This window comes from Gallinula chloropus (assembly GCF_964237585.1).
Source record: "Gallinula chloropus genome assembly, chromosome: 8".
NCBI lineage: Eukaryota > Metazoa > Chordata > Aves > Gruiformes > Rallidae > Gallinula > Gallinula chloropus.
This window is the reverse complement of record NC_140093.1, coordinates 24877210-25021388: the sequence shown is the minus strand read 5'-3', so window position 1 is coordinate 25021388 and position 144179 is coordinate 24877210. Positions and strand designations below refer to the sequence as shown.

Sequence of the window (144179 nt, the reverse complement as noted above, 5' to 3'; positions counted from 1 at the left end):
TCGCTGTAGTGGAATGTGGAACAAAGTTTCATATCGGCCGTTGCTTGAGGAGTTCTGCCGGACTTCAGGCCAGCGGGCAGCCGACGGCTGGTGCGAGCACACCCAGCTCTGCAGACGGTGCTCAGAGGTGCCCTCCTGCTCCTGCCACGGACTTGGCTCTTAGGCTTGTGTTTGCTTGAGTTGGGAGCTAGAGGAAAGTATAGGGATGTGGGCATTGTTCTGTTGGCATGGAAGTCGCCTTGACTTCGGTATGTTTATTTTTATGAACCTATGCGATGAAGTACTTGATATGGTTAATTTATTATGAGACATAAATTCAGTAACATGGTAAAGAACTTACTGCAAATTGATGGACAACTTGTATTAGAATTCCTCTACTAATGCTGTGCACCACTCATTTATTATTATTATACATCCAAAAGCGCTTTTGGCACAGTTTTGACACATTCTACTAACAGACATCCAGTCCAAATTTATTGCCCAAGATAGATTCCCATAGGAATGGCAAACTATCCACACTGCTCCTGCACTGTCAGGATACCATGCTCTGCCAGCTATCCAAACAGCTGCAGGCAGGGGGCCAGGGAAAACACATTAAAACATATTATAGAAGTCTATTTCGACTTGCACCTTTGTTAAAAAAATAGGAGGCTGAATTTTAAAGTAATAATAATAGAAGAAATGCTTTTGAATTTGGGTCCTAGTAATCTGAAGGCAATTCAGTGACCCATCAGACTAATCATGTATAAAGACTAGGCATAAGCATACAGTAAAATCCCGCAGTCAGTTTGAGGAAGTGCTAGCTCCTACACCTTACCATTCATACTCTCCTTTATGGTTTAATATTGAACAATGATGAAATATGTCATCCATAATGGGAGAGTTGGCTGAAGTGATTTTCCAGCAATTAAAAAAAAATGTATGGAATCTGGGTCAGTCTCCCAGCAAAATACTCAGTATAAATTGACTCAGAGGGAGCTTAATCCACAAAATATATGATTTCAGTTCATTATCTAATTTCTGAAATGTTGTAGTACCTGAGAATCTTGTTTTCATTATCTAGGTGGATGAAGAGTAATCTAAAATTCCTTTAAAATTAGAGGGTGCGCTGTAGCTTCCCCACCATGGAAAGCCCACTGGACATGATTGAAGTGGGTGTCAAAACCTCATCAAGTTCAATATTTAACCTAGGTAGGAAAATGCTTGTTTACTATGGTAGATTCCTCTGGGTTTCTGAGATGCTTTTTTGGCAGGAGGTCTGCAAGATCACCTAGACTACAAGTAACTCTCTGGTAGGGTATTTATACTTTTTTTTTTTTTTTGGTGTGGCATCAGGATCTATGATCTTACTTGAGGCCAGACGGTTCCACTGGTCCATCGCCAGTAATTCCAGCAAAGTAGATTTCAAGATTTTGTTGTTTAAAAATCGGAACATCTGTATTTCTATTTCATTAAAAAAAGTTCAACAGATTTGTAATAAAGAATTTGAAATCACTCTAATTTAATGGAAGCTCTTTCCTAATATGAATGATAGAACTGGTACATGGCTAATCAAATATATTAGGGCACAGAATGGAGATTGCATAGGCTTGTTTGTCTTTTTTGTCTGTGTTTTATACTCTCTATATTTTACCATTTTTTTTCTATTTTCTCTTTACCTGTTCTCTGAGCTTCAACTGGACAAATTGACTTAGGGTTCATTGTAAGATGGTCCTGGAGTAGATTACATAGTGCTTAATGGATTGTATTTCTGCAAGACCGTTTAAATTATATTTATTAGGGAGTTTAGGTTTATGGAAAATGAATATAAATATCAAAAGATTTGGAACATTATATATGTTTCTGGGTTCCATAATTTTAACGGTCGTGTATGGAGGTCTACCATCTTTGTAGCCCTAGCAAGCAATATGTCAAAGAAACACATTTGCTGCTTTCTATAGAGTTTTGGTGTTACGCTCTGTTCACTTAAGATATTTAAAAAAAATCAAGAAGTCTTATAAAAGTTAATTAGGTCTTTAAAAACGTGAAGTGTAATCAAAGAGTTTTGCTTCATGTCTGGATTTCAGTGCTAGACTATTGGCATCATATTGCATGATTAAGAGTCACTCTCCTAATTTAGCTATTAGACAATCATTAGCCTGATTACTACATATTGACTTCTGTACTTAGCTCTCAGATCATACTACAGGAGGGAAAAAAAATATATCAGCAGAAAGGAATAATTTACTGATGACAGCTTTGCTTAACAGTTCTCAGAGCTGTTTTGGTTTTTAAAACATTTTCCCTTTCAAAGTAAATGCTCACCTTGGCATTTAGAGATGTAAAAGCCTGTCAGGGTGTTACAGCAGACTGTGACCAGGGCTGGGTTTCATGCTCTGAATGAGGCCAAATGCTCCCTTTGTATCTTGGGCTCTGAAGGTCACTCCAAAGTCAGGTTGTATTTTCATAGTGGGACAAGGTAGAGTTTAATTCTCCTTCTGAGGCTTGGAAAGCTTGAAAGCTGTATTTTAGAAACATTCAGGTTCCCAACTCCATGTCACAGCTTCCTACTTGGAAAGCAGGAATGATGTTAATTTGGTCTGTCTAGTCTAGTTAGGCTGCGTGCCCTCGGGGAGAGGAGCTGTCTCTGGCCATATGCTTGTGCAGTGCCTGGCACAGTGGGGACCCGACTTCAGCCCAGGCCTCCGAGGACAATGGCAATAGAAACAGCAACGATACGAAGGCAAAGAGGAATTTTCAGCTGGTACAAAGTTAAAGTGATACTGTACGATCCGGAGCCTTCAGCTTTGGGGTTTTTTTTCCAGGGACTCCTCTTCTGCCTGAGTCTTTAAGGCATCTCTTTCCCACATATGTAGTCAGTCCCACAGGACAAGAGTGACGGGGAGTCTTTGCTGAAAGGGAGTGAGAAATCTTTTATCTCCTTTTTTTCCTATGTGCCTAAGCATTCTCATACAGGCTGCTCTGAGCTTTCCAAAGTCTTCTCTTGCCTGGGACACCTCACCAGGGCAGAGGCATGGTTTGTCAGTGGCGTGGGAGCAGGAGGCCTTCTGGAGCTAAGGTAATACCTGGCAGAGCTCAGCTGTCTTGGCATCCTTAAAACATTTGAGGAAATGAGCCTTAACTGGACTTAGGGATGGCCAGACAAACCAGGACTGTTGTTAGTGTAAGAATGGGTTCCAGTGAAATCTAATCAAAGCCTTGATTTAATTTTGGGCAAATTTCTTCCTTCTGAGTTTGTCTTGGCATAATCAGACTCTTTGAAGATGAAGTCCTTGGAACGTTGCTCTTTATTGCCTGCATTAGGGCTGACAGCCGTTGGTAGTGACTGATATTTTCACTCTTCCTCAGCCCAGTCCCATGACCGCCTTTTGTGCCAGCTTGTTTGGTGCTGAAATGGAGCTCATCAGACCTAGGATGAGCACAGAAAGCATTATCATCCACTGCTTCTGCGAGGCTTGCTCCACGGCTGTGCTCAGCCGCATAGTGAATATCATCCATAATAAGTAGCTAATTTAGCATCTCCTATCTGAAAATGTGGTAGTGATGAATAATCAGCGGAGATTTAAATGATCGGGAACTTAGATACTTTTTGAAAGACTGAAAGATGAAACTGAGATCTCCTGTTATGATATTCTATGTACATTATATATTGCTAAGTGCCTATACAGACACTTACGTTAAGAGATAACACGAACATTGTTGGGACATAACCCCATGTAATGCATTTTTATTCTTTCACCAAGTAATCTTAAATTATTTTCCTTGTCAGGATGATTGACTGATCTTGATTGAAGAATCTTTCATTATTAGAGAATACCTTTTTGTTTTATAATTTCCCTAATTAACTCTAAATCCTGCTACTCCTCTCTGTAAAGAACTGACGTCTGCCAGAAGTAACTGCCCACATAAATGCAGACCCTTTGAATATCGTCTTACAAAAGTTTCTTTTCCATATCAAAAGACATATGTGCACACAATAAAGCTAAATCGCTTCAGCTAGAAAAATGAAATTACGCATAGAAATGCTGCCTCACACAAAGTACCAACCTACACTTCTCCTTGGCATATGTAAGTCAGCCCCAGACTGCTGGCACTTAAATGCATTCTGCCAGCTTTTAAGGATGAACCCCAGCTGTAGGGACCCTGGGGTGCGGCATCCCTCTGCGGCTTCTCTGAGAAAGCAGCCCTGACTCACTTGCTGGTCCACGGAGGCTGCGGGTTAAAACTGCTGGCTGCTACTGGTGCTTATTCCTACATCTCAGTCCCAAAGCATCTCACTTTTCTGCTTCCTTCTAGTTCCCTTCAGCTTCCTACTCTGCTCCTGAAGACACTTTCCTTTTAGGTGGGCAGCTTGTAACTTCAGAGAAGGTGAATGCAAAAGAGAGGAAGAGAGCAGAAGCAGTCAGTGTTCAGAGGCAATCCCAGAGTCGGAGGTGGCTGGGTGCCGGAGTGAGTTGCCCGCGCAGTCCTGCCAGGCTCAGGGCACAGCTCAGCTGCCAGCCTCCCCCAGCACAGTGCTGGGCTTCTCTGGGTCATGTCACCAATTAGGACCGCTCCTGTGATGGGGAGGCGACCTGCCTGCAACCAGAAAATAGGACCAGTCTTGGTTTTCTGAGGCTTTCAGCTGTATAAAGGGTTTAGATCAGCTTTGGACAAGTTTCTGAGCTTAAGCTTTTGTGGGGCATGGATCTTTTTTCTGCTCACGTCAATGTGTTTTGAATCAGGCCCCTGGTTGGGATAGGCCGACTCTTTTGATATATTAGCCTGTTGCGGCTTAAATGTATATTTCACTTTTTAATTTTCACTTTTCGGGGTAGCCATTGCTCTAATGGAGGCCCATTTAGCTATTGCTATAGATCAAAAAAGCCAAGCTTCCTCTGTACCACTATGGATTTTCCATGGAGCTGCCCATAAGAGCCTTGAAGTTATTAAATCCTTTTGTTTTGCTGTCAATTAAAGACGGGTAAACATCAGTCAAGGAAGGGTGGGTTGGCTTTTTTTGGTTTAGTAATTAATCAGTGAGCCCCTTCTCTCTTTCCTCGCTGCTTTCCCTCTCCTTTCTGTGCTTTATTTTATGTCTGTCCTGGTTTCTTTCTAATAGTAGCAGGCAGCTGTACAGCGCAGACTTCAGTGCTTTAGTAGCAGAACTCTGTGCCTGGATCAGTCACAGCCTACAAATTAGAACAATCCCTGGTACGCATGTCGAAATATGAAAGAGAACGGTCCCTATTTCGTCTTATTTTATTTTATTTTACAGTGCTGCTTTGCACACAGCACACACAATGTCCTTTTACATTAAGAAATTAGTTACATTTCCTTGATGGCTCACTTTCTTATTAGGTCACATTTGGCATAACTGTTCGGGGCTACTTCTAATTATTCGTATAATATCATCTTACGTATGAGGATGGCCCATTTTCCACTAATTTCTCAACCCTGTTTTTCTTTCTCTAATGGCATATGACCAGCTCCTAATGTAAAAGAAAAGAAAGGAGAGTGAATAAAAGGAGAGGAAGAGAAAAAGAACTCTGCTGTACAACCGAAACGGGTAATTACGCTCCTCTAAGCACATCGCTAGAGCCCAGCTGGCACAATTAAAGAAATAGCTGATCAGTTCCAGTTATTGATTCTGCTAACATGTTTGTTCACGGTTGCTTCTTGTCTAATTAGTTTTTTCTGCTTTCTTAGTCTGAAAGCATACCTTTTCAGTCAAATCTGTTTTCAAGCATCAGATAGCAACGCTTTATTTGGACCACTTGCTAGCCATTTATTTTAATGCAACAGTACTTCTGTTCACTTCTCTTTTTTGTCTTTTTAACCCAATGTGGGTCTGATTCTTTGGAACAGAGTTGGATTTCCTGGAGCTGTTTGAGATCATCTGAGATTTTCCTAACAGTGCTTCCTAATGGTGAAACAGATCTGAAAGCTGGGGCTAGGGGATCTCTTTGGAACACCTCAAAATACAGAGATACCTTTTAAGGTTGTGAGGAGTTACTGCCTGTACTTGGCAATTAGGGAAGAGCCACTGCCAAGGCCCTGTGCTTGTGTTTTGAATGTGTGGATAGATGATTTTAACTGTTCAGAGACTCTTCTGTTTACCTGAATCTGGTCTCTTCTGCTTTGAAAAAACAGGTCCTGTGAAGAAAACAATACTTTGACAAAATGGCCCTGCTTCGCAAAATGGGGACTGGACAAAGAGAGAGGCAGTGGGAACTTAGTGGGAATCCAAGTGTACAGGCTTTTATCATTCCTGAGGTGCAAATGTGTAGCTATAAAAGGCTTTTGGTTTCAAACGTGCCTTTTACATAAAAATGAAGAGCACTGATATATCAAACAAAAAATAATTTCCCTCCCCTAGAATGGCACCATGTGAAAACCTTTAAAAATGTAGCTTTTTGCCGTGCTTCAGAACAGCAACAACAAAGAAGAAACAACCCTGGACTGTTTTCCAGGACAGAAAATCTATTTTCCAACCATCTCTAGCTCTGGTGTTCCTTTGTGCTGCCGAGCAGCTCTCACGCTGCACCTCAAACACGAAGGCATTGCAGTGGCAGATAAAGCTTTCTGTATTGCAATAAAGAACAAATAGATCATCACAGTCTGAATAACTTTTATATTTAAAAACAGCAAACAGGAAGGAACGTGCTGCAGTCTCCATGACACAATGCGTGTGTCTGCACACATGAATGAACACAGTAAGTCTAAAATGGATAGTAGTAGCCTGACAGATTTAAAGGTGCAGAACATAGAAAAGACATCATAATTCTCTAACTTAGAAATGTTGTTCAGGCAGTGATTTCTTCAGAAAAGAGAATTGCTTATTGCTTTGTGCAGAGAGATTTGAAGGAGTGCATTATCTGCACTGAGAGAATAAAAATTACTTTTATGTCTGTTCGAATCATGCTGTTCTTAAGATTTCTTTTTGGGTTATTAGAGCTGTATAAATACGGGTTGCTGTTAAGTGCTTTCAGCACCCAAAGATGTATACATAGTTTAGATATTGCAGTAGTCCTTGTCTTTGTGATCGACATCACCCTTTCCTGATTTCCCATTTTCCACTGATGGGGGAAGCCACAAAGTGTTGCATGTGTTAGTGGGTGAAACCCATATCATACAACCTGGTTATCATTCCAGGAGTATCTGGCACAAACATCCAACGTTTTTGATACATCTGGGTTCCATCACTTCTTCCCTGGCAAGAATACTGAGTGCAGCTTAACCCCATGTCTTGGCCCAGCCCCTCTCCTTCTGCTCCCTTGGGCAGCATGTCCCTCCAGCTACCCAAGGCTACCTTCTGCGGGTGCAGCCTGACAGCTACACTGCTCTCCATGTGTGGAGAAGATGTGGGAAAGGGAGGAAAAGTTATTAGTGTGCCTGGATAGGTGCTGGAAGAGTCTAGGCAGCTGCTGCTTTGTAGTGGGGATGTGCTGGTATCCCCTGGGAGATGTGGGAACCTGCAGAAGGTGGCTGAGCTGGGTGCACCATGTAATATGGTGTTACCCAGCACTGCAGATTTCTGACGTTTTGCCTGCCTGGGGCACAGGCGAGATGCTGGGGCAGGTGGGCAGAGAAGCTTGGAACAGCCCTTCCTCCCCGCCCCATTAAACAAGGGATTGGGGAAGCTGAGGTTCAGCTCCCAGCCCCGACACATTTCCTGGGTGATTTTGAATGGGTAATCCTACCTCACCCTGCCTCAGTTTGCTGTCCGTGAAATCTAGGAAGTACAGTCAATACAGGGCTTCCCCCCACCCCAGGGCATTTGGGAGGGTGCAGGTGGAATGGATGCATGATGGGCAGTGTGATGGGCAGCACAGCTCCGGAGGCAAGGAAGAAGGGGCTGCCTTTGGCAGAGGGCTCCGTGCTGCTCTGGCTGCGACTGTGTGGCACTGCGCAGCCAGACGTGGGGGCTGTCTGGTCTGTCTTTATTGAAGCTGCAGCTCATTGTGGTGAAGCTTTCTCCTCTTCCTACCATAAAAAAAGATGTAAATTGGAAGGGTACAGCACTTCTCATAAAAACTCCGTGCATTTATATTTAAACACTGAAGTCACACCACTCCCTATTGAAAAGCTCTCGGCTCCATTGTTGCACATCACTAGCGCAGAAAGAGACCATTATACTCGGCAAAAATGTATTTTCCTTGCTCATTTTCCTGGAAACAAAACCTTCCGAGCCCTGGTGGCACAAACCTCACCAAATGGTCTTGATAAAGAGGGAGAGACTGCACATGGCACTGAAAAACTGGCTCCGTCCGAGGGGGAAGGAATAAAAAGCTCCAAAATATGGCAACAGATGCCTGTGTGAAATGGTGAGATTGCCTTTGTGGCAACGCAGAACAGTTTACCAATAAAGCTCTCTCTGGCTGTTATAGTTGTGTTCAATAGCAATGACAGCTGTCAAGGAGCTCGGGGACTGGCTGTGATGCCTTCAACATTTTAATCACTCCAGCAAAGGCACGGAAAAACTGTTTGTGTTTGGAGCACTGTTATTGCCATATGATATTTAAAAGGAATCAGTAATTGTTATTTACCTAAAAATTAGAAGAAGCTTTTGATTGTTGGGGTACAGCTCTCACTTCCGTAAACAGAAAGGACAGGTCTCCTCGCATTTTAATTCTGAGCAGTTAATTGGTGATTTACATATACCCCCTTCTACCATCACTCTCTCAATCCTCAGACGATGAACTATTTTTCCCTGAGAAGCTCGACTGACAGATTTTAATATTCCATTAACTTTGCAGTTTTACTATAATACTGCATCTTGAGACACTGGGGCACTTTGATTCAAACTACAGGAAATTAATTTTCTCTCTTTTATTATACCACCAGTAACTACCTTAAAAAAAGAAACTTTAACAGTACTGATGACATGAGTATAATATGTAAAAATGACAGGAAGAATTATGAATTTTATTTCCATAAGAGAAGGGAGGGGGTGTAATTATTGTGCTGAACCATTGTATTCAATCTGGAATTAAGATACTTTTCTAAGATGTGAGATTCACACAGTGAAGAAATGATCGTGATGTAAATCTTTGCAGTTGAGAGGTATTAACAGTTGTTAACCCCTTTTGTTGCAGCCAAAATGTTTTGACTGAATGTTTCTGCAAAGGAGGAAAAAAAAAAGAAATCACAAAATTTGGTATAGAGAAGACTGAACTTTTTCATCTCATCTAAAATGACCACAACTCTTTCTGTGGAGAAACAAGTATGGCTTCACTTAAATTTTCTCTCTTGCATGAATGAGTTCAGTTTCTTGGTCATGTTCTCCTACAGCAACGGTCTAAAATATGTGGAAATACTTGTAAGTTTTGACAGTGTATTTGTTGATGTTTTATAGGTGAGTGCAGAATATATAACTGAGTATAGAATATATTCATCTCTATTATAGAGACAAATACATACATATTTTAATATATGAGTTATCCCCTGAGCACAGAAAAATAGTGGGTTAAAAGATAAAGTATGTTCAACTGGAAGAGTGTGGTGTTCTTCACCCATCCAAAGAAGAAAAAACTAAACCAGAACTGTGTGTAATGTGAAGCAGCAGAAATACTGTGAAGCCAAGAGCCTTCCTGGCAGCTCTCCATGCTCCTGGCCACTCTTACCTGCACTGCCAACCCTGTACCCTACTGAAGCTGCCCACCCTTCCCTGCCCTGGTGCCAGGAGCTCCCGTGGGCACGGATGCAGTGGTGCGTTATTCCCACTGCTAGATACAAAACACCTTGTTTTTCACATCGGTTGCTGCTGACTTCAGGACATGTTATAGCTGGGAGTTTTATGGCCTGATGGCGTGCTCTAAGCCCTCCCTCTAACTGTAGTTATCAGAGATGCCAAAGGCAGGTTGAAAGAAGGGTTTAGGGTCAGCACACCAGGCTAAAGAGAGACCCCGGTGCTGGCAGCCCCACTCAGCCTGCGGGGAGCTGAGGGCACCAGACACAGCTTCACCCCAGGACTGGACACCCTGTGAGAGGGAGGCAGCTGCTTGGCTTCTCTCTGGTTACCATCAGAGCCCTGACTCATGACCAGGGTCTTCAGAAACGAGAGGAAAGCTTGTATGGAGCTGGGAGGTGCTTTTTCCTCAGTTGCTCAGGAGGGGGGATGTGGGACAGAGGCCAGGTGGAGAATACAGACGCCCAAGCCGTGGGTGGGCATCTGTCCTGAGGGGAGAGGAAAGGGCAGTGGTACTAAAACAGCACTTCACTGCAGTGCTGCAGGTCCTAAGCAAATGTAGCAAAAGTCTGTCTGGAGTGGAATCCTGCTTTGGGAAGGGGTCTCAATTTAGACCTCCTGAGATCTTGTTTGTCCTATTTATTTTAATGATTCAGAGACTAAAATGGAGCTAGAGGGATGGATTTGGGGAACCTGTCTGACCAAGCAGTGACTGAGAATATGGAATAGTTTCCCAAAGGTGGTAGTCACCCATATTACTGGGATCATGGAAGGACGCCTATGGAAGGATTTAAAATGTTGTTGTTCTATTTGCTTTTTAATTTCAAATCAAAGAAGGATTTACAGGCTCCCATGCCACAGAATTATTTTTTAAATGGGGATACATAGATGCAGGTTTCTTTCAATTTATTTTAAATTTTAACAGAAAGGGTTTTCCAGTAGAGTATTGTGTTGGGTTGCACAAGTCCTGCACATCATCAAAGGCAGTGAATGATATAATTGCTGCCCAATTTGCAGCTCAGGCTGAGAAGATACATCAGTCGCGGGGAGGCGGGGGAGGATCAGGCCAGCAGAAAGGTGCTGGGTGAAGAGTATTCGCTGATGCTGTTTCAAAGGAAGATGAGAGTAGCCTGGGAAATGCTTGTCTACAATGAGAAAGTGAGATTTCTGACACTCTTGTGGAAGGCAGGAGGAAATAAAAGCACTGCTTCCGAGGAGGTCAGGACAAATTCAGTGCAGAGGAAACAAGCACTTGCTCTGTGTTGCTGGAACTGAAGCAATCAAACAGAGACTGAAATTGCTTGAAGCTTCTCTCTTCTCTTTTTCAAAATAGTAATATCATAATAACATTGCATCTTCTTAGATCTGTCATTATAAATTTTTTGTTTGCTGTCTAAATCCTGTAATGAATTCCTGTTTATCCATAATTCAAAAAACCTGAAGAACAGATTTTTCCTCATACTTTTTGTGACAAATGCATCAGATTAGGGATGACCTGGGAGTTACAGTTTCCACCTGCTGTTTTCACAGGGCTTTTAGCAACCAAAACCTGCACCTTTATATCCATGGGTGAAGGATTAGTCACATGGAGAGGAACCTGTGCAAAGTGAGCAATGTGACACTATATTCCCTGCTGAGATAATAACTCCACTTTCACAACAGGATGAGTAGAGAAGTAATTGAGATCTCAGAGAAATTAATTACGTGTACATTGCAAGCAGAGACTATGGAACCAGTAGCTTTATGTTACAATAACATAGCAGCTTTACATAATTTTCAAGTGCTTCAGAGGAAGCCAAACAGGGATTTATGGGCTTTTCAGTGCTAGAACATAGTATAGGCATATTTGGCTGCCTAAGAATTGCACTGAGATTTGGTAAATAGACTTTGGCAGTTAGAAGCATCTTTCCCAATGAACTCTTCTGCGCCTTATCCACATGTTTTCCATAGCTTGAGAAATTCCAGTGCAAAAGTGTTGATTAATCTGTATAAATTCTCAGATTGAAACTGTCACTCATCCTTAACCAGCCCTGCAGCCTCCAGTGGTGATTCTGTATTTATTACTAATATAAGATTTTGTCTGTGAGGTGATGGAGGAGAGCAGAGGATACTCGTCATGGTTCTGTCACGTAGATGTGCTCTGTCAGTCCCCTGCAGTTTTAGCCGAGCCAGCACATTGGGTGGAGGGGGAACGATATATGGCAATTGTTTGACAGTAAAGAAGCATTTGTGAGTTTTGAATGAATGTGGGGTTGGAGGCAGTTGGTTTATGTAGCTCTCACCTACCAATGCTTTTCCTCATAATTGGAGATCCCTCCAGTCATTCAGCTTAATCCCCGTGAAACACTGCAGTAAATTTGGGTCATCTTACTAGAGTGACTCTGAGCCCGAGAAATTTTACTCCTCTGTTCTGCTTTGATACCTCGTGAGGAACCAGCTTTAGCAAGGCAGCATTGCATTTTTACTCTCAACCATAAATCCAAATCCCGTTGACTTAGTGTGTTAGAGCTGGCACATGCTCCAGAGCCCCGTGAGCGGCTCCCAGCTCAGCACCAGCGCCAGCACTGCGCAGGATGGCGGCGGCTGGCAGGGGACAGCTGCGACGCTGCCGGTACCTTAGTGTTAACAACACAAGCACCTGAGAAGTCACAAATATTTATTGCTTCCTCTGATTTATCGGTGAGAGCCTGCTGTGGGGCAAGTGTACAGCAACTGCGCTTTGGAGGCTGAAGCTCTCCAGCACTGACAGAGCTGCGAGGCCCGGCTGGGGCAGCGGGGAGGGCTGCGGGGCGGCGTGCCCCCCGCTCCTGCCGCGCTCCCCCCGCCTCTTGCCTGTTGCCATGGAGAGCGGATTTTGTCATGCACACTAGTGGGTCCCGTGCGTCTCCTCTCTGCCAGGGTAATGGGCTGTCACTGTGGTCATCACAATAACCAGCCTTTTTTTTTTAATCTACTCTCAGTACCACGCGTTACTTTCTGCTGCTGAGGTGCAAGCTCGGCAGCGGCAGCCTGATGCGCTGCTGCTCCTTTTCACTGGGAGACAAAACCCAGATGTGCTCTGCTCTAAAGATCGCTGGGTGCTACTGTATATTCTGCAAGGTTACTCAGGATACACGCGCCAGTGTTTCACCTTTGTCTTTAAAGTGATGTAGGATGAATGTCTTTCAAATGAAAAGACAGGCAAGTGGAAAAAAAAAAAGGGGGGAAAAAACAAGTAACAAGATCAAAGACATAAATAGAACAAAATATGCACAAGAGATCTCATCTGAGATCAAAGATGTGAGCGTAATTACCATGAATAAGACGTGCAGAGCTCACCAGAACAGAATGATTTGTGTGCCTGGAGAATTCAGCAGAAACAAACTGGTCTGTGGGAAAGCGAGCGGTCCGCAGAGCGAGGGAAGGACGTTCGGTCTGCATTGGAGGGGCTACAGCAGAAAGCCCACCATTATGGCAGGGCTGCTTGTTACTGGCTGACGCTGTGTGGGGCTGCAGCCATCCAAGTAGCTTAAAAGAAAACTCCCAAACCTTCTGTGTTAAAGATTCTTATCTGGGGGAAAATAAAACCAACAAATCCAGCTCTTTAGTCCTGGAAACTGTGTAGTTTTGGGGCAGACATTTTCAAGGGTAAATGTAGTGATTGTGCTACAGGTGCAGTTGGAAGGAAAACAATTGCTTCTCTGAAAGTAGCTTAACACATAGAGGAATTGTACAGAAGAGGAATAATTTCTTTTCACTAACTCTGTTCAGACAGGGATTGCAAATGTATCTGTGATTTTTCTGGCTGTTACAGACAGGTGTCTGCAGGCCCTAACAGAATATCCGTGTAAATGGAATAAATAAATAAGTTGTCTAGAAGGGTATGTAGGGAAAGTTACAGTGGCTGGTCTGGAACTGTAAAATGCTGATTCTTCCCAGGGAAAGATTCTATGAGCCGTGTGCTGGTCATATCTACGTGCCAGAATATTGTTTGATTTTTAGTGGAGTTACTCCAGATTTATTCTTTTCCTAAGAGCACGCTGATGAATCCCTGCTGTGCTTCCATATAGGACGTGCCTTCTCCATGAATATCTCAAACATGGCAGGAGTGTGGAAACCTGGGAAGTTTCAGGAGTGGTTTTCATTTTATACCTCTTTCTTTCTGTCAGCATGAACCAGAAATTCAGACACAGGTACCCATGTCAGGCTTATTTCCAGTTGGAAAGGGGAACAAAAAGGCAAACGTGTGTGTTTAGCCTACTGGCAAGGCTTATTTACACAGAAACATTACTGGAACTGTGTTTAGTGGTAGGTGAATATTTATTTATTTACCAGTAGTTTACTCCATTTTTGTATAGCAACACTTGCTGTAGGGAGCCTGGCAAGCAAGTGCAACCTAGAAATGAGTATTACCACTCCATTCTTCTGACTGTTTCAATTTTGGGCATAGCCCACCCCTGCCCATAGATTCTGCTGACCATGACTGTGAGTCAGACACTGCAGGTACAAGCACCGTGTGTGGCAGCTCTCATTGTGACCTGCAGACTGTACAACCTGCATCGGTGTTCCTGCTTTCCACGGCAATAGTGTCTCTTGCAAAATCCTGATCATCAGCGGTGGTGCAGTGCTGGGCTGGGTCACGCCTTCAGAGGGCCATCTCTGCATAAAGCACATTTCTTCATTCTGTGATAAATGTAATGCCTGATTCTGCTGCATGCAAGCGTTCTGCAGGTAGAATTTAGGTGGTATAGTAATATATGTAAAAATGTATAATTTTCAGCAGGCAAAAATTAATTTGCTTAGGTAAAAATGTTGCACAGTTGCTCTTCAGAAGAGCAAACTCAATTCTATCTTCTGTCGTGTCCCCACATCTTTCTGAAATGGAGGTATATGGCTTAAATTGAGAGATTTTGTCCTTTTGCAGGAGATACTGCTTCTCAAAAAGAGCACTGTCAAGTCTTTAGGTCAAGGTGATTTATGATTTATAGTGTTAGGATCATCAGATGCGAGGAGAGTTTCTTCTGTGATGTTCATTACAGTTTCTATTTTCTCCTGAGCCTTTGCTTCAGCTTCATTGCTACCAGGAATCTGTAACTCACTCATAGAATGAATATTTTTGGGTTTATTAGCTTGAACGTGGTGCTAGTACTCACAGAGGCTTTCAAACTAACAAGTATGCCCATGGTCCTGAGAAGCCTGCTGTAGGTGACTCTGCTTGAGTGGGGGGGTTGGGTGAGATGTACTCCAGGGGTCCCTGCCAACTCCAGCCAGCCGGTGAGCCTGCAACTCCTCAGTCCCTTTGTTTTGATTCAGATGGTACAGCAATAGAAACCTCTGTCCTGTTCTAGTCTATAAATGGGATCCACTCTACAAAAACGGGCTCCGCAGGAATGGTGACCACAAATTTTGTACGTGCCTAATGTGTTTAGTTATTTTCATTAGATAATGCTATGGGCTTCAGTTCAACTGAGTGCTTCAGTGCCAGAGGCAGGCACAGGAGTAATCCTGAGGAAGTCAAGAGAGGTGCTTCTATAGTGAATACTTAAGCTTAAGTGTTTGACTGACTAAGAGCCATACTCCTGATTTTCATTAAAACGGTGCTGAGAAGAGGTTGTGGTCTGTGCAGGGGAGAGGAGAGGCGCACACGTTGCGTGCCGCTCTCTACCTTTTACATTGGCTTTGAAATTCTGACACTTACTGTTGGTGAAGGGTGCAGACTTGTTTCTGAAAGGACAATTCACCACGGTGTAGCAATGAAGTAAGCCAGCTTGTGGGCAAACATCATCTTGTCCAATAACCAAGTGGTTATTTGGTCTTTTTACTGGTCAGATGAGCCACCAAACCTATTTTCTGGGCCAACAGCAACTGAAGAAAGGCTCTCCTCCCCACTGCCTGTCCAGTCACACAGGTATTCAGTCAGTTCAAATAGTTTATAATTACCTGAGAGTTTCTATAGCTCATGACAACTGTGAACAGCTACAGTTGTGTCAGAAGGCAGTTAGAAGCAGCACAGCAAAAGAAAGCCATAGGTATATTCTCTAAATACCTCTCTTTTTTAATTGTTATTAACTCACTGAACCCAGTTATATTCATTTTATCTAAACTGGAAGATTAAGATTATTATGGCAAAGAGCTGGGTTGCTGCAGCATGTTGTGGGACACGGCAAGCTTCTTTCCCCCTGCAAAAATGTGGCCAGGACTGCAACTGCTCACTGTGTCAGGGTAGATGAGCTCATCTGCTTGCTTTCAGAAACACTTTCTCTGTCTTTACTTGCATCTGAGAAGTTCTGTAGACACACAGCATTTAAGCAAAGTAATCCAGTGAGAGCTGGGTGCTGGCACAGCAGGGTCAGTACAGGGGTTGATATGAGTTAGGGTCAAGCCTTTAATTTCGTGGGTGGCGGTGCTGTCTCTGCAGCCTGGGACCTCCTGTTTGAATTGGCAAAGTCAAATATGTTCCTCTCCTCTCAAAATATTTTGTTCTGCCTTCTCCCAAAGACTGGAGCCTTCCTTGGGATTCCAGCCATGAAAACAGTTCTATGGTAAATATAAAAATAATGCAAGCCCTGCTTTAGGTGGGAATCAGGCCCAGAGTGTGTGTATCGAGGGCTATTCGAATTATATTCAGCACTGTTTATGGTTTCTGAGGAGTTGTAGAGCCTGTTAAAAATGAAAGACTGCTTATGGAAAGGGGCTTATGTTTTCTATTCTGCCAAAGAAAGAAGTAAGGAGGAAAACATATTTGTGCCTGTTCAAAGGCTGCCCAAGGACAGCTTTCATTCTTTGTGACCCACTTACATTAAATGCTTTCACAACAACTCCTCAGATACTTAATAAAAAAAAAGGGAAAAAAATAGAAAAACACAGATCAGTGCTTCTAATCTTCACTCTGAGGACACATCCAGGCTTGGAGCCACTGATAGATATCTTGCATCCCTAGTTACCTGTATGAAAATTAAACAAAGCAAGAGATGTGCAGCACTGGAACTGAGAAATTAAATCTGTCCATGGTTTAAGATCATTTTGTTATTAAGCAAAAGGACAATCCATTGAACCTTCAGCCAGCACGAGCTGACCTATGGCTCTTGTCCTCTTTCTTCAGTCTTTTTTTTTTTGTTGTTGTTTTTAATCTTTGCATGATGTGTGCACTTTGGGTATTTTGTCTGGTATTACCAGACCTGCTTGAGTCCAGCTGGAGGCTTTGACTGACTTCTGATGTCTATGCCATTGACATTGCTGCAGTGCACGTGTGGTGAAAGTGGCACTTACTGCCCTCTCATCAGACAGCACTGATGAGCCTCAGCCTGCCCTTGAATCCTTACTAGATTTCTGCAGGAGTTGATCCCTCTGCCTATTTGACTCAGAACAGATATTTTTGATAATTGAAGCTTCTTATAAACTTTGCTACATCCTACCTAAAGAACAATTCAGTACGTCCTTCGAGGGGAGAGAAACAAAGCTTATTCTGATGCTTCCCAATAATATGTCTGAGTAATGGTGTTGCTACTTGAGTAACATGCAACTGGAAGGATTTCTTGTGATTTGTGGTATATCCCTTTGCACTTTCCAGGGCCTCCAGAAGAGAAACAGAGAGTGCCCAGAGCTCCAGAGAGCACTGGGCAGCAGTACTGCATGTACGCAGTGACAGCAAAAACCTTTTGTGGAAACTTACAGAGTCAGAAAGAAAGGTGTGGCAGGATGCCCCCACTCTGAGTCCTTGCAGATAACTTCTTGTCAGTCAAGTGGTAGTAGCAGATAGGTTCTTCTTGGCGCTGTAGCTTCCTAATGAAGAAGAAAATAGAAATTGATGAAGTCTGATGTAGTTTCTTGTTGTGATGCAAAGAAGTGAAGATATTCACTACCCACTCTACTAATTCCCCTGATACCTTGCCATGTTAGAGCTGTCAAAAAAATAATTAAAAAAATCCGTGTGTTCTTGGTATGAGCTCTGAATTCTTGTTTTCCCCATCATATGAATATTGAGTCATTGATATTTTATGTGTCACACAGAATGGTTGAGATATCAGAGAAAACTGATGATTTGCATAAGCATCCCAGAGGCATTTTTGGCTTCCCAGCATGCAGAAGCTTTACCCTGTTGTCTTTACACGGAGTCTGCTGTAATGCTGCATGCCAGAGATGATAATTCAATTTGTGAAACATGATCAGAAGAACCTTTATGGAGGTGTGACAGATGCAGATGTAGCCATCACTTGAAGTATTTTCCTATAACCTGAAAAATGTATCTCCTTATGATTTTCTTTCATAATGACTTCTTTAGGCATCGTTGAGTTGCAACTGTTGTACACAATGAAATTCCTAAAAGAGCAAGGGGATAAAAAGGTTAAAGTGCCCGCAGCCACCGTTTCAGGACTTAATTGGACACTAGCTACTCAACTAGGAGCATTCCTCCAAAGAATGGTGGAGCTCTTGTAGGCTTCAAACAATGGAGATGCGTGGGTTGATGCCATCTGCAGCCTAGGGTTTGTGGAACAAAAAGATGTTTGAGGAAGAGGGAAATTCTCAGAGATATGGTAGAATAGGAGTGATCTGAAAGCAATCCATCATTACGGTGACATAAATCACAACACACAACAGCCCACAGCCAGAAGATGTCAAATACCGCCTGCAGCGCATCAGTCTCTCTGGCATCATCACTTTTGTGTGTTGTGCCACTGCTCTTTTGTGGGCCATCAATTTTGTTGGGTGATGAAACCCAAGAATGCCGCTCTGCCTCCTTCCTGGCTAATGCGAGCTTTATGGTTGCGCACCCCAACGTGCACTTCAGGCGCATTCATCCTTTGACCCCAACTAACAATCGATTGTGAACCGGGTGCCAAATCTGCCAGATGTTGCTTGATCTCATAATTACGTTAGTGCTATTGCTCCAGCGCAACAGCATCAAAACAATACCAGCCAATCTGGGGCACAAAGAGAGTCTGCGACTCTCATGTGGTCATCTGGTCCATGCCTGACATTTTTGCCTAAAGCTCTCAGATGTTAAACTTAATTTCTCTTCCTTGATTATAAGCAAAATGATCTGTGCACAATATTAAAAAAACATTTATCAGCTGGAAAACAGTAAAAGGCATGGCATTAGCCCATATAAATGTTAATGAAAGGCAGACAAAATTAAGCAATAGTATTGTGTTCCTCAGGCTCTTCCACACTTTTACTTAAAAGAGGATCTACTAGAGGAGGTCAGAACAGGGTTGGAGGAAAACACAAAAACCACTGTTTTAAAATTTACTCCCATTCCTCTTGTGGTTCAAAACACTGGTCTGTAAGTCCTGTTAAATGGAGCAAGCATGTTGTTCCTTTAACTTATTCCATTATCGATCATCAGATCAATATAAATCATAAATTCCTTTGTTTCAATGGAAAGGTTCCGTCTTTCTGTTGTTGCCTGTAAAACAAAACACGACTTACTGGCTCCTACCAAGAAACTGCATGAAGCAGTAAGGCAAGGAATGTGGTGGCCGGTTGTCTAATGGGGTCTATTCCTCTGAGCTAGAGCCATGCCATATGGATGGTCTGTAGGGCAGCCTGAGCACAAGGCTCCAAATCCCCGTACAAAAATACCTGAATGCAAATGACTCAAGCTATGTTATGCTTCATCTTCTCATACTGAGCTGTAATTTGCTAACCTTGAGCTGAAATGTAGCAAGGACGTTTTCATCCCATTTCTTCCAACCCCCACGCCCCCAGATTGCCAATGGGCATAATTCCCCTCTCTCTTTCACCTTCCTTCCAGTCTATATTACTCCAAGAGCTACACTTGAGTTCTTCAGCACTGGTGGTCTACGTGGGACCAGAGGCTCAGGGTGCACAGGGCACTGCAGAGCCCACTGTAATTTTCTGCTTTTTTAAGAAAAACGTGGGTGAGTTCTCAGCAGCAGCAGCAGCTGTGAAATTGCAGCATTTTCCATCCCTCACAATTGCGAGCTACAACTCCTACCTCAAACTAGGCACAAAGAAAATTGTAGCACAGGATGGTGGCTCTCAAATAAGGAGAATTTCTAGACAATACAAGTTGGCTTCGGCGTGCCCTACTAATATTCTCCCTCTTGCAGTATTTTCATTTCGAGTAAGGATATAAAGTCGTGCCACATATAAGAGAAATTTTATTTCCTGTACCACTACAGTATTTAAGCATAATGGCCCACGTAGACCAGTGGGCAAATATTATATCCTAAAGTTTCAAATAATTGCCATCTTTATGCTTCATATCTGATCTTTAATAAATGTTATTTTACACAGTGCAATTAGACTTCAGGATGTAAAACTCTGAGAGTAATCCTGAGCCTTTTAGCAGAGCTGGGTATTTTCAGGGTCCACTGACATCCAGATTCTGATCTAACTAATGGCACAAATCTGAAGCAATTTCCTTGAAATCAGTGCAATTACATCAGCACAAACCCCATAAAAGTGGGATGAGAGTCAGACCTTTATTTCTTTTCCATTCAGCTCCAGAGATACAGTATTTTCCATTTAGTCAACTGAAAAGAAATGTAAAGGGATAGAAAGAAATGATAGAACTAAATTTTATTATTTAACATATGGGAAACTCAGTTATTATTTTACCATAAGCATACAGAGGAAAAAGAGCCTGCTGAAGTAAAATGGAAAAAATTCACCTCAGGTGTTATATCATGAAATCCAAGGAAGTGACATCAAAGATTAAACCTGGTCCATTTATTTTTAAGCTATTTTGTTTAAGTATCAGATTTTATGTCTGAAGTTTTTCTCTATGAATTTTAAAAATCTTTTTTTTTTTTTTTTTGTAAGCATAAACCCGAGTAAGGATGAAAGAAAATTTGTTTAGCTACCTTGGTACTGACACAAGCCCCTCCTATTGGGCACTCCAATTCTCTTGATGATTTTGAGTGTTGTGCATGAAAAAGGTGCAAAGCAGGGTCAAGGTACACATGACCCAAACGTGGTGTGCTGGTGGGTTTAGCCAAGCAGAATGCAGTCATTTGCCCATGGAGAAGCCATGGCTTGCCTACTGCCAGAAAAGCCTTCTTATCCAAAGCACACCCTTCTGTGCTGCTTGGTCACACTGAGACAGTCTTAATTTTGTGTTAGATAACGCTACCTCTTGGTCATTCCTCTTTCTTGAAAAGAGTGGGGGTGCCAGCATTGTCTCACCAGTCAGAGTTGCTGTCACAGTCTCCTCTTTTCCCATGATGTTGCAACCTGTTGCACTGGCTGAGGAAGAGAGATGATGGCCAAGCCTGTTGTGTTCTCCAGGCTTCTAGTCATTTCTTTTAAACTAAAGCAAGGTAGATTTAGATTAGGTCTAAGGAAGAAGTTCTTCCCTAATTCTTCGCTCTGAAGGTGGTGAGTCCCTGGCACAGGGTGCCCAGAGGAGCTGTGGCTGCCCCTGGATCCCTGGCAGTGTTCAAGGCCAGGTTGGATGGGGCTTTGGGCACCCTGGGGTAGTGGAGGGTGTCCCTGCCCATGGCAGGGGGTTGGGACTAGATGAGTATTGAGGTCCCTTCCAATCCAGACCATTCTATGATTCTTTTTGATTAATTTCATTAGCTCAGAAAAGTGAGGGAAGACCACTTGGGAAACCACAGGAAAACTTCCAGACTCTTACAGGGAAAAAGAATTACATGGGCCCCAAAGGCCTTGGTTTTTGGTTAACTGGAACCAATAGGGAAAACGTATCAGGGAGAGGTGAGGTGGGGACAGTGGGAGAGACTGTTCCAGGCTGACACATTTCTTGTGGACAGCGAGGTGACCGGGAAGTCCTGTGCACATGGTCTCCTCTGTGGCTCTCCAGCATTGACCAGCCTTCACACCACCACTGGTGTGCTGTGGAGTCTTTACCTGGATTTTCTGAAGCCAGGGAAGTTCAGCAGAGTGTGAAAAGCTCGGCACAGATAAGGTGTGTATCCATCATACTAAATTTTGTTCCAAGCCCAAAACTGAAAACCTTTTTGTAGGAAGAACTTGACTGGAACTGCTGAAGTTTCTTTTCATGGATTATTTAAGCGGTACAAGATGTTGTTAATTCTGAGTTTCCTCCATGTTATTCAGGAAAGTATGTCTGATTATGTAAATTAAAAGTTACTGCTTAAAAATATTTTGCTTGAGAGATTGCAAAGGCAACACAGTAAATGAATTAAGATCAGAGAGTCTTGCTCAAGTGAGAAGATTGCATAAGTAACCACATGTGTTATTGAAAAATACATATTGTTTACAACGTATTCTTGCAAGATCCTTAAATATTTCACTTTGAGGTTTGCTTGATATAAAATACTGCGTTTGTTCAAGTTGTCACACAGCCTGGGCTCTAAGCTGATTTGCAGCTACACGCAGATTAAAACCACTATGCTATCCCACTGCAGTTTTGGATTTAATTTGGTTACTTTCTGTCTTTTTAAGAGAAACAAGAGAGTTTTCAAACCAAGAGGCATTGACTGCTTACCTAATTAAAAATGTATCCATCTGCTGGTTTGGTGGCTGACTTGTTATTCAAAGCATGCAGATCTAAGTAGGTTGATTTATTTATGAAGACCTTATGACACTGAGAGATATGCACTCAAAAACATGTAAAAATAAATGTGGCTGCAGATGGGTAGACACACACAGATCTTTACAGGGTTCTAAATAACAGATAGAGAGAATTTGGAAAATGTGCTTTACAGGGAAGATCCTTTTATGTTCCTTCCACGTGTTTAACATTTAGAGCTCAAATAACAAAGCAGGCAGCTAACATGTTGTGAGATAACTCTAGTCTAAATATCCGATAGTGCCTTTTAAGTTGCAATGATTGTTTCTGAAAGCTTGGTGTGAGTGATAAACTCTTAAGGAGACGCTACATTTTGAGCAACGTTTCATTCAGAGAACACTTTCAAGTGAATTTTAATTAAAGGAGAAAAAAAATAATTATCACTCACAAACATCATGAGTCGGAATCAGGGTAAATGCTGTCATCTTATATTTAATTTCACTGATGTATTGGTAAATCTCTCCCAAATTAAGTTTCTTGGTAACTGTGCTCAGGCTTTGAAAACATCAAGTTCTAATGGATTCGTTCTCGATGCTATAAATACTGTCGCAATCCTCAGGTAAAGTTTATTCGTCAGTTTATGGGCTCTAGGAAATTCCCAGTGTAATGAAACCATCATGGTATTTCCACGTGGGGTGTGGAGCTGCTGGTGTTAAACCCCACTTCATTACTGGTGCAATTCTACTGGTGTGAGCTGGCTTCTTAAACTAATACAAATGGAATAATACCCATGTCTTGTGTGTAGCGCTCTCGGCGAGGCTGAGTTTGTAGGTGGTCTGCGTGGGCCACCTGAGAGGTACGAGGAAAGTGGAGAATGACGTGGCTGGGAACAACTTTGGGGTAGCTTTATGGCTTCTCTTTCTTTTTACAGCAGGGTTTCTAGTGGGTCCTTCTCAGCTTTTCTGACACCCCTCTGCCTGGCAGCATGCTTATTCCAATGCCATAGATGTTTGTGCGGGTTTGTGTTCATAGGCAAACCCAGTCCTTGACCCCAAGGTGGGCAGAAACGGTTTCTTTATGGATCTCTAGATCCTGCTGAGTCAAAACTGTCTTGTGCCAAATGATAAAGTTGTTTTCAGCAGAAATGTCTTTGTTGCTGAACCATGCACTGGCCATCGGGTTCAGCTTCACAGAAGAACATTTCTCTAATCCCAAAGTCAGTTTAAACTGGTTCCCCAGATTCCAGGTTCCCTGTGAATCTCTTCTTATTTCCATGTTAAGACAAGCATGTGGGTTTCTTGGTGCCAAAAAAACAGAGAACCGCAGTTTGTATGTCGATTTAGCCAAGGAGGATATTAGACTGAGCTGCCTTTTGGTAGGAAGCCATCCTGGCATTTCTTTGGAAAATTCTAGAGATGTTTGAATAATCCTTATACCAACAGATGTCACCACTGGGAATCTGTTTTACTTTTACAGCTCTTTATTTGATATTTTGGAATGGTGGGGGAAACTCAAACAAATCTACGTTGTCTGTTACTTTGATGTCTCTCAAGGATATATTTTGATGAAAGTTTCAGATAGTAATCAAGGGAAGAAAAGCCATAAATGTTGCCTTTGTGCAGAAGGGAGTGGACAAAATGATGACCAGTAATCCTCTACTTTTGTTTCCAGTGCACAGCAAACATCTCTTTTCTGTTCTAGTGCTGTGCAAGCCCTGGAAATGGGGGACAAGGGACTCCAGCCAGCCAAGGCAAATAAACAGTCACACTCTTCCTTAGAATTGAACCCATTGCTCAAATAGCAGAAGCAAGTTTTACACCACTGTTTTTAGGCTGTGTTAGAAACTGCAGCCACCGTGGCACGGTGAATAAGGATTAGTAATGGTGATGGACAGGGGAGAGAGGTGTGGGGAAGGGTGGTGTTCTTCTGCCCGTAAAAGCTGTGTGGTTGCATGTTTCTCTCTGAACGTAATATATTTGCTGTTTACCTCAGGATGCTGCAAAAGGAAATGTGAGAGGGAAAACTGTTGTTGGAATTACCAGCTGTGTACGTGTTAGGAAAGTCTTAGAACTGACTGTCTCAGTACAGCAATACCAGTGAGTCATTTCCAATGGAAACCTTGCCATGAGGCAGAATTCAGAGAGATGTGCTCCTGCTCTTCACTGCTCTTACCCACCTGTGGACGAGTCTCAGTACATGACAAGACTCAGCAGATGGGCATAAATAGAAAAAGAACAAGGAAATACAGTGGCAGTGCTACCAAACACAACACACTACCTTCTCCCCATACTCTTCCAAGATGGGTGACAGTGTTGAGGGAGATAGTGGCTGCCCCCTTCCTGACACGGAAGCGAGGGGTGGGTTTTTCCCTTTGTCCTCCTCGTGGGTTTTCATTTCTGTCTCTACTGTTTTGCTTATATGAAGTTAATCCAGAAATTTCAGTATTCTGCTATGAAATCAGTGCAAATACTGAGCTAGAACATATGCATATGCTCACTTTCTCCTGTTTGTGCTTCCCCTAAAACAAGACAAATAATTTCTTAGATGATAAACAACGTCCTTTGGTATCTATGGCATCTCTGAAATCAGGACACAGAAACACAGGCAGCACTTCAGGTTCTGCAGTAAGCTCATCATTATTACTCTAAGGTTGGCTAGCCTACAGACCACAAGTCCCACAGTGCCTTATGGATGTTCCCAAATGAAACCACACATCTCCACGGGCTTTTCAAGAAAGGAGCAACAGGCACTGGGTGCCTACAGATCTCTCCGACTTGATAGCTGTTTAGCACTGCTGCTTTAAGGTGGGCATTCGAGGTAATCTTCTACATCCAGTTTTAAAGGTTTTGCTGTGGTGGCTGCTCAAAGTCCCCAAGGAAGGCTGTACAGAGCTCAGAGCAGAGCCCTTTTCCCAGATGTAAATTCCCAGTGTTAATCTTTCTCCAGTCCTGTGAATGTGTCAGTCATGCCTCTGTGCACAGAAGAAAATGCACAAACGCTTTCCAGTTTTAAAAATAAAAGGAATTTATATTTAATTCTAAAGAAAGACACTCTTCCTCTGCCCTACTATTAAAAAAGAAAAAGAAAAAAAAGAAAAAAGAAAGAGGTGTTGATTTTGTTTCTTAGCTTAAACACTAACCGTCTTCTTCTATATGGTTGCAAATATTTTGTTCATAATAATGGGAGGACTATCTCAGATAGGATGGTTTAATCTGAGTTAATTAGGATTTACACTCTATTAGAAGTGCCAGAAATCTTCAGTGCTCTGTGGGGAACCTGTCTCTGGTGCAGTTTGATTGGTACCATCATTGCATAAATAATCTCTGCAAAGATCGCTGTCTCTGAACACACAGAATAAAAATGAATTAGAGCTCTGACACCCTGCTCTTTTGATTATTTTACCAAAAAGACAATTCAGAGACTTTGCACAAAAATTATCTTCATTTATACAGAACATGTAGTGGTGCTATAAAAGTAATCCTGTATCCACTTTTTTTTTTTTAAATGATAGCATCTACAGTAAATTATGGCAGAAAACCTAAAATTCCAGAATGAAAACAAATCTATGAACAATTTTTAAATTTCTATTAACTTTAGTTTTGTTCTGTGTCACATGTGGGGCACAATTCTGCCTACCTATTAAAGCTTAGTAGCTAAGCTGGTACTAAAATTCCACTTTACCTTGGTACAGGGCAGAATCTAGTTCAGACAGCTTAAACTGTGACCCTGTTCTTGGAAGAGGAACGTGTATCTGACTAAATATTTTTCCCACTGCAGGAAGCAGGGAGTGTGCTCGTAAAGAAATCTGGATGTAGTTTGCAATTCTCTGTGCTCAAACTTTAGCTTTTACCCTTCGAATTCAGCTAAGGCTCCTCTGAAATGGCTACAAAGAGATTCCCAACAACTTTTGGCAGAGGCTCCTCGGCTCACATTGGTTTCGATCCTAATGGGGCACGCTCTCCCGCAGCCGCTCCGAGAGCTCCTAGGAGGAGCCTCCCCTCTGGCTGGTGGCCCTCGCCGCTGCCAGCAGCCATCCTCCAGCCAACCGCCGCTTGCCAGGCCAGTGCGCGCCTGTCCTTACATCTTCATCCCAGGAACTTTTATTTTCTGGAAGCTGACACTACTCCCAAATGCTCATGAATGAGTAAGAAGCACAGCTGCTAAAGGACGGGCACTACAAAGCCAGTGATATTCTAAAGCAGTTTGTAATAATTAAGGTGTCTGCTAACCTCCACAGCTTTAAGTAACCTTTCAGCCAAACGTAGGCAGGCACATTCCTCTCCGGGTTGCCAAGCATCTGTGCTAGCCCTGCAAACAACCTGCAGCCCTCTACAGTTATTTGCACTGGTTTATTGGTCACGCTTCCCGGCGAAAGAGCCTGCAGGTCGCTGCTTGCACCCTGGTCTTAACGAGGGCAAGAGCTGCAAGGAGCTGACACCTCGCTGCGGAAGCGGGCACTTGTCTTTATCACATTTGATCTGCTTATTAGGTGAAAAGCAGTAATACCTGGTGTGACATCCCGGTGCATTTCATTCTTTTCTTGCTCCATCTGTGCCACTTTTCAGATTTTAGCTTTTGCCAGTGCCCTTCAGTGTTTGTTTGTTTGTTTTGGGAAGCATAACCTGAATCGTAAAAGCACCTGGCTTTGTAAGTAGTTTTGGTGACAGGATTTCCTTTCAGGGACTGGATAATGGCATTTTATAAATTTTAGACTAGCTATGAGATTTGAGTTGTGCTGTCAGGAGCAATGTAATAAAAATACTACTTCAGTTGTCATTAAAGTCCTCTTCCATTTCACTTACGGTTATCTAGTTTTCCTTAGCACTGCTGGTTAGAAAAGGCAAAAAATCTATGCATCTGTCTGGCTGGCTGCATATCAGGTCGCCGTGTGTGCCCAGTCTGAATAGAGACACTATCACAGGTCCTGCAGTCAGCATCAAGGCAGTAATAAATAGGAAACTCTTGTGATGATGATCACGATTAAGAAAAGGAAGTGTAAATAATCTGTAGTGCCTAGAGCTCACTTTTTTGCAAAGTGGATTTGCAAATGAGCTATAAACCTGATCCTTTTCTTATTGAGGTCAGCAGCAAAACTCCTGCTAATCCCAGCTGAAACAAAATCATTCTGCCAGCTCGATGTTTATAGAAACGTATGTATTGCCTTCACGTCCATGTTCTCCTGCTATGGCTTTCTGTATTACTGCAACTTCACCTAACGTAAACATGACCTGAGGAATGGAATCATACTCATATCAGATAAAGAGCTGTTATTCCCAAATACCTAACAATACATTTTCTCAATTAATTTATCAGCAAATGTTTCATACTTACAGGTCCATTAAGAATCAGTAAGTCCAGGGAGGGAAAGGCTGGGCACATCTGAGCGCTCACACTGGGAAGGAGCCAGCAGTCACTCACGGGTGCCCAGCCGGGTAAAGGTGCACTTTGGGGCATTATTCCCTTTGATAGAGAGACTTGGGGTGTGTGTGTGTGTGTGTGTGTGTGTGTGTGTTAGACTTCCTGGGGTTATTTTACACTACTTTGCAAATAGCCAAGTAGTGAGGAAGTTGTGTGGGAGTGGAGTAAGTGGGATTGCATTTTTGTGGGAAAGGGCTTTTCAGAGAAGCCGGGTGAATTTTTTTCCTGCAGGCTGTGGAATTGCATACTAAAGGCAGAGCTTGAGCTTCCCTGCCCCCCACACCTTTCTTCTTTTTCCTGGGTTTTTTTTTCCCCCCCATCTAAATGTAGTGCTGGGCCTCAGGAGGCCCGTGAACACATAGAGCTTCCTACTGAGGTTGTCACTTGACTGACAGCAAAAAGCTTCTGGGGAGATGGACGAGCTCGAGTAGGTGGACACAGAAAAATGGAGAATGAAAAGAAAGTAAAAGTAGAACGGAATGTTAATCCAAAATCACAGGCCTTTCAGGGAATGTAATGTAATTGACTTATCAATGTTGTGTTTGTGATTGGGAAAAACGTAAAGCAACTGCATATATATATAAAGGTGTGTGTGTGAGACTTACTATGCATTCAGAATGCTCTCTTGTAAATTACACTAACTGCAGAAATACATTGGAGACAAACCACAAGTGTCAGTGCCTGCCTGTTTGGATACTGATATATTCCCTCCGTGTTCTAAAATAAGAGGAAAACAAATTGTGAATGAATAGGAAATAAAACAATCCTTCAGCCCGTACGTTTCAAGATGATTTACAGTTTCTCTAAAGCTCTGTGTGTGCATGTTCACGTGCCTGCTTGTCTCTACCACTCGAGTCCTATAAACAGATCTAAATAACTCAGCTGGGGCTGACCTCTGTGAAGCAGGCAGGATCAAACATTTAATGCATTTCCATAATTATTACGGCGTGTGCTGCAAATGAATATAGCTTCACTGAGGAGCTGAGACAAATACAGGGTCTGAGGCGACTATAAGAGGCGCTGGCTGTGCTTTTCCGAGATGCATTAAATTGACCGTTTAAATGGTGTAAACTTGATTATGGTGCAAACATGATTAGTTCCCATCAAAGCCGAATCGCTCCTGATAGTGAGTTACAATAATATAAGCCGGCAGGTTGGCAGCAGCGCAGGCTGCTCAGTTAATAGGCAGTTAAGAAAAACGTAACAGATCCAATGGCTGTGACAAAATTTTAAGGAATAAATTCTGCTGTCAGGTACTTTCTTGTAAGGTGGACTTACTTGCTAAAGCTGAGCAGAGAATTCAGTCCAAGTATCGATGACATCTGTTAAAACCAAGCTGGGCTTTTACGATCCGTTGAAATGACACAAAGTAAGGAAATTGTGATTATTTTGGCAAGGCTTCTTAAAAGGCGCCTTTTATTGGAGCCAAAACGTAGTGGATTTGGTAGAATTGCGAACATTTTAGTTTATGACATTTGCAGGGCTTTTTACATCGTCTGTGTTTATTTTACTTCATTTTTTAAAACAAATTAAATTGCTTTAATATAATAGAAATATTTTTAAGGTTTCAAAGTATTTAATATTTTTATGACAACTGACTTCTCTGGCATCGCAACAAAAATAACTTCAGTTAAAAAAAAAAAGAGATGTTTTGATGCTCTGCTATTCCTATAAAGTTTATCCTGACTTAGAGCAGATCTGTCAGATGCATCAAAGATGGGGGGAAAAAAAAGCAGCACTCAGATTGCTTTAATTGAGGACTGCCTATATTTTTGTGTAAATAATAAAAGAAGGAACTAATCCTTTTCTTCCTTCTCATTAGGCCAAGAATTCTTGTAGATAATTAAAGTCAGGAAGTACAAGTTTTAACAGTTGCACTGACAGTGCTGCACTGTTTTCTAACTCCCATTAGCCAAGCGGCCGCCTAGAAGAGTTATTTTCTATGGAAAGGGAAAAACACACCCGCTGCCTCTGCAGAGTTATCTTTACCTTCTGCTGGTGGGTCCTCCCAAATAAACGTTCAAGGCAAAGGAAAACAGCCTGAGCCTCGGAGGATCGAAGCCTCATCCTAAATGCCGACTAAATGAACATTTTTAAAGCGGCTTTAAAAACAACAACAAAAAGATTGCATCCTGCCTAGAGTGGGACCTAGAAATGAAAACAAGTGAAGGATAGGCTGTGTTTTGAAGCAAAAACTAGTAGTAAGGCAGTAAGTATGATGTTCTGCAGGTATTAGAACTGGGGGGAAAGTGCGATGGTTTAAGGAGGCAGCAGCTGGCTCACGACAGGCTCGCTTCCTGGGGCACAGAATTGTTAGTCAAACTTTGAGTTCGACGGAAGATGCTCTCCTGCCTGGCGGGGCTGCTGTAGGGCTGCTGGGCTTGAACTGGGGTGAACCAGGCAAGAATTCGCTTTACCCCAGACTGAGGGAAAATATTTAGGGAGTCTCAGTGCGGTTCCCTGAAGCCGGGGTGCCGGGATGGAGTCGGGGGGCCGGGACTCACACGGGCAGGATTTCAATCTGCGCTACCGGGAGGGCGCCGAGGGGGTGATGCTGGGGGGTGGGGGTGAACGACGGACACGGAGCAGAGCTGCGGCTGCCCCGGGAACGCGCACCGCACCCGGCGTTACCCCAGCAGGTTTAGTCCCCACCGAGAAGCGGCAAAGAGAGAGGGACGGACCGGCACCCGCAGGCGAACGGGCTCGTTACCGCCCTGACCCGCGGGGGAAACTGAGGCAGCGCCGCCGCCCAGTGCCTGGGGTGAAAACTGAGGGTGTCCAGGGCACGGGGCCGGAAGGCTCCTGCCGGACCGGCCTTCGTGAGTGAGGCTTTTCGAAGCAAGTGCGGCGCGGGCTGCTGGGCAGCGTTACGGTAACTGGAGCTGCAAGCCGCGGGCAGTCCCTGCTTCGGGGCTCGGGAACCGGCGCCGGCCGCAGCCTGTCCCGCCAGTCCCGCCACCCCCGGGCCCCTCCGTGCTTTGGGAGCCGGCCGCTCGCTAAATGCGGGGCTGCTCAAAGGACGCTGTTTGCCTGGCACACCGGGGACTGCGCGGACTGTAAAACACTGGATTTATTGTGAACACGCGTGTCGGGAGCTCAGAACGAAAAGTCTGTCGGTCAGGGCGCGCAGAGCAAAGCGGAGATGCGGCTACGTCTGCCTGGGTGCAAGGAGCATCCTCCGCACGGCGTTAGCGCCAGCAGCCACCGCGGGGAGTTGCGGGGGGTCAGGGGTACAGCTGCCACAACCCGTGGGGGGCTTTGAGCGCACCCACCCCGCGCGTAGCTGCGGGAAGGGGTGTACGCGCGGGCGGCCTGAGGGGTCTCGGCAGCGTCAATTACAGCGGCCGCAGGGACTCGCTTCAGACCCCGTTTTTTTTTTTTTCCTCAGCCGCCTCCGCAGCTGCTGCGCTTGTGCGTAAAAGCGTTAACGAGATGCGCGTCCGCGATAAACGGGGGCTCGCGTCCCCGCCTCTCCCGCCGCTGTGGCCGGGGAAGCTCGGCCGGGAGCTGCTGCGGGTCCGCCAGAGCTGCCCGCTTCTCCCGCGGCGTGGCTGGAAAACCCGTTTCCCGGCGGTGACCGCCGCCTCCCGCCGAGCCCGGCGCCCTCCCACCTCCCGCCCCCGGGGCACCGAGCACCGCGGTGGGGGGGGGGTGGGGGGTGGCGCGCCGGGCGCGCCGCCGCCGCCAGGTGGAGCTGTTGCTCAACGGTCGCGCCGCGCCAGGGCGGGGCAGCGGGAGGCTCCGGAGACCCGGGGCCGCTCCGGGCTCGGTGCGGCAAAGTCCGACTGCGCGGAGCGCCTGCGGCACCCCGCGCTGCTCCGCGGACCGGGGCAGAGCGTAGAGCGCTGCTCTCGGCGTTCTCCGCCTGTTCGGTTTGCTTTTCTGTCATTTTTGTGCTCAGACTTCGCTAACGTTGAGGTCCCGCGCCGAGCGCTCACCTCCCGGCGGGACGGCGGCCGCCCGCTGCGCCCCTCCAGCTCCGGGCAGTGCGGCCCCCGGCCGCCCTCGGGGCGCAGCGCCCGTCCCGGCTCCGCGCCGCCGAGCGGGGGGGCGGGGCGAGTGGCGCGGGACGGGCGGCGATTGGTGGCGCGGTGTGACGGGCAGGTGGCGCCCCGCCCACTTGGCAATGTCTATCGCCCGCCGCGCGCCCCATGTAGGCAGTTATTCCACTGGGATAGAGCGGCCGGAGCGGCGGCGGCATGGCCGGGGTCCCGTTCTGCGCCCTGCTCCCGCTCCTCGTCGGCGTCTGCGGGGCCGTCACCGGCTCTCGGGTCTATCCCGCCAACGAAGGTGAGGCGCGTCCCGCGGCTGGGCCCCGCGTTCGCTCGGCGCGGCGCCGGGGGGAAAAGTTCGGTGTTCCCGCGGCGGGCGACGGCCCCCTCGCCGCCTCTCCCCTCGCCGCCGGGGCCGCGCCGTCCCGGCCGGCGGCTGGGCGTCCGGCGTCCACATACCGGGCCGAGCGGCGCTCTGGGGGGTTGCCCCGGCGCGGCGGCACAGGTGTCGCCGGGCGGAGCGGCCGCTGCCTTCCCTGCGCGTCTCCCCTCCCCGCGCCGCCGCCGCCGGTGCTCTCGGCCGGCCCGGTCCGGCCCGGCCCGTGGGACCGCAGCGCTCCCGCGAGCGGCGCGCCGCGCCGGGGCGGCCCCGAGCCGGGAGGGCGGCTGATTAAACCGGTTCTCCCAGGAGCTCTCAGTCGCTCCGCGCCGTTCCCCGGGGCCGTCCCGCGGGACGGTTGGCCGGCGGCTCCGCCGGGGAAGCCCGCGGTCGCGTTGCCGGGCGGGCGGGCGCGTTGGCCCCGTCGGGGAGCCCCCGCGAGGTGTCTCGGTGAGCGGGCCCGGGCCGGTCCGGTTGACTCCCGAGGTCCCACTTAGTAACGTTTTTCCACTCGCGGCCGAGGTGCGGTTGCGCTCGCACCGGACGGCGCTCGGAGCGCCCCGTTCGCGGCTGCCGCGCTCTCCCGGGAAGCGGGAGCTCTGTCCCGTACTCTCCGCCAGCCGTGCCGGGGGAAGTCACGGTTCGCCCCGCGCCCCGGAGCGGCTTGACCCCCCCCCTTGGTCCTCGGATCCGTACCGGGGCGAGGTGCGATGCGTTGAGGGCACCGGCGCGGTGGGAAGGAAGGTCTCAGGTTGGAGGTGGGATGGTGCGGTCGCGCTCCGCACATATGGAAACGCTCAGGTGAACGGTTTAGTTTCGTAGTGCCTTTTGGCGGCTGGAATTTAATCTGTTTTATTTGTACCTTTCCGCAGTTACCTTGCTGGATTCCAGATCGGTTCAGGGAGAACTGGGGTGGATAGCGAGTCCCCTGGAAGGAGGGGTAAGTTTTTTAAACCGCTATCTGATCCAGAGGGTAAAGGGGGTGATTAGTAACTTTCAGAGAGTCCTAATGGCTCGATTATTGTTGATTGTGGTGAAGAGGTCAGATTTCTTCCCTGGCTTACCGAGTGAATTACTCTTTGTTGGAGAAACTCTATACCCCCTTTGGATAGTTCTGTCATGGAAGAAGTGGAAACCAAAAGGGCAGAAAAGAGGCTTCAGAATTAGGAGATTGGTTGAAGCATGGGCTTAGATGCCTATTTAAAACTGAAATACCAACAAGAAATGTGATCTGGTGACTGAACTGGCATTCTTGACTGTAATTATTATATCTACGGGCTGTCTCGGCTGGGGGATGTTCAGGGCAATTGCTGCTCTATTTCTGGATGAGGGAGTAGGGATCAATATACAAGACAGACCTTTTGGTGTGACGGGACAGTTGCCCTGTTTCAGTGTGTAAACATCATATGTTTTGGCGTCTGAACAGATAAACTAGAAGCACCCTGTGCTTGACAGTGATTCCTTGGAGTTTCTTTTTTTTCTGTACGTTTCAAAGAGAAAATCATGGGAGAAGATTGGTTGCATTCACTGCCTGGTGGGGATGCAGCGACGTTAACAGATTCACTAATCCATCGCTGGGGCTTTCAGCCCCTTTGCTTCATGAGCTGTGGGTGAGGTATCTCTACTAATTTAACTTTATACAAGTGGATGAGCACCTTACTGCTCCCTCGTCTGTGCCCTAGCCTGTAGGGTGCCCAGGGCCTGTGAGGGAAACTCCTCTGAGTGCTGGACTTTGGAGTTGGTGGAATCCGCTGAAGACTGTGCTTCATGGGATCTCTTGGGACTTTTTTTTAAAAAAAAAAAAAGCAATTAGGCCTTTTCTTTCTCAAACCAAACAATTTAAGGAAGATAGTGAGCATTGCTAGCAAAAATTAGTATATATAAACACCCCCCCCCCCCCATCAAATTCTTACATTGAATGAGTAAAGCAGCACAGCGTGCCTAAGCAGAAGGAACTACGTCAAACTGAGTGGAAAAATAAAAATGCTGAAAGATCAGGACCTGTGCACAACAAAGCACGGGATTCTTCAGGAAAGCTACAAATGCACTTTTCTTGTGTGCATTCCCGCTTGTAACTGGAAGAAGCAGAGCTAAGGAAACAGCAGCGAGTGGAAGGAATCTGAGGTTGCGTTGGTTGGTGATGCATTATGCATAAGCTCTGAATAACCATAGCATGGGAGAATGGGGGATTGTTTTGTTCCCCCATTGTTCTTCTGGGTGAACTTGACTACAGTCCTGGCTTGTGCTCTGCCCCAGCGCACTGTGCTGTCCCCAAAATTCAGAGTGGTGAAGTGATTGGCAGGCCTCTGGTGGTGCCGGCAGTGTACGTTCACAGCCGGTGGCAGGCAACTGCCCAGATCTTTTGACAGTGTGGAAAGGTACAGCTCTATCTCGGCCAGAGTCAGGCTTCCCTGTTAATCCTGCACCCTGGAAAGGTCACTTAATGAGACGGGGTCTTTCATACTGTTCTCCAAGGGATATCGATGCTGTATAATAAAATAGGACCTAAAATACAAGTTTAAGAAGTTTATAGTAGAATTGATGATTGGACAACAGCTGTGTATTATGAGGGGCTGTTGGATTCCCCCTTTTCCCCCTTGCTTTCTCTGGCAGTGCCATGCAAGCTTGAGAAGGAAATGTGTGCTCTGATTGTGGACGTGACTCGTTTCACTAAACCCACATGCGTGTGTTCTATTTTTAAGCCAGTAGTGAAAAATTTAAGAGTACATGGTCTGTCTCTGAGATACACTGCTTGGAAAGCATTTATTTTAACTTCATATGCTGCAGATTTATTTCAAGCAGCAGAAATGAACTCCTTTTTTATCTTCCTGGGAAGATTCTGTCCTTCAGTGCTAGTTTAACTGTATGTACCTTCCTGCCTGTTATACCCCATGTTTTTCTAGATCCGTACCATGCAGTTCCTGAGGTGTGAGGGTTGTGTGAATAAGAAGGACTGGAGATAAATGTAGTCATTTAGCAGTGACTAGCAGTAATCAAATATATAGTAGCCCTGGAGGAATTAATGAATTGCATTATAAACGTAATTAATGATTTACTCTTGCATTTCACAGTTGAAAAGCAGGTTTTGCGCCCAGAATGTTGTAGTCTGCATCATTAAACCGTGGGAAGAGCTGAATTATAAAAGTTAATTTCAGCTTGAAAGCACAAAGTTACAGCTTTGACCACATACTTCGAGTTACAAATAATTTCTAGTGGCTGGAAATTCGGGGCTGTAATTATTTTCAGCTCTGACAGCAAGACACACATAGGTTTGTCTTGTGTCTGTGTGTTTATGAAATAAGAAACCCAGCTTGATGTATTTGTGTGTTTGTCAGGAGACAGGGGCGTGCTGAGAGCCTTGACCTGAAACTTACTGAAGTTAGTTGCAGTCTGTCTGTTGACCTCAGCAGTCTCTTTATTGAATCCTCTAGCAGCATCCTCCATTGTCTAAATGTACTAAAGGAAATCCCATCAACAAGTATTGTTTCCCTCTGCTTCTTCCTTTCTCTTCCACCACACACAATATAGGTAGTGTAGGCAGCCTGAAGATAAGGAGGATGGCAAGTGGTGGATCATAAAGACAATAACAGTGAACTGGCTCTGTGGCAGCTGTAAATTAAACAACTCTGTCTTCTTACGAACACCGTGTTGCGCTTTACGTTGATAGATGGCTTTTTAAGATTTATTTTTTCCTCTTCTGTGAAAAGGAATGACATGCTGAGTATTGATTTCCCCCCTTCTTCATTTTAATTTGCAGTTATCTCTAGGCAGCAAATAAAATATTATTCTTTCTGCTCCTAGTGACTCATGGTGCTAACTACTGTCATTCTATAAACGGATTCAGCTAAGCTGGAATCTTTTTAAGTAAAAATCACTTGCATAAGAGCAATCCTTGTGAGAAGAATGCAGGATGTTAGACAAGAAGCCCCTTAACGTTAAGAAGGCTTCTCTTTATCAAAGCCACGGCTTCAGTAGCTCTGAAAAGCACTTCTGGGAAGTCTCTTTAAAGTTGCTGCTGTTTTCCAAGGATAATTTTGTGTGCTTCACTGTTGTGTCTGCAAACCCAAGCAGTGTATCATTATTTAATGGTTTTGGTTTTTTTTTTAACAGAAGGATTTTTCTGATACTGAATGCTATGGGGGTTTTGCTGGAAAGATCTCTCTCCCAACCAGGGGAGCATTCTCTTACGTGCTTAAAACAATTATTACTTTTTTAAATTGTTGCCTATGTATGCTTTCCCTTTACAAGTTTGTCATGCTGAACTATTGGATTAGGGCCAGATCTCTTCTTTCCATGCATGCCTTTGATTGCATGTATTGTTGTTTCACGGCGTTGCCTGTTAGTTTGGTGTTTCTGAAGATGCCTGAACTTGATTTGAGGGATGTAAAAGTTTTGAAGCATACTGCTACCCTGATCTTTGATCGCTTACCCTCACTGCTAGCCTTTCTGGGTTTTTGAGACTATTTCCTGACACTTGCTCTAGAACAAGGTGTTAATGTTCCTTCTTTTCCCATCTTCCCACTAATAAGAAACTTTGTTTGGATAGCAAATTTACGGTAGAGTTGCTGTTAGACTGATGATGACATCTCCCTACCTTGTCCTTCTGGCTCTAAATGTCACCCAAGTCAAGGACCCATTTCTCTGTAGACTCTTATTTCAGTCCAGCTCCAAAGTAAAGGCTTTGCTGAGCATGCCTGGGACGTGGCTAGCCCAGAAAAGTACTTGGCAGCTTAGAGAAAGAATAGCGGGTGGCTTAAGAGTTTAAAATATGTGCTAGTGGTGCCAGGAACACAGATGTTACTCTCTGCCCATGCTTTTTGGTTGGTTGATGTTTTTGTTTTGTTTTTCTGTAGTGGGAAAAATGTGATCTCCGTATTAGTTGTGGGAGCGCAGATTATGTTTGCTATGAAGCTCTGTTGTCTCTTTTAATGCTGATGTATTTTTCTTCCTCTTTCCCTCTTCAGTGGGAAGAAGTAAGCATTATGGATGAGAAGAACACTCCGATTCGCACCTATCAAGTCTGCAATGTGATGGAGCCCAGTCAGAATAATTGGTTACGAACTGATTGGATTCCCCGTGAGGGGGCTCAAAGGGTATATATTGAAATCAAGTTCACATTAAGAGACTGCAACAGCCTGCCGGGTGTCATGGGAACTTGCAAAGAGACTTTCAACCTTTATTACTATGAATCAAACAACGATAAGGAGCGTTTTATTCGAGAGAGCCAGTTTGCCAAGATTGACACCATTGCTGCTGATGAGAGCTTCACCCAGGTGGACATTGGTGACAGGATCATGAAGCTGAATACAGAGATACGGGATGTGGGACCACTCAGCAAGAAAGGGTTTTACTTGGCTTTTCAGGACGTGGGTGCCTGCATTGCTTTGGTGTCTGTTCGTGTCTTCTATAAGAAGTGCCCGTTGACCGTTCGAAACCTGGCACAGTTTCCAGACACCATTACCGGGGCTGATACATCCTCGCTGGTGGAGGTTCGCGGCTCCTGCGTCAACAACTCGGAAGAGAAGGATGTGCCAAAAATGTACTGTGGGGCAGATGGCGAGTGGTTGGTGCCCATTGGCAACTGTCTGTGCAATGCTGGCTATGAAGAGCGTAATGGTGAATGCCAAGGTAGGATGAGCCATATTGTACTCTTCATTAGGGCTTAGTTGAATGCGTAATTGAATCAGGGATGAGAGTCAATGGAGTAAAGCCAGTAATTAGCAGCCCCTGTGGGATGCGGTGGGACAGAGGGGTTTAGTGAAGAAGTCCAGCAGATCCAGGTGGCAAGGCTAAGAATTACATAATGCAAAACCAATGGTGCTGCCATAATAGGCAGAAGGCGAAACACATTTTCTAGCAGGCGCCTAAATTTGAATTGGCTCACGATAGTCCCTGAAGTGCGAGTGACCGCGAAACAGCGCGGTCGAGCTGCTTCATCTAGAGAGACAAATCTTTAAGTGTTCGTCTGAAGTGAATTTTGTCAGGCTTGGGAAATTCTGGCAAAGACCTCTTTGTGTAATGCAGTGGGGTAAGAAGCAGCTGGGGAGGGGGAGAACAGGAGTTTTAGCTGGATTACTTTCCCAGTTTGGGAAAGGGAAGCCTTTGGTGTTTTATTTGTTGCAAATTTTTAGCACTAAATAACCCTTTGATATTTGACACTGCTGCCTTTGTTAAATATTTTCATTTCTCAGAGGGTCTCTATTGTCAGTTTAACAATAGAGGTGCTAGGATACTCTTAGAAATGCTAAAAGTCTCCACCCCACCCTCCCACACACACCATCCTGTGTGCTGTGGAATTGGGGATTAAAGTTTGTATAAAAGACAGATTACTCCAAAAAGAAAAAAAACCTTCAAAACCTATGTTCTCTTTGCCTCCCCTTTTTGGAAAAAGAAGTTGTAAAAGGTTAGGGAAGGAGAGAAGGGAGTTTATAGAAGCTGAGAGTAAAGATAATTTATTTAAACTTTTACTCCTGTAAGCATGAATTAAGGTCAGATTTAAATGGATTCTTGCACAAGTCAGTGGGCTTAATTCTGTTGGGTGCTAAATGGAAGGTGCTTAATTCCTTAGTGGAGTTAGACCCACGTTTGTGGAAAAGGTTCTTTGGATCCAGATGACTTTGCTTCACATCTACTTGGTGTGGTTTTCACTAGGTCATTTTTTCATCTTGAGACTGGAACAAGATAGCGGAACAAGTAACCGGACTGTTTTGTGCTAGATTCCTAAGAGAACCCTGTCTTTTCAATGTCCTCCTTGTTTCCTTTTAAATGATAATTTACAGTCAATATGACAGTTCATTATTATGCATTGAAATTAAGCTTTGGCAGGAAGAAGTGCTAAGTATCAACTTTGGGCTTCATCTCTAGTGGGTTTACTATATGGAAAAACAACAGCGTGCGGAATGGTATCGGCAGCACAACTGCCATGGGCTCTGTAGAGACCGGCAAGAGAAGTGGCACAACGACAAGGCATCCTGTCTGGGGTGGATTACTTGGGTGCTGTGTTGGTGGTGTGGTTTTGGGGATGGGGGGGAGGTTTCAGGTTTTGGGTGAGTTTTTCTTTGAATGCTGTGAGGGAGAAACTCGAAACGTATGTGTGGTTAAAGGGGCAAACCTGTGGCTGTGGTGCTGACTGGTGCTGCTGGGGAGAGCTGCTGGTGCTGGGCAGATGCTGGTGCTTTCTAATAGCTTTGTAACTTCTGGGCAAGGCTCCTTGACACCTTTACAGCCAGGGTTGTGAGAGGAAGAAGTGAATGATTTATTGCACAGACATGATTCTGCTTTTTCCTAAGGGCCCATTAGGTCAGTCAGATCTGTGTCAATCACAGCAACATATACCATTTTTCAGTGTCAGAGGCCCAGGCATGATGAGCTAATTGCCTAACAAATCCTGTGTTGTCCAAGGGGAAATCTCTTGAGGTTTTACTGGTGTGCAGTGCTAATAGTGGGATGCATTTATTTATTTATTTTGGTGGTGTTGGATGAGACCTCGAGGATGAATGTCAGCTTGTCTATTGGCTCTTGTCTGCAGCCAGGTGGCTCTTGTCTGGGCTCAGGAAACCTATTCCTCTGCTTCCCAAGTGAAAGGATGGCATCAGGTGATGCCATGTTTACAGAGGTGCTAGAAATGTTCTGTCTCTTGGGTATTCGGAAGTGAAGTTGGCCTGTACTAGTCATTTCGAGAGGACTGGAGCCAGCATGTAATTTGAAAGCACTAAACCCGTTTCATCAGGGGTTATTTGTGGTTTCCCTTTCTCACACTTGCTGTTCTCCAGCCAGAACAGTTTACTGGGAATCTCCTCTTCATGAATTCATGAAGCTTACCAGAACTATGCAGCTTGCTCTCTGGTTTCCAGTGAGGCCGTTAAAGCAGTTTGGCCTTTGACACTGCTGAATGGGGCTTCTCCTTTCCTTACCCCACTTAACTTCATAGTTCAGCAAATGTTCTGCTCCGGCAGGTTTTTGGAGGGGAGGAGGAGGATGAAGTGAGGAGGATTCCTGTGGTTTTTACAGAGGAGTGGGGGCTGGGGAGAGACTCTGAGTTTGGGAAAGGCCGTAAAAGGGTGCTGTGCTGGAGCTGGTGAGTAGGTTCCACCTCAATTGTTTTTCAGTAGGTTGACTGTGGCAGGACAAATACAAGGGAAGGTCAGAGGTTGTCCGTTTCCTCATCCATCTTTCCCTGTGATCCTAGGGTCAATTAGGATTGATTAAGATCTTAAATGTTTGACAAAAGCTCAGTGGGCAGAAATAGCTTAGGCCGGTGGACTGGGGCTTTGCACTTGTTGGGAGATCCGTGGGAGATGTCAGAGCTCCCTGTCCTCTCCTGGGACCTGTCCTCTGCTGCAGTGCTGGGACAGACCAGCTGGAGCTTGGGTTGCCCAATGAGCTGCTTCAAGTTTGCACAACCTTCAGAGTTTTAAATAATACAGTTTCCTTGAGCTGCTTCTGCTTAATTTCTGATGTGTGTGGGAAGCGTAATGGGAAGCCACTTCCCATCTGAAGTGGTTCCTGTAGTGGGAGTTAATGACTCTCTGACCTTGAGCAGGATTTTTAAAACATGGTGTTGGTGATACAGAGGTGTTTGAACGTGACCACACAAAACTGTCCTTCCTCTGAATGCTTTCTTTTTCCCCAGCTGACTTTACTGATGATAGTTGTCTTACTGAATGCCTGTGTGTGTATCTATCTGTGTATATGCAAAAACCCAGGGCAGGGAGGGAAAGGAGCCAAATGTTTAATCCCTATTTATTTGGGAAGCTTCACAGTTGTGTCACAAGGGTGAATCCACAAAATTGGTCCTGACTAGTAGAAATACTAGGTGAGCGCTGATGTGAGCACCGATTCCTTGCTTACGGCTGAATTTGTAGCTGTGAACTTGATGTTAAAAGCCCCCAACTTGTTGTGTTTGTGGTTTTTTTTTTTTACCCAGATTATTTACTCTCCCCCAAACGTCCCCTGTTAATGGCTATCTGTTTAGGAGAGCACAGACATGGAATATTATTGATGGAATGTGACTATCCCAACTAGTGGCATCTCTTGAGGCTAAGATAAGGAGCACTTTAGGGCAAAGTTGAGACATAAAGTAATTTTAAAACTTTGCTTGTATGCGTCATTGTTATGTAAATTGTTTTGTTACATATTAATATAATGTGGCTTGGATTTCATTGTGATTTCCTTACGATAAAACACGTATCCTTTTAACTCAAGGAAGGGGGAAAATAAGCAGGAAGGGAGAAAAGACAGATTAAAGAAGCAATAGACTGTAGCCATCTGTGATGATTTTGATGCTGTGAAATTACAAATCTCAATTTCAGACCTGCCATTTAGTATAAATATGTGAGACAGTTGAGATTTTTGCTGTGATATTGTAAAGGTTATGAGAGCCAACAGCTTTGTCTTCATCTACACTTGCTTTTTTGAGTTGTGAATTGGCCAATTGGCAGAAAATCCAGTGTCATTTAAAATATGGCTCAGTCCTGGTTTCATATCACTGCTGTTTTTAGAATTTTCCTTCAAACTTTGATAAGAGCATCCCTATGAAGTAATAATTTGAACGATAAGATTCTTTTTATCTCGAAGGCTTTGAAGAGTGGCTGTGATCATTGCAAGCAGCAGTTCAGTTTACATCAGAAGGGTACAATCTAATTACTTTTTTTTTTTCTGTGATAAGATTTTTGGATGGTGGGTTTTGTAGGGGTGTGGAAGTGAAGTAATTGTGTGTACTTTCCCGTTTTAGTCATAGACAACTTTTTTTTTTGTCAGAATAACGCTGATGAACAGTCTGGCTGCACAAAAGGGTAATCAAAAGGGTGACTAAGACTGCACAGATTTGAGATTTCAAGAAGGATTTTTTTTTCAGGTTGATTATTTTTGGCAGGGGGAAAAAAATGCACAGACTCAACATGTTACGTTTTAAACGGAGCTGGGAAGACGGAAGCTACCAGGAGGGGCATGGCAGCGATACTGAAACACAGGCTGTCTGAAGCAAATTTAGCTGGTTCTCTTTGCTGTGGAAGTGGTCTGGTTGTTATGTTCTTATGTAGCTCAATAGATCTTTCAAGGGTTGTTCCCTCTGTGATTTCTGTGCCACCTGGTGCATTTCAAAATCTCAATTTAAATGTCATTGCAGGCTCTGTATTGCTTTCCTCCTCCCTGGCCTCCTCAGAAGTGAAGCTACAGTTGTTGAGCAACTGTCCCTTCTTGTATCCCTTGGAGAAAGGCTGCGATTTCTGCCTTCTGAATTCCTCACAAAACTGCTGGTACACAAGGGAGCGTTATCTGGTCCTTGTTCTGTGTGGTACTAGTGAAAGCACGCTTTTCAGAATCAAAGCCAGATGAGCTGTTGTGGTGTGACTTTCATAATTTCATGGCAGATTTGGGTAGTCTTTTGTTGGGACATAGAGACATCTTCTGGTTAGTGTGTAGTGTTTTCTTTAAAAAAAAAAAAAGAAAAGAAAAAGAAGGACTGGGACAACCCAAAACTTTCAGACAACTGATCTTATGTGTGATGATTTCAGTATTTAGATCTTGACAGGGTAAGGGTTATTATCTGTCTAGTAATACACTCTGCTGAACTTGGTCTTTATTGCACTTGTGAGAAATGATTAAAGAGATGTTCAGCAGTCCGCTTCAGTCTTTTGAGACTTGGTCAGAAAGCCCCCCAAACTTAAGAGATAAATGTCTTATCTGGTTTCATTCTATTATGCCACATCCTTTTGATACGTTGTGGGGAGCAGGTGAGGTCACGGCAATTTGGGAATCAGAGACAATTAACACTCCCATGACTAAATGGCCATTTTATGAATATTCAGAGCCTGTTCCACCTCCCTGGGAAGCAAACATGTTGGTTCCCTTCTCTTTCCTCCTGCTGGAGACTAAGGCACCTCTCCCTGTGAATGGGGATTGGCAGCTGTCGGGTGGCTTTGCCTTTTGCATGCAGCAAATTCCTAATTTACATCTTTTGTATACACCCTCATGCAAAGTAGCACACCCATTTCCCCATTTCACAAAGGAGATAAGAGCTTCCTTTGGAAACGCCAGCCAAAATCTCCTTCTGTTTATGCAGAGCTCAAAGATTTGGATTTTATGCAAATGCATTCTGTTTTGATTTTTTTTTTTGATCTCTTTGTTAAGAGAGAGTGTAGTATTTGCACAGTGTGCTCCTTGTGTCTTGAGGTCTCTTCTTGACTACTGCTGACTGTCACTCTTTCCCCACTCTCAGCAGCCCGCTCGCTTCCAGCAGGAGTGTGGGAAAGCGCTGTGCTCTGAAACCCTGGCCTCCTCTGTCAAGTGATGTCCGGAGGCACAGAGAGCACCGTTCCTTATGTCTGGTGGGGCTGTAGGCCCTTGGGTGTCATCTCCTCTAGGTGACCACGAAGCCATTCCGTAGCTACAGTCTCCACTGCGGGGGGTGGATAAGCCTCTTGAGGAGGTGGGATGTCCCGCGCTGTGAGTGTGCGCACACACGTGTGTGAAAAAGCACTGAAGGGCTGTGTCTCACCACTTTTCCTCTGTGTTGGGTTGACCTGCTTGGCCCTTGTGAAAAAGTCTGGGGTGGGGGCAGAAACAGGCTTGGCCTACGGTTGTAGTGTGGCCCAAGGGGGAGAAGGGCTGGTAGCACTTGGGTAAACATGCACAAATGAACTGCTGTCTTTATTTATTGAAAAAAAAAATAATCTGTGAGAAAAGTTCTGTGTTCTTAAGCCTCATGATTACACAAGAACCCGCATTTTATTTTATTTTTGGTTTTAGTGGCTTTCTTTTCTTTTTAACTTTTCTTTATTCAACTTTACTTAAAATTGCCTTTGGCTTGAAATAAAGCTGAGGCTCATTAAATGCTCCCAAAACACAGGCTTGTTCAGAAAGGATTTGCTGAAAGGTTTATTGATGTAAGTTAGAACACATGCTGCATGAATGTACTGTATTTCTTTAAAGTACTGTTTTTCATTTTGTGTCTTTATAAATCAGTGGTATGAAATTGGGACCCTGATTGTGTTGGGGCTGCATCCTATAAGAAACCAGGAGGAAAAACAAGGTTGGGGGTGGGGGGGGCGGGTTAGTTTTTGTTAGATGTCCAATTAGTGTTTAACTTGAAGGTAATTTCACAGGGGTAGTAAACTGCACAGTGTGAAACCTGGTGGTGTAATTAAATGGAGGAAAGGCTCTTTAAAACAACAAAGGAACGTGCAAAAACTTTGCTTTTGTCCTAACAGTCACCCAGAAGGGGAGGTCATGCTGTTTAAAGTACAATATGGATGGGCTATTAAGGTTTAAGAAAAGAAAAAAGCTATACTGTACAGTTGGTGTTTGCGTTGGCTCACTTAGTCATGGATGCTCAGAGAAAACTCAAGATTGTTGGTTTGATCTTTTGGGGTTGGTTTTTTTTGTGGGTTTTTTTAGATGGGTGAGTTTAAATCTCACTAAATGAATCTGTAAAACTAAGTTGATCTATGCAAACTCTCTGAAAGAAGTATGCTCAGAACTGGCCTTGTGTTTACTGGGAGCCTGGTGTGACACAGCACAGGCTGCAGGGAGCCTGCGGGCTGGGCAGGAGGAGGAGGAGGGATGCTCGTGTGCTGCAGCAGCTGGGGGACGGAGGGAGGAAGACTGGGTAGCTTTCCCAGAGATGTACGGGATGTCTGTGGCTGAGATGAGACCAGAGGGAAGACTGTCTAGTGCTCCAGCTGGCAGGTAGTTCTTTCCCCTGCCACGCTTGCCACAAGGCATTGGCTGCCTTTCTCTGAGTTACCCATCTTACACACTGGAACTCTGTAAAACATCCTTGGAACTAAGGCAATCGATAACTATTGCTTCTGTTTGTATACGTGAATACTTTGTACAGCCACAGTACAAAGCTGCAGTACAGTGTCTTAATTACCCAGATAATCCTGTTTGCTTGTATTTTTAAACTATGGAGTGCTGGGTAATTATTCAATTCTTAATAGAAGGCAAATGGCAATGTAAACAATAATTAGGATGTTAAACTAATGTGCTTCAAAGCAAATTGGATTTTTTTCATGCCGTTCAGCATGAAGTCCCATAAAGCTAACAATTTAGTGGCAAGGAAACAAGTTCCATTTTGTTCATATTTTCTGGTGTTATCTGTTCGTGCCTTGTTTCTGTGGCTGTTTGCTCTGATGGTGCCACCACCTCCAGAGCCAATGTGAGGTTGACAGTTGGCTTCCACCTTTTGCCTAAGCTCTCCTCTGGCTTCTGATGGACTTTTTGTCCCCTTCAGCCAGGGGTTAGAGGTCAGTGGCATCCCGAATTCCCTCCTGCTGTGGGGCAGGTGAGCATGGAGGGGGGTGACTGGTGCTGCAGGTGCAGCTGGGGCTGGGCTCGGTGGGTCACAGCTGCCCTGGGCTGAGGTCCTGAGAAACGGGCTGAGCTCGGTGGCTCTTCCTTCGTCTGCATTCAGCTCTTCTCCTTCCTGACCACCGCTGACTTTAGCCTTAAAATAGAGACATACTTGAAGGGAAATGTGTTTTCTGCTCTTTAATCTTTGAAAGCAGGGTAATAAGCGGTGGGTCAGAGCTACAGCTCACGATCTCCCTTCGCTTGGAGAGCACTCCTGATTTTCACAGCTCATCCCTGGTTTTACTCGGAGCATGATGCCAGCCACGAAAACGGTAGCAAAACGCTCCATTGATTTCTGTTCTGCCTGCAAATTTTGTGTATGTAATATATTTCAGTACTTCCACAGACCGTTAATTAAACCCTGTCACTGTATCCGTTCCTCACATTGTATTTAGCCGGTGATCGAAGAGTGTGTGTTGGTAGCAAAGGCGTTAGTCAATAACGCTGCTGCTTTCCGAAATGTTTTAATAATGCCTCTGTCACACCGAGGGTTTTGTCAGGGCTTTGCTGTGTGTTCTCGGTGGCCTGAACTGATTGAACAATTGGCTTTGTTGTCCCCAGTATCAACGAGAAGAGAGGACAAAACAATCTCTGGTGTTGATGCTAAATTACAGAAAACGAATTACGGAGATGTAACTTAAAATACATTTTACTCCCCAGATGTGGTGGTGGTGGGAAGTCAGTGCAATGCTTCAATAGGCCATGACCAAATTTTTTTGATAGTAATATAGGCTATCTTTGCATTAAAGGGTGCGCTTAAAGGGCGTGGATTTTCTTATTTTAAATCCCAGAGGCTTCCTGCCAGGCCACATTTTAATAGCGTTAATTAACAAGTCTGTCTTTCCATACATCAAACATCTCTGTCTGGGGAGCTGAAGAATACCGACCGACCAGCGCTTCTGTGAACTTGGTGCTTGAATTAATTTGTTTTCGGTTTTAAGTGTTTTCTGCAGTTGAAAAAGACATCGCTGCTTTGAAAACAGTTTCCTTTTGAAGTGTCCAGCCTGGCAATGACTGAAGCAACTGCTGGTCGAATTTACATGTTAAAAGGGTGGGATCAATACCTTCCCCTGGCTCTCCTCTGGGCTGGGTTCGGGAGCCCTTGCTCGGGTCTGGCCAGCTGCACCCCTGCCTTTCCGGGGAGCCATCCATAGTGGCACGGGTTGCATCTAGCTGAGGCAGCTCGGTCTAGTGCCCGGGCTCTTTCAAGGCTGGCTGTTTGAAAGTGGATTCAGGGGAGTTGACAGCTTGGGGAAGATCAGGCAGCTTGTGTGATTCTGGAGAGGATGAGAAGGAAAGTGTAGGGAGAAATAGGAGATCAATTGTAGGGCGCAGGTTGCCTGAACTCCTCCTCAGATCCTGGAGTATTCGGTTTTGTTGTACTTAGCTGGCATGTGTAAGAGATTTCTTTGGGCTGTTTCAAGAGACAAGTAAACAGAAATTCAAAAGAGGGTGTGTGGGTAGTCCCTGCTGCTTCGCAGAAGTGCTTGGGGGCAGTGGCTGCGGGTTGAGTACTGCAGCAGGAGATGCTCAGATACCGGTGTGTTTGCCGACACACTGAAGAAGATTGTTCTGGTTTCCTGAGTGCGTGGTCAGCAGCCCCAGCCTGTGTGCCTTCAACCTGCAGTGGCACCCTCCAGGACCTGCGTGTGGGATGTTCTCCCCTGCCCTTGGCGTTCTGGCTGCCAAACTCCTCAGCTCTGATGAAGCCTCCCTGAGTGAGGCCTCTGAGCAGAGCTGGATACCTGTGCCTTAGTGAGAGAGACGGTCCCTCCAACCCATTGTGGGCATGGGGATGAGTGTGGAAGGTTCCCCCTGTGCCCGCCAATGCTAAAACAATGGACAAATGGTTGCGGTAGGGAATTGTACCAGAGCTGTTCTGTTGAACTAAAGGCTGTTTCTGGGGAGGCTTCCTGTGGCCTCCCATGCCACAGATGCTAGAAGATAGCTGAGTTCTGTTGCTGTTTCTTTTTAGTGGCTTTGGTGTTTGCATCTTGCACATCTGCCAACCTCCCCATAATCTCTGCAGTACTGTAAAACAGTTATTAGGTTGACACGTTTTGTCCACTCATAATTAGTTCTTGGATTTCCTAATTTATTTTTGTGATAATCAGAAGTGTCCACGGTAGAGCTAATAAGACAGCTGAAATCAGGACCAGGTCCCTGCATGCACTCTACCTGCTCATTAATCAAGGACTCTGTAGTTAATGAGAGTACTTTCCAGCTAATATTTAATCTCAGAGTAGCAATAGTTACACTTGATGCAAAAGAACTTTTTTTCCAGTTTGTTGCTGAAATCATTCTCTTTAGAAACTGTCCTCCTGTGCTAATCCCAGACACAGTTCTGTCATGCTGACCCAAATACAGACTGCTTCTGAAAATCCATACACGATTAAAATGCTGGATTTGATACTTCGGGCTGGACATGACAGTTTAGTGAGTGCTGAGTACACAAGCATACATATAGACCTGGCTGATAATGTACCTTTGGTTTGTAATGCTTTGAGGTTCAAAGGTTTGTGTCTATGTGGGGAGTTGAAAGGAATCAACTGAAGAGGTGAAGTCAGTGCATATAACTTGAGGTGCATTGCTAATCACCTGTGAGACTGTTTCCATCCTTTTAGCCTGAATCTGCTGATGTGTGGATCCTTTATCCATTTAGTTGATTCACCTTAAAGTTTTTGGTGGCTTTCTGAAGCCATGCACTTGGGACCCATTTTTAACACACCCAGATCTAGCATACTTGGTAGCCCTGAATTCAACACACTCAGTAGCTTGAAAGTGAGTTCAAAAGGTTGTGGGCACTGTTCAAGCACCCATTTATACTTTTGGGATAGAATAACTTGTGAAAGGAGAACAAAATCCACCTACAGTCACTTGCAGTAGAGCATGGAGGAGCAGCAGCAGCAGGAGAGTGTGTTGACCATGGCCACAGTGCTGCCAAGGCTGGCTCCAGAAAGGGACTCAAGTCTGCTGCCAGGGAGCAGCACTGACTGATGGAGGCTGTAGGAGATGCACCATGGGTCTGATGCAGCACTGCAGGGAAAAGCCCTTGTCAACAGGAATGGTTCAGTCTCCAGAACAGTATGTGACCTCCTAAAGTGTTTTTTTGTCCTTGCAGTTAGGCTGCATTGGACCAGTGACTATGCAGTGCTGGTCCTTTTAGTTCAAGGTGAACTGTAATTGGCGTATGAAAGCATGGGAAAGGAGGTCTCCTCTGTCTTATCCTCTTGGTTGGGCATTGGTTGGCTCTTCTGTGCAATCAGAGGACCCTGTAGCTCTAACTTGCACAGTTTTTAGCAGCTGTCAGCTCACTGTGGGAATACTGGGGAGAAGCAGCTCTGCCCACCTTACTGCTCTGCTTCTTTAAAGGTCCCCATAAAGCTGGCTTTCTTGTGGCTGTGCGTTGTAGCCAGCCTTCTGCAGGGAACGTGGTAATTTGACCTCTTTGTACACCTGTATTAAAGCTTGAGTTAAAAATGCAGTGTGGCAGTGCAAAGGAGAGACGTTTTTCCGTGGGATTGTTGGGCTCTTTGAGAATGCCAAACGGCTAAGTTAGCTCTTGTGCAAACACCACCTTTTATTTGACTTTGTAGTTTGCCCTTTGAAATATGTATTTGTGTCAATCAGCAAGTCTCCCTTCCGGACTTCTGGTTGACCCTGCACAAAGAAATGTGACTGTGCAATTATGAAAGGTGAGGCCTTCGTTTTAACGAATGCTGAGTAATTGTGTCACAGGGACTTGTGGGTAGGGCTAAGAAAAAAGTTGCCTGTCTCGGCCCAGAGTGGAAGGACATTATTTGGGCTTTAAAATGCAATTAGGTCAAATATTATGCCTGTGTCACTTGGACAGAATTAATAGGGGTTGTCAAAGTCTAGCAGAAGTCAGAATTTGCCCATTATAAAACAATCTGAAGTGAAAATGGAAATGTGATAGTCTGGCAACTTACCTAGCACTCTTTATGATGAAAGCTCTGCTCCCTTGCCATAGTGTTGGCAGGTATTGGAAAAAGGCTCTTAATGTCTTCCTGGAGTTTTTCTATAGTCCAGAGACTTGGACCTGCTTGATGACAGTGCCCTGACTGAGTCTGTACAGGGAGGTTGTCAGCCACAGTGGTGAGGCTATGGATGAGAGTTTTCAAGCCTGTTCAGAAATGGAAAATCAGATCCTACAACTGTTTTTGGAGAATAGCACCTGTCCTTTTCTTTATACTTGTTGTTTTTCAACAAAAAACAAAACCTGAAGAATGAGAAGCCTGGTATAAAATTAACTTTATTGTTTTACTGATGCTCTATAGAGATACTACCGACATGGCCCAGTGCTGATTTGACCTGCCTCTTCTTTCCGTATTAGCTGGTAATTCCCGTATCTTTATTCCGTCTCTATGTGATTTCTCAAAATAAATTGTTTATTGCCCTGAGCTCAGCATCATGAATCATGCAAGCAGACCTTTGATAACAAGTAAGTACATGTGATAAGGAGAATTTTTCTTTGAGAGCCCTTTTCAATTTGTTCCTCAAAGATGTTTTTCAGAAAGTAGTGGTCTCTTGTTTATGTATTCACATCAACTAGTGCATTTTTGGCCTTATTCCAGAAGGGAATAATTGAAATACTAGGCAGTGTCTTTTTAACTAGTGCAGACCTTGCCTGATGGATTTGCAGCACTGGTACAGGCCTGAGAGACAAGGCATCTCCACCGCCTGTGTTAGTGCTTATTGCACAGCTCACTTCAATGAGTTCAAAATTTGGACTTGCTTAGAGTTGGAGGTAGCTTGAAATGTTTCTCACCCTTCTTCTTTAACCGGAGGTGTGTAGAAGTTGGCTGTAAGGATGGAGCTGGTAATGAGGCAGGAAATAATTAAGTTGCAAAAAAAAGGAGGTTAGGCCAGACCAGAGGAGAAAAACCAAAACAACAATAGTTTAAGTACAGGTTATCCACCGGTGTGGCAGGGGAATAGGCTAACTGGGGATGTCTCCAGCATAATCTCTTGTGGTAAATTCTCTTGCACAGTTGCTATGGGATCACGGTCATTTTACAGCTGAAAGGTAGCTCTTGAGGTTTGACTTAGACCCAGTTGTGCTGTCTCCTGATCTCTTTCTCCCCAGGAGGTCTCCTGGCTGATAGAGTTCTTTCCCACATTTCAGCTTTCCAGTTAACTAGCCAGGTAATTTCAGCTCATCAGAACTTCGGTGTCTTGGACACCTATCTATCGGTTTGTTGCAGTTCCCTGCAGAGCCAGAGGGACGCCCAGCTGGCCCTGCCTTTCAGAAAGTTGGCTTTGGTTTTCTGAAGGCTCAACATAGGAGGCTTGTAGCTTCATTTAGCTGGCTTTAGTGTCCCCCTCCTTATCTGAGCCTGTGTAAATGATATAGTATGGCAAGGACGCATTAAAGGAGCCAAGAAGAGCTCTGCCGGTTACTGGCCTGCCTGGAAAGACAAGCAGAAATGCTGCTTCTATCTGGGCCTTTCCTCCACCCCCGTTTGCAGCAGCACTGCTTTCACCACTCCAGAACAACACAGGGTCTGTAACACTTCAAGAAGCCCGGAGTAGCTGCGTGCGGCAGATGCGGTGCTGTGCGCCCTGCTTTGTGCTTTGTGCGTCTCTGCTGTGTTTTGGCTTCATCTCGCATTCCCTCCCACGCACCTCAGACACTTGGCAAATTTACCTGGGCTTGTTGAAAGATGGCCTCCCTCACGCCGACGGAAGCCTTCTATTTGCATCCAGGTTGGTTTTAATGTGCAGCACATGTGCTCCCTCCTAAGTTGAATAAACAGGTACCTACTGAGGAGATATCGCCTGCTCAGGTGCAGGCCTCTCTCTGTGGGGATGCGGAGAACGGATATTAAAATAGTTTACGAGGTCAGAGCTATAGCAAGCCTTGCACCACCTTTGAGTTACGATATCATTACCTGAGCTGCGGGAAACAAGAAATAAAACCTTTTACCGTGAAATATGAGGAGCGCTTATGACTTTGAAGTATAGAGGAAGAAAAATGTACGCTCTGTCCTAGTGCTTTTTTTTTTTGGTTGTTGTTGTATTGCAGTGGGTTTGATTTTGCTTACTGGTGACACACAGGAATAGTATGGCATTTGTTAATAATGTTTGTGCTGGAGAAATGCTCCCTTTGCCAGTTCATTTCTTTTTGGGTCATGCCAGGAAAAATGTGCCTTTCCAAAAGGAATAAATTATTCAAACTTATTTAAATAACCTTGCTATTATTTCTCTGCCTGGTACCTGCACTGTTGCAAGTCCAGTCACTTGTTTTCTTTTACCACGTTGTGTTTTCCATCCTTTATGTGAACAGGTCTTTTTCCTGCTATGGTGTAGAAGGCGTTATTGTGTTTATGCCAAAGGAAAAGTTACACTAAAACACTGATGGAACAGAACAGAGAGTACTGAAGCAATATTGATTAAGCTGGTTAGTCTCAAATAGATGAGAGCAGCTAGCAGTTTACTTCTGCTATGAGAACCACTAGCAGTTTTTCAAAGACTGAAAGCACTTGATGTCTGTATGTTCTATAGGTAGCAATCTATCAGAACATATTTTGGCAGTTCCTATATTGTCCTTTACAGGTACTGGTCTTGTAAGTCACTTCTGTAGTATAAATAACACTATTACAGTGTTAAATATCTGCAGAGTGAGAAAGAATTAAAAAGACATCAACAAGAGAGAAGAATGTGTAGGTGTAAAAACTAGATTGAATGTGGGGTATGGGAAGAGGATGATGTGCTGCAGACGGCAGGAGAGGCAGCAGAGGCTATCCCAGGAGAAGCTGAAAGGCATCAGCCGTGATGAAAAGCAGTAAATCAGTATTTAGCAAAGTTAACTTTCGGTTTCTTCACAAAGTGGATTTTGTGGTCTTGCTGGTCTACTGTTATGTCAATAACTTGCATCAAAACTTCCTCGAGTCAGAACATCTGTTGTGGCCAATGGAAAGACTCCCCTTGACTTTAATGTGCTTTGGATCAGGCCCAAAATGCAAATATTTTTTTCTCTCATCCTTTGAAGTCTTTAACATTTCATGGGCTCCCTTATGTTATTGGTAATTTGCACCAGAGGTATTTTGCATGCAAATGAAATTTCGGCAGTAACAAGGACTGCATTTGTGAATATGCATGTGAGCTCACCCAAGTATCAGTGAGGCGCTTTTTACTTTTCAGTATACCAAGCTAGAAATTTCTTTGTAATAGTGCATTGTTCATACTAAACTACAACTGCAATCAAATGTATTGACAAATACTTGCAAAAGGTGGTGTAAAACTGCCAAAGTATGTTTTAATACAACTATATAGAGCCAATTGATTTTTCTCATTTTTGTAGCTTGTGCATGTCAATGCATGTTTTCTATACGAAACTGGCATTTGTCACTAACTTGTTGCAGTACTGTAGATGTCCTAAATTTAAATACTGTAATTGAGCCTAAATTCACTGTGGATTTATTTACCGGATCAGAGAGTAACTTCAATGTTCGACACTCATTTTGTTTGCTAGTGCAAACTCCTGAGCTTAGTGAAGTGCCAGAGAAGGATTATTCTTTTGAATTACGTGAGTCCTGGCAAATCACAGGGTTTTAGTTTTTAATAAACCGAAAGTGTATTTTTTAGCTGAGAAATCCTACTGGTCTTAGTGTTAATATTTTAAAGTTTCTTAGCTCATGAAGACTGTTGCAGTGCTCTCTGGGAGTCTCAATGTGATTCCACAGTATCAGAGCAATAAAATATGACAAGCTTATGGTGACCCAGTTTACCTCTCATTAGGACCTCTCTCTTCTCATGTTAGGGGGTGAAGGTGCTTTGCCCCCATGTACCTATCCAGCTACCCCTGCCAGAAGAACACCAAGCACTTCTGGGGGCAGCACATTGACATCTCAAATTGTTGTCTACCCCGATGCCTGGGATGCTATTCCCCATTTAAAAATCAGTCTTACTTATCTCTTTAGTTTTGTCATTTCCTGGCCCAGCCATTTCTGCCTGAACTCTCAGTTGTGGGGTAATGCTGCTGAATCCCAGTAGGTTCAGCTGTAGTCAGGTCCCTTGGGGACTTGTGCTGAGGGCCTTCACCCATCCTGCTTCCTCGCTCCCTGGCGCAGCTGGCCCTACCTGTCCTGCTGCACGGCGGCTGTGCTTCAAGGGCACTGCCAGCTGGGGACTGGGAGGAGAAAGGGAAAAAACATTTGGGTTTCTACTTGCCCTAAGATATGATTAGGAACACCTTTCCACAGAAAACTGTCTGCTTAACAGGGTATTGCAGGAAGGGCTTGTCAGTGCTGTTGCCTGTTAGGAGATCACCGCGTATGACTGGAAATGTAAAGAATTAGTCACACTCTCTGTACCCCAGGCTGTTATTTAAAGCTCTTGCTGGGAATGTCATTGCAACTGGGAGGGAGTAGCAGGAAATAAGGGCTGGGGTCAATTGTGACAGTGCGAGCAGTGAGGGAAGATGTGTCAGAGGAACGGAGGTGCTGACAGCCCCCACCTGAGCCGAGCTGCCTCTTCTCCATCTGGGCCCATGCCAGGGGAGCACAGAGCTCACCGTCCTGCAAGGTGCTCACCCCGATGGGACTTCCGGAGCTGCTGGCTGGGCTCTTGGGCATTGTTCTGTGTGTAAGAAAGAAGCACCTGATCTGAAACCAAAAGTGGTCTTTTGTAGACTGGCGTGTGATTACTCAACTGTTAGCAATGCAAGTCGCCAAAAATATTGGTCTGTTGTCAGTGGGAAGTGCTGAAAGGAGTGAAGGATCTTTAGGGTTCTTTGCAGTTATTTTGTGGGGTCTAACAAAGCTTTCGTTTTGAGAAAGGGCATTGTAAGGGGCAATACAGGAGGGGAGGTAATGTGAGCTGTTACTGCATCATTGCTGGGACAAAATAAGCTGGGCAAATTGAGGTACTTAAACTGTTAAGGAGAGAAAGGTATTTGTCTAACACTTGTCCCCATTTGGAAAATACTGAGAGAGAAAAGGAGTGTGGCTGTGGACCAGGCTTTGCTAAAGGGTGAATTTGGAAGTGCTGTGAAGACCTGCCTCTTCCCACGAGGCTGTGCTGAGTCAGCACCCGCAGTCCCAAGCATGACGAAGGAGGAGGGGGCCTGGTAGGTTTTATGGCCTTGTGAAGCCAAGGAGCACACATCAGAAGCATGAGGCTGCCTCATTTAATCCTGGAGCCGTGGGCTCTGTGAGCAATCTCTGACTTCAGAGAGGTTCTGCTCTGCTTCCTTTGGTTGCTTGTGCTGCAGGGTGATGCTTGAGCTGTGCTGGGCTTTCCCTCCCCAGCCTTCCTGCAGGCCTTGCTCTGGGCAGAGCCTCGGGGCGGGCTTCAAGGGGAGCGGGAGGGAAGGGTGCAGCTCTATCCATGCAAATCCTTGGCTGCTTTGAGCACCGCTGCTCAAGCCCAAGCTGTGTAGGTTTCTGATTCATTTGCTTAAACATCCTGCTTGCATTTTCTGAAGGCAGGTGGTGCCCCAGTTTACTGTGTAGCATGGACTCTTTCGAGGGCTAACTTTGATATGAGCTGCGTGAGCAGTGAATAATAGCTGCTTCATTCTTGTCAGAGGCTTGGTGACAGATATTGGCAGGGAGTACCTCATTAGTTTTTGAACTCTCTTCCTCCATCCGAAGTTAAAAGCTGATCACAACCTGTCGATGACATCTGGCAGTCACATAAAGCAGGTTGTTAAATCTCCACCCATCAAAGTTTGTGGGTGCTGGTCAAGCCATACACCTGAGCATTCACCTTGCAAACATGCTGTTGTGTTCCTGATGCACTGCCACCAGCCTACAGAGTGACCAGGCGGTACCGGGAGAGCCAGGGTCTGTCCAGATCAGCATTCCAAAGTAAGTGTGAGGTATTGCCCAATTAATATACTCCGTGTTACCTAAGACCATGAACAGCCTCTCTTGTGAGGGCCAAAGTTGTCTTTGTAAAGAAACGATACAAAGATTTCCTTAAATATGCATGGAATGCATAGTGAACACTGAAACACTAAAAAAGCCTTGCTTGTTATCTGGGAGACCAAGGACAGTTGTTTAATTGTACTGGATCTTACAGCAGCTCTGAAACTTTTCAGCTGGGTACAAGTCTAGAATGAGAATGATCTTCCAAGTCTGAATCGCATACAAGTTGTAAGCACAATTACTGTTGCCACTGCAGAGGAGGAGGGGGGGTGGAGGGAGGGGGCCTGTCCTGCCAGTAATGAGACAGGTTTAAAATGCAGAAATGGGGAGTTTACATGTTCTTCTTTCCCATCTGCAGTTTGAGGGTGGGTGGGTTGCTTGTTTATTTTACCTTTAAACCCACTGGAGGTTTAAAGGTAAAAAAACCCAGGGTTTTTTTCCACTGCCGGGAAGGATGTGCTTTGCCTCTAAGATGAGAGTGACAGTGCCTATTTACTTGTCTTTAGAGAGAGATTTTGATAAAATAACACATACTGCACAGATCATGCAGCAAACTGCTGCTAGCTGGCCTCTGGCCCATGAAGTGATGCCTACTGTAACCACACTGGGATTTAGCACAGTTCCTTGTGTGTCCTCTCAGTGCACAGCTCTTGAGTCTGCTTCTCCTGCCTTACAACTTTTGTATCAGTCAAACTCCACTAATTATGAGAATTTCAATTTCCTACTTAAAATGATGTTGATGTCAATGCGAAGAGACTCAGACTGTGTTACTAGGCTGGTTTTATGAATGTAGTGATCGTGCTGGTGAGTCATTACATCTACTTTACACTTGGGATTTTAATTGCTTTATGGTGCTTGTTAATTTTTTTTTTAGCTGGTCAGAACCTTAGGAATGACAGTTGTCTCTATCAAAAACCACCACCAGCTCTTTTGTCACTACTGCTATGGAGTACCACAGATCTTAGAAACAGGCAGGCAGGATTTTATCCTGGGTAACTATTACCTCGTTGCTTCAAAAATACCATTGTGTTTTGGTTTGTTTTCTTCTCTCTGTTACTAGGAGCAGATATAACACTAGGAATAATGGGAGCAATAATCAGAACTTCTTAAAGATCAACTAGTGTGGGAGATAAAACTACCCAGGTGACGCATTTATAACAAAGCCATCTGAGAAGTCATTATCTCCACATTTTCCAGTCATTTGTTGAGAAAGTATGTTACTGTTTATTTGAAGTATCCCTAGGAAAAGCTCCTGGGAATACACAGGTACAATATGGTATTCGAGTCCCTGTGTGTGGGGTTTTCTTCAGGCAGCTGTTCTTTGACCTTGCCCTACATGAGGAGCTTTAGACTTCTCGTTTCTGGATTACCAACCGCCCTCTCTCAGTATCACACGTTCACCTTAGCTTTCTAAAAATGCAGTGGCAAATCAGATTGCATTAATGGAAAATGCCCTGGCCTAGAAAACAGCTTTTACTGCTGACAGAACGGGCTGATGAAATCTAGGCTGGTAAGGTATGTATTCTATTTTTGACTGTGAAAAGTAGCATTTTCTAAAGCTTTGCTGAATGCAGTAATGTGATTTCATGTTCTTCTTTGTTAGTTGCCTCTAGCTGCTGGTGATGGTAATAGGCGTCGTTAATGTTAAACATTTAATCAGCTAGAGTATATATGTCTGTCAGAATTTGTGAGGATTGCTATCAGTTCCGTATATTCTCTAAAAAGTCAAAAGCAGCTCAGAGAAGGTGAATAGAAATCTGCTAAGTCCGTTTTAGAAGCCTGTGAGTGCAAATGAATAGTTGTGTGAAAAGAACACAGTCTTTTTACAAGCTGAAGAGGTGCTTGCAGTAACCACTGGATTGTACTGTCGTTCTCCAGCCTTGCTGTGACCATTTAATGAGGTCTGATTCAGACTAATTCCCAAAATCTCTAGGTTTTATTCCCTGCTGAGGCTGGAATATTTGGATGTCTGTTCAGACATAGTTTTATTTTTAATTAGCACATCTGAGCTTTTTTTTTTCCCCCTCTGAAGGCCACAACCTCTGTCCCAATCCGGGCAGGTGAAATTTCACAAGCTCTTTATCGTGGCTCATACCTCAAGCATCCGGACACACCTTCCTAATTGTCATTTATATCCGCCTGTCATTGCCTCTGGCATTTGCTGAGTTCACATTTCCATGTGATTTACTGCAAAACATTTTGTTTAACAAGTCACTAACGCACCCTGACAGGGAAGTCCCCCTCAAGAAGCTGAAATAATGATTGCCTTCATCTTTGCTTTCTTGAGGTAGACACTTAAAAAAAATAAATCAGTCTGCTGGTATCAGTGCTTTAGACTTTGCACTTATGAAGAATTCTTGAAGCTGGAAAACTCTGACCTTGAATCTGTGAGTGCTTTGAATTGCAAATGCTTTTTGTCATGGGCTCTGTGTGTGTAACAAGGCGGAGGAGCTCTGAGGCAGCACATTTAATCCCCAGTTGCAGAATTTTGAATGCAGTTGGCTATTGAGTCAGCGCAGCTCTGCGAATGTTCAGGTAACTATTAAAGTATTTGGATGCTGAGGCTGCTCCTTAACAGCAGTTCTGGGAAACTTTTTAATATACCAGGGCAGCTGCTCCGTCTTCTGGACTTGACTTCTTTGGGCCCCTGTCCAAGGATCTGGTGTGTGGTGGGGAAGGAGCCCTGCCCAGACCCCTGCCTGTGGCACAGCCCAGGCAGGGTGGCTCCTGTGTCACCTCCAAGGAGCTGGGAGGCCCTTCACCCAGGGGTCTTGGTGAGGTAGATTTTAAAGCTGTGGGTGAGTCTAGTGTAACATTCCCACTTGAGAGCAACTTTCTTTCTTTCCTTGTTGTTTTAATGCAGCCTGATTACGGGACATCTAACTTAGGCCTAGAATTTGCTCTCCTTTAGATATTCAAACCCTGTATTCTTCTGAAACCCTAAAATTACTGTGCAGATGAGCAGTTCTCTTTGTGTGTTTCAGAATAAAGTCACTAAGCATTTGCAATGTCAAAACCCACTTACTGTTGACAAAGGTGATTCATATGGGTCTTTGAAGAGATTGCTTGTGTCCTGTGATGAGTTGGGCACAACCTGTAAAAATAATTGTGTCACGTTCAGGAAATGTAAGCAAATGCATGAGAATAAAATAGAGCAAAAGAGCCATCTCCTCTCTTCCCCTGGTAGCTTGCTGATCTCATACATTTGGGGCTGTGCCTGGCACAGTGCGAATTTACTGACCCATTAGTGGCTGCTGTTCTGCTGCACCTTCAGGAAGGAAAAATCCATCTAGAAAATAAACAGCATCACTAATTCACTGCAGCCAGCACGTTTCCTCCTGCTCCGCTTAACTGCCTCGATTTTGATTGCATACAGATTTCATGTTGTGGTTCTCTTAGAAAATCCTGGGTTGGTTTGTTAGAAAGAATGAATTCAGGCAAGAAACAGTGTTAAGTTATTGCAGGTAAGGAACATGGAAAGCTAGTGAACATTAGCTTTTGAAAGAACAGGTTCTCTTACCTTTTTTTGGGGTAGTCTAATAAAGATTTTGATAATCAAGTGATGGACTTGAAAATTCAAGCAGATGGTGGTCACTGGAGGATTTTTGGCTGGGGCAACTGAACAGATTCACAATGACCTTGGTTTTGGTGGTCAAAGGCAGAGTGCAAGTAACCTTTCTGTGGGGCAGGGGAGAAGTTGCTGGTGGCCAGAGGTGGCTGTTGGGGCTGCTCATGAGGATCATCATCTGTAGTTGTGTGGTGCTGTATAAAACTTGATATTCACTGGGAAGGCAGGGAAGTTTTGCAGGGTGGTTTGCTCTAATTTGGGATTAATCCACTGATAGTTAACAATGGCAGAGAGAAGGGAAACGTGTCTGCATCAGGTCTGTTTGACTGGACTTTGGAAGTGAAACTTACTCTGTGTGAATGTGGGATCTCTTGAAAAGTGAAAGATGTGTGCTGAAAATAGATGGCCTTGCATGCGCTAAGCTATCTTAGATGCAATTTGGATGCTGCTGATAGCACTCTGTTAATTGTTGAGGCAAAATTAAGTCTTGATACGGCACAGTGAGAGTAGATTAAAATAGTGCTCATAAGAACTATAAACTGATAACTTATCGTATTGGGAAAAGTGTGGGGTGATCGGGGCGGATGTGAGTCACACTCCAGCTCCAGAGTGTGTGAAGCCTCTAGGAGACTTTCTGCCAGGTTTCTTTCCTAGAGTAAATTTTTGTGGCCTGGACTGAAGTCAGTGGTGCTTTTGGCCATTTCTGAATAGCTCCATGGTTACCACAATTAATTTCTTTGTTTATTATCTTGCACTAATTTACGTATCGTGTAGATACTTGAATAAATAGCTTTATCATGTCAGCTGTGAGGGCCTCTGAGCCAAGATGGGATGTTATTGTTCTGTTTATTTGCCAATAGTTTTGTCGGAGACGGATGCTTTTCCAGATTAGAAGCAAAATTGTGTTTGTTTTGTCACTTTCTCCTAATTAGCAGCTGTGCGACATCCAGCAGGAATTTGAGAGGAAGCTTTTCTTCTCGTGCGTCACCATTGCCGGGGTAAAGGCTCTGCAGGCTGGGCTGTGTCCTGACCTGTATCCCAGCCCCTGTGCTGTGCCCTCCAGGCACCTGCTCTGGTGGGGCCATGGGCACAGGAGGTTCAGAGTGATGTGGCAAACCCCACTGGGGATGGCTGCTGGGGACAGGACTGTCCTTCAGTGATTCCCAGGGAGAGCAGGAGGACACCTGCCATTTGTTCACCAGCACTGAACAAATCCACCTGAGAAATCTTCATTTGCTTTAGGGACTGGGTCAGCTGTGGGCTTGCTCCCTTTCGTGTGGAGCCAGTCTTGTCTTGAAACTACATGTGCCTTGGTTTGTGTGCTTCCCACAGCGCCCAGAACATAAGCTCCATCTCCCACAGGAGCAATAAACACTCCACAGTGTAAGCTTTCAGACTCTGGATGCTTCACCTGGAGCAACCCAGAGGGCCCCTGCCACCCCTCTCCTAATTCATTCATTCTACTAGCTCACTAATACATCTGCTGAGAGCCTCCCTGGAGTTGCCTGGCAAAGGCTAAACTGAGGGAGGAGTGACCTATCACAAGTATTTTTGTTCAAGCCTAACATCAGTTTCTGGAATTCTTTTCCCCAGGATTTTTTTTTTTTTAGTGTACCTTCTCATACAAAGGGAGACTTTGTGCAGAACTCTTGAAGAAAGGCCTGGCTTAAAGCATTCCTCAAGTGGCTGCCTCCCTAAACAACCCTACTTTCACATGTTACCCGGTGATATGCCCATTGCACAGCCAGGCCAAACCCTGTGCAGCAGCTGCCTCTGTGTTATCTGGACCTTGAAGATGGATGGGCAGAGCTGTGATATAAAGATACCGTACATCAGCTAAAAGGAATTAGTGCATGATGTGTCTTGTGAATTCAGGATAGGAGAGGATTTAAAAGCTAAGTCTGGCTTAAATTGTAATTCTTCTTATCCTGAGCTCAGAGCAGCCACTTGTAAAACTGGTTCTTTTTCTGAATCTCTTGGTTGTGGGACTGCTACAACAGGTCCCCATAACCAGCTTCTGCGCATCCAGTGCCCTGCCATCACTCTGCAGAGAGGTGTGGTGCCAGGAGTCATCAAGTGCAGGCTTGGGGAGATACCTGCTCCCTGCAGAGCAAGTGCTGATGCACCAGCATGGTGGAAACCTGTCTGAGTGCTCCTGAATAGGGTCAGCAGTGCAGCCTGGACAGCGATTTGCCGCTTCTCTACTCCTAGTTTGGTGCAGTGCCACTGCTGGCATCTCCTTCAGGGTGTCGTGATGTGCAACTTAACAGGGGTTCCGCTGCACCCCGGCGTCTGTTCGTGACCTGACAGATTGTGCTTCACTGCTACGAGCGATACGCTTCTCCCCAGAGAATCCTCTCTCATTCTTTTATTTATTGGTGATAAAAGACTGTCACAGATAAATAAGCATGTTCTCACTTGACTTGGTAATTTACATGGCATTGCTGAAGGTGATTTATAATTTATACATGGAAAGGATTTGCTGATCTCATTAATAACTTTCCAAACATCTAGATAAACATGCTATCGCTGTGAATCAAGTGAGCTTGAAACTGCCAAAGTATTCACCTGCAAGGGCTTCTGGCACTCCACTCTTTCCCAGACAACAGAAGTTTGACAAAAGAATGTGGGAACTGCCAAGACGCGTTTCTCCTTGCAGCCACCCAGATCACCCTAAGGTGGGAGATTTCGTCTATTCTTGCTAAATTATTCTTCTCTATTGAAAGGCTTGTTGACAGGAGCAGATTCCCTGCTCTTTGATTTTTAAATAGGGACCGTATTTCACAGCTCTGAGCGCTCAGCCCATGCAGGCATTTCTCTGCATCCTCTCCAACATCCTGCCAAAGCCTGTGATGCAAAAGAGCAGGTAAACAATCTCCACAAGCTTCCTCTACCAAGGCTGTAAAAGGAGATTTGAGGCAGCCCTGGATATTCCCTGCTGAGTGTGCGGGGTTGTTGCCATGAGATTTTATTTCATCACAAGTAATCACCTCCTCTCTTGCGCCCTGTATTGTTATCTGGAGATCTCCAAGTGCTCTATGTGCATTTATTGCTTAATTAAACGTCACAACAGCTTTTAGATGTATCTATTGTGAATTTTATTGCCACTTTTCAAGTGGATAAACTGAGGCTGATACTGAAGTTTATGTTCTGGGTGTCTGTGTGGTTACACCCTTGAAATTAGAGGATCCAAAGGAACAGTCCTGCTTTCTCTTCCACTGCTCCCTGCTACTTTCTTGCCATTAACTCCTGTGAGAAAGTGTTTTCCACATTGGGGAACCTCCCGCGGTCTGCAGGGAGATGAGCTGGAAGTTACTGAGTGGATGGTGAGGCCAGACCAGCTGGGAAGGAAACTAATGGAATTTCCTCTTAATGCTGTGATACATGCTGTGTCCATTAATGCCAGAGAAGGTCAGGCAAGCTGTCCCCAGCCTCTGTGACAGAGCCAGGAACGAGACCTGGGGGACTGTCTCTGTCTCCCCTGTAGCTGCCGGATGACACCTTGTTGGGAGACATCAGGCCATAAGTAAGAGCAAATGTAGAAGGGTGTGTTCTGGATGCCTCCCTGCATGCTTGGAGCTGTTAGCCCAATGGGGGGCAAATCTTCAGCCTGATTTTCACATCTAGGGTAGAATCAGGGGTGAAGAAAAAAGCTATCTCAAGAAATCCCAGGTGGTCTGAGTCTTCCTTTGTCACATACAGAATGTCCTTGGTAACAAATGCTGTGTTTAAACCTGTGTGCCCCATATCCAAAAGGTGTCCACTGTGCAGAATAAAGGAACATACAGCTTGAGCAAATTTAAGGAGAAAAGGACAAATAATTGAGCTGCTGTTTTCCTCTTGTTGAAAATAAGCTTCCTGCTAAACTTTGCATTGGTAATGAACTGAAAGTGGTCCTGCACACCAAATAGGAAAGGGCAAAGAGAGAAGCAACTCATCAATGTATGACCCTCTCTAAAATGTCATGAGTAATCAAGTGTGAAGTACTTAATGGATCATGATTTGCACGCCACTATTTTGATTGATGTTCTACTTAGTAGAGGATTGATAGTTTTTTACAGTGATGTTGATGCGAGTCTCTCAGAAGCACCTCCATCTATTTTCTGCAGTGCTGAGGAGAGCCAAAGCAGTGTTTGTTTGAAGCCATTGTGTTCCCAGCATCTTTGTTAAACCGTCAAAAATAGTGCAGAGTTGTTATCTCACATAGACCCAGATCTCCCTACAGAACTGTCTATATTTAGGCATCTTCCAAAACCTTTGTGTGAAGCAATTCTCTGGGGAGGCCAAAATAGGGTGGGTTTTTTCCTTATTTTTTTAATAATAATAATAATAATGTCATACAGCCAGTTAGAGAGGATGTGATGATTAAACCATATTAAGGCATCTTGCTACAGCTCCAGAGATCCCAGTTAGAACTCTGTTCTGGGCTGTTCACAGTTAATCCAACAATAAAAAAGCCCAGAAAAACACCGTAGTCTTTAGTTTGCTGGCATGACCTGGCTCCATCACAGACATGATAGAGGTTCAAATGGTAGCAGAGAACATTGCAGCTATGCTGAGTTCTGCTGCAGAGCGAAACTGCACTTGCACAAAGGAGACAGCATTAAAGGGTTTATCCCCAGGATCAGTCCACAATTTTTGACAATAGAGAATTCCTTAAAGGGTATTAAGTAATAATTATTTCAGCCAACTTGCAGTGTCTCGTTAACGTGTGTAAAATACAAGCACTTTTAAAATTACAGAAAATAACATGCTGGGTGTTCTTTAATACCTCACGAGTACACCTTGTAAGTCCAGGACACTCAGCTGATGCTTGTATTGGGAGCAAATGGGCATTTTTAAACTTTAACACGGGAGCTATGCATTAGACCTTCCTTCCCATGCCAAACTGCTCCAGCTGCTACTGTGCTCTATCACAGACTTATCTAATTTGGGAAGTTTAATTGCCTTTCTATAGAGCTGTTAAGATTTAGAAGATGAGAGATAATCCCAGGCTGGCTGGACTGTGCTTTGAGATAGAGATCTGTGTTCCCATCAGTGCTCTTACAAACTGGGGAGAGAAGCTTGTAAGCAGGTCTCCTGACAAGAGGATTAGGGTTTGTTAATGTGGAGATTCAGGCTGATTAATCAGCTTTCACTGGAGTATATTGTAAAACTTCAGTAGTGATTTTATTTCTTTTTTTTCCCTGTAAAATCTAGTTGCTTAAAGAACAACAATCACGATTTTTCTCTGTGGGTTTGTTCTTGGGGTTTTTTCCTTCATTTAAAACCCCCTTAACTTCCTAGGTTTGCTGAAAAACCTGTTAATTTTGTGATTGTCCTCGTGCTGCTTCTGTTCCAGGGAAACCATCAACTTGTTTTTCTAATTGGGTAATTATTTGAAACTGACTCATCTCTTAAATCTCACAGCTTGTATAAAGGTGATTAAAGTTTTTTGAAGTTAGATGAAGTCTGTGATGGAACACAGTGACAGCTTGAGCGCTCTGAGATGGGGAACATCCGAACACTTGACTCGGGCAGTAGCATTTTAAACATCCTCTTAGCACTTGCACGAGCTGCCCACAACAGAACGTACTCTGCACGGAAAGAGGACACGGCCCTTCAGTGTCTGTGCCTTAGAAGAGAGGGCTTCATCGTACCAGGGCAGCTGAGGTGCAGTTCAAATGAAGGGGGATGTGACTCTCTGCATGCTTTTGGGGGCTGTGCCGAATTGGGCCCTGCAGCTGCGGGGAAAGGAAGGGCCATCTCCTGAGACACCGCAGGGACAGACAGGCCTTGCCATTCCCGCTTTGCTTGCGAGTGCCAGTCCTAGCAGATATCTTCCTGTAGAGAGCAGAGCAGGTTGGGATTTTCATTCCTGGTGGAAAGTGCTGATTTCTCACTGAGAAAAGGCATTCTGGTGGCTGGGTTTTATCAGTCAGGCATTGTTTCACCCAGACCCTGAATTTTTAGCCTTCTCTTTTTTGTGTTAATTTCAGACCAAAACCTAGAGCAGCAGTTTTCTGTCCAGGGGCTGATTTTGCTTTTAGGGTGTCGTGATGAGACTTTTCAGCTGACCCTTCTAGCAGGGGCCTGGGCGCAGCATGCGCAGGCCATGTTGACAGCACTAATTCAGGATCAGGACACTGGCAAAGATAGCAGCAGTCATGTGTGGAAAATTTCACACTTAGCCGCAACTATTCCCCCCTCCTCCCCCCTCACACCCCCTCCCCCCAGCCAGCAGAGATGGGTATTGCATGTGTAAGCTGTTATTATCAATTCATAGAAATATGAGATTCTCAAGTTTGTATATTTTTGAGAGGGTTTTTTTTTAGCAGTTGTGATCAATCAGCAAAATTCAGAATAATCTGTAATAGTTACTAAGAATAAAAGCTAATTTTTCACTTTGGGGGTTTTGCATGCATGTGCTTGTTTGAATTTATTTAACATATGAATTGTACATGTATTTTTTTCTTTATGCTTTTGACTGTCTAGTTTCTGTAGAAAAGGGTGACTGATACAGTAGGTTTCAGCTTTTGAAATGATTTAGTTATCAGCCTAATTACATTTCTTTTGTATGAGATACAAGTTGGTTTGAAAAGTTTCTGTAGAAGACAAGCATAGCTTTTCTCTGTAAAACCCTGGAGAACTGAAACTGCTTAGGAGCAGCACTCCAAAAATACAAACTCTGTCCTTACAGAGAGGACCTGGAAGTGGTACTATGCCAGCGGTGCTGTGGGTCTGTCCCCACTCCATACAGTCCAAGTACGGGGCTGCATGCTAACAGTGTCTGGCAGTTGGCTGCAAAGGCTGTCTCAAGGAAATGACCCCCAGCTGGCCAGGACCTCCTTGGCAGGGATTAACAGGCCATTCTAGCTCCTGAGTCGTATACCTGGCAGCTTTGTGCCTGTGGCTTTCTCTTTGACAGACTGCCATATCAGGTGTCATGTTCTGTTGTGCTTGTGCCCTTTGCCTAGATAGTGACTTGGTTTTTCCTGGTTTATTTCACTGGACTTCATGTATATTAAAAAAAAAAACAAACAAACAATCAAGCCCTGAGTTCAGTAGAGCAGATTTGGGCTTATTCAGGAATTTGCTTCCCAGCAGGGCCATGAAGAAGCCCGCATGTGGGCCTCACCCTTTCCTTCCTGAGGATTCAGGAAGACACCTTGGATGGTGATTGTGATTGATTTCCACACCAGAGATCTCTCTGGTTACTTGATCCTCGTGTCTTTTAACTTCTGAAACTGAAGTAGGCAGTTGAACTTATTGTCTCTTAAGAGCCAAAAAAGTAAGAATAAAAATAGCCACCTTTCAATGAGGTGATCATTACCTCACCAAGGATGCAAACCAGGCAGCACATGGTGGGTTGCAAAGGTTTCAGAGTATTGCTGTCAGTGCCTACAGCCACTGCCTTGGGATGTGGCCTTCACCTCCTCATCCTGCTGCCTGCAGCTGAGCCTTTCCTGATGGCCGGAAGGGCTGCAACTGCAGTCATCTGCATCGGAACCACAGTTGCTTGGTCCGGCACGACTGAGTCCTCCCACGGTGGTGGCTGCAGGTGGCTGATGGAGAGTTGCCTCTGTGGTGCTGTGCAGCTGGAGACCACGTGCCTGGTGTGTGTTTTCTAATGTTTGGAATTACTGCATTGGGAAACAAGCAGCCAGATAAGGTCTCTCTTGGAGGATGTGGCGTTTGGCCTTGCGAGGGTCTCACTCAGCACAGGTTGGAAGGGAACAGCTCAGCACATGGCTGTACAGCTGCCTCCTGCTGCAGCATGACCCTAGCTGGAGAGGGGGGACCGGGCCCTTGGCTTTAGTCAGCCCCCAGGGGATCCTGCGCGCTTCTGGGGCTGGGTGCCTGCCACCCTCCTCTCTCACTGTGCTGGGGAAGGCAGGCCTGTGGGCAGCGGAGCGGCAGCTGTCTCGGGCCACAGCTGGCTCTGGGGGGATGAGGGTGCAAGGTGAGCAGTAGCAGTGGGGTTGCATCACCTGCAGTGACTGGCTGCCAGACCTGTGGTCTCAGCTGTAGGAACGTTGGAGGAAGCTGGGCACAGCCCAGCAGAGGAGCTCACCTGCGGGCAGTGCGGGGTGTGCTGTCTGTGCTCCTGTCAGGGCTGCAGCTCTCCTGTCATCATGCCCTCAGTCCGGGGTCTTCAGGGAAAAACAAGCCACAGCACGAGCTGTAGACTTGTTGCTGCACTAGGGAAACAAGTAATGAAAGATGTCTGGTGTGTTTCTTCCAAGCTTGTTCAGATGGGCTGTGTGCAAAGCTTCTCTGCTCGGTTTCTGGTGTGGCTGTGCACAGGAGGTCTGTGTGTGTACCTGCAGATGTACCTGTGTGCACAGTTTCAGTGGCCTAAGCAGGGGTTGGATTTGATACCATAGTACATTTGTGCTCCCTGGTCCCTGTATTTCTATTTTGAACTTCCCAGGTGTGTACCCAGGCGTGGAATGGAAGTGCTCTGAATCAGTCTAGGCCTTTCCTTGGTGGGATTTGGTTTCCTCATCCCAGTTGTGCAGCAGAAATACACCCTCAGTGTGTAGAAACACTGTTTTTCTTATCAGAGATGTGAGTTGGGGATGGGGAACTCCTGTTAGTGTGTAGCAGTCCTGCAGCCAGGACATCAAAGGGATCTGACCTTATGTGGAAACAGCATTTGGTACATTGTATCAAATTCTACAACTTGACTTAAGAAAGGCTCAAGAGAAAGCTTTTTTTTTTCCCTTCTTTTTTCCCCCCTTCCCCCCTTCTTGCTTCTAAGGATCCTTATTTATCATCCTCAGGGGCATTACAGTGAGTAATTAGATTGGACCAGGAGAACGACTTAATTTTACAAGAAACTCATTAATTCATTCTATTTAAAATCTTCTCATTTCACCCAAAACCCAATTATGCTTGTAGTGGCAATGATCTGGAAAGGCATTGTCTCGTAGGTATTAGGGGGGGCCACTGGGACTCCTGTGGTATTCATGTCGGGGAGACAAGGGTGACTCCCTTTCTTTGACTTCTAGGTCAAAAGAACTAGTCGCTGGGACAGCTTGACAATTAGAAAACCCTGATGAGCATTTGGAAGTAAAACAGCTGTACAATAACGGAGGGGTTCATGGTGCAGGGCAGAAAGCTCATCAAAAGAGACTATCCAAACAATTGAGTTCTATAATTAACACACAAAAATCTGTTCAGAAATGGTAATAACAGTAAAAGAGAGCTGAGGAGATGCTGCCTACTTATGTGGCAGATGTGGTTTTGTTACAATCCGAGAGAGAAAATCCATCCTCTTAAAGAATAAGAACAACATTAGAAGGGAGAAATAAAAGTAACTTTTTGTTCCTAAGGGAGCAGTTAAAACATGAGCTTAAAATATTGCCAGACTGGGAAGAGCTGAAGAAAAAGTAGCCAGTGCTGTAAGACGTGAAATAAACTATCCACGTATTTTTTCAAGTCTTTAAACCCAAATTTCTTTTCTCATTTAAATTTATAAGCCTGACACTGAAATATGTTTCCTCATTTCACAAGGATCACTCTTTTAGAGTTTTTAATTGAAGTTGGCTATGACCATTAACTTTAAAAAAAACCCAAAATGAAAAACCCTTTTCTGTTGTGTGTGGAGGGAGATTTGAGTCAAAATTGCATCTCAAGGCTACTTGAAATTTTCATGAGTATGTAGCCCATATATTTTTCTGCTAAAAAAAAAAGGGGAGTATTAAATGCACAGTTTCTGGAATTCTAGCTAACTCCACAGATTTTTAACTATGCTATTCACTTGCCTGTGTTGATAGCCGTTGGCAGTGGTGTGCTGGTCCTTTCAGGATAGGAGGGATGCAGCTAGAGCGTGGTTTGTGTTCAGTTGCTGATCCTGTCCTGGTCGAGGGCCCTCTCCTTGCAGAACTCAGCTGAGATCGCAGGCTTCAGTGTAGCTGTCTGTACAGTGATGGCTCTGCAGGCCAGCATCCCTGTGCCTGTTCTGTACCTCCCCAGCGCAGCACTGCCATCCCCATAGTCCCTTCTGCTGCACATCTCAACGTCTCAACATCTATGTCAAAGCTTCTTCTAAGTTCATTGACTTAATTTAGATTTACTTGAGCAAAACCATGTTTCTGTGGTTGTTTATTCACCCCATTCTTGTTATGAGCTCCTGATCTGGAACTGGGTATCTTTCTGGTCTGTGAGCTCTCGCCTCCAGCAGAGGCCGAGGCAGCTGGTAGGAACTCTTCCGTCTTCGGTCCCTGGTGGTCAGAACTGCGGTCAGAGCTCCAGCCCAGTGGTGCCAGCTCAGGGCTGGCTCTCTTGGACCTTCCCTGGCCCGTCTTCTCCTTAGGGCTCAGCTAGCCCTGCCAGGCTCCAGAGACCCTTCCCTCCCTGGTTCAGAGTGCCACTGAGCCGTCTCATGGGCGACAGGCAGAGCTCTGCCTCCGTGGCACGGCCAAAGCCTCACCGTGGAGCTCCCTGAGATTGAAGACACACACTGCATTTTGAATGATGTAGGAACTTGTCAACAAGGAGATTGGGGTGGTTTCTTTATCCAAACATTTGCAAGACATTACACTTTTCTTTGGAAGAAGAACTATTAAGTGTTTCATGCCTTTTCCAAGCTCTGATGGAAAGACTTATTGCTGTTGGATAAAGAGACCTTAGAGGAAGCACTGGGGGATTTTTTTTAAACAACTTTACATTTGTAAGAGTGATTTTTAAAAAGAGTCCCTCCCCCCATCAGAAAAACACGTTGCTTTGGTAAAATAGCTAAAACCAATTTAATACATATATTTTGTGGTAGCTGTGACTAAAAAGAATGTGTTCATCCAGTATGAGATGAGTTTTTAAATTCTGAAATTGATGCATGAAATTTTCTAATAGAAAATTCAACATTTGGAGTGACCAAGCAAAAGCAGGCTTTCCAGCCCACACTTGTATTCTGAAAGCCATGAATCTGAGAAATCAGATTTTAATGAGAAAATGGAGTTTGGAAAACAGCTTCAGAAAATTTACATCCAGATTAGACTCAAGGTCCATAATCCTTCAGAGCAGTTTTTGTGGTTTTAACACACATTATTCTGGTAAATTAAAAAAAAAAAAAAAAAAAGGCATGTAATAGTGGCCAGCAATGTTGGACAAATCCTGTCTTACTTTAGGAGAAGTAGAAACTAAACAGATTTTAACATTAGAACCCAAAGATATCAGCATAATTACTTCAAGCTGATGTTCACTTAAAATCAGTGTGATTGGTTCTGAAGAAAAACTGCGAGCTTTTTCATGCTGAAAATATTTTTATTTGAGAATTTCCCCTGGATCTGGTGCAGATGATTGTAACCTTGTGGGTGATCTGAATGCAAGAAAAGATGGGTTTTTTTAAAAAAGAAAACCTAACAGAAAGAACTAATTAAGGCAAAGCTAAGGAACTGAATCCAAAGTTTGCATTGCACATGTGAACTAATCTTTTTACAATGGCATCTTTCGAAAGCTGGGTAAGAGCCTCATTCATGCCAGGTCTCACCCAGCAAATCCTTCCTAGAAAAGCAGCCGCATGAAGATTTGTCCTGAGCAAGCAATAAAGGCTCGCAGGGAACAGGTTCTGTACAGGCTTTTTGTTTGCCTACTAAATCATTAACTTTCCAAAAAAAAAAGCAAGAAAAAGCCCCTCCGTAGCCTTACCAGGCGCTGGTTGTAGTAGGTGTGTCAGCAGGGCTTCATGCTAAGAACAGCTTCTGCAGGATTACATGGGGGTTGTGAAGTGACGGTACCGCAGAGCTCTGAAGGGCAGCACGTTGCACACATTCTCTTGTGTCCTTTGCTGCCACATGCTGAAATGTGGTGCATCTCTGAGCACATTAAGCGAAGGAAACTGATGTGGTCAGGAGTCGAGTTTTGAAGCGAAATGGCTCTGTGTGCTTTAGGAGCAGCCGCTGTGTTTGAAGAGCTTTCTTCAGGTCGTGAAATATTAATGATCTTGGCTTAATATAGTAGAAAACAAAATACAGTGCGTGAAACGAGGAGGGGGGTAAATCCTTGAATTACACAGTGTTGACCTTGGCGTACCTGCTGAATCCATCTATTCCCTTTCAAACCACTGAGTCTGACAAGACGGTGAGGAGGAGGAATGGTCTCTAAAGTCTTTACCTGTGACATTTTCTTGCCTTTCCAACAGCATGTTGTAGCCTGAGCAGGATCTTCAGCGTTGTCCTTGAATGTTTATCATCTAAGTATTTTAATACTGGAAAGATGCTAAAGGCAGCTTTTTGTTTAGTAATATCTGTGAACTATGATGTTTGTGTTTGATGTTTGATGTTAGAGTTTCCATGTTTTATTTTTAAAAACCCCACGAATAGTAGGAAGAATTTCGTGGGTAAGAGCAGTCAGCCCGGTCTCCTCCTGTATTGTTTTTCCATGCTTTGTCTTTCTGTATGGCAGCAAGAGCCTGCCTGTCGGTGTCTGTCCTGGCCATACGCAGGTTTAGTTGCATTTCACATCTGAGCTGTGACAATGAAAACAGGGAATGTCTCAGATCAGCATCTATCTTGACTGCTGCCGCTGTTAAATCAGGCACAAGAGGACATGTAGTGATAGTACAACTTACCAGATATTGCAAATCATATAAAAAAAATTTGAAAGGTGTTTTTCCATGGGTTTGGGTCCTTCCCCTTTTCCCTCTTCTTTCTCATCACAAGCAGAATAAGCTAATTTACACGAGATGCCTTGTGTGCTGCGACTGCCTGGCTGATGGGCTGTACCCAGTGGGCTTGTATTTGTGTTCAGGGACTAATTGTCTCTGATGTGGGGAGGCTGGGTTTGACCCCCATGATTCTTCCTGCCAAAGCTGCGGTTTCTGACTTTAATTGAAACCCCAAGGCCATTTGAAACATGGCCAAAAAGCACCTTGCAAGTTGAACCTTATCTAATAACGTGAAGCGTATAAACTCTGGAAACATAAATCTTAGTCACTTGAGCAATGTGGTTTTATAAGATCCTCTGGTCCGGGGACAGCCACAGCGAGCGAAAGCAGAGCAATCTCCCAGCGCTCCTACAGACAGCGCGCGGCACGTCGTAAAGTTATTGCTTGTTAAGGAAATACCATGGATGGCTTTGGTTAATAGGAGTGAAGTAACTTGCTGTTTTATAAATGTGTTACTAAAATCCCTCTCCACTTCCCATCAGAGGGCTTCATACCAGAACGAGGGAAAGAGGGAGTGGGGCAAAGGGAAGGGTGAAACAGGAGGGAGCCCCAGCTGCGCGGGTGCCTGTGCCCTGCATACTGCAGCCTGTGGAGAGCAGGGCAACCTGGAAGTAGCATGGGTGATAAATGATGAGATACGGGCAAGTCATGCAGTACATACTGGGCGCAGCCTTTTCTTCTTCCACATTCGCGTGCCTGGGTGTCTTCTCTGTCGCCCTGAAAGCCAGTGGTGGTCTTTCATCTCTAGCCAACGGAGAAATTTCTAGGATGACATACCTGTTAGCCACCATTAAAATGTGTTATTAACGACGTTAATGAGTTTTTTCCAAGTGATGTAAAAGTAGCCATTCGTATAAGCACTGCGTTTATGAAGATGATGTCACTGAAAGCCTAGCCAACTGCACATGGGACCTAGTGGCAGTGGTGCAGCTCCTGCTATGCCCTGTTGTCAAGCTGGGGAGAGCATTGCTGACTTCCTCCCTTGAGGAGAAAGAGCCAAATGAATTCTGCCTTGCCAGGAGGGAGACATGCCATTTCCGGGCACGTTAGGCTGAGGGCCTCGCTGCCAACCACAGTGGGTTCCTGTCCCACTCCCTCTTAAAAATTGGCAGTGCCTGACAGTCAGCTGCCATTCCTTAAGTGGTCATGGAATAAACCAATTGGACCCCTTTTGTCATGCTCCATGTGTGTGTGTGAGTGCAGGTGGACGCGGGTTAAGCAACATGCAACTCCCCAGTGAGCACAAAGAGGCAGCTGATTTTCTGGCAGTGTCAATAGAAGAGCATAATTTTTATTTTTCTCCTACCATCTCCAAGCCAGCTTTTAAAATGACTCTTGTTGGAATTAGAAATCAGTATCCCCTGACACAGGATTACTCATTAAGAGTGTGATGATTGCTAATTCTTCACCTGGGGCTAAAAGGACATCATTAGATCTCTTTGAAATGTCTGCTGCCTCAATTTTGAATAAGTAAGCTAGCAATTCATGGTCACAGCCTGGGCAAGTAACACTCTCCCTTCCTGTTCCTCCATCTAGCTTGCAAAATCGGATACTACAAGGCTCTCTCGACAGATGTGGCTTGTGCCAAATGCCCGCCTCACAGCTACTCCATCTGGGAAGGCTCTACCTCCTGCACCTGCGATCGGGGTTTTTTCCGAGCCGAAAATGATGCTGCCTCCATGCCCTGCACTCGTAAGTTGGTCTTTGAACAGTCTCTTCCCCTTTTATCATCCGTTTCTTCTCCTGACTGCCTTTCACTCTATGTAGGAATTATTGCCTGGAGATCCATATCTCTAAGAAGTGTCCTCCTTCTGAGAGCAGCATTCAGTAACTCTTACAGCCCTCTGCAGATGCAGTTTGCATTTCGGCTCGCACTTTGGGAGAGAAAGCCTACTTCTCAGCCCTGAATTCTTAACAATGATATGGTTGCACTGACCCTTGAGAGCTTAAATAGATCAGGAGACTTGGAGGAGACAAAGCCGCAAAAGAGGAGTGACTCGCAGACTCCTCTTCTGGAAGAGTTGGAAATTAGAGTAATCCGAGTTCCAGTCCGAGGACCTGCCCAGTAGATCACATCACATCACTTTTCATCTCTTTAAATACTGTTTTTTGTAGGAATTGTGAAAGCTTTTATCATAATTTTACAAACTAGGGTAAATAGGTAAATTTGCTGAAAATATAGCTGGCAGTCCTTAGGAACACAGAAGAGTTCCTCTGAAAGGGGTGGCAATAATAAGTCTTAAACCTTAATGAAGCAAAAACACCCAAAGGATGGTTTATTTTAGCCTTTGTAGATCAATACGTTGTCCAGCAAATGAAATTTGCTTTAGTTCCACCAAAATGCCTTCAGCAGGGAGAACAAGAGCCGTAGAGCACTGAGCACACCCACAGGGATGCAGGAACAACTCCTTGTCCTATGTATTGGTTAACGGCTCACGCAGCTGAAGATCTGGGATTCCAGGCATGCCCTGGTGCTAAATGTGATCATCTAGTTCTTCGGGTTTTGCTTCTATAGGGGTGGAGGGGTTGGAAACAATAAGTGAAAGGGCTGTCTTTTACCAGGGGTGGATATCCACGTGTGGCTTTCCCTGAAAGCAGTTGGAAATGCTTCCAGACTTTTGGAGTTCAGCTGTGTAATTCTGTGGAGCGAGCGAGCATGTGTGTGTCTGTGAGTGAGGGGAGGCTGCGATACTTCTTTTGTAACATTTTAATATATTCCAAATTAATTTTGGAGAGATGACTCACATTTATTTAAATCTTAATTTCTCCCTTACAAGGCAGAAACAAAGTATGTCCATAGCTAAGCCAGCACTCATCCCTTCCCCACACCCCCTTGGTTCCAGCTCTTCTTCAGTGATTCCCTTCTTGTCAGCTGTGAGTTTTGCTGGGTGGTGGTTAAGCAGGTCTGGGCATAGCCAGCAGCAGCTGCTTTTGCTTAGTAGGAAAGCCAAGAGGTCCGTATATCCCTTGCCAAATGTTGACTGGGGGATGGAGGTCTAACTGTGTTGTGAAACTGTGCTGAAGTGGGTAGGAACATGCTTTTTATAGTATAATTTACACTAGGAGATATAAAACTTGACAATGTTGATAGGAAAAATGTCTTTTTGCAACAATAAAATATTGTTCAGTAGATACACTCTAAATAACATTATACCAGCAAATGTTTAGCATAAAGCCCTGGTCCTAGCCAGTGATATCCTGACCAAATTGAAATCAAATTAGTAATCAACTGGTTGAATTTAAATAGGCATGTGCAGTAAGTGAAGTATGAGGAGAGAGCAAAACACTTCCAGATGCGGGAATTCTGAGCAAATGATGTGTATGTTTTCTTGTATTGCAAAGCGTAACCCTTCTTTGTCAAGTCTTGGACCTGCTTCTGGCACCCTTCCCCATTCCTGTCTTCAGAGGTCAGTCAAAGTTGAAGTAAGTCCCTGATCGTGCTCTTTTAGCCTGAAAATACAAAAAAGAGATGAAGAGAAGACAAGGGCCATGGTGCTGGCCTCAATCTTCATCTCTGCAGCAGTCTAGGAGGACTTGGCATGCAAGTCAACACTGTGGTCCTATGGACATCCAGTCTCTCTGGAGGCCTGATTTCATAGCTTCAAATTTTCCTGTAGCTTAAGGGCTTCTTTTTCTGTGATCCAAGGTGAAGTAAGACACAGAGGTTATTTCTAAGGTGGCTTGTGGGGCAGCTTTGCTCTTCCACTCACTGGTGTACTCGCTGATATCCCCTCATCAAGGTCTGCCTTAGCACTCTTTGTACGTTGGTGTGATGGTGGTACCTGCAGAGACACAAAATGCAGCCTCACGTGCATGGTGCACCTCTGCATTGTGCAAGGGGCTTTGGGGGTGGGGAGTGGGCTCTTCATTTGCTGTGCTCCCCATGCTTAACAGCCTTCTGCCCATGGAATTGGGGCAAGTGACAGAAGGCGTTTAGAGGGTGTCTGCTCAAGGAAGCCCCTCCGGATGAAGGTCCTTGTCTGTCTGACTTCCCTGACAAGATGTGGAGACAGAAGGGAGTGTAAACATCAAAGGTTCTTTCAGATGGATTCAGACTCTAATCAGTTCTTACCAGTTGGTTAAACCAGGTGACAAACCCAATTCCCTTGTGCTGACAGCCATAATAATCAGGCACCTTCTTTGTTCATTATGCTCTCTTTAACCCCGGTATTCTCATTCAGCCCTGCATTTAGTAATCGCTCAGTGTGACGGCGCACTAATGAAGAAATAAAACACAGTATCTGAGATCCATTCTTCTAGCAAAAAGATAGACTCTGCTTCACTGGCTTGTAAAATCAGGTTTCTGTTCACTTGGAGAACTATTAGACCAGGTGAATAAAAGTAACATTGGGTAATTTGGGGAGAACACCTGGAATGGACTGTGGATTGATCCTTTCTTTATTATTTCTAAACACTTTTTAAGATGAAGAACTTCAGCCTTCTTAGGATGTGTTTTTGTAAAGGTTTGACCCTTGGCTATTGATTTACTTTAGTAATAAAGTGCCTGGCCTCGTCACTTACCTTGCCTTCTGGGTTGGGGGAGGAAGACTGTTAAGACTTTCCATTACCCTGGCCGTGCTAGTGGATGAAAAGTAATCAGAGAATTCCCCTTCCTTTTTCTTTGTCACTATTCCTATGGTAAGTAAGAAAAGTAACACCTACTTCCTGATGTGCTGCTCAGGAGAGGTGCTTTAGAGCTTTCTTGATTCCTTAATGCCACTCTCGGACATCTCCATCTGTTGTTGCATTGCAGAAACAGTGCCTAGCCTTCAGGTAAGCCAGGCATCTAGTCTAAACAAATAACTCCAACTCTGGTTTTAGTATTGAGCTCTGCTTTAACTCTGCTAGAGTGAGTAGTTATGTGTGGCATAAATCTTGTATGACTGGCAGAATGTGTCAGGGACGTGAGTGTTGGAGATGGCGGAGTGGGCTGTGTCGGAAGGCCAGACATAGACCCCTGACATACACATGTTTACTGATGCATCTTTTCCCTCAGGCTTGCCTCATGGGGATAATCATCAACCTGTCTGTCACCACCGAGGAGCAGAGCCACTCTGGATCTGCTGCTTTGACCTAACTCAGGAATTTAGACTCTGAGCTCTGAAGCACAGTGGGCTTGTCAGCTGTGTGCTTGGGCATGGAGATACTGTGATTGACCCGTGCACTTGAGTGCAAGCTGTGGCAAACAGGGATGCCTTTCCCTTTTGGAAGCATCGTAAAAATAACATTAAGGCAACTATTCAGACCTTGATGGTATTGCAGTACTCGCTGTGAGAATGGCTCTTTCATAAGGTTAGCAATCTAGTGGAGAATAAATTGCCTTACCAACACACAAATCCATGAGGCTGGAAAGCAATCTGTCTCAATCATGGTCTTCATCCCTGAACTTCCTTCTCCATGAGAAGATACTCTGAATCGCAGCCTGGCGTGGGCAGGTGCAGTTAGTGGGCGTTAGCTGGTCCTGTGTCCCCACCGTTAATGAGTCGGGTTCTCTTAACTGTTTCTTAACAAACAATGCTCACATTATGAGTGAGAACGAGACGGTTTTGTATTGTTTATATTGTCTGTTCGATTCAGATTATTAATGATTTTTAATTGGGAGCCCTATACAAAGGAGCCATTGCCAGCATAGACTGTCCAGCTTGAAATCTGCCTCAGCAAATGACCCTGAATAATTTAGTCTGTTGTGCCACCCAGACAGTGACTGATTGATTAATATTTTGGTGTGGCCTGAAATATTTCTAAAATGGTTGCATTTAAGACAGTTTATACCAGAGAAGCTTAGAGATAATGAGAGCAAATTTAGTGAGATGCAAGAGAAAAGTGCCTGCTTTAAAAGGGCTTTCTCCAGTTTAGGTTATCAAGAAATCGAAGAGCCTGACTTCAAACAGCAAACGTCACTTACTTGTCTTTACATTCGCCTCTTCTAATTGAATTTAGTGCATTGCTGTATTTCCTCCAGAAAGTATATTGTTTTTAAATTACCATTTCAGTGCTATTACTCAAGGCTCCTGCTTCTAATGCTTTCTGACAGTTATCAGCATAATGAACCATAATGAAATGATGAGCAATCTACAGTGGAAACTCAATGTGGATTCCACTAGAGCTGTGTGACTGTGTTGTTAAAATTCGAAGGCACATTAAAATAACGCTGTCCTTATTTGTTTCCAAGGTCAGGGCTTTAAAAAAGGGTCTGAAAGGTCTAAACACTTCAATTTTGCAAATGTTATGGTCTAATATACGCCCTTAGTGCAATCTAGTATTGCATTTAATATATCTCAGAGATAAATATTTGACCTGCATTTTCAAAAAAGAGTGAATTTACCTACCTAATAATGTGCTTGCAAATGAGTAATTACACAGGAGCTGATTATTTGAGCATATGTTTATTATGATTGCTTAGACTTCTAAATAAACAAATGTGCTCTTTTTCCTTCGACTTAACTCGTGCCTCTTTAAGTTTCCAGACAGACGCCGATTATCACTGTTGTAGCTTTTAGGAGAATATGAAAGTAGGGTACAATGTGGGGTCATGCTGGCTGGCGTGGTGTAGGTAGCTTTGCGCTGGCTTTGCACGCTTCCTACCCAGGGTTTCCATGCTTGTTCTGGCACTGCTTCAGTCTGACCTCTGCTGTTGTGGCCCTCCCTCTATAATATGGAGTATATGCCAATACAGCCTCTGACCTTCAGAAGTTAAATTTATGATGTTGTAATTCTTCCATGTATGTCCTTACCTTAAATAAATGATATTTTTTTCTTAGGATGTCATATAAAATTGTTCATAATGTATACAGAATGTCAGAACGCCTTTTAAGGTGCAGTACTGCACTTGCAAGGGCAGAGGCAACGGTGGGTAGGCAGTATGGAGAGAATGATAGGCTGGGAAAAATAGACCATCCATTGCTGCATCACTGCCAGAGCGAGCGAAAGGGATTGTGAGTGATGGGAATCTCAGAGGAGAAGGCTGTCTCCCCTCGTCTGTGGTGATGGGCGGAAGGAACAGAGAAAACGTTGAATAAGGAGGAGAGTGGTTATGGCTCGAAGAGAAGAGACAGGAGTAATTTGACAATGTGTGTGTATGATCAGTAGCTTTAAAATCATCACTCCTTTAAATACAGCAACTGTTTATTAGCTGTCTTCTGATTTTCTGGCCAGAGCCTTAAATTAACAGAGACATTTACTCAATTAAGTGGGGGCTTTGATTTGGTTAGTCGGGACCCAGTTCTGTAGAGTCGTCGAAGTAAATTACAGGGCTAAGAGAATAAGAAATTCATCAGCTGGGCCAATGACAGAAAAGCTTATTTTTCTGGTTGGATTTCTTTCCTGTCAGACTGTCAGATAACTTTCTGGTATCCACAGCGAAATTCCCTCTAAGAAGAGTGAGTGAACACAGGCTGTATGGGATTGTCTGCAGCGCCCTGTAGTAGAGTAGATGTGATACCATGGCTTGGTGTGCATGGCCATGCAAAATGTTCTTATATGGTCGTTTGTGGAAGAGAAACACAGAGCCCTTGGGGTGGTGCTTCCAAACATCATTTTTCCCACACCTCTGCCAGCAGTAACTGGACCTATTCGCTTAATTCCCTTAGCCTGGAGACAGGAGGCAGTATTGATTGGATTGTTCTCCAGGTGAAAGGAACAAAGCCTATTGTGAAGCTGGTGACCGGGGTTCTTTTGGCAAGCGAACAGGAAATCGTACATGCCAGTAAAATGGGCATTTTATCATTGGCATGGGCCCAAGATCCCTGGCTTGGCAGGACTCCCGCTGAAGTCAAAGGACTCTTGCCCAAGTAAATAAATGAAGAATTGTTTACCAAATCAGTTGCCTTATTAAAACCCAGTTGTAATGCTAGCTCTACTGAGAGAGGAGAAGGGGGGTGGAAATAGAGCAGATGACTGATATTTCAAGTGGCTGCCGCATCCTGCAGACTGTTGACTTTGGTCTCAGTAGTTGTAAAAACACTTAATCTATAATGATAAATGGTCAGGAATGGCCGTGCAGACAAGAAGTGAGGGTTGTCTGAACTGTCAGTGCTTGTGTAAATTAGCCCACAGCAACCAGAGACCTGTCCACAACTGCTGAAAGAACCAATTAGTGGCAGCAGCATATACAACTGTCACAGGAAAGTGTGGGCTTTATTTCTAAGCCTAAACTCACACAGTCCAGGTGTTTACTCTGCATTATAACTTGTCTTTCAGATGGTTAAAGATCAACAACAAAGGCTTATCTGAAGGGCTTCACTGCTCACATGCTGAAACATTATTGACAGCTCCACAGTTGTACAGGTTTAATGAAGCTTTATGAGATGGAAAGAGGAGGCCAGAGTGCTTTTTCTTGAAGGCCCTGCCTGGCACCACTTTGCCAGGCATGTTAGTGAGAGAATTTAAAGAGTTTAAAGACTGATTATTTGATAATGACTTTCTTTGCATCCACTCTTAAAATGGTAAACTCTCTATTTCACACTCAGCCCTGTCTCCAGGGAGATGAATTTTAGGATCATGATCGAGTTTAAGAGTATTGATCTGAATTGTTAAAGGCTATCTGTACAGTAGGGGCATCGTGAGGCCTTGTTAAGAGACCAGCAGCGTGGTCACACTGTTGAGTGTGGAAACATGACTCAAAGCCTTAGCAGAGCAGTACTGCCGCTTGGTGCCCGAGCTAGCCCCTTCAAAAGCACTTGCAGTGACATTTCATTGCTCTCTGTAGATGCTCCAAAGATCTTGGGAGCTGTTCATTGTATGGATCTTTTCTTTTTTGCACCTCTTTATTTGTTCTCTTTATTCTTGCTGTGTTGTACACAAAAGCTGGCTTTCAGATCTTGCATAGCAAAAGATGTGCTAAATTTCTCACCGCTTCTGATAGTGCGCTGCCAGTTAAGTAATCTCGCTATTAGGCAGTGGGATGCTTACTCCCAGGTGCCTGCTGCTCCTGTAACTTATCAAAGACTTAACTGCTTCTCTGTAAGGTAGCCAAGGCCAAGTTGCCGATTCAAAACAGGCCAGTTCACACGAGGATCCTTTTAAACGACCGTGAGTCATAGCAACCTTCCCTGTTGTATGAATCTTGTTTATTATGTAGCAAATTAGCTCAAGATTTCTGAATACCCCGAGTTCTCTTTGAAATCACCGAAGATGAAGAGGGTCAGCATCTCTGGAGCAGGCTCATAAAGAGGATCCTTTTGTCAGTCCTGGTCCAAAGCCCATTGAAGCCTGCTGGTCTGCCTGATTGACTTTGATTAACAAACACCCCAGTTGGCACTCTGCTGCATTTAACAGTATGTTTACAGGGTTTGCTCAGAGAGAGGGTGAGTTGTAAAGCTTCAAACTGCAGCAGGTTATGGGATTATTTTAAGTGTTTGTTAGAATAATTTTTAATCCTTATCAAGCTATGGTCTATTTTTTCTGCCGCAAGAGAGAGGTGATATTTTCCTCAAGGAGAGTGCGGGAATGGTTAAAGAAGATTAAAGTCTTTTCTATATGCTTGAGGTTTTCTGATGTGTGGTGGGAATTGCCAATGAAGCTTCCTTCTGATTTCACACTGCCAGGGGAACGCAGACCGAATGCAGGGTGACAACCCACTTGAAAATAATTATCCATTGCCCTGGCTGCAGAGACATCCATAACATGGTAGAGAAATGTGCTTTTTACACATGTGCACACACAAACTGACTAAATTATTTTTAAAATAATTTTCTCCTTCCAGGGCGCACAAGCGTCATCCTGCTTGTGATTTATTCACCTATCTTTTGAAAGCATCTTTCTTTTAAATCACTGATGTGGTGATTGACAAGATGCTTACAGTGAAGCCTTGCCTTCTAGAGGGTATATATTTGAAATATGTCCATTAGCACTTCCATGGAGAGTGTGAGTTTCAGCTTGTGTTTTTAATGGATCTCCTCCCACAGATAGATCTTTCAAGGTAATAAATATTAACCATACCATGGGTTACTAGTAAACACATGTGGCTACAGTCCAAGTACTGATAATATCAGTTCAATCCTTAGTGGGTAATGTTGCTGATGAATTAATCAACCGGCACTGCAAGTGGCGAAGGACTAAGATGGCACAAAAAAAGGAGCTCCTGGTAAGGAGCCCTCTGCCAGGGGATGGGCTGTAACAGAGGAGTGTGGGCAGGTGGCTGCTCGTGGCTAGGGAGGGCTTTATTTTAGGTGCCATCACAGCGCGTTTCTTGTAAGTGCTGAACTCACTTGAAAGACATAAAGTGTCAGAACCCTGTGCTGAGGTGCTTTTAGGTTTGTTTTGGGATGTTTTTGTTTTAAGCCTAAGAAAAAAGTACGTAATGGCTACTGGGGTCTGAGGAAATTGGCCTAGCCAAAGCCCACAGTTTTATTTTCAGTGCTGTGTCTGCGGGACCTCTGAGAGAAGGAAAAAGAATTTTTTTACTGGCCTCTAGCTTTGCTGAACAAAAGCTGTTTTCCCCCAAATTTGGAGCTGTTGGTTGACTAAAAGTGGCATTCTGGCATCCTGTCAAGCTGGGCCAGCAGAGAATGAAGCTGTAAGGTCCTCCTTATTTCTTGTCATTTCATGGGACAACAAAGTCACTCAGGAACTGTTTTGCTTGGAATCGTTTCTTTCTTTTCTCCTTTCATTGTCCTTTAATCCACACCTCCTAACCATCTACTGTTGCTGAACTAAATTAACTGGTTTAGTGAAGACAGTATTCTTTATGTCAAACAAGTCTGTCTGGTCCAGTTGTAGAAAACTGTAATTGAATTTACTGCATACACCCACAGAGACTGGTGGAGAAGCACCTTGCTGGGGAGAGCAGTAATAAAAGAGGAAGATGTTAAAACAGGGATATTAAAACCTCTATTTACATACAGTTCCCCAGCCCAGTGCATTCGTGGTTCTGCCTCCAGATCCCAGGGTTAGTTTCCAGAGGTATTTTTCAGTTGTGTGGATCGGTCAGGTTTACAGCTGCAGGGTGGCCTGATTTGGTTGCAGTCTGTCTGCCCGCCCAACGAATCGTGCCTGTCTGCCCGTCTCGCTGGAGTCCCTCCAGCTCCAGGAGCCCAGCTACTGCATGTTCTTTGTCTTGGGTTTGGAGCTTGTTGGGGGAGAAAGGTGCTGTCCTTGGTTCGGTGGTGGTGCTGAACTTGCAGTCCCGGTGCACCCTGGTTAGACCCCATCCTTGGGCACGCCAAGGGTCCTGGTGTCTGCGCTTTCCCTTTGGCACACATGAAGGGCTGGGCGAGACCAGTCCCTGAGGGCAGCAGGAATATTCATGTAGTTGCAGCTAATCATCCTTGTGCTATTTGCCTTTGAAATTGTTCATTGCATTCCCGGGAGACTTTCCTGGTGGAATGATTTTGCCAGTTCCACTTAGTTCAGTGTCCTACACTTTTACCCCTTGGTGGCAGGATGAAAGGGCATTTGGGATAATTTCCTCAGCAGGATGGTATCCAAACAACAGGTAAACAACCTGTTGATGGCTGAGCTGGCAACATCTGATGGACCCTCAGTGTGTAGGATGGCTGACTTAAAAGCAAAGTATCGCTCACCTTGCAAATTCACAGTTTACCAAGGTGCCATTATACTCAGTGTTAGTCTGCAGCCTGCTTTGCTTCACAGCCGTGGCCCCTTGCCATCTGCAGTCCTGGATAGCGAGTTCATTGCTGGGTCTTCACTGTGGAAGCTGTACATAAATCACTGTAGCACTTAGACCAAATTTCATCCCTGGTATGAATCACATAGGCTCCTTAGCTATGCCCATAGAGACCTGGCACATAGGTAACGTAGTACACAGAAATGTCCTGTGGTCTGGAAGGTAGGAGGGAGCTGGTCAGGTGTTGATAGGATCCTTGTCATGGTTTTCATCAAGCCTCTTCTTACCAGGCTTGCAGTGGTGTGCGGGAGGCTTCTGACTGGAGAGGACCTAGAGTGGTTTGTAGAAAGGGAGGGAAATATTGATGGATGAAAGGTTGAAATGCAGCCTGAGATTGCAGTAGGAGTGCTAAAATAAATCAGTCTGTCTGGTGCAAGCAATGCTCACGCCATTAACCCTTCAGAAGCTCTAGTTGTCCTGAATATTCATTTGACATAGGATACAATGTTGACCTCAAGACAGACAGCTCTGTCTCCCTGTGGGTGAGAGATAGATAGAAGGGCTATAGCTTATTGCAGCAAGAGAAAGGCAAATAATCCTCATTGCCCAATGCACTTAGGTAAATCTAATAGGAGGGGTGAGGAAGATAGCAAGATTAGCTTGACAAAGATTATTTGTTGCTAAACAGACTCTTCAGTGTTTCCCTGGGCCCTGACACACACAATGAACTGCTCCACCCAGGGCCTTTCCATTTGCTTCATGGCTCAGTTGATTTTGATGGGTTTATTGTGAAGCAAGATTTATGGAGCCCCAGGAAGGTATAAAATTAAAAACTTCCGTTGTGTACATTCCCCCAGGGGAGTCCCCCCTGTCTGCTCATGGTGCTGGTCAGTGGGCCGGGGGAGGGATCCGGCTTTCGGGCTCTTTTTGCAGTCCCCAGTGGGAGAAGTGTGAGCGAGAGCGCTTGGCTTCCTAACACCATCAAATGAACTTTAAACCCAGGTGGTTTTCAAAATAAAAATGTCTAGTTGTTTGGGTTTTTTTTTTTCTGTAGAAACTCACATTTTTAAGCTTTTCTGGGCAGTGTGGCAGCATTAATGCTGTGCAGTGCTGAATGGCTCGTGCAATAGCATGTGTCCAGCAGCAGGAGTTTTAACACAAATGCTGTAAATCGTGGGACTCGGGACAAAATCACAGATATTGGTACCAGTTTCAGAGGCCCAGCGCCCTGCCTCCCCTCTCACCTGCTCTGCAGTTAGATTTTCCTGCCACGGGACCCAGGGCTTGTGTGAGGGTGGTGGTCTGGCCAGGATGCTGTTCCTGCAGGATCCTGCTAGCTGGATTCATCCGGGAACTGTGCTGGCACTTGCAGCCTGCCACGGCCCTGAAAGGGTTTTCCTCTCGTCTAGAGGCAGTGGCTGTGTTGTCAGAAACAAAGCAAATGCTGATCACCATTGAAGCAGCAGATACGCCCCGTGTTTCAACATCTGAAACCGGGCCCATCAATCTGAAACTATTCCCCACTCCCAGTGCCAACAGCTCCATTGATGACTGTGCTCCAGAAAGAAAAGAAACTGCCTTTCTCCTCACTGTAATGTCAGCCCACCATTTGGATACTCCCCCGCATCTTCCTTTTCATGCTGGAGGTGGTGCACTCATCTCTGTGACCTGCAAGCATCTGCTTCCCTGGTTTTCCGCTTCATTGCGTCTCTGTTTAGACACTGCAATACCCTGTCCCACATACTAATTACTGACTTTCTGCTTCTGAGGAGCTTGATTGATTCTGGCACATTTTCCCACGTGAAACTGGACCTAGAGCCTTGGAAAATATCTTAATGGACATCAGAGTAAGTCTGAGTTTAACCCCAAACTGGCTGCTGTATCTGAGCTAAAAGTCATCTCTCTGGGGTAGCTGTGGCAGGATGACCCCTCTTTGCTTTGCTTTGCGGACGTCCCTGAGCCGGGCATTGCTCGGGGAGGGGGGGTGTTTGCACCAGCACCACCTCATCTCGGCTCTCCTGGCTGCACTCCGGGTCCATGCTTGTGCTGGTGTGATTGCAGCAAGTGAACGCTCTGTCAGGAAATGCCTTTTGCTTTTTCTCACTGTAAAGCTCTTGCCGTTCCTCACAGGAGCAGCCTCTGTTCAGGGCTTGCTGCTGCCAGGTACTGAACAGCCTCGGGGAGGACAGACATCCTCAGCTCCCACCAGAGTGAGCAGCTGCTCTGGAGGAGGTCACATCTTACCTGCACAGCAACGACTTTGGCTTGCAATCTACTGAGGCTGCTGGTTTCCTCTAGAGGCTTTTATTTGCTCTCCTGCCTCTCTGACGATGTGAAGGGACAAGTGTTGTCACCATGTGCCCGCCCTGGAGAGAGAGCCCTGGTGTGAGGCAGCATGGGCATTTTGGGCTGGATGGGCTTTGGATTAGATCCTGCTCAGGAGTCCGGGTGCTGCTGCTCGGGTTCATGATTCCAGTAGTGTCTTCCACCTCATTGCACTCGGGGGGGGATGTCTTTGAAAAAGAGGATCAGGGATTATCAGGCTAAGCAGAGACAGCTTTCTCCTGCCCAGGGGAGCTGGCAAATCTGGTGTTTAGGAGAAGGAGAGCTGGTTGTGGGGCAGAGGCACTGGGCTGACACTTGGGAGAGTTTTGACTGATGGCCAGATGTGCAAGGCACATCTTGTGAGCCCTTATCGTCTTACCACATACCTCTCTACCTCAGTTTCCATTAAAAAACCCTGTTTCTTTGCTTTCTCTTTCTCCCCTCATTATAAGCACTTTTGGAGCAGGAAGCATCTCTTACTGTGTTTGGTAACTGATCTTTGAGTAAAAGGGTTTTGTCCTTAGGAGTCCTAAAAGCTGCCAGCGGATAAATAAAAGTCCTGAATGGCAGCCCGGTGGTGCGGCAGGCAGGAGGGCTCCCCATCGCAGGGCTGGCCCGGGCTCGCTCTTCTTCTTGCAGTAATTCACCTGTCAGCCCCGATTAACTCAGAGACTGTTTCAAAGGTTTGGCAGGAAGAGAGGATTTCCCTGTTAAAAATGAATATATTAATTTTGTGTTTCTGAAGTGAGCACAGAGAAACAACCTTGGCTGAGCTGCTTTTGCAGCAGAGGCCTTTCATTTAGGTACTGAAGATGAGTAGATACATTTGACCCCTATGTAATTTAAGACTATGTTTTTTAACCTGTCTCTCCTAAAACAAAAGTCCTGTCTCCTGTTGAATATGTGTTGTATCCTGGCGGCTTCAAGCACAGACCCGAGGACGTGATGCAGCCCTCAAAACCTTGTCCTCCTCAGTGTGCTCTGGTCTTAGGCTTTCAGATGCACCCGATGAATTGAAGCAGCCAGTGTTCATCTTCATCAGTTTAACCTCTTCACTGCTACACTTGAGTTGCTTTGTAATTTCCGCAGAGTTTCACCATAATTTATTTGGTTCCTGGCTTACCTTGATGGCTGCCCAAGTCTTGAATAAAATTGAATTTGTGACTTTCTACAAAATCATTTCTAATATTTTTCTGGTAATAATGTTTGTATTTATAGCTCAAATGATGTGTAATTAGTAAGGACTGCTATTCTTACTGTACGCCTGGTCGGATCGTTATATTTTGCAAGTCTGATTCTCACTTGGCTTCATTTCTCTTCGATACAGTATTTACCTCCCTCGCGCCCTACCCCAGGACAGGCTGTGTGCCGATGGTCAGTGAAGCTTTCTGTGGCGTATACAATATGCATCTGTTTCATGGGGTTGCTCTGAATCATCATCTTAAATGTTAGGGTACAAAAAGTGTGTCTCGCATCAGCTGTACTGAAATTGGAGTCACAGGATTAGCTCCTCTCTCTTTTCTGTGTGCTTACAGGTTTGGGGCCTGTGAGGACTGAAGCATGTAAATAAGATTTCTGCTGGTGTGTAGTTAGAACACGAGGCAGGGCACTGCTGGAGGCTGCTTGCCTGGTCCGGCAGAGCTGACCCATACCCTCCTGACATGCTGCTGATGGTGCTGGGAGCAGTTGTCTCCTGGGGTCAGCTCTGCTGCTGCCGCCCCTTCCCTGTACCCAGCTCTGCCCCTCTCCTGCCCAGGGAGGTCCTCCCCAGCCTGCCTTCTGCTCTGTTCCCAGTCCCCTAGTTCCTATGCTGGAACCATCTGAGAACTGCTTGGCACCGTGTTTACAAGTTCTAAAGTCTCCTGTCCTCACAATGCAAAAACTGACTTTGTGTCTCTGATTCAGCCGTCCTTCTGAGCTTTCTGTATGGTCTCTTGTTCCTGACCAGTGTTCTTGTATCAGCTCTTCTTTCAGCTCCTCCCCAATTCTTCCCCATTCCCTAGTACTTCCTCATTGTAACTTCTATTCTCCAGCCTTCAAAGCCTTAGTTGTGTGTCCAGCTTTCTACTTGAATCTCCTTCCTGCATCCCAAAGTGTCATGTCCAGGTCCCTGCTTGATGGGCTTCAGTGTTCACGGAATGTGATCTGACATCAGCTTGTCTGCAAAATGTCGTCCTTTTGTTCATAAGGAAAAAAACCAGCAGTTTGACAGTTTCATTGAGGGTCTGCCTATAGGTAAAGGGGGACATTGGGAGACTCAGGTGAAGCAGGATTTTGTGCATTTGATGTGTTTTGCTTAGGAAATACTGGAAAACTGATGCAAAATATGTTAATTTTAAGCTTGTCCTAAGAAGTATAAATAGTAAAAGAAAACCTCTCTTGTTTAATTGCAGTACTGGGCTTTCAGGCTGACTTAGAGCAGGAAAATACTGTTAATTCTTCAGATGAAAAGATCAATTTGACTTCACAGTTACTTTTTCACCTTCAGTAAGAACGTGGAAAAGTGTCATCTCTGCTAGCCTTGACTTAACTGGGAGTTGCACACGCTCAGCAACATCAGGGCCCAAAGCCTGAAGATACTATGTGAGGTTTTTCCAGTTACTCAAAACGTATGGACTTTCTCTTTCCAGGCCCTCCATCCGCTCCCCAGAACCTGATTTCCAATGTCAACGAGACATCGGTGAACTTGGAGTGGAGCCCCCCCCAGAACAAAGGTGGTCGGGAAGACATCTCCTACAACGTGGTATGCAAGAGGTGCGGTGCCGGCGACCCCAGCCGCTGCCGGTCCTGTGGCAGCGGTGTGCACTTCAGCCCCCAGCAGAACAGCTTGAAAACCACCAAAGTCTCCATTACTGACCTCCTGGCGCACACAAACTACACCTTTGAAGTCTGGGCGGTGAATGGAGTGTCCAAGCAGAATCCCAGCCAGGACCAAGCTGTGTCGGTCACCGTGACGACTAACCAAGCTGGTAGGAACCTGAACACAAATTAAATTCTCTTCCTTTCTCTTCTGCTTGTTTTTTAGGAAAGCTGTGATTTCCATTACATTTAGTGCTAGCAAATGAATGCAGAGAGCCCTAAGATGCATAACTGGGTCAAACCCTTATTTTCTGGTTATTTATACGGCTGGTTCAGATTGTGTAGAGCTAGAAAAACAGGGGGCTTGACTCAGGGAGCTGGGAGTGGAGCTCTGCTGCAGCAGGCTGGGAGGACACTGGGAGGCATCCTGCGGAAGCAGAGCAGCGCAGCTGCCCGAGGTGACAGCGCTGGGGCTGCCAGCCGCTGGTCTCTTGGTAGGGACACCCTGCACACGGCTGTGAATGTGCCCTTGGTGTTGACAGGGGGCAAGATACGCTCTCAGGAGCACTGCATTGTGCTGCTGTCTGGTTCCAAAGAGGGCTGTGTAAGATTCAAAAAGAAGAATGAGTTGGTGCTCGCTTGCCTGCCTGCTCTCTCTCTCCTCTCCTGCAAAGTCAATTAGATTCTGTCCCGTTGTTAAATAAATACCCCCTTAACCTGCTGCTAACAACGTTTCAATTGATCAGAGCTGGCATTACTTTAGAAATTCTATATGAGCTTTCATCTTCATGCTGGCTGGTTTTTGCTTTTCTCTCATCTGGGAGAGTGAAAGACCATTTCTGTTTATACCTGATTATTTCAGATACCCTAGGCGGTTCTACTTCTTCCAGTCCCTCGTGCTTGACCTAGTAAAGGCTGCTGCAGCAGACTGCAGTTTGCTTTCCATGATCATTCATAGGATTTTATTTTTTTTTCTTCATGTACAAGAAAATCTTTCTTGCTTGCAGCTCGCTGGGGTTTTGAGCACCGGGTTCCAGTTGAATTTTTAATTTAATGCACAAAATTATATACATTTGAATATGACAGCCTTCTATATGCAAATTAGAGATCCAGGCTGTCAGACTGGCTTCAAGACCATCAAACCTGTTATCTAATCGCTCACAGCGCTGATTGCCTTCAAGTCCTGCAGATGTTGCAGGCATTCAGTACCTCAGAGCATAGCTTCCAGGGCTCTCGTTTATCGTTAGACTTACGGCGGATGGGACAGCATTAATATTTGAGTACTAGACTATATATAAATATTTTGAATTCTGTTTCCTAGTGGATGCATGTGAAAAATAGGTATGCAAAGTCAAAATCTACACATTTCAGCTGTAGTCCAGTACACTTCAGTACTAACAATGAGGATACCTTCAATTTTGCAGTGACAGTTACAAGCAAAATTGTCAAGTCCACGCTGAAGCTCCTTTGAAAATCTGGTCCGGCGTTTTTTGTTCTTTACACATACAGTTGACAGCATCCCTTTGAAATCATGATTCAAAAATTCAAACTATCACTTTGCCTAGTGAAAAGACAACTAATAAAGAACAGGGACTATTAGAGAGTCTTGGGAGAAAGCTGTGGGAGAATGCTGTCATATGCTATACGAAAAGAGAAGGTTGAGAACAGCAGCAGGGACAGTGCTTCTGTGCTATGAATGCCTCGCAAAGAGAGTATTTCTGACTGATTTTGGCATATGTAAGGATTAGTGGATGCATATATGCATGAATAAGTGAGTGGGATCCATCTACCGTGTGAAAATTCTACCATCTTATGCTTTAATATGCAAACCAAAATCTGATTGAATATGCAAATAAGAATTGATTTTGTTTATTATCCATGAGTAGCAGTTCTTCACATCAGGAAATTTGTGTTTTTGCCAACATTTCCAATTACGAAACATGCCCAGTCTATCAAATGCTTCAGAGGGCTGGAGCAAATGGTACTGGTACAAATGAAAATTAACTCCAAGGTGCCGACGCTCTCCCGTTCTTCGTACGACTTTGTGTGTTCTGCTGCATAGATGATCTAAACAGAAATGTGTGGCCTAAACCTACAGATCTCAACTGAGATAAATAGTCCTTACATATGCAAATAATCCCATTGATTTCAGGGAAACTGCTTGCTTGAGTAAAGGTTTATAAAGTTGGACCCTTGGGTTTTACAAGTACTGATCTGTTTAATCATTGTAAATGTGTGTCTGGGGTGCATTAAAATTCGTGCCACTCATTTTCCTTCCCTATATTTCATTACAAAGGAGGCATGTCGTGCTAGAGCACTGCCACAGCCTTGGGTTTGATCTTGCACCTTACAGTAAGGTAAAACTACCTTGGTTTCTTTGCAGGCATTTCTAAGTTCACATTAGAGGCGAGCTCCTCCTTTAATAACGCTCACCCTGCTTTGCTAATAAAAATTAAACTACCAACGCTGAAAATCTGCAAGCGACTTTGGTTTTGCTCTCTATGCTTGTGCTTTCCAGCATTTGATAGAAAACATTCTTGTTAACCTGGTTCTTTAAACAGGACCAGTGCTTTTGGGTCCTATTCTGGGGAATTGGCTGGAATTGTTTGCAGGAGGTGCTGCTTTGAGTTAAATTCACTAGGGATGATATATATGCAAGGGACTGGGGGAAATTCTTCCTCTTAACAGCAGCCTCAAATTTTGACTTTCCAAATATGCGGCAATAGAATCTGGAGGAAATAAGCAGAGATTTGAGAGTGCAGTTTTCAGAATCAGAAATCCAAATATTTATGTGTTTGCTTGGGCTGGTGCCAGCAAGGTATGCATTTGGGGCTGGATGGAAAGCAGTGAGAAATCCTCTGCTGGTATATTCAGCTCAAAATCCAGGACGTGTGTTGCGGTGACATAAAAGGTGCAGTTGAAAGGCACAGGTGTTTTTTTGTTTGCTTTTGCCGTTTTACTCCTGGAGATAATGAAATGAGGCAGTTTACTTTCCCCCTTTGTTTAGAAACTCTTTTCAGTAGAAAAATGTTTAAATGAAAATAAGCTTTTGCCATTCAGAGTAGGATCAAAAAGCATTTGAAAAAGTATTTTTCCTGCTTCCTTTGAAAAGGTCCCAGTTTTTATAGCTTTTTCTTTTAAAGAGAGAAGCTAAATTTCAGGCTTTGAACAAAGTAAAAATTTCTATCTCCTAGTGAAACACTCCAGTGTTGTGACATTTAAGAATTTTCAATGGTGAATTCAGCTCGCTATTCTACATGTTTAGTGTAATAATTTTTTTTTTGAGATTTTTTTGAGATGGGAAGTGCTGCTCTTTTCCCATACAAAATTAAAAAGAAATTAAAAAGCAAAGGATGGAGTGTGGAGCTGCTAAAACTTGGATCCGGCACAGTGACTACTGGGAAATTCTGATATTAAGGGTCTCCACCGCCAGCGGTGACTTCTTTGGCTTTCTGGTTTTGATGAAATGGAATCAGCACTTTGCCCATCCTTTAAAAATGTGAAATGACTTGTGGAAGAGATGCAAACCAGCAATTCTCATGCGATGCTGTTTGGAGAAGGTAATTTGAATGAGAGACCCTACCAGGCAGTTGACAGAACAGCTCAGAAATCTCTGAGCTCTTTTTTTTTTTCCTGCTAGGGATAATGCTGCGAAGCTGTTCAAAATGAAAAGTAAATCTCTCAATAAAGAGACCTTGTTCACAGCAAGCAGGAAGCTTTGGGGTTTTTTGAAGAGGTGCTGAACAGTTTATATTTTTATTAAAGATTACACAGCCGAGCTGTTGGGGTCTCTGGCCTGACAGCCCAGCTCACTGGTAAGTCCGTCTTGTCCTTCTGCGTGCCCGTCCGAGGAGGCAGCGCCACAGGGACGCGGTTTTACACGGATGCTGAGGGCATTCGTAAGGCAGAGGAGCAGTGGTGGGGGCAGAGTCGACACAACTTCTAAATGAGATTTAAAATGCAAGCTCATTATGCTGCTTGCTTTGCCCTCTTCTTTTTCTTTGGGTTTGATGAGGGATGAGTGTGCTCCTTGCTCCGTGGCTTGTTGGAGTTAAAACAGTTGGTATTTCTGAATAAACAGACTGCCTGGTGATTTGTTACCTTGTTAGGTTACCTTGGGTGCAGCGTTTCCTTAAGTGGACCAGCACAGCTAGATGGAGGCAGAATGTGCCAATTAGGATGAAAATACAGTATAAATAAATAAACTTACTCTTTCTCCCATTGCATCAGACTGGATGTTTTCAAGCTGCCTGTGCTCAGGATCAAGAACTGATCTTCCTTATGAATATCTGAGGCGCTCTGTCCCATTTTTCCCTCTTTCTGTTCTTGCTGCTCTCTCTTGGCTCCTTTGTCTCTGCGATCCCCCACACCTTGGCTGTCTAGCTGTCTATTCATCTGTCTCAAAGCTGCTTCATCTCAGAGGCAGAGCGGTGTGGCTGGCTGTGCTGCAGTCCTTCCCCCCCTCCTCTGTGTGCCTCCCTGGTCCCTCACCGTCACTCAGAGCCCTGCGGTGGTTCAGTATCCATTTCCAGGCAGGAACTAAAATGGGTCACGGTGCCACCAGGACTTGAGTGCTGCTGGGAAGACCTGGGTGAATTGAGTGTTCTTCTGGGACCAGGTGGTGGTTGTGGTGATCAGACTGCGATAAACCCAAAATACTGACATTCAGGGCAGGGAAGGACTGGTACTCAGGTTTATTCAGCCTTCACGTTTGTTTGTTGTTTATGTTCTTAATTCCATTAGTAAAAGGAAAAAAAAAATCCCAAAGATGCTGATCCTTTTGTGGATGCTTGTGTTTTAAGTCAGGAAGGAAGGGCACAGGCGGGAGTTACTTGCTTCCAGATGGCTCCCAAGTTCTACTGGACTTTTTGGTAGGGGAATATATATTCCCATTGTACATTTCGGTGGGTCTTCTTTGAAAGCCCACGTTCCCTTTCAAATGCTGATTAGCATTCCTCACGTGTTGTAGAGAGCAGCACAGAAAATGCATATAAAGGTCTTAGATTCTGCTAGCGTGCTGTAGCCTGTGCGGAGCTGAGTTTGCCGTCGGTAAGAATGCACGGACATACATCGCCCTGGGTCAGCGTGTGCTCCTCGGATCGACCAAGTAATAGTTGCTCAGGCAGATCAAAAGCAAAACATGCCAAGGCCAGGAAAACGAAGGTTTTCAGTATTTTCTTTTTAATGTGCTACTGTGCTGGATATTTATAGCTTCTATAAAGAATTGCTCTGTAGTGGAAGATCAAAAGACATTGTTCAGTAGATTTCAGTCGCCGAGCTTTCTTTGGGTGGCTGCGTGAACACCCTAAAACTACTACAGGAAAATAAAATTATTGGGTACTCTGAAGCTCGATCGATCCATCTGATTCTCTAAACTCCATCATGTTCTTCGAGTGTATTCCTGGTTTCACTTGAAATAACAGTAAATGATTTCTGTTCACTCAGAAGGAACATAACAATTTTTGATTTTTGTATGTGGTGATATTTATATGCACATTGAGAATCTCATCGATAGCAAGGTGGTAAGAGAAGTTAATTTTGCTTTCAGAAATAGCAAGGTCTGTTGTTCAGAGTGGTACAGTTTCATGGTTGGCTCTTGCAAAAATTATCTTTCTTTTTTTTAATGCAATCCTGGTGCTGAGCTATTTGTTGTGTTGAAGTCTAATTTTGGAACACTGTATAACCTCAAGGAAGACATCATCTCTAAATAGCTGGGGTAGGAGCTCTGTGAACTGGAAGACAGGATTCATCATACAGCTGTGTCAGAGTTTCACAGACCCTCCAAAACAGCGTAAGCTGGCAAACCAAGTCATTTTCTGTTCTGTCCTCAGCCTCCCGCAGTGCCTGCGGAGATGTGCAGTGGCTCATACAGGTCAGGTCCCCGCAGGGCTGGGGCCATTCCCATCCTGCTGCCCACCTGGCTGGTGTGAGGATGGGCTGGTGCTGGAGAGGGTAGGGTGGAGTGGGGAGCAGGACTAAGGTGCTGGGAGAGGCTCTTACTAGGCGAGTCTTTTGGACCAGTTGGAAAGTGTCGAGTTTTACTGGAAGTTGGGCAGCCCAGCCTGGGAGCTGTGAAGGTGGGTGAGTTCATCTCTCTGCCCAGACAGCAAACGGGTACTCCAGATGCTGGGCACAGCAGCACCTGGCTGTAGCCTTCCCAGACATCCAGGAGTCAATTAATTTTTTTTAAATTTTTTTTTTCCTTTTTTCTTTCAAAGTACTTGCTACCAGCATGGTCCCACCCTTTCCATTTAGTTGTTCCCTGCAGCCAAAGGATACAAATAGCCTGTTCCAGGAGTCCTTTTACAGGCACACAAACCCAGGAGGAAACTCGTGCGGGTAGCAGGGTGTGTATTAGCAGTCACAGCACCCTGGCCGCCCAGTTCCCCACAAGCCTGATTGAAAATAATCTCTTGGCAAACATCTGGATATATGCCAGATGTCCAGAGCATGGGGTGGGGGGGTGGGTGATACTTCTAGCTGCTGCATTCTTTTTTTTCTGCAAAATGCCAGGGTAATGGAAGGGGGAGTTGCACAGGGATGTTTTTATTTTGCTTTAAAGGTGTTTGTGCTAAGGATGATGGATCAGCAGTCTCCTTGTTCCTCAAACAGAGCTGTGTCAAGCGTGAATTCAATAGGGAAAGAGATTCAAAACTAGTAAGCAGGGAGTTGCGAAAGGGGTGATCCGTGAGCGTGACACTCCGAGTGATTTGTTGCAGCATCTTGCAGAATTCCAGGCTAATTGTATGCAACTTTCTCGCTCTGAATCTAAACCAGTGCGGTTTCTAAGGCTTCACGTTTATCTGCTAGACATAAGCAGCAATCTACCCCCGCCATACACGCATTTTCAAGCAGAAGGGTTGGGACAAGCTGTCAGCTGTGGTAGGGTTTCACCTGCCACAATTGGCGAGGTGACCTGCCAGTTTGTGCAGGACAAGGACCTGCCTTGTTCTTCCTCGCTCTGGCTCTTCCAGGGAGCTGTGTTTTGGCTTTTGCTGTCTCAAGATTTACATCGCAGGGAGTTACCGCAAGGGCTTCTGAAGCAAACCAAGTGATGTGTTTTGGGAAACCACAGACCTTTCAAATATAAACGTGGTGGGAGATCTGCAACGAAGATAAGTGATCCCAGCACAAGGAATTTGGGAATTGCATGGAAGCAAACAGTTAGGAATACTTAGGGATTGGCAAATTTCAGTGTTTGGTGTGAGATTCCACAGAGCCTCAAAGATGTCATGTGTTTGCCACTTAAGGTTGCTTCTACTGAAGGGTTAAATATGCGTGTAAGATAATGTGTCTGAGTAAGGAGCTTCTCCAAGTTGGCAGATGCAAGTGGGAGTTTCTTACTAACAGATCTGTGTTCTTGCACAGGCTATAACTGATGGTCTGTAATGAATGTGTAGTTATAAGCATACGTGCTCCCATCTTAAAAACAAAACCGGGAAAACTGTTGTTGGGAGGGAATAAATTATTATTTTAAGGTAACTACAGCTTTCCACAAAGAAATAGTAATTAAAATAACAACTGCCTGCTTGCTGGCAAAGCTGTCTGCACCACCCATTTCCATGAATTTGTATTCAAGGTGGAGGATACAAGTCTTGGTCGGAAGGAAGGGAAAAAAAAAAAAAAGCAAGCGCTTTCTAAAGATCCTTAGTAAATAACCAGCTTCAGGGTTCAGTGAACAGCTTAGACAAGTTGCGTGTCAGATAGTGCCAAGAAGTAATTGCAGCATTTAAATAAAAGTTTGGTCACATTTTTGAAAAGATCTCATGGTTTGCTATGGAAAATGGAAGTTAGCTACATGTCCTCCTGGGGAAAAAAGGCATTTAACTTCAGGACTGGGTAGCGTTGACCATTTTTAAATTATATACATTTACTTTAAGGAGGCATCAAATCTGATCAAATTCTGGTCTCAGTGATGTTGGTACAGATGAATAGTTACCAAACTGACAAGGATGAAGATTCGCTCCTGTAGCTTTTACTTGCTCTGGACTATTTCACTGCGTTGCTTTTCGCTGGCATTTCAGTTCGTGGAGCTTTGTATCCAGCCCGAGTGCTTCCCTGAAACAGCCACAAGGAAATATTTTTGTGTGGAAGGGGGGAAAATGTTTGTGGCTACCGAATGCTTTAGATGGGCTTCTAAATTTTCTAGTTCTTTTTTGCAGCTGACTAAATTAATTGGAAAGCAGCCCGAGAGACAGCAGAGTCCAGTCTGTAGTTGAGCAACAATAAAAGGCTTCGGAGAACTTTATCAAAGCTTCCATTAACCCCCTGCTGATGTCCTCAAACAGGATTTTTTTGAGAGAGGGGGAACACAAAAGCTGGACTGCACAACTGCCCCTGTGTGTCCATTCAAAGGGTTTAAATCCCCACAGTTACTAATTAAAATGCCATGCAGAGTAGCACAAATAAACATCGCTAGCCCCTGAATCCCAAAGTTTCTGCATTGGCTCATAGTTTGGAGGGCAGGATGCTGGACTGACCCCACAAGGGTGGGTAAAGCAGCCCCCTTTGGTTCAGATCCTCTGTCCCTGCATGAGGAGGATGCATGGGCTCACACTCCCCGAATGCCATCCCAAGGCAGCCCAGTAGTTTTTATTCATTTTTGCGCAGCGTTGCGTTGCACCATGAGGAGTAAATAGAGCTGTGGCAGTGCCTGCTGGAGCTCTATAATCACGTTTGCCAGATTTTGGCGGACATCAAAATGCTGAGCGCACGAGTGAATAGTGCTGCTTTCATTGGGAAATGTCACTTCAGATTTAGCCCCACGTGTGAACTGGCGTGCAGGGAGCGCTTTATTCTTATGGCAGGGCTCCAGTGGGCTTCCCCTCCCAGACAAAGCGGGCCAGTGCGTAGCCTCTATCTGCATCTACTTGAAGGATTTCATGGCGTCTCCTTAGATTAAGGTAATCTGCCTTCATTACTAAATTCAACAGCCAGCGTCCCAGGACTCTGAGTAGTGCAGTCCAAGAACAGATTCAGGGGTTCTGAATGTTTGATTTTTAAACTGATGGTAACAAAAGTTGATTGTGGTTTTGGATTTTTTTTTTTTTTAAATAATGTCTAGAGAGATGTAGGAAGCTCAAGCATTTGTATTTTATTTCTCTGGTCATTTGTATTTCAAAACATCCCATATGGAAAAATCCTCCTGTTAATTTAAAAAGAAATTACAACTTTTGTCTCAGCCTTCTGAACTGTTCCTGCAGAATTTATTAGGACTTTTATCCCTCCTATCAAATTCTATCGCCTAGTTTTAAAAGATGATTGACTGATTCTGCTTTTTTTATTAAATACTGTTACTGTTCCATAAAAATCTCTTTGGTCTTGTCTGTATTAAAATCCACTGAAAGTATCCATGGATTATTACAGATAGAAGAACGCTTAAAACTGTAATGTGCTTAGGATAAAACGTCTTTCAGTTCCACAGATTATGGAAAGGCAATTGGAACGCACTGAAGTTTTTAATTAGCTTTTTTTTTATTTTTAATTTTCTATGTGCCATGAAATGATCCCATCAATAAATAATAGAATGAGACCGCTTTGGCTAAGCAAAATAGAAAGGTACGGTGGGCTGGGAAAAGATGTCTTGTGTATGAATTGAGATTTGTGTGGTGTCCATTTATTTTAGCAAACAAATGAAGGCATGATCTCGAGACAACCCACTACAGCGGCTCCCTGGGAAGATTGCGCTTGTCTCGATAACATAGTGCGTTCTTTAAATCCGTCCTCTGAATCAGCCTCCATTTATCTTGCCCAGCATAAAGGCGAATGCAGATGGAACGGCTGCAGCCTCCCTTCTAGTTTATCAGGATATTGTGCGTGCACATAAATAAGAGAGAAAGTGCCTGGAATATGCAAGTGGCTGAGTGTTGAATCCCTCGTTCTTCAAGCTCGGCGGGCAGCCTGGGACAGGGTGGCCAAGGGGAGCCCTGCTGGGGCTGCGGAGGTTTGGGGTTCTCCATCCTGGTTGAGACGCGACGCACAGACCCAGCGGTGCCTTTCCCAGAGCGGCTCAGTGGCGGCTTTCACTGCTGCCCCTGCTGAAGGGTAAAACTGCAATTAGGCAGGGACTGGGAAGAGCTGATTGCAGGGAGTGCGCTGGGATCAAAGGAGGGCTGCTTTAGCACCCTTGCAGATGCGGCATTTTTCTTTAACCAGGGAATATTTTTATCTGTATTTGTTACACCGACAAGCTACATATCTCACCAGGTAGAGGGGCTCTGTAGCTTATTTTTGGTCTGACTGGTCCTTACATGGAAGTTACCGGCTTGATCTGGATCAAATGAGAAGATAATTGGATTTTTGGACCTATAGATGGCAAAACTGAACTAGAACCAAAACCATGAACCTTACAGGGAGCAGGGACAGAACACTGAACAATGCTTTGCGTGCTGTTGGAAGAAGAAATGATTTTGAATTGCAGTTTTTGAATGAAGACCCAGTTGTGCAATTACTGAGCAAATTGGGAGTCGTTCTCTTCATGGGCATTTATTTGCCCAGACTGAAGCTCTTCCAGGAAATAACCATGGCTGATGACTTTGTACAGCTCTGAGTCTTCATAACCTCATGAGGTTGATACGTAAATTATTTATTTATTTATTTAGGATTGCGATTGTTCAGGCTTTGTAATGGCACTTGTACTGCACAGGAAACTTTACCAATTATCCTTCTGACTGTTTTCCACCGAGGCAGCCACCTTTAATATTTAATTGCTTGTTCCATTTGGGGTTTTTCTAACTGACACAATTTTTACATGAATAATGCACTACTACTCAGCATCCGGCTTAAAATAACGAAACCCCTGTATAAGTTTAATTATGTGCCACCTATGATGTAATTGGTTACTGACATCACAAACTAAGATTTTAATTTTAAGGTTTATGCCTTTCAGGAGGAAGCTTAAGACTCTTCCCCAGTTTGTCCCTCACCAATTTTATTTTTTTTTCTCCTTTTTTTTTTTTCCTTTTTTTAACTGATTGGCAAACTTCAGGTAGCTTGGCATTTTTTTGCAGCAAAACTCTGTGCAGGATATAGTTTTCTCTCTCATTGGGTCTATTTATGATTTTTAATTTCCTGAAGAAACCTGCCCTGAAGGTTTTCCTGAATTTCCTGAAGGAAAGGGGGTTTAATTCAGCTCCAGTGAGAGGACTGGGCAGAAGAGCTCCGAGTGTGGGAGTTTGGTGTGCTGCAGTCTGATTCTCTGGGGTACTTTTCCAAAAGCACAGGGAATCTTTTTCCCTGAGGAAGTGGAATGTTGATGGCACGGTCTGGTAGGGTGTCTTGCAGCATGATGGAGAAACTGAGGATCCAAGTGCTGTCAGAGCAGAGTTCTTCACAAAGTGCTGCCAACACCAGCCCAGAAAAACTGAACCTTGATTCAATCCTATGTTTCTCAACAGCCCAGAGGCAGAGGTTGTATCACGTTGAATCCATCTAACCTTTGTACAGAAGGTGCTTTACTGGATTTCCAGCTGACCGCTCAGAATATCAACTATAATTAAAATTTATAGGCTGTTCAGCTGCAATGTAAATAGGTAAATGCAAACATTGTGCACCAGCCGCTTCTGTCTGATGGAGCTTAAAGTAAATAAAGGTGAAGTTCTTTAACTTTGGTGACTTCAAGTTATTATCCTCAAGTGTTAGAACAGGAATTTTGATTTTTATTGCCAGGCAAGTGCTGGGTTTTGATTCTTTCAGGTGCCGCAGGCTCAGGGGGCATGTTTGAGACCCAGCCTGCAGTTGCTGTTTCAGTCTCTCTGTTCTGTGTATCAGAGTTGAAGTAAAATGTTTGTAATTTCATTATCTTTTCTTCCTCCAAGATTCTTGCTGGTTCTGACATTGGGTGATTGATCTGAGAAACCCAAATGGCAAAGTCTAACTCTCTGCTATTACTGTAGCACTTCAGAAGCCAGGATGAGACAATGTGGCCAGATCTATTTATTAAAATAGTGAGTGCTGCTTTTGCAAAATGAGTCATAATGTTTATTTATTTATTTTGTTTAGAAGATACTTCAGTATTTCCAAAGCATGTGAGTAGGGCAGAGGCTTTTATTTGTCTGGGTTTCAAAAAGGCTTTTAAGCAGCTCTTTTTACAAAATCTAATAATGCTGAAGGTAAGTGACAAAGGAAGTTCTTTAGCACATATATATATCATCTAGATATCCATGTTTCAAGTAAATAAAAAGTAACTGTGTACGGACCAAGGAAAGCAGCGTTACAAGGTGTGATGCCTCGGGTACCAAATCATTTGCCCTGTAGTGTTCACACTGTAGCTGCTGGGGTAACTGAGTGCACAGGTGCCTGGGTGGTAAGTATAAGGACCAAGGCACAGCAATGAGTCTTCCTGTTAACAGATGGGGACGTGAGGCACCAGGTGAGAGCTGTAAGGCAAATGAGTGCTGCTTTGGGGTATTAATAGAGCAGGGCTGGTATTCTCAGTATTGATTGTTGATACACTGTTGTAAGCAGTTGGACAGCTGCATGCAGGAAGTGGTTTGCAGGGCACAGATACAGTAGGTTATTTTGTTGGTCCTGTATGGTTTAAGAACAGCCATACTCTCCTCATCTGTTGATTCATGAAGTGTACACAGACATGTCTTAGCTCCTCTGACTGTGGGCAGGAGAATGGAAAAAGGGGGAGGAAGAGTAGGTGGATGTTTGCTTGATTTGAGGAAGGGCTCAGAGAACAGTACAGGGGTATCATTTGGGGGTGTCTGATGTGTCTTTGAGGGTAGCTTTGATTTCATTGAGGAAGGGGCTGGAGGGGTAGTGGAAGAGATTGTTTTGAAAAGGCAGCTCAGCTGATCCTGTGCAGCAGTACGAGGGTGGAGGACAGGCTCTGTCTGTGGAGGAATTGGCCCTGGTGGCTACCTTGTGCTTCCTGGGAGGGAGCAACAGCAGGATGTGTGGGAGAGGTAGAGCTGCTCTGAGGGGTGGTTGTAAGTGGGTCAGATTGCTCCTGACTACTGATGTGGAATGGTTAGGGAATGCTCTTGTTTCCAATATTATTATCTGTTGTAATAACTAAAGGTTACAGTCCCTAATATCTTGTTCTGGTTTTTCCAGAGACACTGTATGTTATGTCCCAGCATCTGTGGTTTCTGGCAGTCTGTGCTTGCAGGACCAGCATCTGGCAAGTAAGAGAATGCTTGCCAGAAGTGTTCGACCTAAATTCGAGTCATGGGATCCTACCTCTGCAGTGTGCCTGGTCTGGGGCCCAATGGCAGGGCCCTGAGAGTTAGGCCAATCTCTCTTTGTCCGTGCTGCGTGGCTCATTTTCTCTGCTTCTCTCAATCTAATACAATGCAGTGAAACATCAGTGCTGGCTTCTTTAGGCTACAAAATTTATTGTTGTTTATATTGGGTCAGACTCTAACCTCAACTACAGGGAAGAGTAACTGCAACGTGACCTGCTTTGTGACCAGCGGCTCCAAGCACGCTCGGGTCAGACAGCTGCTGACTAATTCCCCATCTTAACAAATTGCTTATAGGTCTAGAGTTTCTTAGAGCAATTCACTGCACTAAGTATGTTCACCCTTCATGTGTTAATCATTCCAGTTTAAGCATTTAGAAATGTTTTGGTGCTGGGGTTTTTTTAAGTGGATGTGATGTTCAGACATTTTTATAAATTGCCTTCCAACTGAAAGACTTGTTTTCCTGTTTGTTTTAAACTGGCATTCATACATACAGGAAATACACAGTATTCTGCCATGTTTTTGTTGGCAACTATTAAGTTATCCTTGTCAGAACATGCCAACAGGATTTCTTAGCAAGCTAGCAGAAAGAAAACAAGTGGTTCTCAGACTAAACAGACCCCATGCTTGAGTTGTAATATGGATCTCTTGCTAAATGCTATGTAGATTCTATAGTCTTTTGGTTTGTAGCAATCTCTGGGATTGCAGGTTGCAGATTCAGATCTTTGGAGTTTCGCCAGACTTGCATTGCATGAGCTGACATCATGATTTGGCTTTCAGAATTGGAAGGATAGTACCTGAAAATAATTTATTGCTGTCACGAACTGCCCCTCAGAAATTAATAGCCCAAATAAGCCATCTCCTGGGTGTGCAAAGTTGTCTTCATCACCCATCTCATTGCAGTTCCTGATGTAAACCATGGGGAACTGTGGTCAGACCTCAGCTCCTGTAATTGGTTTGATCTAAATTAGAGAAGTTTTGCTATGTTGAAGCAGTCTGTGCTAAAACCAATGCAGAACTGAACATGAACCCCAGAAAATACACAGGCTCTTTGTGGATCCTCAGCAGCTACTGTATGTCTCTAAGAACTGATGCTGGAGTACAGTGGTAAAAATGCACTCTAATAATCCTCAACTACTACTATTTGTTGCTGCTAACAGCCTGGGTTTTCCTTCAAGCTTTTGATTTGATGCAAGTCAGAGCCAGCTTTTGTGGTTTGGCAAGATTTGCAGCCCAGGTTCTTTTGGGAGAGGCAAGAAATGAAAACTTTAAAACAGAGGAAATGTTTAAAACATAATAATGCCATGTTAACAGTCTTTAAAATCTCATTTTCTAGCCCCTTCCTTTGTGAACAAGTTGCTCCAAACATAACTGATGTGAGCTGGTCCCTAGATTGGAGAGCTCGTCACTTGTTTTTCTCAGAGCTCCTTGGCAGCGACTGGGTTGCAAAGCCTGGGAAGAAAGGGGCAGATCACTCGTGCCTGTCATTTTGGGATGAAGGTGTCCTGTGAGAGCACCCTGTGGCTGAGCTGGTCCTTTTCCCCAGCAGTGCAATTTCCAGTAACAAGGAGGAAAGTTTAGTTCAGAAGTATTACAGCTGATTGAAGGGTTGGAGAGAAAGAGGCCAAGCTCAGCTGTCATGCTGCTTCGCATGACGTCGGCCAGGATTTTCAAGTGTGGGTGGATAACCTTGGGCGCTTTACTCCAGTGGTGTAGATTTAAAGTCTTTGCTTTGAATGCTAAAACTTGAAAATGCTGGCCTGAATCTTGGCACGGCTTGGTTTCTAAGCTGGGAGGTGTTCCTTGCCAGTCGTCATTCCTGGGGAAGGGAGAGGCAGACGGTGGGAAGACAGAAGACTTGGGAATGTCTTGGGAGGCTTCCAGTGGTTCGGTTGAGCAATCAGGCTTCTAGATCCTTGTCCAAGTCCTAACCTGGCCCAATCATCACTAGTACAAATGTTTGCTCCACTTATACAGAGGGAATAATGGGGAAAAAAAAAAAAAAGAAAAGTGTGGTTAGTTTGTGAAGTGCACATCCAGCCCACAGACTCTTCTGGTCCTTGGGAGAAGGGCGTAGCTGTCATGCCAGGGTGAAGAATGGGAATGAGAAAATCGGGCCAAGTTCTTCAGACGTGCACAAACGTCTAATCCATGCATGCACATAAGTTCGCATGTGCAAAACCTTTTCATGTGCTTATATGCACATACATGGCTTATACATATGCCAGGCATATGTCTGGAAGCTTGGCCAGGCTAAAATGCATTCCCCTTTGTTTGCAAAACCATTTGGCAGGAGTGCTCAGAGCACAGGGCTGGTGTTACTCAGAAGTGGGGATCCTGAAGCGTTTCTGCCCGGACAAGAGAGGGGTGGGTAAAAGGCCCAGGAGACCAACGAGATGCAGAACTGAACACCAGCATTTTTAGGACAGAGAAGAACTACTTTCTTTGAAATTTATTCTTGTACATGTAACTAAACAGGGCTGGATGCTTCTCCCTTTGCTTGATTTGAAGCCAGTGCGACAGCTAGGAGAGTAAGTTGTGCTCTTAAATGAGTAAAATTACCAAATCTGGCCTGGAGAATGTTGCCTTCAGAAATTGTTAAAAGCATATTTGGTTCTCTGTGTATCCTTTCCCTGCTGTGAAATTATTCGATAATCTAATTTACAAAATTCCATGTAGAAACCTGCAATAGTACAAGGTAAATGTTCGAAGAAAAAACCTGAAATGTGCCGGGTTCCCCTAAATGTGTTTTGTCCCAGTTAAGAGAAGTCTTTTATTGACTTGTTTTGATGTCCAAGTGGAATTTTCTTCAGTGTTAGATTCTCAAAATTATTTTTTTTTTTAAAGTAATTAATAATGGAGCAGGCTTTTAGTATCTACCCTGGAAGGTAAAAACCCTTAATCACAGTAACATCATTAGTGCTTTCAAGCATTTAATTTTGATGCTTGACAAAGCGCATAGCCATTGATAAGAACAAATAAGTGTTGTTGTGTGCAATTGAGGGAAAAAAGAAAAGCATGAAAACCCCTAAGCTTCAAGTAATTAAATTTAAATATGTTATTTGAATTTAGCTGAGATAATGTACAAACTGTGGGTATATTTTTCAATCAGTGAAAGACCCCTTGAGTAAACATGTTCCATTTAAATTCAAATCATGGGGAGTGGAAAGTAAACCCTGCTGTGGTTAAGAAGGCATCTTCACTAAAACACTGGGCATTGTGTATCTTTGATATCCGAGTACTCATGTGTTGTAGTTTTATAAAGGACTGTTTTCACTCATGGATGCCTCCATGCCAGAGACTTTATTGCATATATTTATTTCCTGTTTTTTTCCTTTGCTCCCCTTCCCTAATTTGAACCAGTAATGAAAAACTGACACTCTGCTTCTGCCATCCTTTAAAGTGCCTCAAAACTGTTATAATTCAGCACTTATTAGCCTTGGGATATGGCTTAATGGCATTTGGGTGAAGTTTTTGTAGTACGTCTGTGCTCTTTCTCTCTCTGTAGGCCACGAGCTCAGAACCGCGGTAATAAAACTACTAGTAGGTGTTTAATGGCAGGTTATTGAGGAAGTAGATAAAAGAAAATTGCAACATTCACATCAGTAGGGAGTGGGGTTTTTAAGGGAGAGGAACTGCTGAGCTTTGAACTAGGGAAAGTTACACTTGGTGCTTTTGTTCAAGGGGACCACTTCTTAGACACCAAAATACTTCATCGTTCTTTCCTGTGCAATGGGCTGTTCTGGTGGAACTGGTGCTTGGTGTGTACAGCCTGTGCTCCTGTGGCAGGAAAGCTTGCTGTGGTGTAAGCACTGGCGATTGAGAAAGAAGTTTTTGCTTAGTGTGCTTTTCCAAATATCAGGGAGTAGGGAGGGGGAACATGCAGAAAGTGTGAGAAAAAGTGATCTCTCGTCTTGTAAAGGTATTATGTGATCTTGTTGTGAGCGTCTTAATTGTGTATGTCATTTTTGGTCAAGCTATACTCAGTATGTTTGTGTGGGAATGTGTGTGTGTAATGACCAGTTAGCCCACGGATACAGAAGAGAAGATTCTGCTCGTGATCAAAACCTCATTTTACAACCCATTACATGTTTATCTTCAGATCATCCCAAAAAGGCAACTTAAAGGCAAAAGGCAGAAGAAAAAGAATTTAAATATTTTGCACAAACTCACCCAGAAGGCTGAAACCGCTGCCTGCATTGCCATGATGGGTTGGTAATGGTGGTATCTTCTTTGTCCCAGGTTCTACTCACCAGACTCTTACAGCCTTCTGGTAATAATATGTCCAAGGAGACCCGGAACTGTTGTTCTTCCAGAAGTCTTTGAGCTCCTCAAGTCAGATGGTGAATCCTGGAAAACAAGGAAACAAATAGACCTGATCTGTAGGGCTACTTGCAGAAGTAAAAGAGAATTTGTAATGGAGGATTTCATCCACGCAGTGGGATAATGGTAGTGCTCCCTGTGGTTACCGAGCCCAGTTCCTCAAGGTCCACAGAGGACCACTATCCTATTGCATAGACTGTGAATAGGTCTGTGGTGTGGAGATGTCAAAGTGCTCCTGGAGAGTCTCTTGCAATTCTGGTGCTTCATCCTGTAGCTGAACTTCAGCACTCTCAGGATTTCTGTATGGAGAGGCAAGAGGTGCAGTCAAAACAAAAAACATGGAAACAAGTTAGTCATCTGCAGAATACAAGACAAAGGTATAGATCACAAGTTAAGTAGGATGAATTTGCATATAAAGCGCAGGAAGGAATAACTAGGGCCATTCTCACAACTGTAATTGCTAGGAGTAACAAGGGGATGGATGTACAAGTCCTCTTTGTGTCCTGGAGGCCAGGAGCAGGTTCTTACTTCCAGGATGGTGTAGTGTCTAAGATCAGCTGTCCATTTCTGAGACATGAGAAAGCAGTTTTTAAACTGTATAAAGCTAAGCATCTTCGACAAGAAGGGTGGTTAATATATATTCTTCTGCTGCAAATAGCCATTTTACAGCAGAAACGAATTGTGCTTTCATACAGCAGTTACCAGCCCAGTATTGAAGGACTCACTAAATTCCAATATAAACGGCTGCAGGGAGGTTAAAAAGAGGATAAAGGAAAGAAAGTGAACTTTCTCTCTGCAATTCTTGAGGTCAGACCAGCATAAGTGACATATTCTCAGTAAAAGGAATTGCCTGTCTGCCCTCCGTGAGGCACCGATTAACTAAGCAGATTTCTTTCCAGCTGGTTTGTCAGTAATGTCCTGCACACGTGTGAGAGTGTGTGTGTGTGTGGGTAACAAATGTGATGTCTAATGTATTAGCTGAGCAGTATTCCTGCTACAGAGGGGAAAGGAAAGAAATCTGTTGAGGTACTGTGAGGTTATTAAGCAGGTTCTCAGTCATGCCACGGATATAAGTTGGTGGAGCACACCCAATCCTCCCCGTTGGCTGTGTTTATAGTCTCCTCTGTCATCCAGTATTTGCCTTTGCATGTGAGAGACAGACAAGGAAAAAGAGAGAAAGGTTCTGGAGGCATTTCTAACAGAGATGCCAAACTGTCAAATAGTAAATGGGGAAGCAGCTCCCTGATGGTTTCACATCAAGAGGAGACACCCTTTTGTGACTGTGCGGCATCTACGGGTTATTTTCACTTCCATCAGAACTGTCTGATATGGTCAAGTAGGTTTGAGGCTTTCAACATTCAATTTTCCTTTCATTTATTGTGACTGTTTTATTTGTTTGTCTTTCTGGGTAGTTTTCAAGGATACGTGTTTCAAGAATACTTTCTACTCTCTAATGTTTTCATGGGTCGCCGACCTAAAGTTAAGGGTAGAAAAAGAAACAAAAAGAAAGGGAAGGGGGGGAAAAGAGCAACGTGGCTACAGCTTCAGGGGACAAAAGAAGAAATATATTCAATTTAGGAAGACCTCTAATCTCTGGTTATACAGGACAGCTTTGTTAGATAAGATTAAAAATTTCATGAATGTCCCTTTTTATCCCTGGAGACTCCACCATTTATACCAACTATTGTCAGCATCAAAAGAGCTTGATAACAGCTGGCTAGAGACGTGACCACACAGCAACACAACAGCGAGAAAGGGGCAGCCAGGTTCATAAATCTTCAGAAAACCCCGTTCCCCCAGCGCAGCCATGAATCCGCTGCTATCACAGTCAAAGGGAGAATGCATTGTCCTCCAGCCAGTCAAAAACCTGAACTTCAGCATTAGCGGGGGCTCTATTGAAAGTGGAGGGTGCACAATGAGATGTTTTCCATTATCATCTTCGTTGCAGCCCTTATTACTGCACACAGATACAGTTTAAAGAATCTTTGAGGTTAGCTTGTTGCTAGGTAGGGTTTTTCCAAAAATCATGCAGCCTTTACTCTTGGCAGTGTGATCCTGCTTTTTCCATTCATTGCATCAATATAATGCCATGTGGGACAGGGTCAGATGATGCCAGTTTGGTACTCAGTAGACCAATCTCTGATATCTTCTGGCTAGGAAGGAGCTGTCAAAGCCAGAATCTGGCCCTCGGGTGCTGAGCTTCCCCATTCTGCAGGGATTGCTCACACACTCGGGCGTAAGTGGGGCAAGTTAGGAAGCACAAATTGGCTCAGACTTACAAGCTCCCTGGCTTTCATGGGAGGGTCCAAATTGTATACAGCTTATTCTGGTTTTACTTAATTCAGTGCCAGTATTTTCTCAGCTTTAGAGAAAACTGGATTGGTCCCTAGGGAATTTACTCGCTCCTGTAAAGGAAATAGCTAATGAACTAACATCAGTTAATTTTAGGAGGTGGAAGAGGAGAATCACTGTAGACCAAAACAAAAGCACAAGTCTACGCACTGTGCTTAACAAAGGACAAAAGGAAGGCAGAATCCTTCAGTACCTTAAGCTCTTAGGGAAGCTTGTACCTGGGCTTCACGAACTGCCCAGTGTTAGACAGAGGTATTGTTACTTCAGAACCCAGCTCTCTAGTATTGCCCAGACTCCAAGGACAAGCTTGTTTTATTAAGAGAAAATGAAATGCAGTTTTGTTACAGATACCAGGAGGGATACTTAATGCTTCTAACCTCTCCCTACTGCAAGAAAAATACAGTTTCTGAAAGACTCATGTTGTGAAAGCTATGAGTACAAATACGTGTTCCTCATTAAAACTAAAATACCACTTATAATTTTTGTTCTCCCTGTGGCAGCTCCATCCCCGATTGCTCTGATCCAGGCCAAAGAGATAACACGGCACAGCGTTGCCTTGGCGTGGCTGGAACCTGACAGGCCAAACGGAGTCATCCTGGAGTATGAGGTCAAATACTATGAAAAGGTAATGTTCAAAACTGGACAAAGAAGGATTTTTGTTTGGGTTTGGGGAGGGCTTTGTGGCTTATTTCCAGATAGGATTCCATAATTTGAAACCAAATAGATTCACTTTCATAAAATCCAGCTGAGGATTTAATGCACTTGGGTGGTTGCTTTAGGGACGAAGACTCAGCGGCTGTTCTGGCTGTGTGGTACGAGGTTAGTTTGCTATTTTTTCCTACCCAGGAACTGAGCTTTTGCAGCAAGCATATTTGTAATGAGAATCAATAATGTTGGGCAGAAGTGAGACGTTAGCTTTACTTCTTAGACAGAAGTGTATTAATGAAGTATAGAACACAGTAATAATAATAAGATCTGTTTGCCGATAGCTTCTGCTTAGAGTGATAGTGTGGGCTGGATGGCTGTAATAGAGAATAAGGAAAGAAATTACATTCTTCATACTTCACAAGTTAGAGGGAGATGTTATTCCTACAAATAACTTTTCGAGTATGGAACTATGAAAAGAGCTATTCTCTTTGAAGGTTCTCTGCAAAAATGAGCAATTACCTGTTCTTGCTTGTGTGCAGCCTCTCTCCCATGCACATGCATATTTCTAATTTATTTTTTTTTTAATAAAAATGTATTTGGTTCCCTAACCCGTACCGAAAAAGGCATCTGATTTGCAGGGAACCCAGATTATTGCAATATCGGATGGATTTTCCAGTCAAAAATAGAACAGTTTTTAAGATTGGACTTTCTGGAAGACATTTTCTAAGTATTTTCTTCCTTAAAATATTTTTATAATTTTTTTTTTTTATATGGCTTCTGGCTGGTAGGAAAGAAAGAGTGTCAGCATGTGTGAGTAAAATGTTGCTTGCTCATCACGAGGATCCTATTTGAAGGCTTGGCTATTTTCCAAAGGATTTTGTTATGTGATTTCTTAAATAATCGGTGATATATGAGCATCATACCTACCGCCTCATCATCCTTTTTTGGCTTGCTCAGAGCCCCATGCAGCACGCAGTGCTGGGGGTATTGAGCAAGGCTGACAGCAGGAGCCCTCTGGACATATTTTGAGAATTCCATCGTTGTTACTCATCTTCTTTCATCATGACAGTTTTGGCAAGGAAGTGGGGTTCCACAGTTCACGGTGCAGCAAGGCATTTGTAGTTGATCACCACGGTGTCCTTTTGTTGTTAGGACCAAAACGAGCGCAGCTATCGCATTGTGAAGACGGCCTCCAGGAATACTGACATCAAAGGCTTGAACCCCCTGACTTCCTATGTGTTTCACGTGCGGGCCAGGACAGCAGCAGGATATGGAGACTTCAGTGGACCATTTGAGTTCACAACTAACACAGGTAATGACATGCCCACTGATTTCTTTTCCTTGAGCAGGGAGTGCAGGTGTAACTGAGCTCTGTGTTGGGACTTCCCGTTGGCTGCTTGGGCTGCAGCATGTCTGTTCTGGGAAAATGTTCTTCCCTGGCTGTGTGACGGTTAATGATGCCATGAATCTGACCTGAGAGGTCTACTTTGATCTGCTAGATTCCAGATTTCAACACTGAAAATACTTCACTGTGGCATAAGGAGACATGCACCCGGTAAACACTCAGAAGCTGTTGGTGCTTGAGAGATTTATGTACCTATTTTGTGTACTGTACATGTAGAAGTTCACACATGTTTTTAGAATGTCTCATTTGCAGCAGAATAAAGCCCTGTTTCTCCCCCCTGCAAGCTATTGGTGTCTGTCACCTAGGTGTCCTGCATCAGCTCACATATTTGCACTTTTCCTTACACAGTCGTGTAAAGACAGTATGTTTGAATTATGTTGTCAGTAGAGCTTTTCACTCTGCTCAAGGAAACATGCAAATTTAGCCCCAAAATGTTTGCTCTTTGGTGGCAGGAAGGCAATGTGACCAAGCCTATTTGATTTTGGACATAAAGGTCTGCTTAAATCAATGTAACGTCATGCCAGTTAGTGGCAGCATCCTTCAGGATGCTAACAGCTAAAAATAATCAATCCAGCAGAAAGAGGGAAGACATTTTAAAATAACTTATTCTCTTTGTGTCAGTTGGAGAGAGATCATCTGGCCCCACTGAGAGGAAAAGGAGGAGGAAAGAAGAGTGGAAAGCAATTAGAAAGGAAAAAAAATAGCCATTATACCCTCTGAGCAACACTGAAGGGGGAGAAGGAGAGAGAGTCCTTGTTCCCAGTGAACTGAAGTTCCCCAAATCATTATCAAACATCATGTCTTCGGCTAATTAGGGCCCTGTTGGAAAATTGTGTCAAATGACTATATAATAAAGGCCTGAAAGTAGATTTGAGTGCCTAATCTAAACTGCCTTCACAGGCCAGAAAGCCTCATTGAGTGCTACCTAGGTTGATTTTTTGAGGGTGTCTGACACTAATGCTCCCTTTTCTGTTTCCAGTTCCTTCCCCCATCATTGGCGATGGTACCAGTCCCGCAGTGCTTCTTGTTTCAGTGGTTGGCAGTGTTGTTCTTGTGGTCATTCTCATTGCAGCCTTTGTCATCAACAGGAGGTAAGAACTTAAGCTTCTCTCTCCCCCTCTGTCTTTCATGAGGGAGCTTTTTGTCTCCTCCAAACAAAGCTAAATTCTTTGATTAGCATCATAAACAGTACATTTGCATTACAAGCGTTCTCCCATGTAGCTTTGATCTTCTCAACATTAGTACCAAGCAGCATGTGATGTAATGGCAATAGTTCCAGCTCTATTTGCCCTTCAAATGCAAAGCTGAGTCCAATAACTGACACTGAGAAGCAAGCCAGCTAGAGATTTGTGGTTAGTGTAATTTGAAGTTAAGTTTAATGGGTATGAGTACAGTAGATTTTCTTGGACTGACTCCTGATAGTCGGGGAATAAACAACCACACTGTTGTGAACTAAGCCGTCAGAGTGCTATGCTTGTGAGTTTTGTGTTAGTCTGTGTGAGGCTGTATTGGTCTCCTGGGTTAGTCCTTCCAGTGTGAGGGAATATTGCTGCGAAACAGAAGCCACGGTCGTTCAGCATCATATGCAGTAACATGACAGACTGGATTAGTGGTTTCATCAGAGCAGGCCCATAATCTACCAAGTACTTGCTTGTTCTTCCAAATTGAACCCAAGCATCAGGAGCAATCCTTCGAATGGGAGGACAGTGTAGAAGAAACAGATTGTGAGTGTCGTCTTAATCTTCGTGTTCAGGCTCATTTAAAAAGATGATGATTTTGCTTCTAGTGTAATTCTGAGATAAAACTGGATGTATCGTTACTGCATCTGAAGCCTGGGATCTGAGGATGCTCGTTTTGTCAGTCTCTGTTGACCAGTTTAATGGCATCAGCCCTAAATGTGCACAAATTAATGTGCACAAATTCCACCTGATTTGCTCTCTTACGTTAAATTGTCTTAAAGAGCCGTTAAGTCACTCTGATTGTAATATCTGGAAAGTAGATGAGCTTTGTTAGGGCTTTCTGTGGGTGTTTAATGCAAAGCCTCCATGCTGGCAAAGAAGAAAGAAAAGCTGAACATATGAAAATGTAATGCAGAGAGACAGGTTTATTAAAAGCCATTGCAACAGCAAATAGCATCACCGAGCTTGATGACTTAATCTCCTCTCCGCTTTTATTGATCACTTTATTATTTAAGGCAGGATTGATAGCAGGATACATTGGATTTCTAATTATGAGTCGCCACCTTGGAGAATTGAGCCTGTCGAGCTGCTTTGAGATGATTCCTTCCTCTCCTCCCCCTATAAAAAAATGTCGCTTCCCAAGGCTGATAAACACTGCTTGGTGATTGGCCCTCAATGGATCACTTTTTAGAAAATGAAATGTCAACCCCTTGCCCTCGTATTGATTCTCTTTAGTATCGGCCATAAAGCTGTCAAAGGAAAGGCTGCCTGGAGCCAGGTAGCTGACAGACTGGCTGGTGCGGGTGTGCGCTCAGGCAGGTCTCCTCCCCGCTCAGGCTGTGCCTGTTCAGTTGTCTCTGCCCACAAGTCTTCAGCGTGGGCGAAGATAAGACAAAGAGTAGGTAGGTGGGCAGTAGGGACGACAGGCTGGTCCAAGCACTAGTGGGAAGGGAGGTGAAGGTGTCCTGGTGGCCATGTGTTCAGAGATGTCCTGTGGCTCTGTACTGGTAGGTCTCAGAGAGGCCATGGAAGGGGAAAGGCACAGCCAGATGAATGAAATACTGGGACAGTGAAACTGCTCTGTGCATACTAATGCATGGTACCTTGCTAATTAATAGCCTTCCTCAATACATAGCTCTCTGGAAGCAGCTCTCAATAAACAGAATCTATTTTATTATTCACTATCACTCTAATGATTTTAACTACTTTAGTAAAGTCATTTAGAGGTGTGGGCTTTGGGGATATTCCATGATGTTCCTACACCACCAGAAGTTAATAGCAAAATAATTATGCTTTATTCCAAAGTGATTGAAGATGATAAAAAACTTCTCTGTCCGTACAGTCCCCATGAGGAGGTTTTGTAATCTTGCCATGACCTGAGTGTCCTATTTGTACGATGAGCAGCATGCTTTGGCCTGCGGACATGGCCCGTCTGCACACAAACGTGGGAGATGGGCGCATGCTGTAGGTGCCCGCTTCTCAACTCTGGGTTATTATTACTACTAATTTAGCGTTACATTTTTTCAAGTCAATTGCTCAAATCCCCAAATTCATCTTTACAACAGCATTTGTCAAAGGACTCAGCCTTCAGGCGGTTCAAGCTATTTGGTTCTGTCCTGTGACCAGGACCTTTGTGTTAATGTGAGAACTAATCTGCCTAAACGTTAGTTTAACTGAGGTTAAGATGAGCGTGTGTGTAGAGCAGAGGTAGGGTGAGCATTTCTAAACCCTGCCTGCAGGAGCGCTGACTGAAATTAGAGTATCTCAAATAGAATCGTAAAGGATTTGGGAAAGTGTGAAACAAAGCCAGCCACTCTCTAAAAGCTCTCAGGTGGAGTAAGATGGGGCTTCGGAATCCTCTGGTCATCTGACAGCATCTGTCAGAAGTTCTTCTGATTGATAGATTGACTTCTCTTCTCCTCTGCGAACAGCTGAAGGGGTGAGGTTTGCGCAACTTAGGGTGATGGTATTGGGAGAGGTGCCCTGCCAGCCCGGTGTCTGAGCTCTGCAGCACCCCAGCCCCTCTGCCCGTCAGGGAGGAGGAGGTGGGAGCAGCGATGCGGCACCGGGTCCCTGTTGCTAATACCCTCCGTTGTTACCTCCTCTTCATCGCCAGCCCCCACCTGTGGATCTGCTGGTGTCTCAGACCCCCGCAGTCTCTGAAAGCCTCAGTGTTCTTTTCCTGAATGCCAGCAATTTAATCACCGCCACCGAAATCCCGGTAATGACGGGGTTCAGACCCGTGACAAAGGCTCCCTTCTGCCGCTCAGGTGAGCTCTCCGAGCCCCCTGTGCCCCGTGGCGTGGGGCTCCCGGGGTGCTGGCAGGGACAATGGCAGGCAGGAGTGTCCTGCCCCGAGCCAAGCAGGAGAGGTCAACGGGTGACACGGGGAGAAGTGGAAGTAGGTAGTTAGTTTGGAAGGTATTATTTAAAGTTAATAAGCTGCAATTATATTGTTTGAACAGTAATCCCTTTGTTTCCCTTTGCTTTTTTGCATGTCGTTGGGTTTTAGTGGGGGAGGGTTATTTTTTAATCTGTTGTTAGGGTGCTTGTACTTTTAAAAATAAGATAAAGAGCATTTTTTCATACTTAGAATGCTTTCCTGCAAAGCCTGCTTGTGTTCTGTATTTACCATCGGTGCCTGAGCATTAAGAAAATAAGTTTGAAGAGGTCCTGCTTCAAATGCAGGCTCTTTTTTTTCCCTTCCCCTTATTTACTCTGAGAGAAATTTTGTAACACCTGAAACCGTCTCCACAGCCCCCGTAGCTGACTTGGTGTCCCATACGGCACTGGGTGAGATTTGTGCTGCCTCTTGCTTCTTGCTCAGCTCAGTAACTGGGAGCAGAACACGCTCCTTTTATTTAGCTCAGCTCTTTTATACCGGTGCTGTAAGTCCTCAGGCAAATGAATGGTTTAAATTGTTTGGATCCAGTGTGGTTTTTAATAATGCTCTTCTTGGGAATTGGAGCCCTCTGTGTTTAATTGAAGAAGAGAGGCTCCTGACCATTTATGGTTGGATGTGTACCTGCTTTTTATGTCTGAACACAGGTCCCGTTGGTGGTGTCGTGAGCCTTGGTTCAAAGATCAGGTAGTCTTCACACATCAAACAGGATTAAAATTTTTTCCCCCCTTCTGTTTCATGGTTAATTTATAGTTTCTGTTATTGGCAGGGTGTGTTTAACACCCAGAACTCAAGGACTGAAGAGACAAAGGCTGGGAAATGGCTTTCAGCTGGCAGCAGTGGGAAGCTGTCCCTCCCCGCAGGCCAGGCACAGAGTGGGAAGTGAGATGTTTTTTGGGTTCTGCTGATGGCAGGCAATGGCGAGATTTGCTGCAAGGGAGGCCCTCAGTCACATGTTCTTGTTATCTGTGATTTTTTGACCCCTTCTGACTCATCCTCTGACAGATCTTTCTCTCACCCCCTCCCATTTTCCCCCTCTACCCACTCACCATTTTCAGACTTTTAAGCCCATCTCACCTCAGTGTCTGTGGCAGACCTGGGCGTCTCCTGCCCCAATCCAGGCAGACCATTGCAGGCCGTGCCAATCTTGCCTCCTCTTCTGGCTTGCTTTCTCCTTCTGCCTTCCCTCTTCTTCACTCCAGCCCAGATTCCTGCCAGCTGGTAACCTGGGTCTGACATGCCAGGAGACTTGGACTTCCATGGGAACAGGCAAACTGAGCAGTAAGCAACAATGAACCCTTCTCTTGGCAATGTCTGTTCTTATGCCCAGTTCTGAACTTCCAGTGAATGATGAGTAAAAGTCCAAACCAAATCTCTGTGCCATTGAATGCTGGAGAACTTCAGATCCCAGTACACATTTGGCTGAACTGGCTCTTCAGTATCTTCCCTACTGGGCTAACCTCTTGGATTAACTTTTCTTAATGCCACTTGCCTGTTGAAGCTTAAAGCTGAACTAAAGAAATACGTAACTGTGTACAGTATCAGGTGTGTAAGGGTAGACATAGTGACAGTGATCTGTAGCATTGACATTATACTATGATCTCCAACTCAGAGGGTGAGTAGAGGAGCTCTGCTATCAGGAGTTCTTTGCCCCCTTTGCTTACATGGCAATTAAAACATTAAATAAAATCTTTGCAATCTGCATTTTTGATGGTTGGGGGGGGGGGGTGTCTCTTGCTGCCATCTTAATTTCTGTGTTTACAGACTGTTTCCAGTTTGAAATTTGCAATTAAGTGTGTTAGATATGATAGGGTTACATATAGATCGGAGGAAAAGTATTCAAAAGACAAGCTCACTTTGTTTAAATGCCCAGATGCAAAGAGAGGGATTTGTGTTTCCCTTGATGCTTTGTTGATGCCAGTGATACTTAGAGCATTTTGAGGAGTCTCCTGCCCTGCTGGTAAGTGTGTGTTGTGTCATAGGCTGTTGTAGGGGAACTGCCGAGCACAGGTCGTGGCAGGTGTGAACAGCTCAAGTCTCAGCAGGTCATGATTGAGCTTGTCTCAAGTAAGATGCTTATTGTGATCTGTAATGCTCTTCTTTGTTCTGACAGGCGCAGTAAGTACAGTAAGGCTAAGCAAGAGGCAGATGAGGAGAAACATTTGAACCAAGGTAAAAGGCAGTGGTGCTTGTTTTTTTTTTGGTTCGGTTCGTAAATCATGTCCCATGTTTTGATGCTAAGGAAATAAAAGGATGACATTCCTCTTGAGATTAGTATGTTTTTGTTTTCCTCTCTTGCTAATGCCCTTCTTCAAAACTATGCACTGTAGTAACAGGGAGATTAGAAGTATCTGGGTAAAAATATTTTGAGGAGATGGACAAGAGAAAGGTTCATTAATTTGTTCTGTTGTTCTGTTGCACTGCAAGACGTCTGCTCTTGGCTAGTGATCGCCTCATTTTCCCCCACAGTACTCTGCTAAGGCAGTCATGCAGGGAAGGAAATGTGAACTTTGCTGCCTTTTTTCCGGGACTGCATCCTACTGTTATTTCCATCTCAGTCATCTAGGTACCAAACCTAGGACCTGCACTCAGAATTTCATGGCTCCCAAAAGGGAAACGTGATGTGTTGTAATCTCGCAGGTCCGTAGACAGGCTATTGGCCTCTTAGCGATGGCAGTGATTTGTGAAGGTCATTTACTGGCAAAAGCCTGATTCCTTACATCAATATTGGGCAATATTAAATGTTTACATTTAAAAAATCACATCAGGGAAAAAATACATTAGGTCCTTCCTTCATCAGTCATTCCTGGCTTACAGTACATTTTTATTGTACACTCTCTTTGCTGTTGTATATCATTAAGGCTTCAGTCTCATATGTTCTGTGTTCAGCAGCATGTAGATCAGTGACTTCAAATAAAACATTTCTGCCTTGCAGGTGTTAGAACATATGTGGATCCTTTTACATATGAGGATCCAAACCAAGCTGTGAGGGAATTTGCCAAAGAAATTGATGCCTCCTGCATAAAGATTGAAAAAGTTATTGGTGTGGGTAAGTGCCAGAACCTTTGCAGTTTTTTTTTCCTGTAAATATGATTTTAAATTTGCTTTTAGGAAACACGTGATCCTATGATTTATGTGTGTTTTAATGAAGTGACGTAACAGTTTGACAACAAGAGTGCATGCTTCATGTTCATGACCATGGAATTCTTGTGCCCTTTTCCTTAAGGGGAATTTGGTGAAGTGTGCAGTGGACGTCTCAAAGTACCAGGAAAAAGAGAGATCTGTGTTGCTATCAAGACTCTAAAAGCTGGCTATACTGAAAAACAAAGGAGAGACTTCCTGAGCGAGGCCAGCATCATGGGACAATTTGACCACCCCAATATCATCCACTTGGAAGGTGTCGTTACTAAATGTAAGTAGGTCATTTTCATGACAAGGCCAATTTGGAAGTCACTGAGAAATTAAGTCGGTGGTGGTGTGTGCTGGGTTTTTTTCCTTTTACCCTCTTTCCTGTGAAATGACAGATGGAACAGATCCACTGATAGCTAATAGGAGGAAATCAGCGCAGGACAAGTCATTAATCTTGTTGTCAGCTATAAATGGGTTTATGGTTTCAACCGATACTCTATCTGTAGGCAGCTTGTATGAGATTTTGTAGGGGGAATTAATACTGCAGGGGTTGGCTTTTTTTTTTCCACCCTTCTTGCTATGCCAAGCAGGCGTCTTTCACATCTTTGCTAGACTGAGCTGATTGTTACAGGATAGGCAAAAGCAGATGGTGAGAAAGGAATTTAAAATGGTTGGGGGGAAAAATACCAAAACAAAACTACAGAGTCATATGTTTAAGGTACAAAGCCCAGATGTACGGAGCAAGCCTTTGAAATCAAGTAGGCTATTTTAGTCTGAAACTTGCTTATTTGTTTTCTCTGATTTACAGATGTGATAATATCACTCTGTAGAATTTACCTGGCTGATCTTTTTGTTTGGTTGGTTTGTTGGGTTTTTTAAGAGTCTGTTAGCATTCACTGTGCCAGGAACCCTGCCTTAGAAGCAGAATGGCAGGGCTTGCTGGGTGCTGTTTGTAGGCTAGAACTGCAAATACACCTGTGAGACAGACATGCTTGGGTCTGACTTGATAAGGTGCCACTTCGATGGTGTAGTTGTCGTCCCTGCTTCAACTGCTTCAGGTAGTGTGTTGGCAAAGCCTGGCACTGATCATTAATCCTGAAAGACCCTTTGGATGTAAGGGCTTATGCTCAGGGTAGCAAAGAAAGCAGATGGTGATCTTGTGAGCTGCTGTTAAAGGGCGGAATTTGTGGAGCTTGCCTTCTGCAGCTGCCAGTGTGCCTCATGAAGGCAGGGTATTGCTAGTGTAAGAAATTAAAATGAGATATAGATGAAAAGTTAAAAAGTAAAATATTACCAGAACCCAGAGAGGGTTGTCAAAGCCATCAATGCCACCGAAAATCCCTGTCCCTCCTCGATGTTGGTGGGAGCTGGATGCTTACTCTATTCCTTGTGTTTCTGGAAATCTTAACCTTGCTGATTTGTGTTTCCCTCTCCTAGTCTGCCTGCCCTTACAGTTGTTGAAAATAGCTCATAGATTGTGTCCCTATTCACTTTTCAAGACGAATTCCTCTAGGGAAGACAGGGGTGCAGACTAATTTTACCCATCGCTTACCGAGGGCCGCCCTCAAAACTGAAATTAAAAGACAATTTGAATTTTGCAGGTCTGATTCTCTTTTTTTCTCTGTTGCTGTTGTTAACTGGGGAGTTGTGGTCAGGCCACAGCGATTTTTCTAGCAACAGGGGAATCTTTGTGTTGAAATCCCAGGGAGGCTGGAACCCCCTGAGCTGTGAGAGCTCTGGCAGTTATAAATGCCTGCATGCATTTGCATAATGCCGTTGTGGCTGCGTTACAATGGTTTGAAATGTTCAGCGAGGAGGAGGAGGCGATAGCCTGACCCGAGAAGGCTTCGTTGCCTGGCTGGCAGTAAGCGATGCCTTCCCGGCGTGGTTACCTCAGCGCTGCTGTGTTTGGTAAACAGGGCTACTTAGGAAGACATTTGTCTCAATTTCTCCATAGGTGTTCTGAGTGCTGTGATAAATGAATGCATTTAATAAACTGAAAATTAAAATGTGAGATAAATAGCGGTGTAGATGGGGGCTGAGAGAGGCGGCAAAAAAGCCATGAATACATTATTGGCTGCTAGTCAAGTACTTTAATAATTGACTCACTGATGCTAACTTCTCCTCTCTCAGTCCCCCTCCTCTGCTGAAGAAGTGCCTGAGTAATGAAATTACATGTTAATGCACTGGAAGAGTCTCCCTTTCTTCCTTTCTACGTTGACATAGTACCTTTTGATTGAGGAAGGTTAATTAAAACTCATTTAGCTGTATTTGTTCAGTGGAAGGGTTCCGGTCACAGTTGCACAGGATAAATGAAGCGGTGACATATGCAGATTCAGCTGGAGTTTTTCCTCTTTCTACCAAAGAATGCTTGCAAAGGTGAATTAGCAGGAGGGTGCTGTTTTATCACATCCCTCTCCTTAAGGGTGCAAGTCCTCAGTCAAGGTCACTCAGCCCTTGGTCAGAGCAGTTTGCAATACCATAGCTTCTCTGCTGCGTTCATGCAAATCAGAAGGGGTTCAGCTGTCCAACAGACATTTCATGGGCATACCAGTTTGTGTGGGACCAAAACAGAAAGAGTTTTGATACCAGCTCAGAGGGGAAGGTGAAGCCGCAGTAGTAAAATGTACATGCAGAGGATAAGTTGGGACTGAAAAGGTGAAATGTGTAATGATGAGTGAAATGAGTGATGTATCACAAATCTAGGTTGGCCTAAGTGAAATGATGTAAGATTTTTGGTACAGTCAGTCTTTACAGCATATAGTATTCTAAAAAATAGAAAAGCTACCTCAGAAACAGAAATACTTGACAAATGAAGAGAAAAATATCCTAGTGAAAAATGCACTGAGGTAGAAATGATATAGGAAACTGCTGCAGCACGTCCTGGCACAGTAATTTACATAGCTGGTTGTTCTGGAGCAGATGCTGGTGACAGAAGTAAGGAAAAGTTGAGTAGTTCTGGTATCTCTGATGCCAGAGCTATTGAGCTGTCTACAGCCTACGTGACATGTCCAATGACTCCTCCTTTCCACATCAGGTCCTCTTATTCAGAGATGCTCCAGGAAGTATGAAGGCTGAGTTTCTGTCTTTTATTTAGGAAGTAGCTCTACAGTTCCTATAGCTAAAACATAGCTGAGAGGAAAGGTTGCTGTGCCAGCCTGGTACTGATCAGAGGTGCTCCTTTGACTTCAGGTGGGCTTAACAGTGCTCATCTTGGGAGAGGGTTTTTGCCATCTGACCTTTGATAAGTCACCTCTCTATATCTCCCATTGCTCACTTATAGAATGGAGATTATATCGGACTTATTTCTGCAAATAGATGCTGAATATCCTACCTGAAATAATTAGTGTTACTTGTACCTAAATGTTTTCAGTTTCAATGTCACATGACTTTATAAAGCTCTTAAAGGCAACACCGAGCATTGTTTACATATTTGCTGTTGTTTTAGGCAGGAGAATGCCTAGGAAGCATCTCTGTGTCACTGACATGACATTAAATTTCTCTTCAGATTACCTAGTTTGGCTCCTGTGTTGCAGCATAGAAAGCTGAGTGCTCCTGAAGCACTATGCCCCACGTGTGGCACAATTCATTGAATCATTCATCCGGTGGTCGACTTCACGAGGCAAATGGCTCATTTATAAATAATGAGAGACACGGGGTACAAATTTGGGACAGAGAAAGTTGAGAGAGGAACAGCTTGTATTTTGCGTTCTTGAATCCAGTTGTCTTGGAATACCTTGTAGCTGCTGACAGCATCTAACTTGCCTAGAGCATTGATCTTTCGGAAGAGGCAGAGAGACCAAAGGATTCACAAGTTCCATTTTGAGAGAGGAAGGCTTTCTGCAAGCTATTTAATTACACTGAGGATTTTTGTCAAGTTTGAACAGCTCTTTGTTTCTTTGCTCACAATTATCAATTCATATATTCCTTAGAGAACAGGAGCAACTTTAGTTAAAGAGCATGTCAGTGAGTCAGCCAAAGGGTTAACCTTCCAGATGGGGCCTTTTAAATGTTTCTGTCCTATAATATTTCTTCTCTTGCTCCCCACAGCTGAGGCATAAGCTTGGTGCTTTTCAAATTAAATTAGATTGTGTAAGCCAGGTGTCTTGGCAGTAAAATCGTGTGCAACCCATTTTTATCCCATTAACATCGGTGTTCATCAAGGAATTGTGTTTTTCTTTCCGCGAACTCTAGGTAAACCGGTAATGATCATAACTGAGTACATGGAGAATGGCTCCTTGGATGCCTTCCTCAGGGTAAGATAAGATTTTATACTGGGATACATGTTCTGGTTTTCATTCTGGTTTGTTTTGCAGAAAGATACTGAGAATTCAGCATTTTTGAAGAAATTGATTGTACTGGGGAAATTCTGTGTTCTGGTGTTGCTCCTATCGAAAATCAGAATAAATGTAAAGCAGAAGAATATAGACTAAATGTAATGTTTAGCATGGCAGGGCCTTAAATAATCGATGTTTAATGGAAACAGTTCTGATTTGCTCCATTTTTGAAAGCATTGCAGTGCTGTAGACTCACTGAAACCAGATTAATTGCAAACTGGGTACTGCATCACTGGAAGCTGTGACAGAACCTCTGGGCTCTTACTTACTGGTATAAAGTGATGCTAATCAGGAGAGAGAGGAAGTAAGATTGCATTTTATTTGAGAGAAGATGGGAAGCCAGAGATGTGCTTTTTGCCAATTTCAGCAATGGCAGTAATGTAGCTTTTAGCTTAATGCTCCGTGATTTTCTTCCTTTCCCCATATGCAGAAGAATGATGGTAGATTTACAGTCATCCAGTTGGTGGGGATGCTTCGTGGCATCGGCTCAGGAATGAAGTATCTGTCTGACATGAGCTACGTGCACCGGGATCTTGCTGCTCGCAACATACTAGTCAACAGCAACTTGGTCTGCAAAGTGTCTGATTTCGGCATGTCCCGGGTCCTGGAAGATGACCCTGAAGCAGCTTATACCACACGGGTGAGGAGGGAAAGGAGATGTCCAGTGGCTTTTCTTGCTTACATGCTGGATTTGTCTGAGTGTGTAAGAGGTGACAGTGGTTTGTGTTAAAATAATCTCAGTCACAAGTGAAAACCTGTATCACAACCTAAAAATAAACACTGGCCCAGAGTCCATCGCTAGTATAAATTGATGTAGTGTTACTGCTGCATCAGTATTTCTTCTCTGAGGATATGACCTGTGTATTCCTCTGGTTCCTTCAGTGTGCTAGAGTGTGTGACAGGAATCCAATGCCAGAAATTAGAGCTTGGGCTTCTATTCCTTCTGATATCTACAGACATGATAACGATTTCCAAGTGGCTAGTCCCACCGAGGTTTGATACAGCAAGTGTAGATGTGCTGCTTAAAAAACCCGAAAAGACAAATCCACTTTTGCCCATCGCAAATTTGACCTAAATAATTTAGTGTGAGACCAGCTTCCCATTTTTTGTTTTATCTATATTTCAGCATCCTACTGTTAACTAATTTTCCTAAAGCCATTTTAATAAGCTGCGTGTGGAATAGTACTAATGCAGGTACTTCTGGCCACAAAATGACATCCCGACTGTTACCAGCCTTTGTATGAATACCTCTGTAGATAACATGCACAAAGAAAAAAAGCCAGAGTCTCCTTTTTTAATTGCTTATTTTCTTCGTTTTTAAATATCTGCCATTCTCCATCTGTTCTCCCTAGTGCAGAGTTTGTTTGCAGCGCTCAGATTTTGCAGTTTAATCCCAACACTCATCCTTTAATGGATTCACAGTTCATTACAGGGAAGGATAGACTCACGTACTATTAAAATGCTGGCCAGCCTTGGTATTTCTCATTCATGGGGGTGGCAAGTGGAAGAAGTAGAGATCTGAAAAGCTGTATTCAGGGAAATCAAACACACAAGGGCAAGAGAGAAAGGACTGAAAAGCTTCCCTTTGAATTTAGTGAGTGGAGATACAGTATTATGTTTGCTTTCAAGAGTAAACTACAGGGAATCAGTGACATTTCCTTTACAGTGCATTGTCTTCATTTTGTATCAGTAATGAAGGATCAGGAAAATTTGGATGAACTCCACTGTACTGGAGCTTATTGACAGTTTTTAGAATGACAACCATGTACAAACGATGTCCGTGCGCCTGTGTCTGAAAAGAGGAATCGAGCTTTTTCATAACCAGAGACGATGCACTAAAATGCAATTGTTAAAGCATCCTTTTTCAGGAGAATGGTGTGTTCTGCTCCCTGTTAGTGCTATGACTCAATAATAATAAGTGGGAGCATCCTACAGCCGTGCCAGGCACATACTGCTACAGCTTGATTCACTGAGAGCCTGATGGAAAGGTCTGAGAAGCCGGGAGAAGGACCCTTTCTGATCTCACTGGGCTTTGGAACACGTCCATATTAAACTCCCGAGACATTAGAGCAATAAACAATTAAGTCTGCACAGGATGTACTCAGTAGTGGATTAAAACTATCTAGAAGATTGCTGAGAAAAAAAACCTACCAAAGTACACTTCTTCAAAAAAGCATGAAAGCAAATGACAAACCCCCAAAACCTTTGTTCAGCTTAAGTTATTCCCCAGATGGAACTGCCGGAAACCAAAAGCTCAATTAAAACCACCTTGCATATTAACATAAACAAAAGGAGAAGTCTCTGGCCTGGGATCACTCACCTAAGGCAAAATCAGGTGAACAGGATGGAGCGAGTTCCTCTTTAAACAGTGCAGGACCTCAGCGACCCAAATCAGCTGCCCGAGCGTTCTTACTTGTTTAAAAAGAAGTATTGTAACAAGAGGCAGCTCTCTCCAACAGGTATGAAAAGCAGCCTTGTACCTTGGTCTGGTGTTGAACTCCTCCCATGGGGACAGGGAGAGCCCGGAGGCTTGCTTGCCGCCTCACATCTCTGGTAGGAGTTGGGATGTTGCCCGTGGGAAACACCACAGTATTCATAAATCTTCCAGTTTATCCTCTCCTTATTTTACCTTTTTGAAAAGCAGGTTTATAATCCCATTTTTCTGAGACAGGCCAAACAGGTCAGACAGGCAAGCAAGGAAATAGTAATTAACGGCATGTACTTATTTGTTTTGTCAACTAAATCTCTAATATATACTTTGTAAAACCCCTGGCTTGTTCTCATGCTCCAGCATAGCCCTGAGCAGAGATCTCTTAAAGGGCTGATAAAAATACATTTAACAATTTACTGGTTTGTCTCCTTGTGACTGAAGAAAGCAGATGGGCAGCATTGCCTCCTGGTTGGATCTGACAGTTTTATGGCAAGGCAAAGAGAAAGAGGATGCCCTTTTAAGATGGATTCTGGAATTGCATGCAGCAAACCTTTTGTGTTTTTAATGGCAATGTAGAGCAGCGTCAGCCACGCACATTACTGGGTCAGTGACTCACCAGCCTGTGGTTTCTTTTGTTTGTGACAGGGCGGGAAGATCCCCATCAGGTGGACTGCGCCAGAGGCCATCGCCTACCGCAAATTTACCTCGGCTAGTGATGTGTGGAGCTATGGCATCGTCATGTGGGAAGTGATGTCCTATGGAGAAAGACCTTACTGGGATATGTCCAATCAAGATGTAAGTCTCCCCCTGAGCTTCCTGCTCCTTTCCTCTTCCTTTCCCCTCTTGCCTTATCTTTGTCGTTAGATGTCTGCTGATGTGTTTCTGTGCCAGTTGTGATATGGTTATTAGGCATTTTTACTCCAGGTTTTTAAGAGGATACCAGGAGTGGTAGATTCCTGTTTTCTCAGGGAACCTCTCTGCGAGTAAGACTTCCTTGAATACTTCAAGTCTGGTCTATGATCAGGGAATAGTAGATTCTCATCTTAGGGTCTGTAACTTGTGCATGTAGCAGTTTTCCTTTCTTTTTTTCTTTTTTCCCTTTTTTTTTCCTTTTTTTTAATTTTAGGAAAACTATGAGCAATTAAATTAAGAAAGAGGAATGGAGCAAAGGGGAAATGAGTGTATTTAAACTGTCAGATCGTAATACTGTCAAGAGAGAGAAGATTTGAATGTTGATATTAAATCTCAACTTTATTGGAAGTCTTTAAGAAAAAACACTTGAATTTAATGGGTCTTCCTATTAGTAGTTAATTCTTCAGGCCCCAGTACGCTTGTAATACTTCCAGATGATTTTATTTCTTGCAGGATATCTAAAACAACACGTATGAAATTCAATTCTGACTATCAGTCAGAGCATCCTTGTGACAATTGCATAGCTGCCCCCTGAGGACATTAAAAGGCAGCTTTCCTAAATGACCATTCTTAAATTATGCATGTCCTGTTTAACCGTACCATCTGGACTACTTCAGCGTATTCCAGGAGGGAGCACGCACAATGACTGCTATTCCAGAAGAGTATTTAATAATAATGCTAATAACAGCTTTTGCTAATAGAATTTTTATTAAATGGGGAAAAAAAAAAATCCCAGTGACAACGAGGCATAGATTATCCATAATTCTTTTCCCAGGGGATTTGCAAACATATAAAGGAAGAAGAAAATGGTAATCTGAATATATGGTCATGGGAGTGGTTCAGTCATTTTACAAGTCATCTGCTTTCTTATGTAGAGCTGAATATTTTCAAAGAGTGTCTAGATGCGGATGGCATTTAATCTAAACAGGGGATATAATTTTAATTTCCTTCTGATGTGAAACGTCTCTTCTGGCACCCAATCTAGCCTTCCATTGCTAACAGGAAGTCATCAAGACTTAGCAAGAAAATAAAACACCAGATGTGTCTCAGTTACATCAGGCATGTCTCCACAGCACAGCGGAGATCAGCGCAGCAACCGCAGAGCTAGCGTGTTAGGCTGGTGTACGCCGGTGTGCGGTGCCAGACCCGGTCACGATGCCGGCTGGATCGGGACAGTGACAGCTGCTCTTGGTGTCCCTGTGTCCTCTTCCAGTGCGTGGCAGAGATGTACCCGTTTTTCCTCCTTAACGAAGGTGGGAGTGGTGCTTTTCACAGCGTGGCAGAAGCAGAGTTTGAATTCTCCCCCATGTCTGTGGAATTGAGAGAAATCAAAAGTTCCTCATACTTCCTGGAGTAGTGAGAGGCACTTTGCTTGTGGTCACTGAATAGCTGCTAATAGTGCAAGCATATCCCTCACCCTGTCCTCCCAGTGGATTTTAGCCGCTAATTGGACAAGACCAGAACGAGGGAGTCTAGTGCAATTCACTCTTTCTGCTCTCCTGGTCTCTAGTCTCATGATGAATCCTGCCAGCAAAGTCATATTGATTAATTAAGATCTGAAGGCTTCTGGGTGATGTCCTTGTCATGTCAGAATTGAGTCCTGGTCACGTCCTGTTCTCCTGAGAGAGCTAAGAAGCCATCAGAGTACTGAACTCTGGAGCTCTTTTTTTGCAGGGTTTGAAATGGCTTCAGCTGGTGAGTTTTTCTGGTTTGCATTAAATACAAAACGTGTGCTGAAGCTGCTGCACTGGACTTCTGTAACTTTCTCAATAGAGCTGCACAAAAGGGTTCCCCACCTCTGCAGTTCTTGGTTAACAGTGAAGTCATTAGAGAACAGGTTGTGTTGCTGGCAGAGATGAGCTAGCCCAGGAAGCGAGGGAGCAGGGGGTGATCTGCTGTACCCTAAAAATGATGGGGAAAATTTCATGTTTGACATATCTCCCTAAAACAGACAGGTACTAAAGAGTTGCTGCAGAGCTGTTGCTTCTCCAATCCTCTGGCCAACATGTATAGCTGCTAAATTCTAACCTGGGCTATTCTGTCATCCCTGTATCCCATGTGCTCTTTCATGATATGTTGCCCTGCTGCATCTGATGTCTGCTTTGGATGCTGTACCCTTTTAGTTTTGAATTGCTGAGGAGAAATGACAGTTCTGAGACCACCAACTGCCTGAGTCTGAGCGCAATTTTCCATGTTGTTTCACTTAATTGTGGATTTGTTTCCATACTTTGGATTGCCCTAGGATAAATGACACTCAGCTGGTAGATATGAGCAGTGTCTGATGTTCTCTAATGTCTTCCTAATTGTGCCATTTATAGGTTATTAAAGCCATTGAAGAAGGGTATCGGCTGCCACCCCCGATGGACTGTCCCATTGCTCTCCATCAGCTGATGTTGGACTGCTGGCAGAAGGAGCGCAGTGACAGGCCTAAATTTGGACAGATTGTCAACATGCTGGACAAACTCATCCGCAACCCCAACAGCCTGAAGAGGACAGGCAGCGAGAGCTCCAGGTCAGCTGTGCTTTTGTAATGGTGATGTATGAGGGAGCACAGTGGAGATGACAGGCAAAGCTGCGCATCCCCTGGATCTCTGCGCTGGGCTCAAAGCGTGCCTGGTAGCTGCGCGGGGCCAGGCTGCGCAGCAGGCAATGCACCACCGCGCTGGAGAGCAGAGGGGTTGTGCTGGCACACTGCTGAACCCCACTGGGCACCCCGGACTCTCCTAGCTCAGTGAGAAGGCAATTTGGAAGAGTGGGGATGTTGCTGTGACACACCAACACTGACTGGGTTCATAGCACCGTCTTAAGCAGGTCCTGAAGCGGTTCTGATGCGGGCGAGCTCTGTTGGAAGGCAGCTCGCTGTGTCTTTTCCCTCTCGCCCCTATTGAAAGGACTTGAAGGGGAAGCCGTAATGCAGCGCAGCTAACAGCAGCGATGTGGTTTTCTGCAGGAAAAGTACATCATCAAGTTTTATAAACCCCAGATTTGTGTAGGATTTGCAATTACGGTATTACGGCATTGCAGCCAACGCCTTGCAGGCATCGGGGAGGTGTGGATTAATTTTTATATGAATTTGAATTTAATTTTGTGGAAAGCCAGTTTCATGTCTCCACCGATCCCGCATTACTTGTGTGCTTTGTTTTGTTTGCTAAGCATGGCATACCTGGTACGTGCACTGGGAAGGAAACTCCCAGAGTTGTAGGGTAAAACCAAAATACCTTTGTTGAGACAGATCAGCAGTTTGTTTAAGCTGGCGAAACGCTGCTGAAGTAATAGGAGCTTTACTAATTTACACCGGGTTTCTTCTGGTTTTTACAAATGGCTTTGCTTTGTCAGGGAAATTTGCTTGCAAGTAGAGATGGAAAAAAACCTTAGAAGGAACAAGAGGAAGATAATGGGTGAATATTTTTCAGTGGAAGGGAAGGTACAAAAATATCCTTTGGGCAATACAAAATTAAGAGTCTTGAATCGGTGACGGTGTAACTGGCTCCGTTTCAGCCTCCAACAGAACAAGATCCTGGAAAAAGCTATTTTCATTTCTAAACTTGTAGGTCCCGTTGTGACTCTTGCTTACAATGTACATTATCTGAAGCACGATTATGAACCCTGTGAGGCCACTGCCACCATGTATCTTCCAGATTGCCCTAATTGCATTGGTAGCCTGGCAAAAATGTATCCACCCTTGAGATTTAAATAATTTACATGGTGAGAAGCACAATATGATCTGCTGTGGCAATTTGGTTTGAGAACCACAGTGTGAACTCCTCCCTTCTGCTTCCTTTCAAACTCTCAGGGATTTTTGAAAATACATAGATTTTGCAACAGTTAATAGCCTGTTCAGGGTTGTTTTGTGTGTATGTATGTAAGTGCACAGAATCACAGAGTCTTAGGGTTTGGAAGGGACCTCAAGAGATCGAATCCAACCCCTTTGCCAAAGCAGGTTCCCTAGGACAGATCGCACAGGTAGGCATTCAGACAGGTCTTGAATATCTCCGGAGAAGTAGTTAATCACCTATTCAAGGTCATTTCATGTTCATGGCTATTTATAGATATTTGTTTTTCTTATCTTTGGAATATGAGTTTCAAATATGCATATAGCACTATTAATATATGACTTTGTATGTGAAGTGCAAGTGTGTATAAATAGGTTGCCACCATTGGTCTTGTGTTAGGTAGTATGGCAAAAGAGTTGCACTGAGCATCGCCAGCACGTACCCGGTGCCTTAGGCCAGACATAGCTATGCTATTGTACATCTTTGATGATGTGCATTTTCAAATAAACTGCTAAATTATAATTGGTTTGCTTAGAGAGATAGTAGTAATTTATAATGATTTAACAAAACTGTGATTTACAATATACATGAAATAATAACTTAGGCATTAGCAAGAGAAGCAAACTTGGTAAAAATAATGATTTGCAAATCTGTGCAAGGGAAAATGAGAAGCACATTCCACAGTGCAAACAGAGATCAAAGCTCGCAGGAGTCCCGCCACTCCTGGCACACGCGCAGGTCAGGAATGGATTGATTAAAGAGGGGATTAACTCCCCGCTGTCCCCAGTTTGATTGAATGCACTGAGCTCGCCTGCAAACCTGGCTGGAAACAGGATTTATCTGAACCCGCCCTGAGTTTTGCCCTCGGAACCCGTCTGGCAGGTTGCGAGCTCCCAGTGCCTCTGCGCACACATCAGTAGCAGCGTTTCTGTAGCTGCCGCGCTGAGGTCTGACACATGCAGGCTTGGCGAGGTCTTGCAGAGCTGCCTGCGAGGTACAGACCCGCTGGGCCGAGCGCCTTCCAGCACTGGCACCTTCTCTGCTTCTTGAAGTAAAATTGTTTTCTAGCAACTCGGTTGCGTCTCAGATGGAAGTTGCAAGCGGCGTTATGGTTCAAAGTAGGTCTGAAAGCAAGGATAGAAGCGTAAGGTCACATTAAATCTTGCAAAAATTAGCATTTTACTTTGCATTTTGCTAAGGTCCTTGCCTCTCCATTGTGGTGCAGAGGGGCATGGTTTTGCGGGGCATGTTGTCTTGCCCCTGCCTTCCCTAATCATTGAGGATAATTGTTGCAGACACCAAACTTTGGTTTGCGATTGATGATCCGGCTGACGCTGTTTTTTCTGTCCTTTCCCTGTTTGGCATCCAGACCTAGCACGGCCCTGCTGGATCCCAGCTCCCCCGAGTTTTCAGCGGTGGTTTCTGTTGGTGACTGGCTCCAAGCCATTAAAATGGAGCGATACAAGGATAACTTCACAGCTGCTGGCTATACCACCCTCGAGGCTGTGGTGCATATGAACCAGGAGTAAGTACTCAGCGATATAACAAAAGAACTGGTAAATCTGGATTTAATCGGGCTCTTTTGCTTTGTGCTGCATATCATTACACTCATTAAAGGAATGGAATGCCTTTCATTTGGAAGGAGGATAACTTTAAAATGCCTTCACAATGCCTTCACTTATTTAATTAAACATTTCTGTACATCTGCCTCGCTTTTGCTATGTTGCTTGCGGTTGACTCAATATTTTTCTCTGCGCCAGCGCCTGATCCCCGGTTCTCAGCCCCCTGCTTCTTCTCTTCCTTTCCACAGTGACCTGGCGAGGATCGGGATCACTGCCATCGCGCACCAGAACAAGATCTTGAGCAGCGTTCAAGCCATGCGCACCCAAATGCAACAGATGCACGGCAGGATGGTTCCCGTCTGAGCCAGTACTGAAAAAAAACTCAAAACTCTTGAAATTAGTTTACCTCATCCATGCACTTTAATTGAAGAACTGCACTTTTTTTACTCCGTCTCCTCGCCCGTCGAATTAAAGATCTGCAGCGTTGCTTGATGTACAGATTGTGGAAACCGAGCGTGTGTGTCGGGAGGGGGGCCTCCAGAAATGACAACCCGTCATTTTAAACCAGACCTGGAACAAATTGTTTCTTGGAACATACTTCTCTGTTGATCAACGATATGTAAAATACATGTATAAATATAATGTCACATTCAAGTTTTGATGCTATGTTTGCTGCCAGATACTGTGCTTAAAAAACAAAAGCAAAATTACTTCCCTTCTCCCCGCGACCCGTAGGATTACAACCGTAGTGTTTTATTTGTGGGTGAAACCACCGTTGTGCATCTTTCACTGGAATGAAGAATCTGCCCTAGGATATTTTTTGCAGACTTGATGCATCACTAATACCTTGCAGAAACCTCAGTGAGAATATCTTTTGGCTAATCAGTGCCTGCCGATTAGTGATCTACCTGTGTACGGGCTTGAGAGACATGACGTGACCACCCCGTGGATTGCTGGGCAAAACTGGACTTCTGGGGAGACCGTTGGCTGTTTCTGTGCCGTGCTGAAACCTGCCACTTAAAGACGTTCTGTGAACACCCCGCCAGCAGTCAGCAGTGACAATCGTGGCTGTGGAGCTTTCAGACTTCTTTTCTCTTTCAAGAAGCAATTCCCTTTGCCCCACGGAGAAGGTCAGTGGAAGTACAGCGTGCAACGTGTTCATGGTGCTTTATTCCCTAAACTGTGCAAGGGTTTCATCACTGTTGGGAGAAGAAAAAAGGTGCTGTGGTATGTATTATTTGGGGGTCCCAGCAGGTTTGTATGAACCTGTCCTGGTTTCCTGGACTAATTGCTTAGTGTTTCTCATTGTTTGCTCTGTTTGATGACAGTGAAAATTGCACTCTTTCAAAACCTGGTCTTGCTCTCAAGCTGTTGCATGTTAGGATGTGCAGACATGGTGTAGGAGAGCACCTGGGGTTTCACTCTGGTTGGTGCAAAGAGCTTGAGATGCCCCTATTTTTTTGGTGGAAAAATCCACACATGTGGATCCCATAGATAGTAAGAATAGCCTTGTAAAACTCACAAATATGCCAAGAAGAAAGGAGCACTTGTCCTGCCCTCTCATGAGCTACAGTAGAACCAGTATTTGTTTCAGAATGATGGGTCTTAGTTGCTGTGTCAGTGGTTTTATGGGAGGGGGAGCAGAAGTAAATGGGACTGTGCTTGCAGCAGTGTTGCCCTCCAGACACCAGGTCCAGTCTGACCAGATCTGGGAAACAAATTCACTTTTGAAACCGGCCCCGTAGGCTGGACTCCCTGGGCAGCTGTGGGCGTGAGTGCCAGGTGTCAGCTGCGTGGCCAAGGTCTACGCGCCCCTTCGCAAGGATGGCTAACGGGGTGGAGCGTGACCACCTCCTCTGAGAAACAGAGGGAAGGTTGAGTGAGTGAAAGCATCCCCTGGGTTGCCAGCTGGAGGTGACTGTGGCTGTCCTCATTAGGTCACATGGATAAAGCTCTGAACACTTTGAGGCTTGAATTTTATCTATATTAAAGCTTTAAGTTCTCTTTTTGAACAGAGTGCACGAACCAGATTCCTTTTAAAGTCCTCAAGGACCAAACTGCTGACATGACCTTTAGAAAAGTGACGGGATCAGGCCCACTGATGCTGTTCTGGGTAGGAGGAGGATTTTCACAACACGTTCTCTAGAATAGACCTCGTGCTTCAGCTGTGCTGGGCACAGTGCCAGAAAGGGGAGATTTATATTTGACGGCTCTAAGGCTGGTTCTCGGGCTTATAATATTTTGGTCCCACTCGGCACCTGACAGCAAGTTCAGAAATGATTTAGTGGCTTTGTATGTCAGGTTTCCTTAATAATCACATTTATTCTAAATCTGAAACAGCTCACTCAGTTGGACAAGTCACAGTCTCGTCACTCACATCGCTTGTTGTCACTTGTAACAATAACTTGCTGATTTTAACCACTAACTCTCCCTCACCCCCAACTTTCTCAGAAAACAACTTGTTCAGAACATGGGAAGCTAAATAGCTAAATTGGGATCACGTCAAGTCATGACAGCTTAGTAAAGGCTGTTCTGCAGTATTACTTATAGAAGTTTTTCTATTTCAAGAAATTTAAGATTTCTTTTTTAAAATATACTCAAACCAGCATGTTTTAATGTCCCAGGCAACATAAGATGCGGTTACTCATTTTAAAGACCTGAGACTTGCACTTTGAGTGGCAAAAATTCTTCTACTCTTTAAGTGCGGAGGTACTTTGTTTCCTCTTGCTGCAAATCTGTTGTGTTCTGGTGAGATTGTCGTTTTGTGTAAAAACAAAATACATCCAATTTTCTGGCCAATTTACAAAATCGCTTTCTTGAAGTCTAGTAACGGTAATTCAAAACACTCCGTTATTTTCCACACAAAATGAAAAACTCTGTCACTACCAAAGGGAAACTGTGAAGGCAGCTCAGATGCCGGGTTTTCAGAGCTGCCATCAATGGTTGTGTTCCTTGTGCCGAAATAGGGCCGGTGAGGGGACATCCAGAATGTAAATATCTCTCTCTATATTCATTTCCTATCTGTTTATCAGTTATGTCGCAGAAGCAAGATTTGAAATAGTGTGAGGGATGTAAAAGGGCCACGGGAGGCAAAGGCTTCTCACCCTTTGAGAGCTGCTACTTGTCTTTGTCTCACGGCCGAACCAGCCGGCACGTGCGTGGTGATGCGCTGCAGCCTCCCGCACTTGCCACCCGGCCACCATTTGTGTGAGAGCTGCATCTCTTCCTGGTATCTCCTCCGGCCTTTAGGAAGTGCTTCTCCCCTCTCTGGGGAGAGGGTTCAGTTCATGAACATGTCACCTCTTCACCAGGATAACGGAGTTTGTGTCTGTTCCTTTGGTGTGAAGGGGCGATTGCAGCCCGGGTGGGACTGGCTGCTGACAGCAGTGCTTCTGCTGGGCAGTGGAGGGGAGGCACACGGGCCGACCCGCTGGCGTCTCGCTGCGTGTTGTTCAGCACGGAGGGGAGGCCCATGGGCAGGCCGGCTGGCTGTCTCTCTACATGTTGTTTAACAAGGAGGGGAGGCCCATGGGCAGGCCCGCTGGCTGTCTCCCTGTGTGTCATTTAACATGTTCCTGTTTTCTTTTTCTGCAGGGAAATCAGATTTTGCTTTCCCGGCCTCGTAGCCCATCCTATTGATCATACTGACCATGGAGGAACGTAGACTAGACATGAAACCTGGATCCACAGTTGTGTCTTCCCTAGCACTGACTCTGGAGAACACACACTGAACAGTCATCGGTCCCTGAAGAGAGCGTGACTTTTACTTTCTCTTTTTTTTCCTCGCCACCCACCCTGGATTTTTTCTTTGTTGAGAGAGAACTGACTCGATCAGACTCAGCACCCAGTCGTCACTTGAGGAATGTACTGTGTCAAAGCCCTGCAGACTTCTGGATTTAGTTTTTTTTCCCTCCCTCCTGTTTTATCTTCCTACCTTTGGTTTTATTTATATATTTTGTTATTTTCTCTCCTCATTGCCCCCGGCCGTCACTGCTGCGTTCGGACGAATGCCGGTGACGGAGCACTACACATCTTACCATGGACACCAGGCCAGGTGCCACAGCAAAAACCCAGTTCCTGTGATCTGCCTGTTCACATTGCTGAAGTGACACTTTACACAAAACGTGCCGTTGCAGTGATATAAATATATCTATTTTTTTTCCCTTGAATGGATAACGGATTATTGTGTCCCCTGAAAGGTGCGTATGTGTGCGTGTGTCCGTGTGTGAGTCGCCTCGTGTGTAGAGCTGCCTGTGACTGTGCCCAGAACATCTCTGGAGAGAAGCGCAGGAGTCCCCTGCCGTGTGAGAGTAGGCCAATAGCTTGTGTCTGCAATGGCAGCAAGAACACAGACATTAAAAAGTGTTTAAATTTCTGTATCTATAAGTGTATTTTTTAGCTGCCACACTAACCTTACTGAGTGGTTCTGCAGCCTGAAACAGGGGCAATTTCAAGTTCGTTTCGGAGCTGTGGATTACGGGATCCATGAGGGTGCTAAAGGTTTTCCTGAGTGTCGTTTGTTCGTATGAGTGCCCCGTTCGTGATCAAGACTGACCAGTTACTCAATGGCAAGGTGATGGAGGCAACACCTGTGTATCTGTCCACTGGTAACCCTGAACTGAATACTTAAGTAGCCTTTTTTATCTGCAAAAATAGGATTTTAAAGACTTGTTGAATGCGAACAAATATATGCAATTCTTCCATTCACAGAAGCACCATGCTCTGTGTGCAAGCTGTGAAAACTCCTGACATAATAATCAGAACACTTCATTTGCTCCCAGCACAGTTAAGGAACAGAAACACAAGAAGATCTGTAAGGTTACAGGAGCTAGCAAGAGTTGTGAGTTGTGTCCTGTTCCTCGTGCATGTGGTGAGGGGCTGGTGAGGCGCAATAGAAGGCACTCTTTCTTCCGTGGCCCGAGGAGCAGTGCTGTGACTTACTGGTACTACCTAGCAAAGCTTTTCTGTGTTTGGAGAATTCAGTGTAGTGTAAGCTAGTTTCAGACTGGAGCTCTGCGGTAGAGCCCAGGAAACCTACAGACTATTTGGAGTGGGGCAGGGGATGCTCCCCGCTTGCTTCCTGGCTTCGGGGGGCTGGTGTCTGCCGTGGTGCCCTGTGCAAACTGCTCTGGGACAGGGAGAGCTCCAGGAGAGCTGGGGGAGGCTGGATGCTCTGCGTTAAAAGAGAGCGCAGCCTTGAGCAAAGCCCTGTGGCAGTGTCCCAGAGCTGCTCCTGCTCCCTCCACTTTTCCCACCTCACTGACCCTCATTGTTAACATTCTGCCTGTGCTGGCAGAGAAGTAGCTGCAGGTCCGTGGCAGGGAAGCAAGGGCAGGGAAGCGAGGGCAGCCGCGCTGGCAGCAGAGACCAGGCAGCGCGGTCGGGGCGCCAGGACGTGCCAAGGGGCCACCGCGGCCGCTGCTCCAGACAGCGCGGGGGGCGAAAGGAAAGCGAGTGCCGCGGCCCCGCAGCCCCTTTGGGAGAGGTGGTCACTGGGACTGTCTGGCATGATAAGCCTCTGGTAAGGAACTGTCCTGCTCACACACCACTGGTTGATGTTTGTCCGGGTTTCTTGCTGTACTAATTTTGTGATGGATCTTATGTATTAAAAATATATATGTATAAAATACAAAAGGCTGGTAAGAAACCAGCAAACAGGACTTAAAAAAGCAGTATTTTTCTTTTATGTGACATTTTCATAACCAGGAAAAGAAAAAACAAACGTGAAATACTAATCAGACAAATAAAAAGAGAGTGCATTTATTTTTTTGTATCACTGCAAGTATGTTGGAATATGCAAGGACTGTGGTTAAAATTAGAATGTATGAGGCATATTATAATTTAGTTCATCCTGAAAAAATCTAACAGCATTTCTTGGTTCGTGCATTTGAACGATCTCTGGGTTAGATATATAGATTTTTCTATTTTGTTTTAATTTGTAATTTTTCCCCCCTCCATGAATTTTAGGTACACGTAACTTATGTCATTTATTTATGGTCTTTTATACCTAGTTTGTAAAATTGTAAAATAGCAAACAATGCAAACATTTGCATTTGAAAATAATAAAGTAGTTGCTGTACAAACCTGGAATGGACTATTTCTATTTATTGCATGTTTTCTTTTAATTTAGGGTTTATCCACCCCAGATACGAATACAGAACTCGGAGTAGTAGTTCTGCTGCTTGCCCCAAAGGGATTAATTCTCTCCAGTAGATTTCACAGGAACACGCTCCGAAAGCTCATTTACACTGCGTAACTCCCACGTGTCCCGGAAAGCACGGAACTTCCTTGTTACCATCCCAGGTTGTGTGATGTGCTGGGTGTTTGTAATGGGGGAAGGATGCTGCCCAGGCCTTTACCTTGGAGACCAGGGAGTAGCCACGGGCACTATGCCCAAGAAGAAGCATGTGGGATCATAAAGTTTTGTTTGCGTGCCTGGGGTGGGCTGAGTGTAGTCCCCCTGCCTGCTGCTGCTGCCTGGACCTTGCCTGGGGCCAGGTGTCTCCTGTGCAGAAATCCTACAGTTTTTGCAGCTTCCTTTGGGTTGGGATTCCCTCTTGGATGTGGGAACCATGACCTTGCTTCTAGCACCTGCACTTGTTGCTCTGTTCATGGGCTATGCTTGCGTGGGTTGGTGGGCTCATGTTGGAGACTCATAGCCTGAGAGGGAGAGGGCAGAGGAGCAGGAGTGAGGGGAGGGAGAAGCTGAGGGTCAGACTCAACCAGAGGCGTGAGAGTGTTGGGAGGAGCAGAAAAGGGAGGGGGTGGTTTCTGTGACGAAGGCTCTAAGCCAGAGACTGAGTGGATATTGTGCAAAGGATATCGCTGTGTAATGGTAACACGTACGGGCGCGCGCTGCGCGCTCAGCGCCAAGGGCGTAATGTCCTTAACCGTCGCCTCTTTACAAAGCTGCTGCTTGGTTAGGACATACAGGCTTCCTGCTACCTTGGCTGTCGGCATTAAATGTGTACAGAGCTCACAGGTACTGCAGAAAGGGTGATGGCTCTACCTGAAATTTGCTTAAGCTTTTGACTTGTCTGTTTCAAAAATATTTTGAACTGAATTCTTGGTAAAGATTCCAGTGAAGGCAGGAGAACCCTATCACACAGCGCTGGTCCCAAGGCAGCGCCGCCAATGGCTCTGGGTTATACTGTATTGCAAAAGCAAGTTCATGGTGTCCTTTTGTGCTTGAGAGAGCGAGCCAGCCAGCTGGGTGTTCCTCCAGTGCCTTTGTTCAGCCAGTCGGTGTATTAAGAGAGAATGTGTCATGGCTGGGAAAACAGATTCCATTCCATTTCACACGTACATAGAAAAGGTTTTACGAATGATTTAGTTTTATTGTGAAATGAAAACAAAACCTTTACATCTTTTTAAGAAACAACTGTCAAAATGTCCAGTGAGGATTGAACACTTGGGTACTCTACCTTCTTCTGATTCTCTGCTCTATTTTATCCCTGTTAGCTCCCAAATCTAGGAAATCATCCTATCAAAACTTTTTACCCCAGTGGTTTCATTCTCTTCCAAGTATATGGATTGTATGGAAATATTTCCTTACCAAAATGCATTTGTTCTATCTCCACCCCTCTCTCTTTCCAAATATTTATGCAGTAGCATGAGGCAGATGATGGTGGTTAGATATAAAACCTATACATTTAATGCCTTTTGGTGACAAGGTACAGAGCTGCCCATGGGCTGAGCCTGAAGTAGTGTGAAGAACAGACATGGTTTATCTAGAGACATTGGAGCCGTTCTAGACATGTCAAGAAAAACAAAATGAGTTTTGACAATTGGAAAGAAAAAAAAAAGGCACGTTATGCTCTAAGTCAACAACATGATTAAAACTAGAGCTGCGTTTCAGGCCTTGACCTCGGTTATTTTACCCTTTCCCTGGCAAGGAAGTACCCTTGGGCCATTGACTGATTCTCTGTGAATGGGTTACAGACCTCTGACATATCTTATTTCTGGCGTGGCCCTGAACATAATTCTTTGTTTACAGGAGCCTCTAAGAAAGTTACATGAATATGTAGAGTCCTGCTTTGAAAACTAAAACTAAAACCTGCAGCATTCCTTTCCAATCAGCTTAGTGAATGTATTCTTCATGGATGGATGGAGGGAGTCGCCACAGGAATATGCTATGCTAACTTACTTTTGTACATATATGTATATATATAAGGCAATTATATTCCAGTAATCTGCTGTGGATTACTGGCCTGTAACCAGACCAACAAAAGATAATGAAATCCTTGTTTTTATAGTGCTCTTGAAGTTACTCATCATCCTGTTCCATAAAACCTTGTAATGAATTAAATGGGCCGAGGCGTTTTGGTATTCATTTTTCAAAGACTGTTTTTTAAAAAAGAAAAGCAGTGATCAGCAGAAGAAAGAAGAAAGCCATCTTTAGGACCCCTGCTCTCCCCCCATTTCTCCTGAGGTACCTCCCGTGGGGTCAGTAACTTGTGTCTCGGGCCGGGCAGCCTGGGGCTGTTAGGCAATTATGGGTGCAGGGAGGTGCCTACTGCCAGCTTTTTAATGATGTTTTGGAGCTGCGTAGCTGAGGGGTGCAGCAAGGTCATGTAATGAGCTCCTGCTTCCCAGCTGGATTTTCAGCCTTGCATGAAGTCACTTGCTGACGAAGCTCCTGAAACGTCTCCATCATAATCACCTGGAAAAGACGCTTCTGGAAAAAAAAATGTGGGGTTAGAACTCAGTGATGATGTTCTACGCATAGAGAGGCTGCTGGGTTCATTGCAGCAACATACTGTGAAAGGCCTCGGAAAGAAAATAAGGATAAATGAGATGCTCTGGTCCAACAGGTGATAAAAACTCCTTTCACTGAGACTGCCTTGACTCTGGTCAGCTTCAGGACCTGGTTTTTAGCTGCATGAAACTTTAGATAATCTTTATTTGTGTTTTTCAACAAAAAATATGTTTTAAAGTGCATTTTGGCAATGGCTCAAGTAGTGATAGCACATTCAGGTTGGGCTTTTAGGTTGTTGTATTAATTTTCTTTTGTGGCTATGACTTATGCAAGTATTTGAGGTACATGTTTAAGACTACAAAACAATGGTCTCCAACAACAGACAGGAAGGTTTCTGTGGACTCTCACACCTCCTCTCTTTGTCAGCCTTGTTTTCATGTTCTTCTTATAATGGCAGATGCGTTTCGTTTGGCCAAACAGTGAGAACTGCAACACAATGTCCTCAGAGACCAGTTTTGTCATTTCTGAAGACTGTCGTCTTCAGAGTCGTCTTGAGTGCTCCCCTATGGTTGTTGAACAGACAGGACGTTTTATGTATCATTCACCAAGTTTTGAAGTCTAGTATCCACAGATGGAGGAAAGAAAAGGAAAACTAAGCAGCCTCCTCTGCCATTAAATGAGTTGCAGGCACACACAGACACAAGATGCTCCCAGTCATCCAACAGTCCCAACAGGCAGGAGTGGCTCAGCTTTGCCCAGAGGAGCTGTGGGAATGGCAGATCCAGGATTCAGGGTCTTTTTCTGACTGCAGATCGCTCAGAGGGAAAAGCCACCTAAATAGCTGCCTGTCAACTTTCCAGCAGTGCCGTTTCTGTTAGTTTCAAGTTTTGAAGATCCACCTGCAATGAGGCCATTTCTCACCACGGGCACTTCTGTGATGGCTTCCTCCTGCAATGGGTGAGGTGGGGAGGAGAGCCTAAACCACTGGCAATTACTGAAGCTTTGCAGGCAGCGTCTCTGCGCTTCCCGTGCCCAAGGATACCACTTTCCTAAGCGTGACGGGCTTCAAGATGTGACGTGGCTTTGCTTCTCACCTGCTTTTGTCTTCACACTAGGCTGCAGCCTGCTAAGAGCTACTTTAGACTTACCCAGGGCTTTGGAGGTGCTTAGTTTTGGAGCTGATTGCTTTGGAACCAGGTTATCATCCTGAACAGGTGGAAGAGATCATAAATTTTTTTTAATTGGCTTTAAAAGTGGGTGTAGTTGATCCCAGAACAAAAAGCATTCACCAAGTGCTAAATCCAATCAACCGTGGGTGACTGATTACTTTTAGCTTTCTTAATTGATTGACTGTGGCATTTCTATGAAGGAGCTATTCTGAAACCCAGGAAGTCCTCCACACAACTGTTTCAATTCTGGGAATAACTTGTAAGTTATGTATTAAACCTGTGTTTGAATTGAACACTACTAAGTATTATGAGCAAAATATACAGATGGATGTGCAAGAACTGGATTAGAGTGGGTGGGTTTTTTTTTCTCCTGCTTAGTAACAAGTTAAATAGTGGGAGGAATAAGTTTATGGGTCCTTTGAAAAGAGTTTGAGGGGTTTTTCCTAGTAAAAAGTTGCTGTGGTATTGCCTGATACAATCCAGCAATGGAGTTTTCAAAAAGGCTCCTTCCATCCCAACAACGTAGCACAGGATCTGTGTGTATGTGGAATGGTCCTGCACATGCAGACGTGCACGAGAGGAGCCGTGTCCTGGCTGTCACGGTGCAGTGCTGAGCGCAGCCCCTCTGCTCGCGCCCCGAGCCCACCCGTGCCCCTGGCAGCCGCTGAAGTTGTGTTTCACTTTGCACTGACACATGAGCTCCCAGTGTGTGAGATCTTGCTCAAGAGGATGGAGCCGTGAGCACGTGGTTTACATGGGCCCACCTGTCCCAGGGCCAGGCTTGGGAGATGATTCTGATGGGCTCTGCAATGCCAGTGTCAGTTTTGAAATATGTTTTAAATATGTTCAATTACTTGTTACTTCCATAACTGAAAATGAACCTGTCCAAGCTCTGAAGTATCATTTCCACCACAGTGCTGCTGCCAGGCAAATCTTTAATAACATTATTGTTTATTTGCAACACAAGATCAGTGCAGCTGGCCATGAATGTGCAGAACACGCAGGGATGCTTTTGGTATGACACAGAGCAACCTGGTGGAAAGTGGGTCAGATCCAAACAAAGGTACAAGTCTGGTGATGGGCTGGGACCAGGTCTCTCCTGGGGCTGATCTGCAAAAATGCTTCTGAACCTCTGGGAATTTTGGCCACAATCAATTAGGATCCCTAGGAGCAATCACCTTCCCCACAAAGCACAGACCTTTTCCTGGTTCAGCCTCTTCTCTCTAAGAGCAAGAAAAAATATCTTGGGAACATATTAATAATAATAAAAAAATAAATTCTTCATTCTTAGAAAAGAATGCAAGAAAGTCACACCAATCTGTCCCTGAGCTTGACTTGAAGAATTTGGGTGGGAGTGATGACATGTTAAAATGGTAGAGAATTGGTTGGTAAAATTCTTTCTTTGGGGCCGCTTCTAACCTGTGAGTAGGAGTAGTAATAGTTAAGGAGAAAAGACAAATACATTGTTGACATTACATCTTTTTGCTACCCATAGTTTAACTGCATTCTTTTTGCTTCCATCTGAGGTAAAGGCAACTGGTTGTCTTCAGCATGACCTTTGTGAGGTGTATAAAACCACCTGTGGTCAATGTGCATTTAACCTTTGCCAGCTGTGGAAGCTACCAAAGGTGTATCCCAGCTTCTGGGCATGTCTTTTAATTGCAAGCCACAATTACAGCACTCCCATGCTCTCAGCTCCTCAGCTAGCCAGCAGCTGCTTGGAAGGGGAGAAGGAACTCACCAGGAGCCAGTTCCCTGAGGATACAAGGTCATTTATTCCTTTCTGGGCTGGGTAGTAGGGCCGTGAGTTATGGTATTGGGAGATGCAAATGTTGTTTCTATGTGCATTAACTGTGGAAGTGCTGCAAGCCCTTCCTCCTCACAGTGTGCTTCCAGGCTCAGCCAGGGATGCACCCAAGTCCTGTGGGTCTTGGGGCATCCTATGGGATGGCATTTCTGGGCTGAGAAACTGGGGAGGAACAGATTTGATGCCTTTTGCTGGTGCTTTTGCGGTGGGTATGTTTTGTATCATAGTAAGTGTTTTGTTTATGTGCTTATGAAAGTAATGGGGGAACGCAGCAAGCAGCAAACAAGTGTGGCTTAAATCACAAACACCTGCAAGGTCATGCAGAGTTTGTCTGTGTAAGCATTTTGACTGAAGTAGGGGCATACTGGTTCTGCAGTTGTGTAGTCCTTGGAAAAATGATAGGGTCTCCATTCCCTTTTCCCAAAGTTAATTGTTGTCAAGCACTGGGCCAACTGAAATAAGCTTTTGTTATTGACAGTGGAGGAAGGAAAGCTGAACAGAGTTGGTTTGTGTTCCAGGAGTGCACACAGCCAGTTCTGGGCCTCAGCTCAGATTTGTATTGCATTGATCAAAGACACCAAATAGAGCAATAGCTAAAGCAGGGGCCTTGTCTGGACTGTCAGCAGAGTCACTTGGCAGGTTTTACTTGAAATTCTGCTTCTCTCTCAAAACCCCTGCATTTCTTCATGTGAAAAATTACGTTCCCTGGTAATTAGTCTACCTGCTGTTACCAGCAGTCCCACTACTGGGTTTCTTCACCTGTGCTTGGGTCTCTTGGTGTACTTACTCTTGATGCAGACAACCTCAAGTCAAAGCTTGTCTGGTAAAGTCTTGGTTTATTGGGTTCTTTTGATTGCTTCCCTCCTATGCTTGCACCTCATTATTCCTATTTTCTATACTCCAGCTCCTATCTATGCCAGGTTTTTGTTGGTTGTTTTTTTTTGTTTTTTTTTTTCCATCACTGAACCTCCCTCACTTTTCAATTGCCACTGGGAAGGATTTTCTGTTTTCCCAGGCCTGGAATGCCCTGTTATTTCCTGGCATCCCTGCTCTTATTACAGGACTGGAGAGGCTTGTGTTTGTCATAACGATGCAAATCCAGAGAGTATCACAGCAGCATCCAATGCAGATTGAAACTTATTTCATGATTAAATGAAGAGCAGCTCTCCTTAAATTATTGAGGAAATAAAGACAATGTGCTGTTGTCTTCCAGACAGCTGAATGCTTCCTCTCTTTCTTCACATAGAAAGTAACTGTTAAACATCACACACGTTGCTATGTCTGTGCTCTGCGTTCTGAGGATGAATTTGCCCTTCGTGTGTGACTGGGAAGCTGTAGGTGATATTGTCAATGGTCACAGGGCTGTCCAGGCACTTTCAGGTGTTTGTGTAACTTAAACAGCTTCCTAGCCCAGGACAGGCCACCAGATTATTTTTGTAATGCTAAGAATTATTTTCTTGCTTTATTTTCTTCATCCAGCTTTTTCCTTATTGATCCTAATTTTTGACTGTTGAACAAACTAATCCCAAGACCTTTCTGTTTGTGTTAAAAAGGGATTTCCATGGACTTGGAAGCTTACCTTTTTGAATTAGAATGACATGTTGGTTTATCTCATAATCTCTAATATCTCATTATCAGCAGGAATAGCATATGGAATCTCAAATTGAGCAACTGGAGGTCTTATTTGTGAACATCTTGTGTTCATAGTTAAGACTGTAGAGGAAAAAAAACCCACAAGTGTACCTCTTCCATATGTAAAGTGCTTCAGCTGGCATTTATCCCCAGAGATGAGGTGGCTTGCAGTTGAGTATGAGTATTTACCTAGGGCAGTATGGGACTGGTGGGATCTGAGCTCTGTTGCCTCATTTGTTTCCTTTTGCAGCTTTTACTTTTCAGCCTCAGTGTTGATTTCTGGGCCTTTGGTTCAAGTGAAACCCACTTAAAGCAGCTGCATTTCAGCTCTGTGCTCATTTTAGATGATATTTGATATATATGGCATTGCTTTTTTGTTTATATATCATTTTTTAAACCGAACTGGACTGTTTTAATGTATTTGCTGAAGAGCATAGCCAAGCTTTGAGCTCATGAACTGTCCTCTTTGATTCATCACTACTTGAAATTCAGTGTGTGACTGGGCAACTGAGTCGCATGGGATTTTTAATGTTGCCTGAATCAATCAAACTTTCTCAGTGAGAAACCATAATTTAAAAGACAAACACACAAACCCAAAGGGCTTTGTTCATATGCTATGGCCCTGATTTCTAGAAGTGCCAAGCAGCCTTAAAGATGGCTTAAGAAGTCAGCTGGAG

At 44.4% G+C, this 144179-nt stretch overlaps 1 protein-coding gene across 1 annotated transcript; it reads left to right on the top strand.

The window, feature by feature from the left end:
- Positions 1-31729: 31729 nt before the first annotated feature.
- EPHA4 (EPH receptor A4) lies at positions 31730-130559 on the top strand (the record flags this gene model as incomplete). Its single annotated transcript, XM_084267489.1, has 17 exons — positions 31730-31820; positions 32774-32841; positions 36866-37529; positions 72901-73056; positions 87886-88224; positions 108420-108544; positions 109720-109879; positions 110952-111063; positions 116166-116224; positions 116988-117101; positions 117279-117464; positions 121376-121437; positions 121949-122158; positions 124595-124744; positions 127180-127373; positions 130004-130159; positions 130445-130559. The coding sequence occupies 17 exons, from the start codon at positions 31730-31732 to the stop codon at positions 130557-130559; spliced, it is 2961 nt and encodes a 986-aa protein (XP_084123615.1).
- Positions 130560-144179: the final 13620 nt, after the last annotated feature.